The sequence below is a fragment of the Papaver somniferum genome, chromosome 1 (assembly GCF_003573695.1).
Source record: "Papaver somniferum cultivar HN1 chromosome 1, ASM357369v1, whole genome shotgun sequence".
Classification (NCBI taxonomy): Eukaryota; Viridiplantae; Streptophyta; class Magnoliopsida; order Ranunculales; family Papaveraceae; genus Papaver; species Papaver somniferum.
In genome coordinates this window covers 142130721-142274899 of record NC_039358.1, presented here as the reverse complement: position 1 = coordinate 142274899, position 144179 = coordinate 142130721, and the positions used below count along the sequence as shown (strand labels likewise).

General features: G+C 37.4%; 2 protein-coding genes, 1 long non-coding RNA gene and 1 pseudogene across 5 annotated transcripts; 2 read left to right on the top strand and 2 right to left on the bottom strand.

The window, feature by feature from the left end:
* Window positions 1-27948: 27948 nt before the first annotated feature.
* On the bottom strand, window positions 27949-39169 carry LOC113302968. 3 transcript variants are annotated; one of them, XR_003337242.1, is made up of 8 exons: window positions 39034-39169; window positions 38595-38684; window positions 38263-38299; window positions 37718-37798; window positions 37527-37581; window positions 28801-28947; window positions 28514-28628; window positions 27949-28196 (listed from the first exon to the last, which is right to left on the bottom strand). It is a non-coding gene; the product is annotated as an uncharacterized LOC113302968 (long non-coding RNA). The 3 variants fall into 3 exon arrangements; XR_003337240.1 differs by having other exon boundaries at window positions 27951-28237; XR_003337241.1 differs by having other exon boundaries at window positions 27952-28199.
* A 32363-nt stretch (window positions 39170-71532) lies between these two features.
* LOC113302960 lies at window positions 71533-72765 on the top strand (annotated as a pseudogene).
* Window positions 72766-72883: 118 nt separating this feature from the next.
* Window positions 72884-76487, bottom strand: LOC113302954 (putative BPI/LBP family protein At1g04970). Its single transcript, XM_026551928.1, has 6 exons — window positions 75863-76487; window positions 75116-75255; window positions 74548-74899; window positions 74075-74323; window positions 73448-73573; window positions 72884-73258 (listed from the first exon to the last, which is right to left on the bottom strand). The coding sequence occupies exons 1-6, from the start codon at window positions 76286-76288 to the stop codon at window positions 73076-73078; spliced, it is 1476 nt and encodes a 491-aa protein (XP_026407713.1). The 5' UTR covers window positions 76289-76487; the 3' UTR covers window positions 72884-73075.
* Window positions 76488-87620: 11133 nt separating this feature from the next.
* Window positions 87621-91303, top strand: LOC113351638. The gene is made up of 7 exons (XM_026595586.1): window positions 87621-88725; window positions 88995-89186; window positions 89370-89506; window positions 89613-89897; window positions 89970-90434; window positions 90534-90644; window positions 90737-91303. The coding sequence occupies exons 1-7, from the start codon at window positions 87621-87623 to the stop codon at window positions 91301-91303; spliced, it is 2862 nt and encodes a 953-aa protein (XP_026451371.1).
* Window positions 91304-144179: the final 52876 nt, after the last annotated feature.

Here is a 144179-nt window from a genome sequence, read left to right as displayed (position 1 = left end):
GAATAAAAATTCTCTTAAGAAGTTTTACTAGACATTAAGATCTTTGAAAAATTCCTTATCGTCCCCGAACTCCTTGTCGTCAACAGCCATTGGTACGTATGGTTCATGGAGGAAGGAGTCAATACCAATAAACCGTCTTGGATGATGATGTCGAATCAGTGCCTTCTGAATTTTTAACGATCTTAAAACACAAGCCTTTATTTGTTGAATCTCTTTTCTTTCCAACTTCAACTCTTCAAGAACATCAGAAAACTTCTGAGAATTAGAAGGAACTGCTCTTGGCTTCCTCACATTCCTTCTTTTTCTTTTCAAAGTTGGAGACAAAGGAGATTTCTCTTTTTCCTTGGTGATTGATGGCTTAACAATCATATTGATATCTTTTCCATCAGAAGACATGATGCTTGGAATACCCTTATGCAACCGGTTTTCTGTGAGAGGAATTCACAATCTCAACAAGCAGTCTTAAGATATAAAGAGTATCAGAGAAGGAAAAATGAATGTAGGGTTTCGAAACAGAAAAAGTGGGGGTACAACAACCACACCCAATATTCTGCTTAGCAATCTGTATGGACAAACTCCAGTATACTTTCTAGAGAATCAACTAGACAGTCGGACTCAATCTAGATAAAAAGTATACCAAAGAGTTTATATCTCAATCTCTCGATTTGATATATACTCAAGCAAATAGAAATCTGCGAGTCTTTATCAAATACTAGAGAGATAACTTGGATGGTACCAAAGACCAATATCCAAGTGTCAATCAATTTAAATCAACAACCAAAAGGTCGGATATTCTAATTGATTGATCAACGCACAACATGTGGTATTTCAATTATATAACAAAATATAATGCGGAAAAGAAATAACACAGACACCAGAATTTTGTTAACGAGGAAACCGCAAATGCAGAAAAACCCCGGAACCTAGTCCAGTTTGAACACACACTGTATTAAGCTGCTACATACACTAGCCTACTCCAAATTAACTTCGGTCTGGACTATAGTTGAACCCCAATCAATCTCACACTGATCCAAGGTACAGTTATGCTCCTACGTCTCTGATCCCAGCAGGATACTACACACTTGATTCCCTTAGCTGATCTTACCCACAACTAAGAGTTGCTATGAACCAAAGTCGAAGACTTTAATAAACAAATTTGTATCACACATAAAAGTCTACGGTAATAGATAAATCCGTCTCCCACGAATATACCTACGAGTTTTGTTCCGTCTTTTGATAAATCAAGGTGAGCAGGAACCAATTGATAACCCGGGCTTATATTCCCGAAGAACATCCTAGTATTATCAATCACCTCACAATAATATTAATCGACGCAGCGAAAAAAGGTATTGCGGAATCACAAACGATGAGACGAAGTGTTTGTGACTACTTTTATATCTTTCCTATCGGAGATCTCAATCTCAATCCAATTATTACAATTGTACTCGTACGACAGAAACAACAATATTAGATCACACAACTACAAGAAAGTATTATCGGTCTGGCTTCAAAATCCCAATGAAGTCTTTAAGTCGTTAACCTGGTTTAGAAGAAGAAACCAAAGGTTAAAGGAGAATTGACTCTAGCTTAGCACAACTAGTATCACACAGAAGGTGTGGGGATTAGGTTTCACAGTTGCTAGAGTTCTCCCTTATATAGTCTTTCAAATCAGGGTTTGCAATCAATGTTAGCTTGGTAACGAAGCATTCAATATTCACCGTTAGATGAAAACCTGATTAGATTCAAGCTAATATATTTCAACCGTTATATCGAAAACTAGATTGTTACACACAAATGAAATGCACGTTTCTAGGCTTGTGTAACCGTACCCAAACTTGTACATTTGTTGGTTCAACAATAGTCAACCAAATGGTTAGCCATATGATCACTTTCATATCAACCATATTATTCTTCACCGTAACTACTTAAAGTGACTCAAATGAACTAGTTAGAGAGTTGTTCAATTGCAAGGAAATCTTATGTAACTACACAAGACACAATCGAAGCAAAAACGATTTGCTTCACTCGAATCGGTTCATGAACTATATAGCCACAGTTTACAATTTGCATTCCTTAGTTTGTATAAGAATAAGTTCACAAACATCATTTTTAGATATAACCTACTCAAGTTCGCGGACTGGGTTCGCGGACTTAAGTTCCCGGACGGAGTTCACAAACTCCGACAGAATTTCTCGGGTCGAGAATTCCGCCAGTTCGCGGACTTAGCTCACGCCACTATTCCGTTTTTCTTGATCAACAAAGTTCGCAAACTTCGGTTCAAGGAATAAGGACTTATACATATATGGGTTCCCACAAAAATGCTTATATCCTCCAATTGTTATGTAATCTAAACTCTTATTTCAATCGTTGAAACATTCTTAGAGGACGTTGATATTCTATAGTTGTTATTCACAAACTATCTTTCGTCAAAGTAAGCAATTTTCAAAGTGATTGAAACTTGTCATGACTTTCGTCACTAGGTAAAGATGAACTTGGCTAAAGCGAAAGCTTACCAACACATATTTCGAGAAATAGATAGGCGAGATAAACTCGGCTCGAAATAGCAAATGTGTATAATCTAAGTCTATATAGCAAAACGACTTTGTCTCAAGATTGGAGATAAATAGACTTTTGAGTGATAGATAAGTTCAAGTCTCCACATACCTTTTAGTCGATGAATATCCACCGGTTCCTTTAGTAGTCCTTCGTCTTGTATGATAACTGCCATGGAGTTTTTGATCTCAACTACACTTTCTATCCTAATCCGAGACCTTAGCTATAGTAGACTAGAAATCAAGACTTATAGTTTTGATCACTAATATTGATAAACATGCTTGAGATAGAAACGCATGCGAGTTCGACCGAGCAATGCTCTAAAAATCTCCCCCTTTGTCAATTTTAGTGACAAAACTATCAATACATATGGAATACGAAAAATAAATAAATTAACTTTTGTAGCTCCTATTCCACATGTCTAATCTTCAACATTACTCGAAATCTTCGTCACTTCCAAGTACTCCAATGATCCCAAAGGGCGTAAGTTCAGCATCATCGTCGTTGAAAATCCGTAGCTATAACAACGAGAAAATAAGAGTTCTCAATCATTGTTATATAGTGTCATAGTATTATTACACAACATCAAAGTTCAATTGTATCACAACTTCAACAACAATACTGTGGTGATACGTATCACTCCTCCTTAGTCAATACTCCATCTCACATGGACACCACTCCCCCTTACGTAATGATCCGAAAACCATATGTATTTGTAGTGTGAACTACATATTAATTCTCCCCCTTTTTGTTAATAAAATTGGCAAAGGTACAAGAACGGGATCCTAATGAAATTTCCGAAAGAGACATTTCATGACCAAAAGAAAGAAACACATATCATCTTATTTATATGCAATCATAAAGACGGAGCTAAATGCATTCATCAAGGAGTTTATATAGATACAAGATAACCCCTCTAATATTCCACAGCCGCACTCCCCACAAAAACTTGGCAATTAAGCAAAGTTCAATCAAGAACTCCCCCCATAAAATGTCATTCCCGAAAGAACAACAAGAGCGACCTTAATTTCGAAAGAAAAGAAGGATTTCTTTGAACATAACAAATCACATACAAGTATGAATTTGAATCCAAAATACTCAATTAAATTAACCACAAGAGAACCCATGATTAATTTAATCGAAAATGCTCAACATAAGTGAACTTATGGAGACTCAAAAATATACAATTAGATTAATCACAAGAGAACCCATAATTAATCTAATCGAAATACACAACCAAACTAACCACAAAAGTAATCAATTTAAGTGGTCATGCTCATCATAAGAAAACTTACGGAGCAACAACTAAATAACCAAAAAAGATGATTAATTTAGTTGAATATGCTCGACATAAAGTACCTCACGGAACAACAACAAAGCTAATCATAAAAATAATCAACTTGCTCGTTAGTGCTCAACATAAGAATATTTACGGTGCCTCACAGTAATACATAAAATATGAATCAGGGAAGATCAATACTGCGGACACAAGGATTCATTCTATTTTCCATCATTATTCGCATAACGACATTCAATAACATAATCCTTGCAAACAAAAGATTTTAACCTATCTTCCATCAATAATTGACATAATAGGCTTCACTTTTGTATTTGTCAAAAGTTTATTCATTCTTTTATCAATACATGCATATCGACATACGAAAGACTTTACTTTTGACAAGGTATGGGACAATCATAGTTCACGGACGCAAACACACATATCCCATAACAATATTGCAATATATAAAAACATAAAGATTAATACTGCAAAAATCATCTTCCAAACAAGTTTAGAATTTAAACCAATAAATCTAAAAACATGAAGATGAAAACGTCGGACATAGTTATGTGTAATCACAATAATGGCTATTCCGAACTCTAGTTATTCTTCTAACTAAAAACAAGAAAGAAGATTTACTAGGAAAAAATATCATCTTTTACTCATTGTCTTCCTCATCGGAAATACTCCAAGATGCTTGAATTGTTTTCAACTCTTCCTTGAGATCGGGAAACTTAGTTTCAACCAATGACAATTGTTCTTGCACACACTTAACCTTTGAATCGACCTTACAGATGCCCTTGTGAATTTTTTGAAGAAGGCTCGTGGTAGGGTCACAATCGTTAAGTGAAGCATCTCTTTGTCTTTTGCACACATTCTCCCTTATGCATCTTGAGGTACAGGGACGAACCGGTTTGGGAACCCCGAGAGAGTTTCCAATTGGATCAAAACCACGATCACGACAAATTTGACCAATCAAGCAAGGGTAACCTAAAATCTTGATGGGTGAAGTCACCAAAGTCATTTGAAAGGTGATAAAACCACAAATATCAAGACTTTGAACACCCGATTCAAGGAAATAGACAAATTCCGCAAACTCATGACTCCACCAAGAATTCTCAATTGTGGAGGGACAAAGATTCGAGATACCAAGTTTTCCAAATGCCATCAACGAAAATACTAAGATCATTAGTAGGAAACTTTCCTTGATTCCAAGCTACCTTCTTGCCACAAAGCCCAAGAGAGATTTCATCACATGATGGACGTTCATCACTTGGTTTAGGAAGACGCACGTTTCCCAACGGAATGTTGGTAATCTTTGAAATTAATTCTCTATCAACAAGAAATCTTTTTCTATTTATCATGGATTTGAATTCCATCTTATTAAGATCAACATCATGAATGTTGGCATAGAAAATTCTTGTGAGAGAATCAAATCCTTGACCATGACCATCAAAGATATTTCCAAGATTGATTTTTTGAAGCAAGCTAAATCCTCTTCATGCCCACTAGAGAGATCCAATTTCTTTTCTAAGATAAAACCTTTAGATGAAATATTTTCAAAAATTCTAACACAAGAATCATCTACAAATCTAATCCTAAGAGAATTTTGGTCACAAGGAAAATCCATGCTAGAGGTATTTGAGCTTTTGGAGCTTCTTTTTGAGCCCTTAGAGTTCATCATGAGATCTAAGAAATTGAAAGGAACAAGAGGAATTTACTTACTTGGAGTGAATCTTGAACACCCTTTCTTTCAATTTCTCCAAGAAGGCTTCAATGGAGGAAAACACACAAAACCCTATAGGTTCACGTACACGGTTGGGTGATGAAGAAGAGGGTGCACAAACTTCTTCTTTAAGAGACCAATAATGGTCTTGGACCCGTTTGTGAACCGCGTCCCGCACAAGGAAAGTGGGATTTTCTTAGCCGTTTGTTCATCAAAGGTTATGCATCCCGTGACAACAGACTTTTGTGAGAGACGATGGATGCAGTAGAAAGCTTTATTTGGTATTGTAAGAGAGAATAAGAAAACTGTACACAAATCAAACATTTCTTGCCCCATTCCAAGATATATACAAATGGGGTAGTGCCAGCCTTGTTACCAAGAGGCATAATGTGCAGAGGAATTCTCATGCAATATTTTTTGTTGATATGTGTGAATAGTCCCTGTGATATAATCAAGGTAATGATGATAATCAGCGCAGTCAGAGCTTTCTATCCTTTATTTGATCTGGCTAGAAGGAAAATTCTTCCGATTCCTAGGCTGTACAATATTATTCGAAGGTTTAACATGTACATAACCTTTTTCGGAAGGATTCTTAGACTTAACAGAATTAAGTTTTTCTAAGAGATTAAAAACGCCTTCGAATGCTCTAAATAGATCTTTATCAATTGATCCATTACGATAGTATTCCTCAAAGACATCAAGAGTTAATCTATTGAGGTTCCATATCCTTGAGCATGACGAACGTTTCCTCAATCTTTCCTTATTTTTATTTTTTCCTTTAGATTGGTTCTCATCATCTAAATTTTCCTTTTTAGATGAGATGAGATTATCATGTGAACCCGGAGGTTTTAACCATAATAATCCTTGAGCAATCTTTAAGGACTTCTGGCGTGCGTTACAGATGCCAAGAGCAAGTTTTCCAAAGAAATTTCCCATGGGATAATTTTTAAGGAACGAACAAACACAAACTTATTAGGTTTAGAGTGTTTGCATGCTCTGATACCAATTGAAAAAGTGGGGGTACAACAACCACACCCAATATTTCTCTTAGCAATTTGTATGGACAAACTCTAATATACTTTCTAGAGAATCAACTAGACAGTCAGACTCAATCTAGATAAAAAGTATATCAAAGAGTTTATATCTCAATCTCTCGATTTGATATATACTCAAGCAAATAGAAATCTGCGAGTCTTTATAAAATACTAGAGAGATAACTTGGATGGTACCAAAGACCAATATCCAAGTGTCAATCAATTTAAATCAACAACCAAAAGGTCGGATATTCTAATTGATTGATCAATGAACAACCTGTGATATTTCAATTATATAAAAAATATAATGCGGAAAATAAAACAGACACCAGAATTTTGTTAACGAGGAAACCGCAAATGGAGAAAAACCCCGGGACCTAGTCCAGTTTGAATATACACTGTATTAAGCAGCTACAGACACTAGCCTACTCCAAATTAACTTCGGTCTGGACTGTAGTTGAACCCCAATCAATCTCACACTGATCCAAGGTACAGTTATGCTCCTACGTCTCTGATCCCAGCAGGATAGTACGCATTGGTTCCCTTAGCTGATCTCACCCACAACTAAGAGTTGTTATGACCCAAAGTCGAAGACTTTAATAAACAAATCTGTATCACACAGAAAAGTCTACGGTAATAGATAAATCCGTCTCCCACGAATATACCTACGAGTTTTGTTCCGTCTTTTGATAAATCAAGGTGAACAGGAACCAATTTATAACCCGGGCTTATATTCCCGAAGAACAGCCTAGTATTATCAATCACCTCACAATAATCTTAATTGACGCAGCGAAAAAAGATATTGCGGAATCACAAACAATGAGACGAAGTGTTTGTGATTGCTTTTATATCTTGCTTGTCGGAGATATCAATCTCAAGCCAATTATTACAATTGTACTCATACGATAGAAACAACAAGATCAGATCACACAACTACAAGAAAGTAGTATCGGTCTGGCTTCACAATCCCAATGATGTCTTTAAGTCGTTAACCTGGTTTAGAATAAGAAACCAAAGGTTAAAGGAGAATCCACTCTAGCTTAGCACAACTAGTATCACACAGAAGGTGTGGGGATTAGGTTTCCCAGTTGCTAGAGTTCTCCCTTATATAGTCTTTCAAATCAGGGTTTGCAATCAATGTTAGCTTGGTAACAAAGCATTCAATATTCACCATTAGATGAAAACCTGATTAGATTCAAGCTAATATCTTTCAACCGTTAGATCGAAAACTATCTTGTTACACACAAATGAAATGCACGTTTCTGGGCTTGTGTAACCGTACCCAAACTTGTACATTTGTTGGTTCAACAATAGTCAACCAAATGGTTACCCATATGATCACTTTCATATCAATCATATTATTCTTCACCATAAATACTTCAAGTGACTCAAATGAACTAGTTAGAGAGTTGTTCAATTGCAAGGAAATCTTATGTAACTACACAAGACACAATCGAAGCAAAAACGATTTGATTCACTCGAGTCGGTTCATGAACTATATAGCCACGGTTTGCAATTTGCATTCCTTAGTTTATATAAGAACAAGTTCACAAACATCGTTTTTAGATATAACCCACTCAAGTTCGCGGACTGGGTTCGTGGACTTAAGTTCCCGGACGGAGTTCACAAACTCCAGCAGAATTTCTCGGGTCGAGAACTTCCGCCAGTTCGCGTACTTAGCTCACGCCATTATTCCGGTTTTCTTGATCAACAAAGTTCGCAAACTTCGGTTCAAGGAATAAGGACTTATACATATATGTGTTTCCACAACAATACTTATATCCTCCAATGGTTATATAATCTAAACTCTCATTTCAATCATTGAAACATTCTTAGAGGACGTTGATATTCTATAGTTGTTATTCACAAACTATTTTTCGTCAAAGTAAGCAATTTTCAAAGTGATTGAAACTTGTCATGACTTTCGTCACTAGGTAAAGATGAACTTGGCTAAAGCGAAGGCTTACCAACACATATTTCGAGAAATAAATAGGCGAGATAAACTCGGCTCGAAATAGCAAATGTGTCTAATCTAAGTCTATATAGCAAAACGACTTTTGTCTCAAGATAGGAGATAAATAGACTTTTGAGTGATAGATAAGTTCAAGTCTCCACATACCTTTTAGTCGATGAAGATCCACTTGTTCCTTGAGTAGTCATTCGTCTTGTATGATGATTTCCATGGAGTTCTTGAGCTCAACTACACTTTCTATCCTAGTCCGAGACCTTAGCTATAGTAGACTAGAAATCAAGACTTATAGTTTTGATCACTAATATTGAAAAACATGCTTGAGATATCAACGCATGCGAGTTCGACCAAGCAACCTCAAACAGAAACCTTGAAACAGGTTCGTACACGTCCAACTCACAACCCTATAAAGAGTAGAATTGTCGATAATAACCCTCTTCTTTTGGCAAAACGGTCCTTTCCAATATCAACAGTGATATGGAGGAATTCCAAAAACCAAACAACACAAAGCTAAAAACAAAACTAAACTTTTTAAAGCCTGTGGTGTGCAAGATCTTGTCTATTTTGAACATGCACATGAGACAAGATGCACATGACAACACAATCAAGTTGTGCTGTGGTGAACAACAATTTGTCCATCATGACCCTTTTGGTTGGAATTCATGGAACCCTGCCTTTACTTATGTTTAGACCATGTTTTCTTCTCTAGTGGTCTAAATATATCTTTGGAAACTAATTTCTTCGATGAAGATAAGATCTTACATACCTCAGCTGTTTTCTCCGCTAATTTAAGCTTGGTAGCTAGACGATCTGCTCTTCGTTGAAGCTTGTTGACATATCTCATCTTGTGTTTGTACTTGAAACACTTTGAAATTTCATGACCCTTAAGAGAAAAATAGGAGCATGTCAACGCATAAGATGATTCAGGCGCCTATGAAGTTCAAACTGCTAGGCACAAAGTAGATCCTGAAACATTAAACATAGAGTTTCCAAAAGAAGGGTCAATTGATTCTTCCATCTTGATTGGGTTCTCTTCTAAAAGATTATCAAGATTGACGTATGTATTGCTAGAATTATCAAAATCAATATTTTCACATAGAAGAGCAACACTTGATTTTTTGTTTTCATCAGAATCATAATTGTCAGACATCTCATCAAGTGTTGCAGCAAGACCTTTGTTCCCAGTGTATTTTCTAAGACTTGGGCATTCGTTTACAAAATGACCAAAACCCTTACACTTAAAGCACTGAGGCATATCCTCGTCACCAGTTTCATCAGTTTCCTTGTTTTTAGGATGAATACGATTATGAGGTTTGGTTGATGCCTTTGGCTTATCTCTGGAGAACCGTTTATTTCTCTTCAACAGAAGATCCCTAAACTGTCTTGTGATCATCGAGACCGATTTGGCAAGATCTTCATCTGATGAATCTGTCTCAGAGTAATCATCTTCAGAGATGTACACATTTTTACTTTTATCAAGTAATTTGGTGTCTTTTAGTGCTTTTAACGCCATATCCTTGGATTTGGACGAGTGTTCATGATCAAAGATCTTTAGCTTCCCAACCAAGGTATTTCTGGAGAGGGTATCAAGGTTATTTCCCTCAACGATGGCATGCTTCTTAGAATCGTATCTAGATGGTAGGGATCTGAGAATTTTCATCACAATGCCCTTTTCAGGAATAGTTTTACCCAATGCAAAAGACGCATTAACAATTTCAAACATTTGTGATTAAACTCATCAAATGAATCTTCATCTGCCATACGAAGGTTTTCCCAACTGGAATTTAGGTTTTGAAGCCTGGCTTCCTATTCACTGGTATTTCCTTCGAATACGGTTTCTAAGATATCCCACACATCTTTAGACCTAATGCAATTTGACACATGGTGCTTAATATGTTGGGTAATGGCATGTATGATGGCATTCAAATCGTCAGAGTTTTGCTTTGCAGCAAGTATCTCAGCAGCATCGTATTCGCCAATATTCTTTAGAACAGCAGCGTTACCTATTTCCACAACGGGAGCATCATAACCATTAACTACATATACCCATGATTGAAAATCACGTGCTTGAAGAAAAGATCGCATAACAATTTTCCACCATAAGTAGCTTGAGCCATCGAAGACTGGTGGTACGTTAATAGAGATAACACCTCTATCCATAGAGTCAGATCTGGTACAAACACAGACTTTTGAGGTCTTAAACATGTTTGCCTGCTCTGATACCAATTGAAAAAACGGGGGTCAAACAACCTCACCCAATATTTCGATTAGCAATCTATATGGACTAACTCCAATATACTTTCTAGATAATCAACTAGACAGTCAGACTCAATCTAGAAAAAAGTATATCAAAGAGTTAATATCTCAATCTCTCGGTTTGATCTTTACTCAAGCAAATGGAAATCTGCGAGTCTTTATCAAATACTAGAGAGATAAACTTGGATGGTAACAAAGACCAATATCCAAGTGTCAATCAATTTAAATCAACAACCAAAGGTTGGATATTCTAATTGATTGATCTTAAAGCACAACCTGTGATATTTCAATTATATAACAAAATATAATGCGGAATAGAAATAACACAGACACCAGAAATTTTGTTAACGAGGAAACCGCAAATGCAGAAAAACCCCGGGACATAGTCCAGATTGAACACCACACTGTATTAAGCCGTTACAGACACTAGCTTACTACAAAGTAACTTCGGTCTGGACTGTAGTTGAACCCTAATCAATATCACACTGATTCAAAGTACAGTTCGCTCCTTACGTCTCTGATCCCAACAGGATACTACGCACTTGATTCCCTTAGCTGATCTCACCCACAACCAAGAGTTGCTACGACCCAAAGTCGAAGACTTTAATAAACAAATCTGTATCACACAGAAAAGTCTACAATGATAGATAAATCCGTCTCCCACAGATAAACCTAAGAGTTTTGTTCCGTATTTTGATAAAATCAAGGTGAACAGGAACCAATTGATAACCCAGACTTGTATTCCCGAAGAACAACCTAGAATTATCAATCACCTCACAATAATCTAAATCGTATGGTAGCAAAAATAAATATTGCGGAATCACAAACGATGAGACGAAGATGTTTGTGATTTCTTTTTATCTTTCCCTATCGGAGATGTAATCTCAAGTCAATTATTCAATTGAACTCGTACGATAGAAAATGGCAAGATCAGATCGCTCAACTACAAGAGAAGTAGTTTCGTTTGGATTCACAATCCAAATGAAGTCTTTCAGTCGTTAACCTACAGGGTCTCGAGATGAAACCTAAGATTAAAGGAGAATCGACTCTAGCAAAACCAACTAGTATCACACAGGAGGTGTGGGGATTAGTTTTTCCAGTTGCCAGATGTCTCCTTTATATAGTTTTCAAATCAGGGTTTGAAATCCAAGTTACCTTGGTAACAAAGCATTCAATATTCACCGTTAGTTGAAAAACCTGATTTAACCAAGCTAATATCTTTCAACCGTTAGATCGAAACTTAGCTTGTCACACACAAATGAAATGTATTTCATTTTGGTTTGAGTAACCGTACCTAAACGTGCACACTTAGTTGGTTCACGAATAGTTAACCAATGGTTAGCCATATGAGCACTTCCATATTAACCATATTCATCTTCTTCACATAACTAGTTCAAATGACTCATAAGAACTAGTTGAAGAGTTGTTCAATTGCTTAGGTCTTTATGAATAGAGACAATTGAAACAAAATCGATTTGATTCACTTGAATCAATTCATGAAAAATATAGCCACGGTTTGGAAAGATTGCATTCCTTATTAATTTATTGTTTAAGATCATGAACTTCTGATTTGAGAAATATAACCAGCTTGGGTACGCGTACGGGTACGTGTGCCATAGCTACCAGATTTGAGTTTAGAAACTCAGCAGAAATTTTCGGTCGAAAACTTCCGTGGGCACGGGTACGCATACCTAAGGTGACTGGTTTAACAGTTTGCAAACTTACAAACTCAGCAGAAATTTTCGGTTCGAAAACTTCCGCTGGTACGCGTACCCAACCTGTCTCCTTCACCAATATCGTATGCACACATATGCATATACTTGGTTTCTGGCACATGGATTTATACGCTAATGTGCGAACACACTATATATGCTTATATCCATAGTTGGTTACGTAATCTCAACTCTACATTTCAATCACTGAAACATTCTTCTATAATGTTATAATAGTCGCTATTCACAACTATCGTCATCAAAGCTATTTTCAAGATTGAAACGTCATCATGAATTTCGTCACGGGTAAAGATGAAAAGTGGTTAAAGCGAAAGCTTACCAACACATATTTCGAGAAAAAGAGAAGCGACTAAACTCGGCTCGAAATAGCAAATGTGTATGAATGAAAACTATCATACTTATACGACTTTGTCTCAAGATTAGGAGATATAGTAGATAGACTTTTGAGTGATAGATAAGTTCAAGTCTCCACATACCTTTTAGTCGGATGAAGTTCCACTGGTTCCTTGAGTAGTTCTTTGTCTTCGTAAGATGATCTCCATGGAGCCTGGAGCTCAACTACACTAAACTGTCCTAAACCGAGACTTAGCTATAAGTAGTCTAGAAATCAAGACATATAGTTTTGACAACTAAACTTGACAAACATGCTTGAGATAGCAACGCATGCGAGTTCGACCGATCAATGCTCTAACAAATTATAAGTGATGTTTATAAATATTGGTTTCACAAATAATTTATTATTTGACCTAAAAGCACTGTGTGCTGCTTTCAGCGACGAGTCCCACGACTCGACCCACTTACTCGAGACATCAAACATGTCACAAACTGGGGGATGCTCACTGGGTATTGGTCTGGAGGTTTACAGCGTACGGCGTGCAATGCGCCCATTACGAGAACGTGTCAGGGAAGAACGGACGGTTAACAACAATGAGATAGTGGGTGAAAGCTGACCAGTTTCCCCTCATAGTGAAAACGTGGTGATCGCCACTCTTTACACAACTCCACTTCTCCATTGCCTAATCACCTCCACTTCCTACGAGATCAGAGTGTGCTCGAACATGACTTGTATAAATAGGATTTTCAACCTATTCAAAACAGAGAAGATACAAGTGTTATCAACACAAGTATCCAGAAACTATATTCTTATACAAGTCAGAAAACAACCACACCTTCATAATTCAACATTCTGATCTCAAACACCTTCTTCGCTTCCCTCCCTACGATCAACCCTTCTCCTTCACTTTGTGAGCGAATTGAATCTGGAACGACCATTTCTTGGTTTAGGCCAGAGTCTTACAGTTTGATCTCTCGAACTCAAAAGTACTCCTGTGCAATACATTTGTTTAGGGTTTGGATTCGTTTCTCATCAACACACCCAAATTTACCAAAAACAGCTGAATCAGTTTTTACCCCAAAACAACTGGCGACCACAGTGGGAGATTAATCTCTCGGTTACAAGATCAATTTTCAATTTTTATTTCAATTTTATCAAATTAAGGATGGTTGGTATTAGGATCAATTCAACTCCAAACTTCGAGCAGAATCCTTCAGATGATGATGCTCCTCCTTCCAACACTCCATTTGATCGCACATTCAATGGAGAAATTCCGACCCGGTGTAGATGGGGAAAAAAGATTTGCTGGTTTTTAAGGAATTGAGGATACGACCGTACGGAGGATACTCCTCGAACCGAGCGAAATGTTAAACCTAACACAGATGCACCGCTGCGAAGGGGGTGCTTTAGATTCGAGAGATCAATCTGTAGTACTCTGGCCTAAATCAAGACAATGACCGTTCCAGAGTAAATTCGTTCACAAGAGAGGATGGGTTGATCCGTATGAGGGAAGCTGAGAAATATGTGGAATCAATGGTAATCAAATATTGTGGGTGTGTGAATTCCGAATACGCTAAGCTCTGAGTGATTGAAATTGCTCAATTAAGAATAGTTGCCCAATTGATGAGTTGATGATCTCGTGTTGTCGATAAAACATGAGATTGATGATACTAATGATGCTGATGATTCAATCATGATTCAGAGACTTATTTATATTGCTGGAATTGTAGACACCATGATTCCATGAAGTGTGACAGTTGATGGAATCAAGGAGTGGGGAAGTGGAGATCGTGTTTGAAACCAGTTGCTTAACGTGTGGAGACTTGGTAGATTTTCCACCCACTACCTCGTGAATTCCTCCAACTGATTGCACGACTTTCTCACATTCCATCGTGTGTTTGAACACACGTGTCGTAGACCGCCAGACCAAAACCCAAAGTGATATCCCCCCAAGTGACACGATTGATGTCTCGTGGTTTGTTAGTCAATTGATGACTTCGTGGTTTTATGGGACGATGAGTCCATGTAGTTGCTGAGTTGAACATGATGTTCTGAAACTCATGAGTTGAACATGTCATGAGACAGAGGTATAGTTCTTACGATGAAGTGAGCAAGTATTTCTCATTCGGTGGATCGTTGAATATTGATTGTTGAACCAATATTCCTTGGTTTGAGAAAATATTTATCATCTGAGCAAGTGTTGCTCATGTGATGAATTGTTGAATATTTGATCGTCTGAGCATGTGTTGCTCGTCTGATGGATTATTGGCAGCGTACCAAAAATATTAATTATAATATTGGTCGTTGAACCGAGCATAATTAATAAAATTAATGACCATGACGTCGTCGTAAAATTATTAAGGTTAGAATCTGGAATGAAGATCCTTGGATTTAGAAACCCTAATTTGATCAATTGATGATCAATTCATGGTTCGTCATAATTTCAACCATGGGACGAAGGAAGGAGCGACTACATGGGACCGTGGATCAACCATGTAGTGTCCATATGCTCACGTGAGCAAATACGAAGAACTCATGAAGAGTTGACGATTTTTTGGTGAAAGAATGATCAAATGTTGATTTAGTCATTTATTCGAAAATGCTCGTCTGAGCCTTAGGTGAGAAAACCTAATTAATTATAACGAGGCGAGGGACCGACCATGGAGTCATGAAACCGGCCCTGGGTTGTCCCGTGACCGCCTGACGATCACTTCATGAAAATCCAAAGTGTTTGGGAGAGTTTTGGACCTAATACGAGCAATTGTGCAAATTAGGTCAAAACTGTGAAAATTGATGGAACTGGCTTCCATGAGCCAAAGAGCCAATCTTGGTCGGTCAAGATAGCGTGCTCGTGTCCCCAAGGCGTCCGCGTCTCAGTCCTGAGAATTTTGATATTTTCTGGCGTGCAATTGAGCATCCATTCGAGAAAATATGTCAAAATTAGGGTTTCGACGAAACTGAGGAAAACACCAAGAGATGATGAAAAATAATTATAAAATAAGGAATGAGGAGGCGTGGGACCGCCGTGGTCAAGGCATGGTCGTCCGGTCGTGACCACGGTCCCATGGTGCCTTTTCCTTATTTTTGTAATATTTTGATGATTTTATGAAAAATTCATGAATTTTGAGAAATTTGATGAATTTAGGGAGTTTCCATGAATTGAAGGAGTTTTCATGAGTTCAGGGAAGCAAAAAAATATTAAAATAATAAAAACAAGGGCGTGTGGGACCGTGGAAGGAATGGACGGCCGGCTAGGGCCCGGTCTCACGAGTTTCCCTAATTTTTTAATATTTTTAGGTATTTTGATGATTTGAGGGAATTTTTCCTAATTTGAGAGAAATACCATGAAATCAAGGAATTTGATGAATTCAAGGAAAACTAATAATAAAATAATAAAACAAAGGGGCGTGTGGGACCGGCTAGGGCATGGCCGGCCGACCAAGGCCCGGTCCCACAAGTTTTCATAATTTATTTTATTTTATTATTATTTGATGATTTGTGCAAAATACCATGAAATCAAGGAGTTTTTTCATGAAATTAGAGAAATAATAATAATAATAATAAAATAATAAGGAACCGTGGGGTGTGGGGCCGGTTGGGACCAAGGCATGGCCGGTTGGCCAATGGTCACGCCCCACACTCTTTTTCTTAATTTTATATTATTTTTTATGGATTTATGGAAGTACCATGAAACCGAGGAGTTTCCTCGAGACGAAGGAGATTTGATAAAATGAGAGAATTTTCATTAAATCATGGAAAATAATAAAAATGCATTAAAAATATAAAACTGGCGTGGGATTGACCACAACACGGTCGGTCGTTCGTGTGTCCGTGCTCCCAGCACCCTGTCAGTATTTTTAATTATTTATAATTTTCTTCTCTATTTTGCATAGGTTCATCGTTTCGTTGTATTTTTGAAATACTCGTTCGTGCGGTGGCTGTTAGTGTATCATCGTTGAATACACCTTCACCATTTGAATCGAGGCTTACTTAGAGGTAGCTCAGACGCCCGGTTGTTGATTATTTATTACTAATTGTGGAATCCAGTGGAGAATAATTCACAAAACTGAGTAATAAAATGTTTATTATTAATTCATAGGATCAGCTGAGGATTCGACTACGAATTCAGAATAATAAAGTGAGCATTACCATTCCATGGGATCGTAGATTCGACCATAGAATCGGAGTAATTAAGATTTATCTATTACCATTTATGAGACCAGTTTTGGATTCGATCACGAAATCGAGTAATGAGATAATATAGTCATTGCTATTCTATGAGATCAAGTTGTGGATTCGATCATAGAATCAGAAAAGTTGTTTATTGCTATTCCATGGGACCAGTCGTGGATTCGACCATGGAATAGGAGCAATTGTTATTGCCATTCCATGGGACCAGTCGTGGATTCGACCATGGGATAGGAGCAATAATATATTATTCTGGGAATTCAGTAGTGAATGTCACGACAGAATTAATCTTAATTAGGAATAATTAACTTTGTGGCTCTATACTAGCAGAGCAAGCTGTCTAGGAGCATTAATTATCCCGATATGAGCTTGTCGGTAAGTCATATCCTTTATATAGTCAGGGTAAACTCGTTGTTTGTTCCTGAAGATGTTATCACTCTATACTAGCAGAGCAAGCTTTCTAGGAGCCGTCCATCACGTGATGCTATATAGAAATAATCACTGAAAGTATTCAGTATTCATGAGATATGCCGTTGTCCAGTCGTGAGACTACATATCCACATGTACTCTGAGAGAAGGTACTCTCCGTTAAGAATTCGATGAGAGACCCGTGTCTCGATACTCACGTCTGATTGTTGAATCAGAGCTTCGTATAATTATGAGTTTACGAATTTAGCCTTTGTCGAAAATCCACCATCTACACCCGAATAGAATTGGCCCGAGTACAGGAAATGCACACGAGGAACATGGACGTGATGAAAGAGACAATAGAGAACATACTCAACTTCCTCGTCAAGCTGACATCGGATTTGAGCGGCTTCTCTGCTCCGGAGATTCCAACGATGATGACTAACTCTTCAACCGATGATCATCCTCAAGTCAATAGATTCACCACCAACCAGCGGCCAGTGGACCAGGAGGCGACTTATTTAGTGGAAAATCTGTGTGAGCTGCTACACCTCTCAAAGGATCAACGAGCGGAGACATTTTCTGCAATCAATCAGATAGCTCTAGACGCACGTTTGTCTCCTTCGCGCAATCAAGCCCTGAAAACATCAGAGATGTCCATAAATAATGTCACCTTTACTGAAGATGACATGATGGCAGAGGAAGGTTACAACAGAGCCCTGCATGTTACTGCACGCATTAAGGGTTCAGAATTCAAAAGAGCTCTTATTCACACGAGAGCATCCTCGAACGTCATTACTCTTAAAACTCTCAGGATAGCCAGAATTCAACCAGACAAAATTATACGACAACCTCCCATGATGACGGACTTCGAAGGAAACCAAACCAACACGTACATGTATGTTAATTTGAATATATCAGTAGGACCTGTCCAGTCGAAAGCAAGATTCGAAGTGATAGAGAAGGAGCCAGACTACCATATGATACTAGGGAGACCATGGCTTCATGATAATAAGATCATCCCCTCAACGTATCACCAATGCCTGAAAACCATGCTGAATGAAGAAGTTGTTCTTATCCCTGCATCGTTGTCTCCTTATACGCCGATTTGTGGCGTGGAACTGTTCGAGCCAAAGGAGAATCCACAAGGTTCATCGAGCAAGGTTTACTGCACTCCGCTCCCCAACGTCGATCGAGGAGGAAGACCGGCTCACATCACTGAGCATAGAGACCAAGTCTTGTGGTACGCCTCCGCTAACAGGACACACTAACCCTTCTTCATCAAACGAAGGCTCAACTCACCTCCATACTAAGAGCGAACGGACCTTTATGGCGAGTCGTGACCAGAAAGGGAAAACTGTACACCGTCGCCGCTGTTAGCAATTAGCAGGGGAGTCTATCACTCGGTCTCTCCGCCCAATAGAATGCAACAACAACGACAGGCTACAAGAAGAAGCACCAGATGCTCCGCGACAGTTACAAAACGGAACCGACTCCACAGCCGATGAACTCGAAGTCATCAGCATCGGGGATGGAGAATCTCCAAGACCTATCTCCATTAGTTCGACTTTATGTGCGGATGAACACACCAGGCTCGTGAATCTTCTCAAGGAGTATCAAGACATATTTGCATGGACATACGAGGAAATTCCCGGTTTAGATGAAAAACTGGTCACTCATCATCTACATATAATACCTGGATCCAAACCGATCAAGCAATCTCCAAGGCAGTTCAGGCGATGTGGAGGAGCAGATCAAGGCTGAGATTCAGAAGTTGCTGACTGCTGGCTTTATCAAGCCCATTCAACATCCTACCTGGTTAGCAAACGTAGTTCCTGTAAAGAAGAAAAGTGGCTAAATTAGATGATGTGTTGATTTCAGAGATCTGAACAAATGTTGCTCCAAGGACGATTTTCCCCTTCCCAACATTGACATGCTAGTAGATGGTACCAACGTCCATGGCATGTTCTCTTTCATGGATGGGTACAACGGCTACAACCAGATAAAAATGTATGAACACGACGCGAGTAAGATAGCTTTTCGAACTCCTCTCGGAAACTTTTACTATACTGTGATGTCTTTCGGTTTGAAAAATGCTGGTGCTACCTAACAACGCGCCATGACTGTGATTTTTCATGATATGATGCAAAAGAAAGTTGAAGATTACGTGGATGACATAGTGGTCAAGTTGAAGACTCGAGCATCCCATACGGACGTCCTACGACAAGTGTTTGAAAGGTGTCGCGAGTACAAATTGAAGATGAACCCTATGAAACGCGCTTTCGGAGTCTCTTCTGGTAAATTTTCGGGATTCCAAGTCACCTCCGAAGGAATCAAGGTCGATCCAACCAAAACCCAAGTTATTATAACGATGCCTCCTCCGCAAACTATGAAAGAACTCCATAGCTTCATGGGCAAGATAAACTACATCCGACGTTTTATACCTGGTTTGGCTCAGCTTATTGCGTCGTTCACCCCCTTGTTGAAGAAGGGAGCAAGTTTCATTTGGAGCACAAAGAAACAAGAAGCGTTTCGAAAGATCCAGCAAATATTGTCATCACCCGCTGTTATGAAATCTCCCATACAAGGAAGACCTCTATGCCTCTACACTTCCTATAGCGATGCTTCTGTTGGGGCCCTCCTTTCCCAAGAGGATGATGAGGGGATCGAACACCCTATATACTACTTTAGTCGTACTTTGAGGGATGCTGAACTCAGATACCCCAAAGCAGAGAAAGCATGTTTAGCCCTAGTTCACGCTGTGCAGAAATTCAGACATTATCTACTGTCGAACAAAGTGGTGTTAATATATTGAGCTGACCCTATCAAGTTCTTACTCTCAAAACCATCCTTGATAGGTAGACCGGCCAAGTGGCTGCTCCAAACGTCAGAATTTGATATAACGTGCGCTCCTCCAAAAGCCATCAAGGGGTAAGCGGTAACAGATCTGCTAGTGACATTCCCAGGAGAAGGAACTACCACATTGCATGAAGACCTTCCTGGGGAATTTCCAGAAATATCTTTTGTCAAAGAGGAGGCATGGCTATTATATTTCGACGGTTATACTACTCCTAGTAGTAATACTGGAGGAGCGGGTGTAGTTCTAGTGTCTCCAACGGGCGAAGTCTTTTCACATTATTTCAAGCTGGACTTTCAGTGCACCAACAATTCGGCAGAATACGAAGCTTTCTTCATAGGATTGTCACTATCCAAACAAGCAGGAGCCACACACCTGGAAGTAAGAGGCGACTCTAAATTGTTGGTCAATCAGATGAATGGAGTATACTCACTCAAAGTGGTGACGCTGGCCCCTTATAGATCCGAGGCGCAAAAGCTATTGAACTACTTTACTGATGCGACCATAACCCATATTGGCCGCAATAACAGCAAACACGCCGATTGCTTAGCCACATTAGCCTCGAAGCTGCAATTCGAAGGCTTGGAGAAAACTTTGATTGTACGGAGACGGACTGTAGCGTCAACATGGCTCTCACAATCTAAAGATGTCGAAACCAACGACTGGAGAACTCCAATTTTTCAAGAGCTAAACAGTTCACTCTCCCAAGGAAAGGTCAGTCTCAAAACCCTGCAAAGCTTTTCATGCTTCATGGAGTGTTATACCACCGAAATCCAGATGGGTCTTTGTCAACGTGTCTTGGAGACGAGGAAGCACAACTACAACTTAACCGTATTCACAGCGAGATCTGCGGACAAACGTTGGTAGTGACTCTTTACCGACGTCTTCAACGCCTTGGCTACTACTGGACGGATATGGATACTAAATCCCGATAGCTCCAAGGTTCTTGCTCTAGTTTTCAGGCGCCACCACGTCAATTGGAAGTCTTTAACGTTGGCTATGCTGGGGACTGGCGAGAACCATACATCAATTATTTTCGCGATGGTGTGTTGCCTGCCAACAAGAAGGATGCAGCCAAGTTGAAACAGAAAGCCAAAAGATTCGTATTTCATTAGGGAATCCTATACCGCAAAAGTTTTAGAGGCAATATGCTATGATGTTTGGAAAAATCTGAAATTCCAATTACGTTAAAGGAAACGCACGAAGGCGAACACCAAGGAAAGAAGAAGATGTTCCTCCAAGTGCACGAAAGGTATTACTGGCCAACTATGGAGGATGATGCAGCGGTGTTTGTTAAGAAATGTCGTGAATGTCAGGCTCACGGAAACCTCATCCATGTGCCTTGCACCCCGCTTCACTCAATAAGTAGTCCATGGCCTTTCTACAACTGGGGACTTGATATTATTGGGAAAATCAATCCAGCATCCTCAAAATAACATGAGTATATCATAACTACGACGGAATACTTTACCAAATGGGTTGAAGCCATTCCTCTTCGAGGAACCACTGGAGCGACGATTGCAACATTTATTAAGGAATACATCATTTGTCGGTTTGGCGTACCTAAGCACATCATTAATGATACGGTACCCCCTTTACCAACAAGCAAGTACAAGAGTTGCTTGAAGAATATGGAGTTAAACAGATTCTCTCTACCCATTACTACCCTCAAGGGAATAGACAAGCTGAAAGCACTAAAAAAACGCTGATTCGAATTCTCAGTCGAACGGTGCACGATAATCCCAGGACATGGCACGAGAAACTGCCAATGGCGTTGTGGGAATATCGAGCGGCTCCTAAGAGATATACATGCGTCTCTCCTTATTCACTTGTCTATGGCGCGGACGCAATCCTCCAAGCAGAGATTAAAATCCCGTCAGCTAGAATTGCAGCAGCGAGTGGAGTTCAATGGAATGAGGTCGAAGCATCGAGTTCCAGAATTGCGGAATTGGATACTTTGGACTCCAGGAGAGTTAAAGCGGAAGAACATGCTCGAGCATACAGGAACAAGATCTCGAGAGCCTACGATAAAGCTGTAAAGCCACGAGTTTTTAAGGTATGAGATCTGGTGTTGAAGACTGCTAAACACATTCAGCAAGACATGTCCGCACCAAAATTTTCTCCAAAATGGGAAGGTCCCTACGTGATCACCAAGGCTTATAATAGTGGCTACTACAAGATTATCAAAGAGGATGGAGGTAAATTGGAAGCAGTCATCAATGGGAAGTGGCTCAAGGCATACTACGCTTGATCATCATTCTATTCCTCGCTGCCTCACTACGCAAAAATCAGGTATTTTCACTCTTTTCATATATTAGTTGTCAAATTCTCCACTAGTTAAAGCATATTAATGTAAACTCCACTCCCTTAACAAAACCCAATGCAATTCATTTTCCAAAGCAAGGTTCAAAACCCAAAAAAAAAGAGAGACGATCAAAACGTCATTGTGCTTACTTATTCAAAACAATAAATATAATTACGACTCATAAAAGGCCATCCAATAAGTTGTAGTTCCTTGAAAGCATCATTTTCAATCTCCCCTGATACCTTTCAGTCATACTCTTCAAATTTTGGATCGCCTGTTCCACCTTCGCAGATTCAGCATCCAGGGCCTTCTCCTCTTCCAAGATAGCTTTCGCAGCAGGAGCGACATTGGCGATGATACCGGCTCGTTCAACTTTGATAATATTAAGGAGCTGCCACAACCATCCCACGTTCAACTCCATGGATTCACATGTAGATATCATGTCTTCCCACTTTTCAATAGTTGATTCAGCAACATCACGTATGGATGTACCTTCCATCTCGGCAATCATGGGAAGGAGACAGATCACCGTGGTAACTAAAGCAGATGAGCAGTGCCGCACCACGTTTCTAGTTGCAATATGGTCCTACCTTCTCCACATTGTTGTATACAAAGGTATGAACTCCTTCCTCACTAGAAAACCGTCAACAACCTGGTAACTAGAAGATAAGCATCTCATGTGAACGTCGAAATACAAGCCTGCATTGGGGTACTCGTAGGAGGAGATGCCCAAATCAGCGTCTTCCAGGTCAGCAGCAAGCGAGTTTGAGCTTGAAGGGAGAGGAGTGGTTAAATCATCGTCTCCAACCACTGTTACATATATCCCAGAAGGATACCTCTATAAAAGGAAGAAGAAAAGATTTTGTTACCTAGCGGTCGTGGCCAACAAATACATATTCACCAATAAAAAAAATACCGGTATGATCTTCTTGACTCGAATGATTCAGACAGGAGAACCGTCACGAGGCTCAGGGATTCGACCGCTCTAAAAAGAAAAGGATGATTAGGCGCCAAAGAAAAAACAAGAACTACTACTTCAAAATCAGAAAATATTTAAAATCATACTCCGGATACAAGCCGCTTGCGTTTGGCAAAAGAATCTGGCTGAGTCGAAGAAGATGAACCACTTCTGTCTGACATGACGAAAGGCTAGAGTTTCAGCAAGAGAATCTTTATCTCAGCACGATAAGGGTTTTTTAGCTTCCATCTATATATATATACACTGCAGAAACCCTAAAATGAGACTGAATGGCTGTAACAAGATTCATTCAATAAACGAGGATTCAACACCAAGTCATGCTTCTTGTTGAAACCCTAATTCAGAACCGGGAAAGGACTGTTGGATGGTCAAAGGAAGAATGCGTCCAGATCAACTCCGGGTCCTAGTTAGTGTATCCGGAGGATGCAAGGCAGTTGTTGTCTCAAACTCAAAGCAGCAGCCACTTCCCTGCTACAACAATGAAGGGATATCAACACAACAAGGAGCACCAGCTGCTGCAAGCGAATACGCAGGCGGACAAGCAAATAATAAAGAGGGAGGACGACCCCCTTTTTATACGCACGACGTTTTGGAATTCAAGTGTGAAAGGGTTTCCTTTTATACCATGCACGGATAAAGGCAGCTGAGCCCGTGAGCGCCAACACTCCATGGCCGGACTAACATTGCACCAGTGCCGCTCATTCCTATTGTCGAGAGTCGATCAAGTGTTTCCTGGTAATCCTTCCATGCCTTTCCTTTTCAATTTTTTCTCGCCTGTCACCATCTATTGCTTACCCCGCAACAATGTCACTGTTACGTGCTAAGCAGGGGACTTAATGTTGATGGTGGTTTTCAGTTCAGGGTTAGAATCGTAAAACCTTATATTTAGCTTTATCATCCTGCAAAAAGAACGAGAGCCATTTGAAAGTGATGAGTGCACAAACCTTTTCAGTTACATATGTATTGGGCAATTCAACATATTTATGAAATTTATCCAGAATGGTGCGTGAAGCAACAATCCCAGATATTATGTAAATTTTAACCTATCGCATTAATGCATGGCCTGCCTAGTATTTTCCTATGCTATGTTCCCAGCCGAACTCTCAATATTGGCATGACATGACGATTAACGTTCACTCGCAGCGGAGTAGCGTAAATCTCCCAAAGTGTCAGTATTGAGACCTGCATGAAAACACTCATATAGGCTACACCACCCTCTGACAAAGAGATTAGCGTGTTATCACGCCTTTTAATTGAAAGTTAGCGCGATCGCGTTTAAATTCCTTAAGGAAAATTTAGACTATTCATATCAGTCTCAAAAATGAGCACGGCCACACGATTTGGACGCGCGATTTAGCAAGCATAAACTACTCCTGACAGAACTAGGCGATCACCGTATTGACCACCGGCGGGCCCACTAGTGCCCTAGTCAATCGAGTACTATTTTTTTCATTCACAAGTGCTTCGAACGATTAGCCCAAACATGGGTGATCGCGATGTCGAAGAAGAGAGCTCAAACGAGCTAGACCGGCCAAAACGGTCTCAGAAAACGTCACAATCGTCCAACTTCGCTAGCCTAGTTGGACTGCTTGGATTTTCCCACAAGCGATTAAGGAAGTGTCGGCATGTTTGGATGCCCAACTTCCCCTTTGGTCGATCGGCATGCCCGTGACAAGCCTATAGGGCGTTAAATCGTTTTCCCGAACTAAGACAAACACACTATTTCAAAACCCTAATTTTGGGTTGCGACAATATATTATTGTCGCAAACCATCATATCCGTCCAACTTCGCCCTAGATGGACGATTTAGATCGCGTTCCAAACGATCAAGGAGGTTCCAATGCGTTTACCACCGGCCCAATGTTATCCCCGACCAAACGACTTGCTCATGGGAAGTCAATGGCACACCAAATCATTCGATTGAACTAGGGTGGACGCGGCTGCTTTGAAACCCTAATTGGTGTTTGCGGCAACATCTTACTGTTGCAAATCGATCACGACCATCCATCTTCGCCAGCCGAATCGAGTGGCTTAGATCTAATTTTAGATGAACCAGGAGATGTCAGCATATTCACCAGAGGCTCGTCTTTGCACATGGCCAATCGGCCTGTTCGAATCAGCGCCTAACGCTTCGATTCGACAAGCCAAAACAGGGTTGGCCGTGCGGCCCCTAAACCCTAAATTGTGTCAACGACAATATGTAATTGCCGCAAATCATCTCGTCCATCCAACTTCGCCAGCCTAGTTGGATGGCGTCGATTTATTTTTAGAAAACTAACAAAGCAGCATTGTGATCACCGTCCATCCCTCCTCCACAGGGAGCGATCGACCAAGTGATGGCTCTCTCATAGGGTCCTCAAACGATCACCCAAAGATGGTCGGTCGTGCTACTTTTAAGACGCTCAATCCGTGATTGATTCGATCGAGTTCAAAAACAACGATGCTTCTAACACATCGATTATTTTCAGCTGCTTTCTTAAAAGCGATGCTTCATACACATCGATTATAAGCGATGTTTTATAAATATTGGTTTCACAAATAATTTATTATTTGACCTAAAAGCAATCTATGCTGCTTTCAGCGACGAGTCCCACGACTCGACCCACTTACTCGAGACATCAAACATGTCACAAACTCGGGGATGCTCACTGGGTATTGGTCTGGTGGGTTACAACGTGCGGCGTGCAACGCGCCCATTACGAGAACGTGTCAGGGAAGAACGGACGGTTAACAACAAATGAGATAGTGGGTGAAGGCGTTCCCCTCATAGTGGAAACGTGGTGATCGCCATTCTTTATGCAACTCCACTTCTCCATTGCCTAATCACCTCCACTTCCTACGAGATCAGAGTGTGCTCGAACATGACTTGTATAAATAGGATTTTCAACCTATTCAAAACAAAGAAGAGACAAGTGTTATCAACACAAGTATTCAGAAACCATATTCTGATACAAGTCATAAAACAACCACACCTTCATAATTCAACATTCTGATCTCAAACACCTTTTTCACTTCCCTCCCTAAAATCAACCCTTCTCCTTCACTTTGTGACCGAATTGAATATGGAACGACCATTTCTTGGTTTAGGCCAGAGTCTTACAGATTGATCTCTCAAACTCAAAATTACTCCTCTGCAGTACATTTGTTTAGGGTTTGAATTCGTTTCTCATCAACACACCCAAATTTACCAAAAACAACAGAATCATTTTTTACCCCAAAACAACTGCAATTATCTAGTTTCCCACCAACAGTACTGGATCCCACAAAAGTATTTAAACGAGCGATCGTAAGAGATTTCGGCAAATTAGGGTACTTTCCTCTCTGAATAGATGGCTCCACCAGTAACAACACAACAAGGTAGTTTTGCTGGCTCTTAAGATAGTTTGATTGAAATGCATACTTGGGTATTTATAGACCAAGGATGTTTGAACACCAAGGAATTTCCAAAACCGAAATATTCTTAAGATATGCAATAAATGCCCAAAATCGGTTTTCATAATTCCTGCAAATGCTCTGTCCAATATTACCGAAATCTCACTAGAAAATCTCCAATTAGTAAATGCACATTACCAATTTTTATTTTCCAGAGATATGCATTTAATTGCTGGTAATTAAAATCATATAAAACTAACAACCTTAATTAAAAGATTCTTAATTTATTTCGGTCCGGGATCTCCTTGAGTTATTAAGGAATATCTTTGAACAATAAAAGATAAGAGTTACTGAACATGTTCAAAGTATGTCGACATCTTTTTCTTTGTAAATCCTTTTTTATATTTACAATCTTGGAACCGATTATACCACACTTCCAAACAATTTTAGAATTGGTTCATCTGTATTCCAAGAACAACTATGTGATTGATCAAATATCAATACACTAATCATGGGTTTACGGTTCTACCAAACACAAGTATCGGTTCTACCTTAATATGGTTACTGGGACCGGTTACATCAGTTACCGGGATCGGTTACATCAATTACCAGGACCGGTTACCATATTCTCATGGTATTACACTACGTCAGAAATGGCCTTTTTCTACGGGCCGGGTCTGTCGATAATAGTGATTATTGACAGTCCCTTATTGTCGGACGGCCTGTCGAATTTTAAGGTGTCGAAAAGCATACTTGACAGTGATCTACTGTCAATAATTATTTATAATAAACTACGAGCATCGCCTGTCGATAATTTTTGACGGGTTTTACATGTCATTAATTTCATAATTCAATTTATTTTTTAAATAAATATTATTCACTTATTGCTTAAATTGCAAATAAAAGTAATATTAAGAACTAAGAACATTTTTAACTTCAACATAAATTGACAAATATTGTAAAAGTTAATTACACAAATTGACATTGTAAAAGTTAATTCTCATACGAAATCTCGTCCAAACAACACGATTTCGAGAAGAAAGATAACAAGAACAAAAGCAAAAGCTAAGATAGCGTTAGAATCCAAAATCAATTGTTTTCAAAAACAAAAAAAAACTGAACAATGACATTCCAGTAACTCCATCTAACCCTTCCAACCAGGAACTAGGAGATGCTCCAGTCGTCAATACCTTTCAGGTTGTCCTGCTTCATGACACCCAATGACAGTTTGTTGGAAAACCATACTACACAAATTGAGAGAATACAATGCTCAATAACATAAACCAAAGACTTATGACATTCAGTTAGCCCTTTTCAACTGCCTGAATGTATTATGAGAATGACATAACAAGAGGAACAAATTAATAATTGTAAGTGGAATGTAAAACACACTGTGGAACATATCCTAGATTCATTAGTTATCCATAGTTGTAGGTGGAATGTAAAGACAGTTATAGTTTATAAGTTAAGATGCTTCACAGGACAGACATTCATCAGTTGATAACTAAAACAGAGCATACCTGAAGTCTATGGATGGGTCTTTTCCTTGCTAGCCCATGTCCTTCCATTGTTCAGATACTAACCCGTGAAGTTCTTTACCAGGATATGAAGCATCCCAGAAAGCCCTCAATGTTCCTGAAATCATATAATTACAATAAGAAATAGCAGAAAAAGACTTGGCATAAGTGAATAGGTATCTCCGAATTAGACAAAGGGCAAAGGCAAAATAATAAGATTAGGGGACTAGGCGTGTATTTAATTACACGAGACAAATGAATCAAATTCTATTAGTTTAACATTGGTGTACCTGAACAAACCAACACTCCAAGGCTTGTGCAGATGACGACAACTAATATTATTCTCACGTTGTTTCTAGTTAATCCAAATTACGGACGATCATCACCATCACTTCTATGTGCACAAATTCCAGAGAGATCTTTACCCAGCCATGCAACTGATCCTTCCACAACATCAGATGAACAATATGCCAGCAGTTAGATTGGAACTTGCACACTCTTTTATATTTATACAGAAGCAGTCATAAACCAAAAACTCAGAGCGAGAATAAAAAAATAGCTCATCTTTCAAAGATATCCTACTGTTGATGGTGGTTTTTAGCTTAGGGTTAAAATCGTAAAAACTTGCATCATATGTGACGTCACTCTGCAAGTAAACGGTGATGCGAGTACTAACCTCTCCACCAACACATTTATTGAACCGCTCAATACACTTTTATCCATAACACTCTGTAAATTCTGGCACTTCACTCGCAGCGGAGTAGAATGAACCCCCAAGTACCAAAGTTAAGGCCATTGCACGAAATGCTCATACAGAAAGCACACTGCATTCTGTACATAAAGATTTTGTACGGCAGCATACAAAATCCAGCCAATTACTGTGATAACTCACAAAGAACTCATAAACCCGACTAATTTGCAAAATTAGGGTTTCGCGCCCCGCGCAGTATACTAGACCCCGTTGGTCGAAACCATGCTTAGCCAAGCTAGGAAACCAAATCCGCCACAGCGCACCAAAAGTGCGGCCTCTCCCTAGCACGCCGACCCTCTTTCCATCGACCAATCAGGTCGCTTCAAATCCGCCACAACGCGTTAAAAGTGTGGTCGTGCCCTAAGCTTGCCGGGCCCCTACTTTCATTGACCAATCAGGTTCCTCCAAACCTATCACGGTCTCAAAAGAGGTCGCTAGCTTCCCAAAACACGCTAGCTTCCTAAAACTCGCCAGCGTCCCAAAACTCGCCAGCGTCCCAAAACACGCTAGCTTCCCAAAACATGCTAGCTTCCCAAAACACGCTAGCCTCCCAAAAACGCGCCAACTTCCAAGACGCGCCAAACATGCCGCACGCGCATACTACACGCACTAATTAGGATTTCAACACGCCAAACCCTAATTTGGGAAAGTTGCTACCAACATCCCTCCTGAATTCTTCCTGAGTTTTACTTTCGGGATGTTTTCACCTCCCGAACGAGCTCAAAACATAAATATTCCCGCTTGGGAGATAGGAAATTCTTTTCCGTGCAGAATTGAGGTGCGGACCATCAAAATCCGAGTCCGTACGAGAATTCTACAGCGATTCTAGTAAAGGGCACTAATTAAGGTTTCGGCATACCAAACCCTAATTTAGACAAAGCCGCAAGCGCTTCCCTTCCAAGATGCAAGCGCTTCCCTCCGTGCCGCTGGTTTCCAAACGGAAGGTTGCAACAATCAACGGTTATCCTTCCTTCTGAGATGCAAATCTCAGCCGTACAAGTTCGTCAATGAACCGTCAAGCCTCTCAATTTTAACTTTCCAAACAATAGCAACATGCTACACGTTTTCCATGAAAACACTCGAGACATCAAAACATGTCACAAACTGGGGGATGCTCATCAGGGTATTGGTCTGGCGGTCTACAGCGTGCGGCGTGCAATACGCCCGTTACAGGAAAGTGTCATAAGAGTGAGGCGGTTAGTAAATACAAGAAGTAATGGTGAATCGTTTCCTTCATTATGGAAACATCAATTCCAGGCGTTACCCGTTACCGCTTTCTTTCATTACTCAACCGTTTCCACTTCTTACGAGGCTAGGGTACGTTTCGTTGCGACTTGTATAAATAGGTCTCACCTATTTCCACCAAAAACAAGTTTTTGGTCAGGAGAACAATACACATATAGAAATCACCTGGTATCTTTCTATTCAGCTCGCCAGTTCAACTTTCGGATACAAGTCGTAAAACACCCACACTTCCAGAATCAACTATTCTGGCCTCAACACTTTCTTCGCTTCCCTACCTAAGACCAACCCTTCTCCTTCACTTTGTGACCGAAGCAAGCCTGGAACGGCCGTTTCTTGGTTTAGGCCAGGATTGTACAGATTGATCTCTCGAAATACATTGTTTTGGGTTTAGATTTGTTTCTCACCTGCACTCACAAGAAATTACCGAAATCAGCAGAAATGGTTTTCACCCACAAACAATTGGCGACCATAGTGGGAGATTAATCTCTCGGTTACAATATCAATCTCCAATTCCCGATTTCTTTCTTCAATCCAGATTCTAAGATGGTGAAAGCAAACGATCCGCTCGGGGATCAATGGCTTAGTCACCAAACGGCTCAGTTAACAGTTATCATACGACAAGAGGTGACTGGGGACTTCCAAGATGGTGAAAGCAAACGATCTGCTCGAGGATCAATGGCGCAGTCACCAAACGGCTCAGTTACCAGTTATCACATGACAAGGAGTGACTGGGGACTTCTCGCGGCCAGGACGGCGTCGCCTATAAAACTATGGAGGACATGCCTATGGCTAGGGTTTGCACCAACAACATAAAGAAGAAACACGGAGATACGTACCTGGAATATGTTCGCCTGCTTTATTGCTACCACTCTGCCGCTAGCACCAAGATAGGGAAGCAAAATAAATAATTCCAGCACTAACATCTTGCGTCCTTCCAACGCCGGCAGCTTGCATCTTTTCCAGTGCTAACAACTTGCGTCCTTCCAGCGCCGGCAGCTTCCATCTTTTCCAGCGCTAACAGCTTGCGTCCTTCCAGCGCCGGCAGCTTGCATCTTTTCCAGCGCTAATAGCTTGCACCCTTCTAGCGCAACTTCTCTGCCCATAGCTGGTTGCACCAACAGCTTCGCGTCCCAAGCCGAGCCAACGACATTGACGGCTCACCAAGCCAAGATGGCGCACGCCGAGCCAATGCTAGCGGCTCCACTTAAAAAACCAACACCAGCGGCTCCATGTCAAGCCAACGCCAACAGCTCGCGTCCTAGCCAGCAGCGCCATGGGTCATTCCTTAGCCGGACGGGGCAGCACCATCCCCCCTTTCCAAAGCCAGCCAGAGCACCGTCTCACGGACCAAATTGCAGTGCCACCGCTACCGATCAGTGGCCAAAGTTTCAGCGCTGACGCCAACACTCAATGGCCAAACCAAATTTATGCAAAGCCGCGAATGCACGGATCACAGATTCTTCATGCCTCCTAACAAAGTGACATTAATACGCCACCTGTCAACATCAGCGACGCAGAAAAAGCCCCTTCAGGCGTTACACCTCCGATCACCAGAGCCAAAGCCGCTTCCGCCACTCCTAACGTTTCTTCAAGTGTGACAACTCCAGCCGTCACCATAACCGTTGCTACTCCACCATCAGGACGAGAGACTGGAGGAGCCAGAAGAAGTCGATCTCCTCTTACCACTGTTGATTTTATGTAAAGATAAAAGGTTCCCGTAAGGCTCAGACAGACATGGCCACAACTCAGAAAGAGATACCTATTTTCCTCAAGACACTAACGGAGCGATTACCACAAGAGTCACGTCCACCCCTTTTTAACATTTGGCGCAAGAACTTCAGCAGGATGCGCCTTTATAGGTGAAGAGGCTCGCGTTTCTCCTAAACACCTAGTAGAAAAGAATCAACAATCCAATTTCATCACACGTGAAGATCAAGAACGACTTCTCCAAAAATTGGGGCAAAGAAAATCAACAACCCTCCTGAGTTCACAGAGACCCTCTTCTCGTCAGGAGCTGCATGATCTCTGGGGACTTCGCCCACAAAATCGTGCAGTCTATGATGAAACATTTATGTGAGATTCTGTATTTCTCCAAGGCGCAGTGTCAAGACATATTTGCAGCCCTCAATCGCACTACATCAGGAAAGCAGCTATTTCCAGCCAGGGAAGTCGTTCCCGAACCCCAACCTCTCTTGGAAAGCACGATTGGTAGATGAAACTGGGACACCTAACCACTGTTCACTTGAAGGATGTCGAGTTTTGGCATCACGCTGATTGACGCGGCCTCCGACTTCAACATTGTAGCCGTCAAGGATCTGAGAGTTGCAAAGGAAAATCAAACAGAAGAAGCATATTCTTTCCCATAAGGAGAAAAACACGACTTGCCGACCAGCACTATTTGTGTCGTCTTCCCATATGTCATATCGTATCAAGTCGTTTTTCGAAGTCAAAGGTTAATAGAGCCCTCACTGGAGTATTCTCCAGGAGACGTTTCTCTCCAGAAGTCGCTCCGCTTCAATGTTCTCCAGAAGCGGCTTCGCTTCAATGCTCGCTCCAGCAGCCGCTCCGCTTCAGCATTTTCCCCATAAACTGCTCCAGGATCCAAAGTCGAATCCTCAGCGTTTTGCTCCATACGCTTCAACGCCTCCTTCCTTCCAAAGATCGTGCCGTAACCGCCACTTCTTCCTTCCAAATATCATGTCGTAGCCGCCACATTCCTTCCTTCCATAGTTCGTTCCCGTGCCCACCACGCTCCTCCCTGTCAAGGATCATGATCACAACCAGCCAAGGTTCGTAGATGTGGCCACTTTTTGATCCATCTCTCCAAAGCTCATGGTCGTGGACAGTTTACTCGCTTACGCATCCAGCCAATCCCGTTGCTTCCATGGACGCCCATGCAATTCCTCCAACCTATTTTATTTCTACGACAATGTAGTCTGTTCGGATCACATGTGCTGCCAAGAAATGTTGCTGCTCATTTGTTGATACCAGCCAGAGCTTCACCATAGCAACAACCACTACAAAGAAACATGTAAACCACACTTGGGTACTGAGGCTCTACACGAGATCCCTTCACTGTCAAAGCTCAGAAGACACGGCCAACCGAATATCATAGCCACGACAAGGCCATCTACTCTTCAAGGACGTAGCATGAGAATATCAACACCTCTCTGTCTACAAGGCGCCTGCAACACTTTACGAGGCCGCGACGGATCCCAAACCTGCTCAGAGGAAACAACTTCAGAAGCTAAAAAGTGCGACTGGGGACTGCTCATCGCAGTCCATCCCGGCGACCATCAAAGACTCATGAGATAACTCCAGAGACGCGGCTGAAACATTTTCTCGAAGAAACAGAGGGAGCAACGATAAACAACATAACTCTCTTATTTATACCTCTTCGCTATCCAGAATATTTCGTCCATGTGATATTCTGAGCATCCCAACGTCACATCCAAAAGAGTACAATAAGCTTGTATCAAATACCATAGACGTGGATTCAAGGCGATGCGATGAAAGTAGGCTACACATGGGGACTACCAGCATGAGACGCTTTTACTGCCCTCAACCAAGTTATTTCCGATTTCAACATCATCACTGTCGAAGTCCTACCGCAAGAATTTCTCAACACGAGCCGTACACGCGCATCAAAAACCCCAAAAGTGCACCACAAAGATACATTCACATATCCGACCACACCATCGGATCTAACAGAAGTATAACTGGGCACTGCTCACTGCATCCCATTCCATACAATAGTCCAAGGTTCATAAGATGGTTCAAAGGATGTCATTTGGAATGAAGTCCTTGAGGACTTGATAGCAGCACATCGGCAACGGAACATCTCTCAACTCATCTAATTCACCCAATGGTTGCGGAAGATTTCGACCGTACAAGCATCCACAGTATATCATCACCGCAATCAAAAGTCTCGGTACCAAATAACCTAAAGTCAAGGATGAACCAACAACGCAACCACAATCTCCGAGATTAGCCCTGACATTATTTTAACCGTCCATCCCAAGAAGTGCAATGGAGTTTGGTAAATTTTGAAATCCACTGGAGAGGTCAGATACTCATCCTTTTGGAGTCAGAACCTTATTACACATTCTGGAGAAGATCGATGGAACTGTTGGGTGGATACATGCGAGAGCACCTACCATGAGTTCTCCTGGATCGCCTTGATGCTGATTTGGAGATTGCTTTGTTACCACTAATGCTCGCTCTACCACCTCTAACAAATGAAGAAGAGGATCCAGATACTGCAGATGAAAGCACGGAGCTGGACAAACAACAAAAACAGAAGAGGGTCGATACCCCTTTTCATACGAACGCAATTTCTAGAGTTTGAACAGAATAAGGATTCCTTACTTCCATGAACGGGAATGGATGACTGGGCGCACTACACTCATGCTCCATATTCGAACAAGTAGTGTGCCAATATCTCCGCTCCATGACCGAACCAATAGCGCGACAGCACGAAGAACACCAGTGCTCAACCTGCAATTCTCCATGACTCTAGCACTATGTGTTTAAGTTAGCACCAACGCTCCAGCATTCCGTGATCCATCCTGCAAGCCTTCCAAGTGCCATTTCCACCATCCCACGGACTGAAGCCATTAGCGCTATCGTCACAGCTTGGTAGCCAACAGTCCGTGTCCAAGACAATGCCAGACGCGCAAGCACGACGGGCATGCCAGACGCGCAAGCCAGACGCGCATGCCTGCGTCCTTCTAAGCGCCCAAGCCTTCCGCATCCAAGCTGCGTCCAAGCCGCGCCAAGCCAAGTCGCACCCAATCCAATCCTTCCGCGTCCAAGCCACGTCCAAGCCAAGTCGCGCCCAATCCAATCCAAGTCGCACCCAAGCCAGGCCAAGTCACGCCCAAGCCAAGCCAAGTCGAGCCCAAGCCGCGCCAAGACATCTCCGCGTCCGAGCCGAGCCAAGTCAAGCTAACACTGGTGCCAACGTCCCATGGCCAAGATGAATCCATGCAAACTCCGCCAGCACAAGGATCACAGATTTCTCATGCCTTCTACTAAAGGTTAGTTGAATTTCCTTGGCGATCTATTCACGTATTTCCCTCTCGATTTTACTCTCGCCTGTCACCATCTCATGCTTACCCCGCAACAATGCCACTGTCACGTGCTAAGCAGGGGACTTAATGTTGATGGTGGTTTTTAGCTTAGGGTTAAAATCGTAAAACCTTGCATCAGATGTGACATCACTCTGCAAGGAAACGGTGTTGCGAGTACTAACCTCTCCACCTACACATTTATTGAACCACTCAATACACTTTTATCCATAACACTCTGTAAATTCTGGGACCTCGCCGATACTAGACTCACTGAGTACTTTCCTGTGCTATGTTCCCCAGTAGAACCCTCAAATCATTATGGCATGACGGATTTATGTTCACTCGCAGCGGAGTAGCATGAACCTCCAAGTACCAAAGTTAAGGCCATTGCACGAAATGCTCAGACAGAAAGCACACTGCATTCTATAGATAAAGATTTTGTGCGGCAGCATACAAAATCCAGCCAATTACTGTGATAACTCATAAACCCGACTAAATTGCAAAATTAGGGTTTCGCGCCCCGCACAGTATGCTATACCCCGTTGGTCAAAACCATGCTTAGCCAAGCTAGGCAACCAAATCCTCCACAGCGCACCTAAAGTGCGGCCTCGCCCTAGCACGCTGGCCCTCTTTCCATCGACCAATCAGGTTGCTTCAAATCCGCCACCGCGCGTTAAAAGTGTGGTCGTGCCCTAAGCTTGCCGGCCCCCTACTTTCATTGACCAATCAGGTTGCTCTAAAACTGTCACGGTCTCAAAAGAGGTCGCTAGCTTCCAAAACACGCTAGCTTCCTAAAACTCGCCAGCGTCCCGAAACTCGCCAGCGTCCCAAAACACGCTAGCTTCCCAAAACATGCTAGCTTCCCAAAACACGCTAGCCTCCCACACGCACTAATTAGGGTTTCAACACGCCAAACCCTAATTTGGGCAAGTTGCTACCAACATCCCTCCTGAATTCTTCCTGAGTTTTACTTTCAGGCTGTTTTCACCTCCCGAACGAGCTCAAAACCTAAATATTCCCGCCTAGGAGATAGGAAATTCTTTTCCGTGCAGAATGGAGGGGCGGACCATCAAAATCCGAGTCCGTACGAGAATTCTACAGCGATTCTAGTAAAGGGAGCTAATTAGGGTTTCGGCATACCAAACCCTAATTTAGACCAAGCCGCAAGCGCTTCCCTTCCAAGCTGCAAGCGCTTCCCTCCATGACGTTGGTTGCCAAACGGAAGGTTGCAACAATCAACGGCTATCCTTCCTTCTGAGATGCAAATCTCATCCGTACAAGTTCGTCACCGAACCGGCAAGCCTCTCAATTTTAACTTGTCAAACAATAGCAACATGCTACACGTTTTCCACGAAAACACTCGAGACATCAAAACATGTCACAAACTGGGGGATGCTCATTAGGGTATTGGTCTGACGGTTTACAGCATGCGGCGTGCAATACGCCCGTTACAGGAAAATGTCATAAGAGTGAGGCGGTTAGTAAATACAAGAGGTAATGGTGAAACGTTTCCTTCATTATGGAAACATCAATTCCAGGCGTTACCTGTTACCGCTTTCTTCCATACTCAACCGTTTCCACTTCTTACGAGGCTAGGGTACGTTTCGTTGCGACTTGTATAAATAGGTCTCACCTATTTCCACCAAAAACAAGTTTTTGGTCAGGAGAACAATACACATCTAGAAATCACCCGGTAGCTTTCCATTCAGCTTGCCAGCTCAACTTTCGAATACAAGTCGCAAAACACCCACACTTCCAGAATCAACTATTCTGGCCTCAACACTTTCTTCGCTTCCCTCCCTAAGACCAACCCTTCTCCTTCACTTTGTGACCGAAGCAAGCCTGGAACAGTCATTTCTTGGTTTAGTCCAGGATTGTACAGATTGATCTCTCGAATCAAAAGTACTCCCGTGCAGTACATTATTTTGGGTTTAGATTTGTTTCTCACCCGCACTCACACGAAATTACCGAAATCAGCAGAAACGGTTTTCACCCAAAAACACCTACACACATAACGAAACATAATTTTCAGACTGTATAATTTTGGTGCTTTCTAAGTTACTCACTTGTCATCTTTCATTGAAAATTGCAGACCTACAGAACCACGACAAAGGTAATGAAGTGCATAAGATATTTTACCTCTTCATGTTTTCTTCTCAGGCTTTTGCTAATATTCCCATCGGTTTCCTCTTATTGGTCTTCTAGTTAAACTCCATCAACCTGCAAAGAAACCAAGATCTGCAATCTTCGGTATAACCTTTTCTTTATCAACCAAAAGATTATGGGGATTGAAGAAATTAACAAAAAAAAAAACAGGAACATGAAACAAGATTATGCTATACCATAATCTATATGCAGATAAGAAACAATATGCAGGAAAATGACTATCAACTGGGTAAGCTTAACACGTTTTATCTATTATAAATATATCCACAGCATGCAACAAGCAAACTATGAGCAGCACTACGAATGTACATACTGAAACAAGGCAATATCACTTCAATGAGTTTCCATCCTGCAGTGAACAACGCTTTTTCAAAGCATAGAACTCCTACAAGACTAAAATAATAACATAAAGCAACGATATCACGCTTCAGTAAGATATGCAATGTGAGTAGTTGTTGAATAGATAAATTAGTAGGTTAACAGGCAGGGAAACTTCAATAGAGAAGGCACATCTTTACCTGCTCAGCGTACTTCCCTTTGATACTGCCAACATGCCTGGAAATATTTAGTAGACCTCATTAGTGGATTCTGACTCAAACAAATATGTCGAGAAAACACAAGAAATTATGCAGCTGAAATGAACATACTTCGTGAAACTATGTTACAGATAACACTTTAAGATACATTTCCAGGCAAAATCAAATGCACAGCAGCTCAATCTCATAAGAAATTCGATAAATTAAATAACATCTTTGAACCAAGGATGAGCCTGAGACATTTCCATTACAATGCATACAAGGAACAAAATTACATGATATGAAAAGACTCGAAAAAAGGAATAAGATCTCACTGTTATTTGATCTTCCCCTCCGATATATAGTCTCTGGTCAACATCATATAAAAATCTACAAATGAGATTCCTTGCTTCAGGTGTAACAATCTACAAATTTGAAAAGATTTATGGGTAATAAAGATTAAGATGTTCAGATTACAAATTAAAAATTGGGATTTTCAACCAAGATTAAGGATAGAGAGATAGATCGATATTCCTAGATGAGTTTTAAAAATAATTGAGAAAATCTAGTCGGAATTTTTGAGAAACTTTTTAATCAAAACGATGATAGTGATCAGATTGTCCGCAATTACGAATCATAAAAGAGACTCTCATCGAAATAAAAAAAAAGAAGGTTTTCATGAAACAATTTTTTCTGAAATCGATTCCGAAATCGATAACTTAACAAGTAAAAAACAACTAAAATCATAAGGAGAGATTAAGCTTATCTTCATACCAACGACGGTAGGTTCTAAATGAAATTCATATTGAAATAAAGCTCTCCGAACCAAATCAAATCCCACCACGAGCAGAGAAATTAAAATCTAGGTTTCATTTCTTTTGAAACCTATTTTGAGGCATACTCATTCTTTTTGAGGCATACTCATCCATTATATTATCTACGATGGGTTTATAAGGGGTGTCTAAAGGTAGTGTAATTACCTATATATCCCTAAATAATTTCAATTTGTCATAGTTCCCTTATCCTCAAAAACCTAAAATTAAAAATCAAAATAAACTTTAAACTTAAACATCTAGGACTCCAATTCAATAAAGAAATTAATCAAACAAAGGAAACACGAATCGAAGTGAGCGATGTTGGAATGCGAAATCCAAATCTCAATTGCTCTTAGATGTATTTTAGAATGTATGCGTAACAAACCCATCTTGTTTTTGATTGGTTTTATTTTGTTTGATCGGTAGAATATGATTTCAAAGATGAAATTAGGGTTTTCAGAAGATCAGTTCGGCTGATCTTGCAGTATCAATTTTGAGCCAACTTAGTGTATGATTTAGAGAAACACTATGTTCGGCTAATGTGACTTTAAAATATTTTCAGCCGAACCTCAATTTTCCAGACGAACCTCAATTTTCCATCCGAACCTCAATTTTTCAAGCCGAACCTAGTGGATGATTCAGTTTCTGAGTGAAGTTCGGCTGATAACTTTTGAGCCGAACCTCTGTTTTTTTTAAATTATACCTAGGTTCGGCTGACAAGTTATCAGCCGAACCTAGGTATAATTTCAAAAGTCACACATTTTGATCACTTCTAATCACTAAAATCTCAAAAGTCAAAACCCAAGCTTTTTTTCTTCACTTCTTCTTCTTCCTCTCAAAAATCCCAACTCTCTCACATAAATTTGATTTTCTACTAATTCACCACTAATAATTTAATGTTTAATCAATCCTTAAAATTCATAATTAATCAATTCTAATCATAATCATTTACACTAATTATATAAGAGTAGTTATGCCATTATCAAAAATGGTGGATGAGGGGTGATGTTGTTTTTTATTTAGTGACCCTATTTTGGCATTATCTAGTATGCCTCAAAAAAATCTAGTATGCCTCAAAATAGGTTTCTTTCTTTTTTTCCTTTCTGGAGGAGCTCGAAACAAGAGAGATGAGTGAATCTGAAAAATGATTTAGGCTTTTTCTCTTCACTGGATGGGTTCCATTTGTGCCTGTCAAAAATGAAGCCCAGTAAATACTTCATTACATTATATTATTTCGATAGCCTTGGCCTATCAAAAATGAACTGACATGCCTTCCCTGTCAATTTTCTCAAATGGCCCCCGTCAAAATTTACTAGTTTTGGCGTAGTGTTACTTGTGATCGGTTACACTAATCACTAGGATCGGTCACACTACCAGGACCGGTTGCGCCAATTACAAGGATCGATTACAAAACTCTTTTGTGATTGGTCATACCAATTACCAGGATCGGTTACACCAATTACAAATATCGATCATACCATCTTAGGTGATTACTTAGGATCGGTTACACTAATAAAAGTCATACCAATACATAAATAAGGCATTGTGACTAGTTATACCAACATACATAACAAGTTATGATCGGTTCTACTAACTCACACATATTCATAATCCAAAGATATGCAATGAATAACAATACCAATAAGCCTAGCGATTTCCTTTTCGATTCATAAAACAAGTTCATGAATGTACTTCCTTTAAACAAATGTAAACATTGTTTCCTAGGATGAAATCTTCACTTTTACCCATACACATAATCACAATAGCATTCATACGATTATGTCGATGTCTTATATACGAAGTTCAAAATCTAAGCGTTATACTTCGTATTTTAACTCCTTAATACTATGTCTACTAGAGTATAATCATTCACAGCTTCGCAGTTATGTTTTCAGTATAGCACGACTTGAAAGATACGTCAGGAATAAAACAGTTCAAGCCACAATATTACTAACCTCAAGAGGAAGGATGATGTCGTCGATGTAGCTTGTTACTTCTTCACATTCTTCAAGTCTTCGAGTAATACTTGTATGTCTCATAATCCTAATCTTTCTAGCCTAACCTATACGAAGTTGTCTCTAGTATATAATCAAGCGACTCTTTAATTGAGTTTTGATTCACTAAAATATGACAACCAAACTTGACATACCAACGCTTGGTGGGTTCAACCGAGCTATGCTCTAAAAATCTCCCCCTTTGCCAATTTTAGTGACAAAACTCTTAATACATATGGATAAACAAATTACAAAAATTTTTTATACATACGCTTGATTCCAAGTTTCAACAACACAATAACCTGCATATATTCAACCCATAAATGCCACTGTTGACATTTAAATAACAAAGTTAATACTCCCCCTAAAGGTAAGATAGGTAGATTTTCAATCCGCACATCTTTGTTATTTCCCTTTTCTAGTCCAAATAACTACAATCATCATATGATATGTTTCTCCCCCTTAGTCAATGCTTTACTCTTTCGTTAGATATAACGTTTAAGCACAATTGTCCTTTCCTTAGTGATTACAAATCACTTGTTTACTCCATATATTTCTCCCCCTTTTTGTCACAAAATGATGTATTTTGGATGTCCCATAACGATATTGAAGCACCATTTATAGTCTATCCTAGAATTACTTTGAATATGCCAAGTATGCCCTTGGTGCTAGTATAAATTAGAAGAGATAAAGCTAAAGGAGGAGGTTTTTTGGAGTTTTAGAATATTGTGTGAGGATGAGAGTTTTCTCTTCTTTCAAACCTAATTGTTATCTCTAGGGGGAATTAGATCATCTAATTCTAGAGTATCAACTGGATGCCTCTCATAATCTTATAGTTTCCAATTTAATTGGGTAGAAATTGTAAGTTATTTGAGAAGAATCTCCATTATTAGGTTCTTCCTTTATTCAAAGGGTAGAAGAAACTAAATTGGTTGATTATTTATTCTTTTCAAGTTATCAATTTCAATTTATTTCAATTATAAGCTTCCGCTTCTCATCACAAAATGACAAAGGTTCGAGCAAATACCAAACCGAAAGGATCTTACAAATCTAAAAAAATTGTACAACCCATAAGAGTTAAGCACGAAGGTTTCACATACCATTTTAGATAACCAATATCAAAACCGAAACTACAAGTAATTTGGTTTTAATATGTTATCAAGGAAACAATTGCCCGCAGCAATTTTCCCTAATAGTTTAACAAATTGACTAAGAAACTTAGTTCCCTTGCTAAACCGATTGCACAAATACAATCGCTTATTTCGATAAGACCAAAATAAAGATTAGAATTAACTTTATTTTTCTCATTAAGATCTAATTATTCAGACAATAACTTAGACCTTATACTTTAGACAAGACAAGTACTAGGTTAGTTAACTATTTCTTCTTGTCAAGGTATTCAATTAGACTTGAATAACCGAATCCTTTACTTTGATAAGTCTAACTAAGATCAGAATTAACCTAGTTTCTCTTATTCGGGATCGAATTGGACTAAACAAATGATCCTGTATTTTGTTAAGCCATAAACAATACATACAAACCAAATAAATTGACTTGCACAATTATTTCTCTTAACCGGAAGCAATTGAAACAAATATAGACATTAAAGCACCGCAATTGCACCGAAATTTCGTTAAGTCTAAAACGATTAATACCAAACGATAAAGAAAGATATCAAACCAGTTTTTCTTAACCGGAAACAATTGAATAACACACACATATACATCCATACACACATAATGGAATCATCATCAACTGTACCGAAATTTGTTAAGCAAAAGCAAAATATATGTAATAAACTCAAGCTTTTCTTAAACAGGAAAGCGATTAACTAACAAATTCGTTACCTCAGATTCCGCATCCTCTTCTCCCCTGAAATATATATCATTAAGCGCAAGTTCAAGTTAGAACTCTCCCCCAGTGTGTTGCCATCCTCTCGCAAGAACAAAAGAACAACAACAAAAGCAACCTTTACCAGAGAAAGGTTGAATCGGTTTTAACTAATGCGTGCCAATAGAAAAAGTTGAAAACCCGAAACACATAGTTTTTTTTTTTTAAAGCAGAAACACATATGCTTTCATGTTAAACACAAATCGTTTCAACATATTGTGACTTTTTCACATATGAGTTTTAATCGGAACACCTTATGATCCTTTGATAAAGCCAACCAACATGGGATAGAACTTAATCCCGCTAAATCAAAAAGCCACACAAACCATAAGGGTTCACACATCATATGAGATCGAATATTAAGGTTAAGAAAACCTAAATCAAACATCCCATACACACATAGCAATAATATAAAGCATTTAAGCACATGCTATGTAATCGAAAAACTATCACAAGAAAAATTATAAAATAATAATTTTGTTCATAAATATAGATAGTTTTATTCAGCAATAGACCTTATACGATAATTGAAATAATCAAAAACTGATGTTTATTTTGTTGCAACATAGTCCTTCATATCAGTGGAAGAGGAAGGAAGATTATTACTTTCAGTCTTCAGCTTGTGAGTTCCTTCAAGTAGATAACCTTGTTGCTTGACTAGTATTCTTGCAGTTCAGAAGTTTTTGTGAAGGATTCTGCAAGAACATGTAATTCTATCTTTGATTGAACGCAGAAGTATGTCAATGCTTCAATATACTGATCTTTCTTCAGCATATTCTCTCTTTCCTTCTTGCTAAGCCAATCTCTCTTTCTGATTTTTCTCTTTGAATTCTCAATATCAAGAGAAGATCCAAACTTATTCTTAGAGTGATCTTTCAGACCAATACTCTATCAAGAGAAGACATCGGATCCTGACTCATAGTTCGGACAAGAAATGACCAAAGAAGGAGAAGGATCTTTTTATATTTTTCATACTTCCGAAAATATAATATTCCTATAAGTACGAATATCTTAAATATATTTTCAATTTTTTTTTATAGATTTTATTCCCATAATCTACACATAGTACCTTGAATTTTTACTTCCTCACACACAGATTCGGCACACAGGTGAGGACGTAATTCTAATACCGATTAGGTGGTATTAGTGTGAGATTTTCTCTCATTATGGGAATTAGAACAAACAGTGTATTCTTGATCTAGTGTTGTATGAAAAACTTTTTACTTGTTACCTCGAAATAACGAAGTATCTTGAGATTGACTAGAGTTGCATATGCAACTTTTAGCTATTTTGCTCTTTGAGACAGTTCTGCATTTAGTCTTATATTTCCCTTTTCCATTAGATGATTTGTTAATATCGGAATACATGTCCATTCTTAAAATGGTTAAATCACTAATGGAGGAGGAAGGAATATTGACAATCAATGCAATATTAGTTGTTTCCTCTTCTTCAGAATCATATGAATCAGAGGTATCGTCTAGAGTTATAACCAATGTCTTGCTTCCAGTGTATTTCCTAAGATTAGGACAGTCTTTAGCCATATGACCAAAACCTTTACACTTAAAGCACTGAGGTTGATATTCATCATCTTCTTCTTGATCTTTCTTGTTCTTGACAGGAACTCGATCATGGGGTCGAGAAGATCGATGAGTATATTTTATGAATCTCTTTTTTTCTTCTTCAAGAGATCTCGAAATTGTCTAGTGATCAATGATAATGATTGTCCAACTTCATCATCAGAATTTTCTGCAATCCGTTCATCAGAATCATCCATTAATCTATCCTTTTCGTACGGTGCTTTTGGAAATTTTGCATCTTTAAAAGTGATTCCTTTAGCTTGAATATACAGTGATTCATGATCAAAGATCTTCAATTTTCCAACGAGAGTGCTTCGTGAGAGAGTTGAAAGATCATTTGCTTCTATGATTGCATGCTTCTTAGATTCGTATCTAGATGGCAACGATCTGAGAATTTTGCATACTATATCTTTTTCAGAAATAGTCTTTCCAAGTGAGAAAGAAGCATTAACTATCTCAGAGAGTTTATGAAACTCTTCAAAAGTATCATTGTCATCCATTCGAAGGTTCTCCCAATCAGACATAAGAGTTTGAAGTCTATCTTCTTTCTCTGATATATTTCTTTCGAATATGATCTGAAGATTATCCCAAGCTTCCTTTGAAATTTGGCATGTTGATACATGATGTTGTGGATCACGACTTACATCATGTATAATAGCATTCCAACCATCTTAATTCTGATTTGTAAAATCCTTTTCTTAGTTAGAGTAATCTTCTAAGCGTTTAAATTCAGTTTCCGAATTTTCTATTTTCGGGCGATTATAACCATCGATGACTAATAGCCAAGTATTAAAGTCTCTTGATTGAAGAGAAGATCTCATAGCAGATTTCCACCATAGATAGTTTGTTCCGTCAAATCTTGGCGGTACGTTAACTGAAACCGATTCATGTGAACTCGAGTTCATTTCTTATAGGTTGGATCACACCAAACACACATTGTTAGATCTTTTCGTGTTTGCCTGCTCTGATACCAATTGAAAAGACGAGGGTACCCAAATATACCATAATCTTAAACTTTTCCACCTATAAGTCCTCTTACCGAAAGTGATTGTCTATGGAATGAGTCGAGACAGTACAACGAATCGGTATTCACACTTTTTGTGATCGTCTATGGATACGAGATCGAGAAAATACAACAATCAAAGTGTGATTACTTGATAATAGGTTCGGACTTAACCAAACTCTATAGGATCACTATCAAGTAATACAGAGTTAACGTTTGTGTAATTTACTTTAAATTATAATAACAACAATTATAATTGCGGAAAACAAAAGTAAATGACAGTAATATTTTGTTAACGAGGAAACCGCAAATGCAGAAAAACCCCGGGACCTAGTCCAGAATTGAATACTCTCAGAATTAAGCCGCTATACAAAATCAAATCAACTTCGTATAGTTGAGACCAAGCAACTAAACCTATAGTTCACCTAGTTTCTTCAATATCCCTGCACTTCCGACATTCGACAAGTGCACGCACTGGAACAATTCATTTGGTTCTTATTCCAAATAGTAAAGGAACAACAAATCTGTTCGGTAACAACTCTATTCAATCTCAGTGATATGAGTTAGACAAAGGCTCTTCTGTTTAATCCAATAAACTCCTTTGTCGGGTTTAGATATATCTATCCAACAACTACCAAAGTAGCTGAGTTTAGATTTTGCAATCAAATATGGAATCTACCAAGATACAACATAGTGATGCCGATCTGCGCAACTAATCAATCAAATCTATCAAGGATAAACCGATTGTAGTTAGATCTTAGCCGATCAAGTTTTGTGCACATCAAAGATATGAAACCAATAAGAAATCTTCTTTGTCTTCAAATCATCTTTAATCTTCAATAAACACCTGCGCACCACAACTTGAATCTCTTGTGATCATTCACGCACAGAACGGAGTCTGTTAACAATGTATTATCACAAGACGTCTTTAGATCTACAAACAGTTCCAAAGATCCCGTCGACACTTCGATCTAGTTTGAGTGAATCTTATATCATAAGAGAAGATTCTCAAGAATAAACAAACTAGGTGCAATCAAATCAATCGAAAATTAATCCCATATGTGAGTCACGATTATACTATTATCAATTTATTTCTCATAAGTTGTGTATACAGTATACATATGAGTCTTTGGTATTAGCTTATTACTACTGGTATGTAATAGTTAAAACCATTTCAACCTTACTCTGGTAAAGGTTGCTTTTGTTGTTTTTATGTCTTTGTGAAAGGATGAGAAAAACAATGAGGAAAAGAGAATGCGAAATTTGAGGTAACAAATTTGTTAGTTAATCATTTTCCTGTTTGAGAAAAGCATGATTTTATTGCATATATTTTGCTTTTGCTTAACAAATTTTCAGTACAATTGATGTTTATTCTGTTATTTGTATGTGACTCAATTGCTTCCGGTTAAGGTGAATAATTATGCAAGTTGATTTATTTGGTTTGTATGAATTATTTATGGCTTAACAAAAGAAAAGATTTACGGGATGAATTGTTTAGTCCAATTCGATTCCGGATAAGAGAAACTAAGTTAATTCTGATCTTAGTTAGACGTATCAAAGTGGAGGTTTCGGTTATTCGAATGCCTTAACAAGAAATGCTAGTTAACTAACCTAGTACTTGTCTTGTTTAAAAGTTAAAGGTCTAAGTTATATGGATAATTAGAACCTGATGAGAAAAATAGAGTTATCTTTATTTTAGTCTTATCGAATAAAGCGATTGTATTTGTACAACCGGTTTAGCAAAGGAACTAAGGTGCTTAGTTGATTTTTGGATGTGCTAAACTAGTAGGAAAAATTGTTTCGGAAAATTGTTTCCTTGATAACATATCAAAACAAATTATTTTCTAGTTTCGATTTTGATATTGGTTATCAAAAATGGTGTGTGGAACCCTCGTGCTTAACTCTATAGGTTTGCAAGTCTATTTTAAGATTTGTAAGATTATTTTCGTGTTGTTCTTTATTTTTTCGTTTCTTTGTCATTTTGTGACAAAAAGGGGGAGAAATATATGGAGTAAATAAGTGATACTGGTATTGATTTTATATTGATTGGTATCACTAAGGAAAAGAACATTTGTGCTTAAACGTTTATCTAAGGAAATAGTGAAAGCATAGACTAAGGGGGAGTAACATATCATATTAATTGGTATAACAAAGACGTGCGGATTGATGAAATCTATTTATCTCACCTTTAGGGGGAGTGTTAGCTTTGTTATTATAATGTCAACAGCGACATTTAAGGATTGAATGAATGCAGGTTATTGTGCAGTTGAATTCGGGAATCAAGCGTATGTGTAATGTATTCTTGTAATTTGTTTATCCATATGATTGTAAGAGTATTGTCACTAAAATTGACAAAGGGGGAGATTGTTAGAGCATAGATCGGTTGAACCCACTAAGCGTTGGTATGTCAAGTTTGGTTGTCATATTTTAGTGAATCAAAACTCATTTTAAGAGTCGCTTGATTATGTACTAGAGTCAACTTCGTATAGGTTAGATTGAAAGTATTAGGATATGAGACATTACAAGTATTGCGAAGACTTGAAGAAGTGAAGAAGTACGAAGCTACAAAGACAACATCATCCTTCCACTTGAGGTTAGTGATATTTGACTTGAACTGTTTCATTCCCTAGCGTATCTTTCAAGTCGTGCATATTGAAAACGAAATTGCGAAGCATGAACACTCTAGATAGACATAATATTAAGGAATATAATATGAAGTTTATTTCTTAACCATTAAACTTTGTAGATAAGACATCGACATAATCATTTAAATGCTATCGTGATTATGTATGGGTATGAGGTGAGGATTTCATCCTAGGAAACAATGTTTTTACATGTGTTTAAAGGAAGTAAGGTCATAAACTTATTTATGAATCGAAAAGGAAATTGCTTGGCGTTATTGGGATTGTTATTCATTGCATATCTTGTAGACATCCAATATGTGTGATTCAGTATAGCCGCTCACTACTTGTTTGTTTTCTTAGTAAAACTATTCACAAAGGCCTGACTTATGTATTGGTATGACTTTTATTAGTGAAACCGATATTAAGTAATCACCTGAGATGGTATGATCGAGTTTGTGATTTGTTGAACCGAATCTGCGTAAAGGGGAACCAATACTTTGACCAATCGATCCTATGGACATGTGCAACACGTTTTTAGGCAAATGGGAACCGATCCTATGGACATGTGCAACACATATGAGTTAGATACCATATATATGTGGGGAACCGATCCTAGTACTTAGTCAACCGAATTTTGGAAAGATAGTGTGACTATGCACAATACTCACATGAAGGTAGAACTGAAACTTGTTTTGGTAGAACCGTTAAACCCATGATTTGTGATTGAGTGTTTCTTAATGAATCGCATAGTTCTTGAAAGTCAGATGAACCAATTCTAAACTTGTTTGGAAGTGTGGCAAATCGGTTTCAAGGTTGTAAGTATGAAAGATGACTTACAAAGTAAGGATGTCGACATACTCTGAACACGTATAGTAATGTTATTTTTTATTGTTCAAAGTTATTCCTTAATAGCTACAGGAAGAAAATCCCAGGATCGAAATATAAATAAGTTAAGAATCTTTTAATTAAGGTTGTTAATTTTATTTTAGGAAAATGAGAATTCGTAATGTGCATTTACTAGTTGAGATTTTCCAAAGAGATTTTCGGTTATCATTTTGGACAGAGCATTTCCAGGAAATATGAGAACGTAATTTGGAATGTATTGAATATCTTTGAGAATATTTTCGGTTTTGGAAATTCCTTGGTGTCCAAACTTCCTTGTCTATAAATACTTGAAGTTTGCATTTCTAGCAAACTAATCCTTCGTGACAGCAAACTTCCTCGGTTGTGTTGTTACTGGTGTAGCCGCCTATTCAGAGAGGAGAGTAACCTAATTAGGCGAAATATTTTACGGACGCTCAGTTTAAAGTCTTCTTTGGGATTGAGAAGCTCTATTAGTACTGTTAGTGGGAAACTAGATAATTGCAGTTTATCTTTTGTTTTCGATTGATTTGATTGACTAACAGTTGTTGAATCTTTGATTGCACCTAGTTTGTTTATTCTTGAGAACCTTCTCTTCTGATATAAGGCTCACTCAAACTAGATCAAAGATTTAACGTTTCTACGAATCTAAGTTTTTCTAGATCCGTAAGATAGATTCATTGATTTGCCATTGTTAACAGACTCCGCTCTGTGCGACAAATCAATAAGGAATCAAGTTTGTTTTTGCAGATTGTTACTTTGAAAATTAAATAGAAGATTGAAGATTTTGAAGATTTGAAGAAGAAATTGTTGTGAACCATTAAGAATATATATTAGATTTAGTCCTAAAGAGAACGCCTGTTCTGCTAGGATATCTAGTATCAAATATCTATTGAGAACTTCGGTTCTGCTAGATATTATCAAATCAAGAATACTGATGAAGCTGAGTAACTAGGATTTTAGTTTACTTAGTATTGTCTACACGAGTTGCAGGTTTACTTTTTGTAGCGTCTTAATTCAATTGAGTATTCAAAACTGGACTAGGTCCCGGGATTTTTTTGTATTTGCAGTTTCCTCGTTAACAAAATTCTGGTGTGTGTGCTTTAGTTTATTTCCGCATTATAATTGTTTTTATATTATAATTAAAGTAAATACACTTGTACGTTAACTAGGCACTTGATATTTATCTTATAAGGTTTCGGTTATCAAGTGAACACTTTGTACATTGTCTCGATTTCATATCCATAGACGATCACACAAAGTGTATTGGATTTCTCCACTTGTCTGATATAATTATTCACGTATTAAACCAGTTCAGACTAACCCTATTTCAAGTGGACATTGTGTTGAAATATTCCTTGAGTGATTATTGCTCCAAGAGGTTTATACACAGTGGGTCATGTATAGGTTGTGATCAAAATAAAAGATTGTGGTGTATTTGGGTACCCTCGTTTTTCCCATTGGTATCAGAGCAGAAAAACACGAAAATATCTAACAATCTGTGTTTGGTGTGATCCAACCTATGAAGTTTTGAATCAAATGATAATTGATTCGGTTAACGTACCTCCAGGGTTTGATGGCTCAAACTATCTATGGTGGAAAATGGCTATGCAGCCTTTTCTTCAAGCTCATGACTTTAACACTTGGGTTTTAGTTGTTGATGGGTATGTACACCCAAAAGTATTGGTCAACAACTCAACCACTGAGTTTAGACTAAAGGAATTGAAAGAATTCAATAATGAAGAAAAATTGCTTTCGAAGCAAAATTCTTATGGATTAAACGCCATTATACATGTTGTAACTCGAGACCTCCATCATCATGTAACCAAGTGTAAAACATCAAAGGAGGCTTGGGATGTTCTTAATATCGTATTTGAAGGGAATGCCTCTGAAAAAGAAGCTAGGCTTCAAACCCTATCTTCTATATGGGAAAATCTTCGTATGGATGAAGACGATACCTTTGATGAGTTTGATCAAAAACTTTCTGAAATAGTGAATGCCTTCTTATGCTTTAGGAAAAACTATTTCAGATAAAGATATTGTATGTAAAATTCTAAGGTCTTTACCACCAAGATACGAATCTAAAAAGTATGTCATTGTGGAAGCTAATGATCTGTCCACACTTTTAGAGCATTGCTCGGTTGAACTCGCATGCGTTGCTATCTCAAACCATGTTTGTCAATGTTAGTGACCAAAACTATAAGTCTTGATTTCTAGCCTATTATAGCTAAGGTCTCGGACTAGGATAAAAAGTGTAGTTGAGCTCAAGAACTCCATGACAATCATCATACAAGACGAATGACTACTCAAGGAACCGGTGGATCTTCATCGATTAAAAAGTATGTGGAGACTTGAACTTATCTATCACTCAAAAGTATATTTATCTCATATCTTAAGATAAAAGTCGTTTTGCTATATAGACTTAGATTATAAACATTTGTTATTTCGAGTCGAGTTTATTTCGCCTATCTATTTGTCGAAATATGTGTTGGTAAGCTTTCGCTTTAGCCAAGTTTATCTTTACCTAGTGACGAAAGTCATGACAAGTTTCAATCACTTTGAAAATTGCTTACTTTGACAAAAATAGTTTGTTAATAACAACTATAGAATATCAACGTCCTCTAAGAATGTTTCAATGATTGAAATGAGAGTTTAGAATATATAACCATTGGAGGATATAAGCATTATTGTGGAAACACAAATATGTATAAGTCCTCATTCCTTGAACTGAAGTTTATGAACTTTGTTGATCAAGAGAACCAGAATACTGGCGTAAGCTAAGCCCGCGAACTGGCAGAAGTTCTCGACCCGAAAAATTCTGCTGGAGTTTGTGAACTCCGTCCGGGAACTTAAGTCCGCGAACCCAGTCCGCGAACTTGAGTAGGTTATATTTAAAAACGATGTTTGTGAATTTATTCTTATATAAACTAAGGAATGCAAATTGCAAATCGTGGCTATATAGTTCATGAACCGATTCGAGTGAATCAAATCGTTTTTGCTTCGATTGTGTCTTGTGTAGTACATAAGATTTCCTTGCAATTGAACAACTCTCTAACTAGTTCATTTGAGTCACTTGAACTAGTTATGGTGAAGAAGAATATGGTTGATATGAAAGTGATCATATGGCTAACCATTTGGTTGAATATTGTTGAACCAACAAATGTACAAGTTTGGGTACGGTTACACAAGCCTAGAAACGTTCATTTCATTTGTGTGTAACAAGCTATTTTTCGCTCTAACGTTTGAAAGATATTAGCTTGAATCTAATCAGGTTTTCATCTAACGGTGATTGCTTTTTTACCATGCTAACATTGATTGCAAACCCTGATTTGAAAGACTATATAAGGAAGAACTCTAGCAACTGGAAACCTAATCCCCACACCTTCTGTGTGATATTAGTTGTGCTAAGCTAGAGTCGATTCTCCTTTAACCTTTGGTTTCTTCTTCTAAACCAGGTTAACGACTTAAAGACTTCATTGGGATTGTGAATCCAGACCGATAATACTTTCTTGTAGTTGTGTGATCTGATCTTGTTGTTTCTATCGTACGAGTACAATTATAATAATTGGCTTGAGATTGATATCTCCGATAGGCAAGATATAAAAGTAATCACAAAAACTTCGTCTCATCGTTTGTGATTCCGCAATATCTTTTTTCGCTGCGTCGATTAAGATTATTGTGAGGTGATTGATAATACTAGGTTGTTCTTTGGGAATATAAGTCCGGGTTATCAATTGGTTCCTGTTCACCTTGATTTGTCAAAAGACGGAACAAAACTCGTAGGTATATTCGTGGGATACGGATTTATCTATTACCGTAGACTTTTCTGTGTGATACAAATTTGTTATTAAAGTCTTCGACTTTGGGTCGTAGCAACTCTTAGTTGTGGGTGAGATCAGCTAAGGGAAAAATGTGTGTAGTATCCTGCTGGGATCAGAGACGTAGGAGCATAACTGTACCTTGGATCAATGTGAGATTGATTTGGGTTCAACTACAGTCCATACCGAAGTTAATTTGGAGTAGGATAGTGTCTGTAGCGGCTTAATATAGTGTGTGCTCAAACTGGACTAAGTCCCGGGGTTTTTCTACATTTGCGGTTTCCTCGTTAACAAAATTCTGGTGTCTGTGTTATTTCTTTTCCGTATTATATTTTGTTATATAATTGAAATATCACAGGTTGTGCGTTGTTCAATCAATTAGAATATCCGACCTTTTGGTTGTTGATTTAAATTGATTGATACTTGGATATTGGTCTTTGGTACCATCCAAGTTATCTCTCTAGTATTTGATAAAGACTCGCAGATTTCTATTTGCTTGAGTATATATCAAATCGAGAGATTGAGATATAAACTCTTTGATATACTTTTTATCTAAATTGAGTCTGACTGTCTAGTCGATTCTCTAGAAAGTATATTGGAGTTTGTCCATACAGATTGCTAAGCGAAATATTGGGTGTGGTTGTTGTACCCCCTCTTTTTCACACACTATCTAGAAACGCTCTAGTTGGTAAATTAAAGATCTTTGACCTTGAATACCAATTCAAGAATGAAGAGGGTATTACCCTTAAATCTGTAACTAAGACTTGTTCTTCAGATACAAAAACTGAGAATTGCAGTGTTGATACGACTGCACAACAATTTAGAAAGTTATTAAGACAAAAGAAAATGAGTTCTTCTCCTTCTAAAAAATCACAAAAATGTGTAGAGAATAGAGAACAAAATAATTCTGATAGCTCTAATTGTTCCAAGGATCAAGAGAACAAAGCTTTTCATTCAACTGTTGAATGCACACCTGAAAAAGATACTGAAGTAACTTTAGAATCAAAGGCACTTGAATGTGACAAACTTTGCAAAGAGAATGAAAGTCTTAAAAGGGAACTTGATATTCTATATAAGGATGTAGAACGTGTAAGCAATGGTCAAATTTATCTTGAAGTCTCGAAAGAATACAAAAAACAAAAAGGTGATGATCGAGAAGCTCCAGAGACAAAGGAACTCGGCTGTGATCTTCGTGAGGAGAATAAAAGATTGAAAAAGGAACTTGATGGTCTGTATAAGGATATCGAAATTATCAGCAATGAGAAAGATTATCTTGGATCCATGAGAAGTTACAGAGAACAAATCGAAGAAATTCATGATCGAGAAAGGAAACTATATGCAGAATTGGAGAACCTAAAGAACACTGAGGTAAGTAATTCTACCGAATCTGAAATTTCTTTAGATTATAAAATTCAAATTGATAAATTTAAGGTTGATCTAGATAATGCTCTCGAAAAAATAAAAATGTTGGAGAAAGAGAATTTGAGTCTAAAAAACAGACTTGAAAAAGTTCGATAGTAGCACCAAACAACTTGACTCAATGTTGAAGTCAACTAGAGTTCCTCGTGACACGCGAGGATTGGGCTATAAAGGTAAAAAAACTTTGAATACTAAACAGGAAACAAAGTTTGTAAAGCCTAAAGACTCTGCTAAAGAAATTGCTTCAAAAAAGTTGCCACAAAAGATTGCTCTTCCATAAAAGAAAAATCTGTAGCACCTTCATCTTCAACAAAAGACGGAAAACGTAAAATCCGTCAAACTCCAATGCAAGAAAATCCACAACAAGGTAATACTAAACCCCATTTTTCGTATGTTACTAAGCATTGCTCTTATTGTGGAAATAAAGGACACTTGGAAAGGGGGTGCAGATTCAGTAAAAGAAATGAGAAAGCCGTAGATGCACGCATTTCCGAAAAAATGGCTGAACTCAATAATGCTTCTCGTGCTAAATCAGGACATCATTGTCCTAAAAACGATCAAAAGAATTATTGTAATGATAGTTTAAAGTTTTCTTATCAGGCTTCTACAAAGTTTTCTCATTATAGCTCAAACAATAAAAGGAGAGATAATTTTGTAAAGACAAGATCTGATATTCCAAATTGGAAAAAGACTAACTCTCAGAGTTTTCAACATTTCAGTTATCCTAATATTTCCTCAAGAGATTCATCTTGGATTTCAGGAGGAAATAATAGGAAGACCAAAGCAATTTGTGTAAAACCCATTTCTAAATGGAGTCCAAAGTCTTCTCTAAAGACAACCAGGAAGGTATCAAAAGATAGCCACAAGGATGACACTCGAATGATAAGTTTCAATACTCATGACATTCAGAATATTGTGTTAAACGTTCTTGATCAAATGAATGTAGCTCCATGTCGTTATTGTTATATGAGATAATCAGGTCTCATATCGGTTACCTTTTTATGATTTTGTGACTTTTGATTTAGCAAATTTCATATCTAACCTTATGGGTTGCTTAATCAAATAATCATAAAAGGATGATGACAATTTATCCCATATGTGAGTCACGATTATACTATTATCAATTTATTTCTCATAAGTTGTGTATATAGTATACATATGAGTCTTTGGTATTAGCTTATTACTACTGGCACGTAATAGTTAAAACCATTTTAACCTTTCTATGGTAAAGGTTGCTTTTGTTGTTCTTATGTCTTTTCGAAAGGATGGGAAAAACAATGAGGAAAAGAGGATGCGAAATTTGAGGTAACAAATTTGTTAGTTAATCATTTTCCTGTTTAAGAAAGGCATGATTTTACTACATATATTTTGCTTTTGCTTAACAAGTTTTCGGTACAATTGATGTTTCTTCCGTTATTTGTGTGCGACTCAATTGCTTCTGGTTAAGGTGAATAATGCAAGTTGATTTATTTTGTTTGTATGAATTATTTATGGCTTAACAAAAGAAAAGGTTTACGGGATGAGTTGTTTAGTCCAATTCGATTCCGGATAAGAGAAACTAAGTTAATTTTGATCTTAGTTAGACGTTTCAAAGTGGAGGTTTCGGCTATTCGAATGACTTAACAAGAAATGCTAGTTAACTAACCTAGTACTTGTCTTGTTTAAAAGTTAAAGGTCTAAGTTATATGGATAATTAGAACCTGATGAGAAAAATAGAGTTATCTTTATTTTGGTCTTATCGAATAAAGCGATTGTATACAATCGGTTTAGCAAAGGAACTAAGGTGCTTAGTTGATTTTTTGGTTTGCTAAACTAGTAGGAAAAATTGTTTCCTTGATAACATATCAAAAAAAATTACTTTGTAGTTTCGGTTTTGATATTGGTTATCAAAAATGGCGTGTGGAACCCTCGTTCTTAACTCTATAGGTTTGCAAGTCTATTTTGAGATTTGTAAGATGATTTTCGTGTTGTCCTTTATTTTTTCGTTTCTTTGTCATTTTGTGACAAAAAGGGGGAGAAATATATGGAGTAAACAAGTGATACTGGTATTGATTTTATATTGATTGGTATCACTAAGGAAGAGAACATTTGTGCTTAAACGTTTATTTAACGAAAGAGTGAAAGCATGGACTAATGGGGAGTAGCATATCATATTAATTGGTATAAAAAAGACGTGTGGATTGATGAAATCTACCTATATCACCTTTAGGGGGAGTATTAGCTTTGTTATTATAATGTCAACAACGACATTTAAGGATTGAATGAATGCAGGTTATTGTGCTGTTGAATTCGGGAATCAAGCGTATGTGTAATGAATTCTTGTAATTTGTTTATCCATATGATTGTAAGAGTTTTGTTACTAAAATTGACAAAGTGGGAGATTGTTAGAGCATAGCTCGGTTGAACCGACCAAGCGTTGGTATGTCAAGTTTGGTTGTCATATTTTAGTGAATCAAAACTCATTTTAAGAGTCGCTTGATTATGTACTAGAGTCAACTTCGTATAGGTTAGCTTGAAAGTATTAGGATATGAGACACTACAAGTATTGCGAAGACTTGAAGAAGTGAAGAAGTAAGAAGCTACAACGACAACGTCATCCTTCCACTTGAGGTTAGTAATATTTGACTTGAATTGTTTCATTCCCTAACGTATCTTTCAAGTCGTGCATATTGAAAACGAAACTGTGAAGCATGAACACTCTAGATAGACATAGTATTAAGGAATATAATATGAAGTTTATTGCTTAACCATTAAACTTTGTAGATAAGACATCGACATAATCGTTTAAATGCTATCGTGATTATGTATGGGTATGAGGTGAGGATTTCATCCTAGGAAACAATGTTTTTACATGTGTTTTAAGGAAGTAAGTTCATAAACTTGTTTATGAATCGAAAAGGAAATCGCCATGCGTTATTGGGATTGTTATTCATTGCATATCTTGTGGACATCCAATATGTGACCGCTCACGACTTGTTTGTGTTCTTAGTAAAACTATTCACAAAGGCCTGACTTATGTATTGGTATGACTTTTATTAGTGAAACCGATCTTAAGTAATCACCTGAGATGGTATGATCAAGTTTGCGATTTGTTGAACCGAATCTGGGTAAAGGGGAACCTACCCTATGAAGAGGCGCAACACATCACAAAGGGGAATCGATCCTTGTATGAGGTGCACCAAGTTTATAGCAGAAAGGGTAACCGATCCTATGGACATGTGCGACACGTTTTTAGGCAAAGGGGAACCGATCCTATGGACATGTGCAACACATATGAGTTAGATACCATATAAATGTGGGGAACCGATCCTAATACCTAGTCAACCGAATTTTGGAAAGATAGTGTGGCTATGCACAATACTCACATGGAGGTAGAACCGAAACTTGTTTTGGTAGAACCGTTAAACCCATGATTTGTGATTGAGTGTTTCTTAATCAATCACATAGTTTTTGAAAGTCAGATGAACCAATTCTAAACTTGTTTGGAAGTGTGGAAAATCGGTTTCAAGGTTGTAAGTATGAAAGAGAACTTACAAAGTAAGGATGTCGACATACTTTGAACACGTATAGTAATGTTTATCTTTTATTGTTCAAAGTTATTCCTTAATAGCTACAGGAAGAAAATTCCAGGATCGAAATATAAATAAGTTAAGAATCTTTTAATTAAGGTTGTTAATTTTATTTTAGGAAAATGAGAATTAGTAATGTGCATTTACTAGTTGAGATTTTCCAAAGAAATTTTCGGTCATTATTTTGGACAGAGCATTTCCAGGAATTATGAAAACGGAATTTGGAATGTATTGAATATCTTTGAGAATATTTTCGGTTTTGGAAATTCCTTGGTGTCCAAACTTCCTTGTCTATAAATACTTGAAGTTTACATTTCTAGCAAACTAATCCTTCGTGACAGCAAACTTTCTCGGTTGTGTTGTTACTGGTGTAGCCGCCTATTCAGAGAGGAGAGTAACCTAATTAGGCGAAATCTCTTACGGCCGCTCAGTTTAAAGTCTTCTTTGGGATTGAGAAGCTCTATTAGTACCATTGGTGGGAAACTAGATAATTGCAGTTTATCTTTTGTTTTCAATTGATTTGATTGACTAACGGTTGTTGAATCTTTGATTGCACCTAGTTTGTTTATTCTTGAGAACCTTCTCTTATGATATAAGGCTCACTCAAACTAGATCAAAGATTTAACGTTTCTACGAATCTAAGTTTTTCTAGATCCTTAAGATATATTCATTGGTTTTCCATTGTTAACAGACTCCGCTCTGTGCGACAAATCAATAAGGAATCAAGTTTGTTTTTGCAGATTGTTACTTTGAAGATTAAATTGAAGATTGAAGATTTTGAAGATTTGAAGAAGAAGTTGTTGTGAACCATTAAGAAGATATATTAGATTTAGTTCTAAAGAGAACGCCCGTTCTGCTAGGATATCTGGTATCAAATATCTATTGAGAACTTCGGTTCTGCTAGATATTATCAAATCAAGAATATTGTTGAAGCTGAGGAACTAGGATTTTAGTTTACTTAGTATTGTCTACACGAAGTTGCAGGTTTACTTTTTGTAGCATCTTAATTCAATTGAGTATTCAAAACTGGACTAGGTCCCGGGGTTTTTCTGCTTTTGCAGTTTCCACGTTAACAAAATTCTGGTGTGTGTGCTTTACTTTATTTCCGTATTATAATTGTTTTTATATCATAATTAAAGTAAATACACTTGTACATTAACTAGGCACTTGATATTTATCTTATAAGGTTTCGGTTATCAAGTGAACACTTTGTCGTTGTATTTTCTCGATTTCATATCCATAGACAATCATACAAAGTGTATTTGATTTCTCCACTTGTCTGATATAATTGTTCACGTGTTAGACCAGTTCGGACTAACCTTATTTCAAGTGGACATTGTGTTGAAATATTTCTTGAGTGATTATTGCTCCAAGAGGTTTATACACAGTGGGTCTTGTATAGATTGTGATCAACATAAAATATTGTGGTTTATTTGGGTACCCTCGTCTTTTCAATGATGAAATCTTCACTTTTACCCATACACATAATCACAATAGCATTCATATGATTATGTCGATGTCTTATATACGAAGTTCAAAAGCTAAGCGTTATACTTTGTATTCTAATTCCTTAACACTATGTCTACTAGAGTATAATCATTCACAACTTCGCAGTTATGTTTTCAATATAGCACGACTTGAAAGATACGTTAGGAATGAAACAATTCAAGTCACAATATTACTAACCTGAAGAAGAAGGATGATTTCGTCGATGTAGCTTGTTACTTCTTCACATTCTTCGAGTAATACTTGTATGTCTCATAATCCTAATCTTTCTAGCCTAACCAATACGAAGTTGTCTCTAGTATATAATCAAGCGACTCTTTAATTGAGTTTTAATTCACTAAAATATGACAACCAAACTTGACATACCAACGCTTGGTGGGTTCAACCGAGCTATGCTCTAACACCTACTACTAAGCTAACTTCGGTCTGGAATGTAGTTGAGCACTAATCAATATCCCACTGATCAAGGCACAGTTGCGTTCCTTACGCCTCTTGAACCACGCCGGATTCTGCGCAATTGATTCCCTTAGCTGATCTCACGCACAACTAAGAGTTTCTACGACCCAAAGTCGAAGACTTGATAAACAAATCTATCTCACACAGAAAAGTCTATTGAATAGATAAATATGTCTCCCACAGATATACCTATGAGTTTTGTTCCGTCTTTTGATAAATCAAGGTGAACATGAACCAATTGATAAACCAGACTTATATTTCCGAAGAACAGCCTAGTATTATCAATCATCTCACAATAGTCTTAATCGATTAACAAAAAAAAATATTATGGAATCACAAACGATGAGACGAAGATGTTTGTGACTACTTTTCAATCTTTCCTATCAGAGAATAAATCTCGAGCAAATATTAAAGAAGATAGTACTCAACACGATAGAAAACAGCAAGATCAGAACAGGTAACTACAGAGAAAATAGTTGGGTCTAGCTTCACAATCCCAATGAAGTCTTCAAGTCGTTAACCTACAGGGTTTCGTGAAAAACCTAAGGTTAAAGGAGAATTGACTCTAGACGTCGCAACTAGTATCAAAAAGGAGGTGTGGGATTAGGTTTCCCAGTTGCTAGAGTTCTCCTTTATATAGTCTTCAAATCAGGGTTTGCAATCAATGTTACCTTGGTAACAAAGTATTCGATATTCACCATTAGATGAAAACCTGATTAGATTTAAGCTAATATATTTCAACTGTTAGATCGAACTTAGCCTGTTATACACAAACGAAATGTACCATCATTCAGATAAAGGTAACTGTACCTAAACGTGTACACTTAGTTGTTGGTTCAACAATAGTTAACCAATGGTTAACCATATGAGCACTTTCATATCAACCTTATTCATCTTTATCATAACTAGTTCAAATGACTCAAATGAAACTAGTTAGAGAGTTGTTCAATTGTTTATATTCTCATAGAAGTATACAAAACACAATTGAAGCAAAATCGATTTTGATTCACTCGAATCATTTCATGAACATTATAGCCACGGTTTGAAAAAGATTGCATTCCTTGTTATATAAATGTATTAGTTCATGAACAAACCGATTTTAGAACATAACCTACTTAAGTATGCCAACGGGTACACATACCTAATTAGCCGGACTGAGTTTGGTTATGCCAGTACGCGTACGGGTACGCATACCAATTTACACTTCCAAACTCCAGCAGAAATTCACGGAACTTGAACTTCCGCCAGTACGCGTACGGGTATGCATACTTAGTTCCCGGACTTCCAACAACCAACCAGTACGCATACCATGGTTCCCGGTTTTGGACTTTACACAAATGTGAATACACACTATGTTTATATCCAATAATGGTTACATGTTCTAAACCCTCATTTCAATCATTTGAAACATTCTTGGAAGACGACAATAGTTGTCTCACACAAACTATTAGCTTCAAAGCAATTTTCAAGTGATCGAATGATCAATATGAAATATTCCGAGTCTACATCAAATGACTGTCTCATACAAATCATGTAAGATGTTATAAGGAAATTTTCACATGATCATCTTTTGACTTTCGTCAAGAATAAAAGATGAACTTGGTTAAAGTGAAAGCTTACCAACACATATTGATCATTCGAAATACCAAATGTGTATAATTGAAGTCTATATAGCAATACGACTTTTTGTCTCAAATAGGAGATAAGGTAGATATACTTTTGAGTGATAGATGAATTCAAGTATCCACATACCTTTAGTTGATGAAGTTCCACAAGTTCCCTTGAGTAGTTCTTCGTCTTCATTCGATGAACGCCGTGAAGTCTAAAGCTCAACTACACTTACTATCCTAACCCGAGACTTAGCTATAAGTAGACTAGAAATCAAGACTTATAGTTTTGACAACTAAACTTGAAAAACAAGCTTGAGATAGCAACGCTTGCGAGTTCGACCGAGAAGTGCTCTAACATTCATAATTATACTTTAATCTTCATCATTCAATCTCAAAATCTTTCAACCTCAAAAAAACGGCTATCAGAGTTCGTGGTCCTAAGTTTTCTCTGGAAGAAGATTCAGCAATTTGCACAACTTATATTTTTCAAACAAGAAATAATATCTACGGTACGAATTTTACGCAAATAACTTTCTGGCAACAAGTTTTTGCAATGTTCGCTGCAGAAACAAGGAACCTGAGAAACCGTGATGTTACTGGAATATCTGCTCGTTTTCAATCAACTAGTCATGTTGTTTTGGTATGGTAATGCAAGTTAACCGAAATAGGATTAACGGAGACTCTAAAGATGAATTAATCCAAAGAGCTGCAGCGATGTGACAGAAAATTAACGGGAGACCTTTTCCGTTTGCAGGATATTTCAATATCCTTAGATTCGACCCCTTTTGCCTTCTAGTTGCTCCACAAGTCGCTCCACCAGCCTCTCAATGAAGGAGAATGCTCTATTACCTTGTTTCTATGATTTAGTAATTAAGTCTAATGTAACGTTTAATGAAAGCTAATGTGAGACTAAGTAACGTTTAATGGAATCTAATATTGTTTGATATAAACATAAGAATGGTGCAAATACAAAGACATTTAAATTAATTAAGTTTATACACTTAATGAATCCATCCAACTTAAAAAATGAAGGATATTCCCAGAAGTGTTTTCCATATGTGTCTTCTTTTGTAAAAGTGTGCAAATGCATAAAAAATTTGCAACCAGGGCTTGAGCATTCACTAATCATCTGTTTTGTAAACTCTAATTCTCCGCAGTGGTCGGGTTGTGGATTCTTCAACCGGACTTTAAGATTCATGTTTCTCCAAGATGTTGCTACCTTTTCATCTTCTTGCTCCTTCATAACATCAGCTAACATTCATAGTTCTTCACGACAGTTAGGATCTTGACATTGCAAATACTGGAGATTTTCTGGTTGTGATTCAATGACCATTCTGTTTGTTGAACGACCAACTTGTAGACACTTAGAATACATCTAAGTACATTGCATCAGACTACGTTCATCCATGAAATTAAGTGGACAAACCTCTTTCTCTTCCACACATAGTATGTGTTTTCCTTTGATTTTAGAAAACATGGTGTTGGATGAAGAACCTTTTATGTTGAGAATATTTTTGGTTGTGTTTGGAAAAAATTGGTTGTAATATATGATATATATATAAGGATAAATATGATTGTTATAAATAGAACCGTTTACTTCGTCTCACAATAAGATGATCGGTCTTGGTTGAGCCGACAATGGCTAGTATCATCCAACAGATCTCATTCCACTCCTTATAAAATTCTTACGATTGCAACTCCAAAACCACACCTTCTCTATCTTAATATTTCATTCTAAAACTTCCGTATACAAAAATATCAAAAAATGTCTGCTATCGTGGTCTTAAGTTTACTGAAGACATGCCTTTTTGGCAGAATATTTTTACAGTGTTCGTCTCTGAAAAGACGAGGGTACCCAAATACACCACAATATTTTAAAATATCCACCTATAATTCCTCTTACCGAAAGTGATTGTCTACGGACTAAGTCGAGACAATACGACAAATCGGTATTCACACTTTGTGTGATCGTCTATGGATACGAGATCGAGACAATACAACAATCAAAGTGCGATTACTTGATAAAAGGTTCGGACTTAACCAAACTCTATAGGATCACTATCAAGTAATACAGAATTAACGTTTGTGTAATTTACTTTAAAATATAATAACAACAATTATAATTGAGAAAAATAAAAGTAAATGACACACCAAGATTTTGTTAACGAGGAAACCGAAAATGCAGAAAAACCCCGGGACCTAGTACAGAATTGAATACTCTCATAATTAAGCCGCTATACAAAATCTAAACCAACTTCGTATAGTTGATACCAAACAACTAAACCTAGTTCACTTAGTTTCTTCGGTATCCCTGCGCTTCCGACATTCAATAAGTGCACACACTGGAACAATTCCTTTGGATCGTATTCCAAACAGTAAACGAACAACAACTCTGTTTAGTAACAACTCTATTGATTCTTTCCAGATTAAGATATCTCAAGTCGTATGCAAAGGCTCTTCCGTTTAAACTAATAAGCTCATTTGCCTGGTTATATCAATCTACCCAATAACTACCGAAATAGCAGAGTTTAGATTTGAAATCGACCAATATAGAATCTAACAAGAGACTATAAAGCGATGCCGATCTCACACAACTAATCAATCAAATAAATCTGATTCTAGTTGGATCCCAGCCGATCAAGGTTTGTGCTACACAAAGATATGAGAAACCAGTAAGAAATCTTCTTTGTCTTCAGATCTTCATTAATCTTCAATTAAACCTGCATAACACCACTTGAATCTCTTGTGATCAATCATGCATAGAACGGAGTCTGTTAACAATGGATTATCACAAGATGTCTTTAGACCTATAAACAGTTCTAAAGATCATGTCGACACTTCGATCTAGTTTGAGTGAATCTTATATCAGAAGAGAAGATTCTCAAGAATAAACAAACTAGGTGCAATCAAAGTTCAAAAACCGTTAGTCAATCAAATCAATCGAAAACTAATAAAATGCATTTATCTAGTTTCCCATCAACGGTACTCGTAGAGCTTCTTGATCCCACATAAGTCTTTAAGCGAGCGGCCGTAAGAGATTTCACCTAATTAGGGTACTTTTCTCTCTTGATAAACGGCTCCACCAGAAATAACAAAAAGATGAAGTTTGCCTGGCTCTTAGGATAGTTTGCAAGAGATACAAACTTAGGTATTTATAGACCAAGGATGTTTGGACACCAAGGAATTTCCAAAACCGAATATTCTCAAGATATGCAATAAATGCCAAAAATCGGTTTTCATAAATCCTAGAAATGCTTTTTCCAATATTTCCGAAATCTCTCAATAGAAAATCTCCAATCAGTAAATGCACATTACTAATTTTTATTTTCTAGAGATATGCATTTAATTGCTGGTAATTAAAGCATATAAAACTAACAACCTTAATTAAAAGATTTTTAATTTATTTCGGACCGGGATATCCTTGAGTTATTAAAGAATATCTTTGAACAATAAAATATAACAATTACTGTTCATGTTCAAAGTATGTTGACATCTTTTCTTTGTAAATCCTCTTTCATATTTACAATCTTGGAATCGATTATACCACACTTCCAAACAAGTTTAGAATTGGTTCATCTGTATTCCAAGACAACTATGTGATTGATCAATTATCAAATCACAATCATGGGTTCAATCGGTTCTACCAATCACAAAGATCGGTTCTACCTTAATATGGATTACTTGTGATCGAACACAACTTACCAGGACCGGTTACGTCAGTTACCAGGATCGGTTACATCAATTACCAGGACCGGTTACCATATACTCATGGTATTGCTTGTGATCGATCACACCAGTCACAAGGATCGGTTACAGCAATTACTATGATCGGTTACATCAATTACAAGGATCTATTACACAATTCTTTTGTGATCGGTCACACCAATTACTAGGATCGGTCACACCAATTACAAATATCGATCATACCATCTTAGGTGATTACTTACGATCGGTTACACTGATTAATAAAAACTAGTCATACCAAATCATAAGTCAGGCACTATGATTAGTTATACCAAGATACACAACTAGTTATGATCGGTTCCACTAACTCACACATATTGGTAATCCAAAGATATGCAATGAATAACAATACCAATAAGCCTGGTGATTTCCCTTTCGATTCATAAAACAAGTTCATGAATGTACTTCCTTTAAACAAATATAAACATTGTCTCCTAGGATGAAATCTTCACCTTTACCCATACACATAATCACAATAGCATTTATACAATTATGTCGATGTCATATATACGAAGTTCAAAAGATAAGCATTATACTTCGTATTCTAATTCCTTAACACTATAATCATATGATCATGTCTCATTACAAGAGTATAATAATCATTCACAGCTTCGCAGTTATGTTTTCAATATAGCATGACTTGAAAGATACGTTAGGAATGAACAGTTCAAGTCAATATTACTAACCTCAAGAGGAAAGATGATGTCGTCGTTGTAGCTTGTTACTTCTTCACACTCTTCAGGTCTTCGAGTAATACTTGTATGTCTCATAATCCTAGAATTTATTGTCTAACCTATATGAAGTTGTCTCTAGTACATAATCAAGCGACTCTTAGATGAGTTTTGGTTCACTAAATATGACAACCAAACATGCTCAGCCAGGAGTAGTTGTTAGAGCGTTGATCGATCGAACTCACAAGTGTTGCTATCTCAAGATTGTTGTCAAATTTAGTTGTCAAAACTATATCTTGAGTCTAAAATTAGTTAAGTCTCGGATTAGGATAGAAGTGTAGTTGAGAAACGGATATCACGGCAGTCATCATTGTGTTCTACCGTTTGAAGGCGAAGATCAACCGAAGCTTTTGGAGAACTTCTTCAATAAAAGGTAAGTGAAGACTAAACGAACTATTTCTCAAGTTATATTCATCTTTCTATCTATGAGACGATGTTGCATAATTAATTAGACTATCGTAAGCATATCAAGAATTTCAAGTCAAGCTTATCTTGTAATTAATCCTCGAAATATATATAACTAAACTTAATGAACATTTATTCATACTTGATGAATTTTGGTTAAGAACAATTTATTGTTCGTAATCTAAATTATGATTCAATATTATCATTCGAAAATATCCTGGAACAATGATATGTGTCATTGATGTTATCTGGGAATGTTTCGAATTGATCTAGAGAGAAATATAGAACTGTAAATCTGGATACAGGACAATATGCATACCAGTTTCACAAACTGCGAAAACTGTTATAGGTCCGGAGTCGTAGTACATGTACCTAGTAAACGTACCGGCATACCGATAATTCGACAGTGACCTACTGGTACGCATACCCGGTATCCATACTACAAAAAGTCTGTGAACTCGTGAACCCAGAATGGTACGCATACCTAGTATGCATACCGAAAAAGAACTGTTGGTTCTGTAACCGGTGTGGTATCCATACCCAGTATGCAAACCGAAAAAGTTTTGTATGTTCCAGAACTTGTATTTGTCTTAATGGTACACATACTCGGTACATATACCTTGACAAATATAGTCACAGACAAGGCTAAAGTACACGTACTTTCCCTGTTGAATATTTTCAGATGAACATAAATTTATTTATGTGAGATAATTAGCATTTGAGTAAATATATAAGAACACTATATATACATGATTCATCACATTATAACTTATAATTGTGATTCAAACTTAAAGTCTTAAGTGTTTATGAAAATGATTAAGCTTATAGCTAAATCGGCTAGTTTCGGCTAACCATTTATGAACGTTGTCATTATACACTGTTCGGTTATGGTTCATCATAACCAGAGTGTATATATTGATATATAAATCACATTTCAAAGATTCATCTTATAGTGGATATTGGTTGCTTGGTTCCAAACCTATCTTAGCTTAAACCTGAAGCAACCTATGCTTTGAAAGTCTATAAAAGGGGAACCTCAAGCAACTAGGATCTTTAAATCTCGACACTACTTTTTTGTGTATGCTAGTTGTAAAATAGAATTGTCTTCTTCCTAAAACCCTTCTAGGGCTTAGCGACTACAAAGACTTCATAGGGATTCGTGTAGCCAGATCCAGCTATTGCGTATCTTGATAGCTCGAGTATCCTGATCTTGATTGATTGTTGAGCTTGCTACATCAATCAAGATAAATAGAAATCATAAAATTTCTCTTCTTCTAAGACTTTGTTGATTCCACAAGTTTAATACTTGTGGGGTGAATAATAATCTAGGTTGCTCTTTGGGAAACATAAGTCCGGATTTTGTGGTTAGCTAGACTTTGTCTATTTCTGTCGATTTTCAGTTTCACCTTGATCTGCGATCAAAAAGAAAATCACATATATAGGCTTATCTGTGGGAGGAAGATTGGTTTAAAGTCTACAATTGGTTGAAGAAACTCTTAGGTTGTAAAGGACTTCAAATAAGGAAATTAATTGCACAAAGTCCTGCTAGGATTCAAGAGGCGTAAGGAGCGCGACTGTAACTGAATTGCTGTGAGGGTTCAATCCGAATCGACTACATTCCAGTCCGAAGTTAATTGGTAGTAGGCTAGTGTCTGTAGTGGCTTAATACAGTTTGGTGTTCAATTTGGACTAGGTCCTGGGGTTTTTCTGCATTTGCAGTTTCTTCGTTAACAAAATTTTCGGTGTTTGTGTTATTTCTTTTTCCACATTATACTGTTTATCTTTATAATTGAAATATCACAGGTTGTATGTTATTCAATCAAGTAGATACATGCATCCTTGTTTGTTGGATACGACTTGATTGATTCTTGGATATTGATTTTTAAGATCGTCCGAGAACTCTCACACGTAAATCAGGTTCACGGATTTGGTTCGTCAACTTTCTGATTATGAGAGAAAGAGATATGACTCTGAGTATTATTCCTTGATTGAGATTCATTAAGTTGAACTCTCTGAATTATATTTAAGTTTGTCCATACAGGTTGCCTAAGAAAAAGTAGGTGGTGTATTTTGGTAGCCCCACGTTTCAGTAGGCACAGGATGGATGACCTCTCGGGAAGCTGCTGTTGGATAACCATAATAGTGCCATTAAAAATCCCACACACTGCTGGATGACCGCAGTGGGTAAGTGGAAACAATATCGGTGTCAGTTGGGATACAACTAGGAACGATTTGCTTGCACTCCGGTGGGAGAGTATGCTGTGCGGTTATGCCGGATACTGGTCTCACATGAGGCAAGGAACGTTTACATTATACGGAGGCCTTTTCATCACAATTGGCTCCAAAGTTGGAAGAAAACTCTGCAGTTAATCATGAACGGGCGGGAGTAACCCGGGATGGGTGACCTCCTGGGAAGTTGCTGTCGGAAGACCAAACGATGCCTGTTGAAAACCCCACACTACCGGATAACTGCAGTGGATAAGTGAGCACAATATCGGTGGAGGGTCGGGTCATTACAATAATTCTGGATTGTCCAACAAAGAACTGGTGAGTATCTTAATACCTTTGTCCTCATTAAACAACTGCAGTAATATCTTAATCAAAATCATATTTGGCGTAACTTGTTGTGTATATGTTTTTGAGAAAACCATCGCTGAAACAAAGTTTACTGAAGAAAAAAGAAGAAAGTTTAAGCATTTTGAATGCTATGGACTCTATAAGGTTCATGCAGCCAGATTTGATGTAGTTTGATGTTATTGTTGTCGTTTATGAAATCAAACTACTATATATGCAAGTCTAAAGAGAGTTAAAATATTTTGAATACTATGAACTTTATAAGGTTCATCCGCTGAATTTGATTTAGTTTGATGTTATTGTGATCATTTATGAAATCAAGTTACTATACGTGCAAGTATCGCTTAATTATAATACAGAAGTCTAATTTAAGGTCTAAATATTTTCATTAATTAATATTACTGCCGCTTCTTTTACAAAATATAAACTTAATTAGACGGTAATAAGAGCTTAAATAATTACATCAATAAAATCTAGTACAATTTTTGGCCTTTTAGTTTTCTTCAATTAACGTAACTTCCATTCAACGCGCTCGTGAACTGTTTCTCATTTGTTTTCGAAACTCTGGTCGTTAACTTTCAAAACTAGAGTTTTTCTTTGCGTTTTAGCTAGGTGTGTAAATTGGGCCAGACCGGGTAGCCTGACCCGTTTTCTAATCCAGGCCATGCCAGATGGGCCTCATGTTCAACCACCCAAAAACCCCTCAGGTCGGGCAGGCCAGGTAAAAACGCTTATTTTGAGGCGCAAAACATCTCGAAGCCCGTTCTATTAACCAGGCCAGGCAAGCCAAACAGGCTACGGGCTTGTTGTACTTTTAAAGTTCTATAGTAACTGATTTAATTCTTAACTTGGAAATTGAATGAACCATTGTTTAAAACAATCTTAAGTAATTAACTTTTTTTCAAGAAGAATAGAAATGAAAATAAGAACTTTAATTCGAAATATATAGCCAATAGATATACCAATTTACTGCAACATAAAACTAAAACTCTTAAGAAAACTTAAACGGGCGCCAAACCGAGTTGTTTGGGCAGGTAATAGATCAGACTATTAAATTTTAGGGAAAGTACGAGTCCGCCCATTTACACTAACCAAGTTAGGCCATATAGCCCATGACGGGTTGTAACAGGCTTTGGGCTCCTTCTGGTACAGGCAGACTGAGTATTTTCGGGTACTATTTACATCCCTACTTTTAGCGAACATTTGCCTGGAGCAACTTCTAAAACTTGCACAAATCTTTCCTTTCTACCATTTTTTTTTAAATTACCGCATATTTTATTTACAGCAGTCTCAAGTTTTGATTCACATAAAAGAAAAATTGCCTTGTAAGACATTTCAAGAAAAATAAGTGGAAATAATTCAAAAGAAAGATAAATGGAAATAACTCAAGAAAAAATTGAATTTTGGTGTGAGCTGAATGCTTGAATGAATTGAATATTTATATGAAAAAAATAATCGTTAAAAATCCAACAGTTACCAGAGAAGTTGGAGTCAACCGGGCCACATTGGGCAGAGATTCGGCTCAATCACCTTCGGCTGCTCCCGCCGACTTATCTTAACTCGAAAAACCCTTTCCCACTGTCCAAAATAATAAAATAAATTAGATGGTGTCCATTGAAGTTACTAACATCGTTGCAAGGTAATCTAAGAGATTTGTTCGGGTAACAATCAATTGGTTAAAATAGCTACTTTAGGATTATGAATCACTACTTGGTACAAATTTCATGGAGCGAAAAAGGCTAATCTCTCTTGTTTATAAAGGTTCCTTTAGTCCTTTTGCTTTCGTGGGCAAAATCGTCGAAATGACTCCAATACTCACTAGTCTTCCTAACGTCCCTCGTCCACGTTTTCATTAAAATTAGAAGTTGGACTGGAAGTTTTTATATTGGAATCTTGAAAGGAAAATGTACAAAATAGTCCTAGTATTAGGATCCGATTCACAAAAACATCCTACTGTTACAAACTATTAACAAAATGATCATATTTCCGTTAAAAGGAGAGTTAAATGGTGACTCACAGTTAAATATGTTAATGGAATTATCTATGTGTCCTTCATATTTATCCTTCCATACACAATTTTAACTTTTGCGTTCATTATATTTTTTTTGACGGTGGTGCTATTTGTAGGTGGTGGTGGTGCCGCTTACATATCGCTACACGGCATTCAGGATCGTAAAACCGCATTCAGGTTCGTTACACCGCATTCACCTTGAGGGTTCACCGCTTTCCCTCCGGGGTTTAGCAAAGATTCTTAAACTTCCACCATCACCACCACCGTGTCATCACCACCACTTCAACCAATTAGTTAACTAGGAAGAGCATTTTGAGGGAGGATATTTTCGGAAAATATAACACCGTTTTATTCAAAAATGTTAAATTGGATGGAAAAAGACCATTTTGTAAATGAATTACAAAAGTATGATTATTTTGTGACCGAATTACAAAAAAGTATGACCATTATGTAATTGGCCCATCTTTAAACTAATTACTGAAAACTCGAAAACAGCTTCGTTTAGATTAAATTAGGCTAAAATAATGAAGCCACACGTAATGTCAGATTTTACCTACCAGTCTTTTTTTTGCATTCTGAAAATAGCGCCTATAGGGAAACGTTCTATAAGTACAGTTAAACTACTAGTTTACCTCAACTACTTCACTTCGAGGGCTGTGCGAATATTACAAAACTAGTCTGGTCCGAGACTTCAGCAGCACTTCACTTCATCTCCTTCTCTCTCTCAACTTAAGAGGAAAAAAGAAGCGAATATTGGCGAGACGATCTAGCTGCAATGAAAATGATGAAAGATAACGCTTTGGTGCTAGTGATGGTAGTTGCTGTGCTTATGTTGGTGAAGCCACCAGTAATAGTTGCTAGCCATGAAGATGATCAAACTCGTCATCATCTAGTTGGAGATGACCGTGGTTGGGATGTCTCTAACGATGTTACTTCATGGGCTTCTGGAAAAGTTTTCAAGGTTGGAGACAACGTCTGTAAGTCCTCTTTCCTTTTCAATAAACCATTGTTTGAGTGTTCCTATATGTAGTTAAAAGTTTAATACTTTGCAAAAATATTATGGATTTAGGATCGTCAATTAATTATATTTAGCTTGTGATTGGTTAGATCGTTAGTAAAGTTTACATGAATTATGGTATGTTGTTCTTCCATCTGTTAAGTAGGAGTACTGATTTAGCGATTGAGATAAGGTTGTGCAGGGTGGAAATTGGAAAGGAGGCCTAATTTGGATCCTAATTTGTCATCTCCTCAATATGTTCTTTTGTTGAGAAAATGGGTTTGTGTATGTGGCAGGGTTTTCATATTCAGCTGCACAGGAAAGGGTAGCAGAGTTGGGAAGTAAAGAGGAATAGTGAAACTTGCGACATCAGCAATCCCATCAAAATGTACACCGATGGCCTAAACAGTGTTAGGCTTGATGGAGAAGGCTCTCGTTATTTTGTAAGTGGAATGCCTGAAAGCTGCAAAAATGGCCTCAAACTACATGTCAACGTTCTACCACCGCAGCAACAACAACAACAACTCGCTGAATCCAAAATTCCCATGAGTACTCGAGCAGTCCTCGCAGGTTCCCCAACATCTCCTCCTTCCTCCACCCCAGAGCTCCCAATTCAGTTGTCAACTTCGCTGTTGGTTGGTTTGACACTTCATCTCTGTTACTTGGCTTTCTGAATGGAAGGTTCGTATGGGTTATAGGAAATAGGATAAACATGGACAACAACTTTCTTTATGATAAGGGTTTCGTTTTGAACTTTGCTTTATATTCCTGTTTCGAATGTAATTTGTTGGTTTTAAGCAGTGTAATTTCTATAATGCAAGGGTTTCATCCACTGAATACGAAGACGGTGTGGTTTGTAGTTTTTTAAGCAGTGTCTTATGAACCAAAGAAGCTTTTAGGGGTGCCAAATAATATGACAATGCTTTGACATTCTATATGGATATGAAGTTGCAGTAGTATCTGAAAAAAACACTTTATTCTTAGTCGGTGAATGTATGAAATTCCTTGTAAACATTGTACTACAACAAAACAAAGTAACCATACAAAGATAAGAGTCACTTTATTTATAGTCAGTCGATGTATGAAATTCAGTACAGATATTGTACAACAGAGTAACCATACAAAGAAAAGAGTCTGATTGAATTAAAAAATAAGCACATAGACCGACATACATGTTACACCAATGCACTATGCAGGAAGATGAAAGCCCACTTACTTCAAATTATAAGAACCTGTAAAACCGACATCGGTGCTGATCATGATCTTTGACTTGCGATAGATGAGATCAGCATTTTGAAGTGTGAACCCACGAAATATGGGTAAAGGAAATCCTTTTGTCAGTCGTGAATTTGCGTATGGCAATGCTGCTGTTTTGATGAACGTCCTCATCACAGACTGCGGAAAACCAGACCAAAGAAGAAGAAGAACGACATTATTATTGAGTAACCCGTAGTGTGATGGTTAGAGAAAATATTAGCCTTATTGGAAAAATGGATTCATCTGATTATAAGAAACTATTAAGGAACATGGAAATAAATCACGACCCATGGTATAAAGTTAGGTGTACAAGCAACTAGAGCTTACCTCAATCAGATGCATGCGGAAATTACCAATTTTGCTCCATTTTAGGGACAGATCAAAATCCTCCATATCAATATGACCACCTAGGTTGTTTCCTGCGATTTTTGCATAACCCGAGGCTTTAACTATCTGTTCAGAAAAGCAGTCATCATCTATCATTCAGATCCAGTTTCCAATTAAGATCACTAAAGGCAGTTGCAAGGATATATACAAAAGAACATGTGTCAGCCTTATGTATGAAAATGAATAAATTGAAGAACATCTAGTTCAAGTTCCATGTGACAGGCAAGGAAAGATGTAGCAATCTCACACCATTAAATGCAAACTAGACCAAGAGCTTGTATATTACTTCCCACTACATGTCGTCCACGAAAAGTAGCATAAGAGAGACGGGGAAGGAGAGAATACAGAAAATGGCTACCTCTCTTTCAGTCTAAAATACTAAACTTATAGTTTACATTTTTATGAGTTAAAGAACATTTAAGCTTGTAAATATAAGACATAATACAGATAAAGCTGAAGAAGAAATCAAATAAATTACTTTTATAAAGCATTTTTGAAAATCTAAGGGAAAGTGTTGTTTCAAAAGAAAGAAAAAGATCAATTGATTCATCTCATAACTAAACTTACCACCGAGATGCATGCAACGGGAATTATTTCATCATCGTTAAGAACTTCAACTATCATGTCGGAGTAAATGTTGGCCTCAATTTCTTCCGAGTGGATCTTAAGGATTGGAGGAGTAGCGAAAGATATATTCAGCCTCATGTTATCGTTCGGGTACTTCCTGTATAGTTGAGGAACTATAAATCTCCATTTATTTGTGTTTAAATAAGACTGGTCAGGTACTTTTTCCACGATCCATCGTAAAGAATCTGCCTGACAAAAAAGGTATTAGTAAAACAGTTCATGGTTCAGATTTTTTTTTTGTCACAAATCCACTGTTTGCCATCTCAGTGACCTGAATCAAACTCCAGAGGCTAGATATCTCTTTCACCCACTATTAACTGAAAAACTAAAATGCCGGCTTGAAATTCGAGCTGACATAGTTCTTTTCATGTAACAAAATCACACAACTTTAAATTCGTTGATGTTACACTTACTTTAAAGTACACATCCGAGGCAGAGTTAAATACAGCTTCATGTAATGAAATCCCAAGCATCTTCCTTAGATGACGGGAATCAACCGAGGGCAGCGAGTTCTTATGGTAATACATTGGGACTATGCTGCTGTTTTTTGCAGTAAACAACCCATTGATCTCAAGTCCAATTGAAGAATCTTCAAACAAAGGCTTGTTTATTAAAGTAACATTTAATGAAGCAATATCGTCAACTGGGACTTCTTTCGGAAGGGTTTGCAGTAAAGAGTCGAGCTTTAGGATTCCTTCTCTAATTTTATTGTTAACAGTACTCTCCACAGCAGATCTAATTTTCCCTTCAAAAGCATTAATGAACCTAAAATTCAGAAACATAAAAAACAAGTAAAGTTACACGTATAACCCGGAGAGTCATCCATTTCCACAAAAAGAAAGCAACAAGAAGAATATATAAGGGAAAGTATAACCATATAACCAAGGAACAGTACTCGCTCAGTAGACCCAATTTCAAGGTAAAACAAACAGGATCCCTTTTTTAACAAAAGATCCAACTATCAAATATAAAGATACATACCCTTGATACAACCACGAGAGTCCACCATCCAAAATTATAGCAATATCCTTCACGAAACATCCGCATTCCAAAGGAGACAGCTTAAGAGTTCCTCCTTCATATTCCAAGCCTAAGTTAATCTTCACATCCATGCCTTCAACCTTACTAAGAAGCACTAGTCGTTAATCTCCTTTTGTTTGAAAGACCGTATCGAATATAAGCACAAAAATCATACAAGAAAAAAACATTATCAACCACCACATGCTGTTAAGAACTCAAGAGCATTTCTCCCAAATTCTTATACTGTCAGGGGACTCATGCAAATTAGGAGTCCTTATCAAACACATACAAATTTATAGGTCTCTTAATTCTTCATACACCCTGAGCTTGCTGATAATTAACTCTAGCTTCCAAGAAAATCTTAAGTGTAGTCCTATGTTTTATGGTCTCAGATCCTTAACCAATGACTCTACACCGAGAACTAGGAAGTCAACATACCGAGGATCCCCCTCATCGCGTAATTCATCCTGGACCTAACCACTTGGCTCAGCAGATTAAATTCAAGATACACTAAGTTTCAAAAACTGTAGAAGAAAGAGATTAATTGACGTTTTTCCCACAACTCCCAATAGACCTAAATCTACAGTGTTGACGATTGTATTTGGGTGGTAAACAGGGTAGTGACAAGGGCATTAAAAGCATTTCTCTACTAAATTCAATTCAATGAAAAATCTATATTAACCCGGAAACTAAAGAGATGAGTATTACCTGAATAGAGGCTTCTCCCTTATCAGCGATTTGAATAGGAAAGAAACCCCAAGAATGACAAGAATAAGACCAATTCATACTCAAATTAGCAGTAGCACCAGAAGCAACAATAGAGATTTCTCCTGTATTGTTATTGTTGAGAGTAATAGAAGAAGATGAAACATTTACTTGAAAAATTGTTATATTAGATATCCCCATATTAATATTTCCAATAATTGGAACTCTCACAGATTTTGTGATAATTTGAGGCAATTGAAGAGGGGCTAAAGATGAAATTGCTTGTTCTATTAATACATCTTTGGCAAAATTAACACCTTTTTCAGATAGGAGTAATGAAACAAAGCCATCATCATCGTTTGATTGAGAAAGGTTATGTGTAGGAATGATAAACAGAGCAATGAGTATGAAGTGAATAACAGTTGCCATAACGGAGATTTAAGTATAACCAGATTCGGGATTTTGTTGAGAATGAGATTGATAACTTCGAATGAGAAACCTAAGTCGGTGATCTAATGGGAGACGAACAAGTTTTGTTGATGACCATTATTTGGCATTGGAGGTTGGATGATTCTTTTTTTCCTTTTATGAAAAGGAGATAATTGGACTGAGCTGAGTTTTGTTTTATTAGGAAGTAGACCAACAAACGTATCTGTGGTGTTTCTTTTCTTTTGTTCATCTGGTTTCCGATTCGTTGACTTCTTAGAAGTAACAGAAATGCTAAACACGATCTAAATCTCAGTCAAAAGGTCAAAGCCAGTCAACACCATTTTGAAATCCCAACTCCGTGCTTGCGTTCATCCGATATAGTGAATCTCGAGCTGCAGGCTCGTCTCGGCTGGGAGCGGGACTCCTTGATACTTTTGCTTCCGTGAAATTTCGGTGAATTTTTTTTGGAATCATTGTTTCTAAATATTATGTCACGTTATCAAGAAATGGATGGAGATATTAAGGATTTTAGACTAATTTAGAACTCGTCCTCATGATTGACAGTTTTACGCAACAAGATCTTAGACAAATTTGAACTCACCCTCAGAATATGATTGATAATTTTACGCAGCAATATCTTAGACTAACTTGAACTCGTCCTCGTATTATGATGGGAAGTTTTATGCAACATAAAGAAAATCAAGTATTTTAAGACTTGATTTTTATAATGAAATTTTATCCCCTAGATGGGATTTCCGAGAAATTTTGGAATCCTTATTTCTAAGGCCAAGCGCACTGTGGTAAGCGATTTCGCTTCGTTATAGCTTAATTGTAGTGAAATCTATTATGGTCTTCCGTGTCGCTTAAATGTAGCGATATCCCTTAACTACGCTTTAAAGTTGATAAGATCTGATGCGCCTTCTAGCTAAGCGAAATTACACAGAAACTGAGTTTCTATTGGATTTTCACTTTAGGGAAACCCAGTTTCTGTTTTTCAGTTGAAACGGATACTGAGTATCCATTGTCATTTACACGGAAACTAGCTATCTGTTTCGTAAATTTTATTTGTTTGACTTTTTTTTTGGTTATACTCTTCTCACACTCGATCGTAACCATCCATAATTTTCAACGGCTTTATTTTCTCCAATGTCGGATTCCGACGGATATTTTTTCAAAATTTTTCAAAAATGTCTATAAATATAAACTTATTTTTCTTCTTAAATCACTCTATATCATCTTCTTACAATTTGATTTTTCCACTCAAGTTTCTCCAATTATGTTCTTAACTTTAAAAGTTTCTTCATCATCTCTTTTGTTTGTAGACAGCATGTCGCAATCTCAAACGGAGAAATCTAAATCGAGAAAGAGATTCACAGTTCTAGAAGACAAGCATACTGTTACTATGTTTTGTGCTCTAGAGAATGAAGGGAGTTTTCCGGACAAGAATGAGTTTTATGAAATTTTTTATGAAAGATTTGTAAAAGCTTGTGGTGGAAATCCATTTAATCGCACTGTAAAAGGAATTCGTAGTAGGCTTAGCATAATCAAGAAAGAAGTTGATAAATTTTGTGAATGTCTTGCAAGAGTCAATGCAAATATTCCGGCAATGGATTCTCATGGTTCGTTTACTTAGATGTAGGATATAATGGCGAGAACCAAAAATTACAATATATTCTAGAAAACCTTTACTCGCGATGACGAATTTGAGATGCTTAAAGATATTGGAAATGTATTAGAGGATGAAGATGAAGATATGGATCACGATACGTGTGCTTCGACAAGTCAGTGTCCTTTGTCCAATGACTATATTTAAACGGTTACTTTAAAAGCACTCAACTATAAATTAAGTTCCTCAACACAAAAAATACATGCTAAAATCATAATATTTTCAAATCATTCTCCTCTTATAAGGTTCATCAGAACATATATCTTTACAAGTATGAGTTTGTATTCACAAGAAGAAGATGTAGCAATCACCAGATTTTGGGTTAATGTGGTACCACAGCCTGATGTCGTACACCACCAAGTACCGGTTGTTACTTTTTAGGAGCAGATGTACCACAATTATACTCAAGAGTTTATTAATGTACATCAAAGAACTAGGGCCATTATACAAGGCAGGGTTGTTGTAATTAAAAAAGGCAGTAAGAGTATACGTTGGTATCCTTAAAATATTTTAGATGAGCAGAGGTGTAGAAATGACAGGTGAAATCGTTGTAAGTGTTTTTATTTTCGTTTTCTAGCTATTACTCATGAATTGAGTTCTTTAATCTAATCAAAAATAGTTCATGTGTGTGTTTTGTTCAGGATGAACTTGGTAGAAGGCATTCCTTTCAGAAAAACGGTAAAGCATTCAGATATTATGGATGCTACTTAATCATGAAGGAAGCATTTCCTGAGCTTAACCCAGAACTTATACCCAGTAATCCTCCAGAAGATGGAACCGAGATTAATATATACGAATGATGTTCTAGACTTTCTGGGTAAATCTTCTGTAAACCCCCACGAGACTAAACTCGTCCACTAGGGTCACCTTGGGTTTTAAAGGCTTGTTGTAAATTCTAAGTGCAACCGTGATTACGACGAAAGGTGAGCTAGGTTCTTATTCAATAGTTGTAATCTAGTAGTCTGTTTCATGGAGTTTAAATTTTAGTTAATTAAATTTTAACACCTTTTCGAACAACATACCAAGGATTAATTTACATCTGATCAAGATTACGTAAAGATAAGATAGTACATTCAAATATAATCATTCCTCGAGATTGTATGCCGAAGACTTGATTAACATCTGATGCATGAATACATAAAGATAAGATAAATCTAATCATTCTCCGGGATTATAGCGCCCAACACTTGATTGACATTTGATATATTAATAAATAAAGATAAAATATTATATTCAAATATAATCATGCATCAGGGTTGTATGCATCAAAAATTGCTTTCAAGAGTTCATAGCATTCATCATGAGGAAATTCCTTATCTATCTCATGATGATATTCTAACCGAGCTGCAATTTTCTGAAATTTTAAAGAAACATAAGTTAGATATGCATAGTTCACATAAAAAAAAAATGAAATATCTGTTTTGGGGTAAAAACAGATTCTACTGAAAATGGTAAATTTGGGTGTGCCGCCGAGAAACGAATCTAAATCCTAAACAAATGCACTGCACGGGATTAATTTAGATTCGAGAGATCAATCTGTACAATTCTGGCCTAAACCAAGAAATAGCCATTCCAGACTTGCTTCGGTCACAAAGTGAAGGAGAATGGTTGATCTTAGGGAAGGAAGCGAAGAAGGTGTTGAGATCAAAAATGTTGAATTTTGAAAGTGTGGTTGTTTTATGACTTGTATCAGAATATGGAACTGGCTTGCGGAATGTAAGCTATCAGTTCTTGGTGTTTTTTCTGAATACTGTGTTGATAACCAAAACCGTCGTCGTTGGTCAAAATAGGTCAAAACCTATTTATATCAGTCATAGTTGCACGCACCCTGATCTCATAGGAAGTGGGAGTAGTTGAGTGATGGAGAATTGGGATCGTGTGAAAATGTAGAAAACCACGTCTTACTATGAGGGAAGACGAGTCAATTTACACCCACTACTTCTCTGCTGCCACTAACTGTTCGCCTTTCCTGACACTTTCTCATAAGAGACGTGTTGCACGCCGCGCGCTGTAAACCGCTAGACCAATACTGATTAAAGATTTTTGATGGGGTTGTAGTAAATAGGATTCATTTCAGACTTGTGAAGGAAATGGAATTTTTAGATTTAATAAAAATATATATACAAAAATATTAACAATGGGCGAGAGGTACTGGACTAAGGATTTGGCCGAACTCACTACACAGGGTTCATTCATATATTCTTTGACAATTTAAAACTCAATAAAATTAACATGGACTCTGATTTTGCCAAGATAGATTCTCAAAACATCGATTGTAAGTCCTAAGCATGATGTATCAAAACACCTAAGCTAAGCATACATCATCAAATTAAATAACAACCAATTAATTCAAATCATATTTCAATTTTAAATTAATGCAAAAGTCATAAAAAAGAATAAAATAAATTTACCCGTGTATGAAATTCACCCTCCTCCGTCGTCCCAGAGTTGGGTTTAGCTCATCATGATAAAAACACGCTCAAAATATTTATTTATTGCTCAAATGGTGTTTACAATGAAGAGAAGAAGAGAAAATGGTGTAAACAGCTAATGTGCGACCCACAGGAAGCGTCACAAAAGAACGATAAAAGAGAAGTGCTATTGTCGCTGTGGTTCTAAGACCCACACCTATGACCCACGAAGACTTGTCGTTGTCACTGTTGAAGAACGACGGTTCCTGGACGTCCGTTCTTCATGTTCTTGAGTTGCAGCAGCAGAAAACTTTTCCTGCAACTCGTGATTTCTTCGTTCTCTTATCTCTGCTAACTCCCCAAACTCTCGACACCCTTCTCCTCAACCCCAACAACCTATTTATACTCAACAGGTCGACCAAATCTTTGTAATAACTTCAATATAATCCGACAGTGAAGAGAATATTTCCGATATATTTTTTTTTATTCTTCTGACTTGTTACGGGATTTGTTTCCTGGTTTATCTCTTTCACGCGTCTTCTCTGAGCTGTAGAATTTGTTTCAAACCAATACAGTCGACCCATGCACGTATCTTCCATCCAAAAATTCCGAGAATAGAATATCTTCCTTGTTTTGCATCCCACGATTATCCAGCCCAAATAACTCGATTCGAACACCCATACCATCCCTGTTAGGCTATAACAGGTCCAACCCAATGAAAACTAGCCCTTGAATCTCCTTATATCACGTCCAAAATTTGCTTCAACAATTACGCAGGTGAAGAACTATTTTTTCCGCCAAAACTCGGTTCAAATGGGGAAGAAACTGGTAGCCCCCTATCCAGAGTAGGGGTGTGAATAGCAGCTGCCTTGGGGGTGACCTGGGGGTGCCCCTTAGTAATTAGGTTACCCCTTATCCAAAAGCGAGAGTCCGAATAACACTTGTCCTCCGGGTGCCAAAACCAACTTTTCGAGACGAATTTTCCAAAAATGTTTATTTCCTAAAAATACATAAAAACACGATATTAGTACAAAAATAGAGATCCAACAATACGGACATTGAGGACAAATTAGACACAAAAATGTGTCTATCAAATACCCCCAAATTTATTATTTGCTAGTCCTCGAGCAAAATTAATAAAAAATAAATAAAACCGAGTTAATCTCGGGAGGGTTTACCAGAGGTGTGCCCACAAAACCATTACTCCAGACCCTAGATTATCTATACAGAACCTTGGAAGGCACTAAAGAATCTCCTTGGTTGGCATACTTATTGACTATAAGAGGAAGTACCCTGATGCGAAATTCCAACTGTTGTACACGAGTTTGCACTCAAGCATACTAAAATTCATATATAAGTGACACAGCTCTACTCAGATATTCGCACTATGGACATCAATATCCGGAGTCAAAACTAATCACATGGATAGATCAAGAAGATGGATATAGAAAAACATAAATGGTTTTGATGTTTACTAAGTGAACGGCGTTTCCCATATCTGTCTGAAGGCCTCCGCCAAAATGAACCTATCCTAATGGATTGAGATACTAGTCTGACTAATATCAACACACTGGCATATACAAGGGTACCAGTGGTCGATAACCTAACTCTAGTTCAACACAACTGGCATATACAAGGGTACCAGTGGTCGACTTTATTCCTTTTGGTCAAATGGTCTGGTCTCAATTTCTTTTCTTTTTTTTCTTTTTTTTTTTCAACTTTTTTTTTCAACTTTTTTTTTCATGGTATCTCAATCACTCTAATTCACCCTAGCATTGGTAACAGCCTGAATCGTGAGCCCCACCAAATCACTTAGAAACATATTTAAAAAGAAAACAACATCAAAAAAAAGAAGTGAAAAGGACTCAACGAGATATGGTGAAACTATCATGTTATTCCTAACAACTGAGCTATGTGCTTTTATGAATAGACTCTTTAGATGTTGCCATCTAATCAAATTGGTTCCTCAACTCCTACAATCAAAATGCTTCCATCCACTTAGATTAGTTAGTGCAATCCTTAATAAGCATAAATCTCTAGGCTCTGGAGCGTATTTATTTATTGCAACTAAAAGATTTTCCCATACCCCCAGACTTAAATCTAACATTGTCCTCAATGTTCTAAAGATGAAACTAAAAGCATGAACAAGGAGAAACTTTTACCATTTGAAGCGAAAGAGTTAAGGAAAGATATTACCGTGTTGCATGAGCATGGGATACCTCCCAAGAAGTGCTAAGTTTAAAGTCTTCAGCCTGACTAAGCAAGGATTAGTCACCACGTAGAATCATATAGTAGTAGCTGGAATAACTGTGGGTCATCTGGATCAAAAAGTGTTACCCACAAGAAGAGGAAACTGCAACAGACCAAGAAGATACCGAACATACCCTTGCTTAAGACAACTACATCTAGTTGTGGTTCAGGTTCAGGCTCTATAAAAGGGTCTAAATAAAAGGTTTTCATCGGTTGGATTTCCTCGAAGCTAAGATCCGGTTTAGGTATTAGAGTCTGGAAAAACTCAACTAAGAACTTAGAAGCACATAACAACAACCTGAATAATTGGGGATCCTCTAAGTCAATTAGATTTGACTCACAAAGTTTACCATAATAATGGTCATCCTTAAGAAAATGTGTCGACCCTAATATCCTAAAGTAATTAGGTTAAGTCTCAAAACTTAATATCCGACACATCTGAAAATCATATGTTCCCACAATTGGAAGAAAAGTTTTTGGTGGGAAAACAAAGTCAATCTTGGTATCATAGCCTAGGTTAACCACATCAACCAGAGGATGGGTTTCTAACAACTGAGATCTCCTATGGACACAACTAGGTTCAGGAAAAAGTGTATGAAGATAATCTTGTAAGATGGCTGAGGCACAAATTTCAAGTCCCGACTGAGGGATCTTTGTAAGAGCTAAAGGTATGGGACAAGGGGAATGATAATCACCCCCAAACTTAGATTTTTGAGTATCTCTAGATAGACTAGCTACAATTTCATTAATTTCTAGATCGTTGGAATCCTGAAAATAGTCAATTGCTTCTTCTAGGTTATACTCAAGTGACGCATCCTCACTCATATTTAATAGCTCTACGAGTTCATTTTCTTCGTCTAAGACCATTGTTTCTAAATCGCTAGACTCTAAAACAGTATTCTCAAAATAAACTCGTTCCTCTAAACCATTATCGACTTCGTAATCAAAAGGAAATACTACATCATCTAAAGAGGTGGTATCTCTAATCAAATCCTCGTCCTTTTGAATAGGTGAATAATCATTAAAATTATCGGGATTTGAACCAGAAATAACACTATCATCATAAAGTTAATTTAGAGTAACAAATTCCTGATCACTATGCCTACAAATTTCAAATTCTTCATCAACACTATCCACATCATAATAACATGAAAAAGATCGAACCTCGTCAAAACAAGTAGTGCTACCAAATTATAACCTTGTTATCTTGATTATGTAAATAACTATCTTCATTCTCAAGGGTATTATTGGATACACTATATTGGCAATTCAAGTAATTTCGAGAAATTCTTTCGTTCGTCTCAGCTATCCGCTTGAGGTGGTCTTCTAAAGAAGGTTCACTCATTATTGTAGTTCTTTCATCTATAATTATACTATTCATCTCAGCTAACTTACGCGTCGACTCAGCTAACTTCCTGAGGGACTCTTCTAAAGGAGGAATAGGAATAGAGGGATCATAAAAAGGACTACTTTTCAATAGTTTGATTGTATCCTCTAGAGACGAAGAACTAGTACTATAATCTTCTTACTCGTAAGACTGATGCATGTGTGGATAGTAATTGGGCTCACCAGGGTATGACCCATATCCTTCCAAAGGATGGCGTTCCCAACCACTATTCCCAACATGGTCATAAAAAGGATGATGTCCATATTCAAATTCAGGTCGATAATCATTGTATTGGCTTCTATCATACCAGTTCGACATTCTTAATTGCAAGGGAATTATACACAATCACAAACAAGGCTGACTCGACCAAATCAAACCTATACAATCTAGCAAACAACAAGCATGATGGCTCCACTTAGATTGTTTCTAGACCAGCTTCTAATCCTTCGAAAGGGAATTCGTTACAATTTAAGCAAACCCCTCTGGAATCAATCCGAGTCAAAGTAAGTTGAATTGAGGCGAGGGAAGCTCAGTGGAGCTTTGATACCCAAGGCCTCACCGCTATCACAAGGCGGCGCAGTCACGCATTTAACTCACAGAAACCATCAAGAACTTTGAAGTATGCTTAAAAGAGTAACCAATATTTTTCGAAAGATTTTCCTACCAAGCTCGTTACCCTGTCGGTCTCGTTCTAATCAAATTTTAAGCTTGGGTTCGCGTTAGGTTTCGTTTTCCTAAGGCGGGCAAGAAGGGAATGGTGATGAAATCCGAACCCTTATCTTATATGGCCAGTTCTTGCCCTTTACTAGAAAATTAAAGCAGCCGGTTCAGTCCTCAACATATAATCACCTTAAGGCAGACAATAAACCCGCTGACAAGAGATTCGCGGGTGTTTAGAAGTTTACCTCCCGTACCAGACGGGCGAAGAATCGTTGTAGTCGACTCGAGCCACTGACTCCGGTGTCAGTGTGCGAACCCGAGGGGCCGAGACGATATTGTAATCGTCGTCCTTCCCTGCAAACAGTTTATATTTAATTTTTTTTTATATATAACCCTTCCGTAGGGTTTTAAATTAAAATAAATTGTCCAAAGTCCAGTCCAATGAAAAGAAATACAAAAAATAATAATAATAATTACAAAAAAAAATGGAAAGTCTCTTAAAATAAAGTAAAAAAAAAAATTCTCTCTCTTTTTTTTTCTCTCTTTTTTCTTTATTTTTTGCTTTGTCTTTTTTCCTTCTCTTTTAGCTTTAAGCTTTGATTCCAAGGTCTTTAGTATCCAACTTCAAACCTGTAATACAAAGACACAACCAAAGAGACGTAAAAAGAACAAATGGAATAATAAAAAATAATAAAAACCTAAAAATTCTACCTAAGCACAAATCCGCGTCAGCGGCGCCAAAATGATTAAATATTTTTTAATGATGTTGTAGTAATAAGGTTCAAACTCTCGGTCTTGTGAAGATTAAATTTAAAGATTTAATAAAATTATATATATAAAAATATTAACAATGGGCGAGAGGTACTGGGACTAAGGATTTGGCCGAATTCACTACACAGGGTTCATTCATATATTCTTTGAAAATTTAAAACTCAATAAAATTAACATGGACTCTGATTTTGCCAAGATAGATTCTCAAAACATCGATTGTAAGTCCTAAGCATGATGTATCAAAACACCTAAGCTAAGCATACATCATCAAATTAAATAACAACCAATTAATTCAAATCATATTTCAATTTTAAATTAATGCAAAAGTCATAAAAAAGAATAAAATAAATTTACCCGTGTATGAAATTCACCCTCCTCCGTCGTCCCAGAGTTGGGTTTAGCTCATCATGATAAAAACACGCTCAAAATATTTATTTATTGCTCAAATGGTGTTTACAATGAAGAGAAGAAGAGAAAATGGTGTAAACAGCTAATGTGCGACCCACAGGAAGCGTCACAAAAGAACGATAAAAGAGAAGTGTTATTGTCGATATGGTTCTAAGACCCACACCTATGACCCACGAAGACTTGTCGTTGTCACTGTTGAAGAACGACGGTTCCTGGACGTCCGTTCTTCATGTTCTTGAGTTGCAGCAGCAGAAAACTTTTCCTGCAACTCGTGATTTCTTCGTTCTCTTGTCTCTGCTAACTCCCCAAACTCTCTACACCCTTCTCCTCAACCCCATCAACCTATTTATACTCAACAGGTCGACCAAATTTTTGTAATAACTTCAATATAATCCGGCAGTGAAGAGAATATTTCCAATATATTTTTTTTTATTCTTCTGACTTGTTACGGGATTTGTTTCCTGGTTTATCTCTTTCACGCGTCTTCTCTGAGATGTAGAATTTTTTTTCAAACCAATACAGTCGACCCATGCACGTATCTTCCATCCAAAAATTCCGAGAATAGAATATCTTCCCTGTTTTGCATCACACGATTATCCAGCCCAAATAACTCGATTAGAACACCCATACCATCCCTGTTAGGCTATAACAGGTCCAACCCAATGAAAACTAGCCCTTGAATCTCCTTATATCACGTCCAAAATTTGCTTCAACAATTACGCAGGTGAAGAACTATTTTTTCCGCCAAAACTCGGTTCAAATGGGGAAGAAACTGGTAGCCCCCTATCCAGAGTAGGGGTGTGAATAGCAGCTGCCTTGGGGGTGACCTGGGGGTGCCCCTTAGTAATTAGGTTACCCCTTATCCAAAAGCGAGAGTCTGAATAACACTTGTCCTCCGGGTGCCAAAATCAACTTTTCGAGCCGAATTTTCCAAAAATGTTTATTTCCTAAAAATACATAAAAACACAATATTAGTACAAAAATAGAGTTCCAACAATACGAACATTGAGGACAAATTAGACACAAAAATGTGTCTATCAAATACCCTGATGAACATCCCCCAGTTTGTGACATATTTGATGTCTCGAGTATTTTATGAAAAATATGTAGCAAGTTGCTGAGTGGGTCTTGCCTAATTATTCTGACCAATCACGCGCAAGCTAGGCGGCGGGTAGTCAAGTGTGACAAGCCAAGTCATGAGACTAGCCGCAAAGAATAGCATGTGACGCTATTAGGTTAAATAACTAAGTTATTTGTGAAACCGATACTCATAAAATATCGTATGTATTCGATGCATGTAAAGCATCGCTTTTAAGCAAGCAGCTCAAAATGATTGATGCATGTGAAGCATCGTTATATTGAGCCTGTCTTGGTTCGTCGCGGAACCTAGTGTCTTAAAAAGAGCATGACCGACCACTTTCAGGAAGTTGCTGGTAACTATTTATGCATTCCAAAGGTAGGTCGGTCGGTCCCTATAGGAGAGTGATGGTTGGTATCCATTTTGACATCCTATTGATCGGCCTGAGCTTAGCTCTAAAAATCGGCGACTAACTCGGTTCAAAAATTTTCTTCGATCTTCATCTTTCTTCACTAAATTCCAGTTAGTTTCAGGTGAATCATTTAAATCAGGTTGAAAAATAATCTCGTCTTTCAAAGTTTTCTGTTAATAATGGATATTCAATAGTAGATATGGAACCTGAAATGGATAAGGAAGTTTCTGCAACTGGTTCTAGGGTTGTAAATCTCTCAGAGCCATCTGAAAAATGTCCTTAGATTACTATGATTGAGGATAACAATAATAACAGGTATGATTCATGGAAATTTTCTTTGATTGGTAGATTAGATTTTCTTCGTATTAAATTTGGTGATGCAATGGCGATTTTGAGGAATCAGTGGAAGTTAACTGGTAATTGTCAATTAATCCCTTTGGGTAAAGGTTTTTTCACTATCAAATTATCTAATGAAGTTGATCAAAATTATATCAGAAATTATAGATGGAATGTTGAAGATCGGGTGTTGAGAACTCGTAATTGGATTCCAAATTTTAGACCAGCAAATCAAAGAAATTCTCATACGCTGGTTTGGATTTCTCTACCAGGATTAAGCTTAGAATACTGGGAGGAAAAAACTCTGTTTACCATTTGTGATGCAATTTGTAATCCTGTTAAAGTTGATGAGGCCACTCTCAACTACTCAAGTGGATATGCAGCTAAAATTTTGGTAGAAGTTAATCTAGCCAATACAATTCCCAACAAGTTATGGATAAGTACTAAATATGGAAGTTTTTCTCAAGAAATTGTTCTTAATAATCCTCCAAAATTTTGTTCTAAATGCAAAATAGTTGGTCATTACTTATCAGAATGCATATTTCAGAAAAATTCTTCAATGGAACATCCCACTGAAATTACAACTGAGAGTGTGAAGAATCAGGTTGAAAAACCTCAGGTTAATAATATTCAAGAGCCTTTTGATATTTGTCCACCTCCAGCAGTATCTAATAGTGTTGCTTCTCCATTTATTAATGAAATTCTCATAACTAGTGGAAGATTTAGTTCTTTACAAGATGATGAAGTGGTTGTGAATGAAAATACTAGTGGTGAAAGACAAGAACAGGAAATGCTAACTCCTACAAGGATTCTTAAAGTGGTAGAGGAGAACTCAATTGAGAACAGTGAAGTCAAGTTTATTAATGGTAAGAATGGTACAATCTCTTCTGAAAAAATTCTTGTAACTTCCTGGTCAAGAGTAGTTCAAAAACCTCCATCTTCAACTACTAATTCTGGAGACAAGGAAATCACAATTAATCAGGTAACCACTAATCAAGCTTTAACTAGTACTCAATTGCCTACTAAGTATAATTTTAGAAAAAACCAAGGAAAGGGAGGTACAAAAGGCCTTTCCAAACCATGAGAGTATTATATTAGAATTTAAGAGGCCTTAGAAGAGCCAGGTCTCAAAATAAATTATGGGCTCTAATAAATCAATTTAATCCTTCAGTAGTATGGGTTGCAGAACCTAAAGTTTTTTGTTGTTCTTCTTTTTGAAATAAATTGAATCTACCTGGTATGCAAAGCATGGTAATTCATAACTCAGACTCAAATAAAAAAGGAAATATATGGCTCTTTTGGAATAGAAATTTACCTACTCCTACAGTGGTGTCTATGTCAAGTCAGATGATAACAGTGGATTTTTGTGGCGTTCTTATATCTGGTATTCATGCTCATGTGAGCCTTGTTCAAAGAAGATATTTGTGGTCAGAAATGGAGGTAATAAGTGGTTTAAATAAACCTTGGTTACCTATTGGAGATTATAATGCAATTATTTCAGCTGATGAGAAGATTGGAGGTAAAAGTCCAAACAGAAATTCAATTATGAAGTTTCATAATTTTTTAGACACATGTGGATTAATACAAGCTCTTAGTACTGGTCTTCAGCATTCTTGGTCTAATTGTCAACATGGCAATAAAAGAATTTTATGTAAGTTGGACAGAGCAGTATTCAATCTCTTATGGTTACAAAAATTTGAAGGTTGGAGTTATAAAGTGGGATTAAGGGTAGCATCTGATCATTATCCTTTGATGGGTGGTGGTGCTCAAATTTCTAAGCCACAAAATGCTCCTATGAGATTTCAAAATATGTGGATTTCACATCCAAACTTTATGGAGGTTGTAGAAAAATGTTGGCCTGAGAAAATAGTTGGTGATCCAGCTTTCGTCTTGCAACAGAAGTTAAAAAAAATTAAAAAAGATTCTTAATGAATGGAATTGGAAGGTGTTTGGCAATATTAATGCACAAGTAAAGGAGGCAGAAGCAAAAGTTCAAGAAGCAATGATCAACTCTGATAATAATCCATTTGATGAAGCAGCTCTTAATACTTTGGTAGAATCTCAAAACTTATATAAATCTAAAGAAGTACAGTTGAACACTTTTCTGAAACAAAAATCTAGAAACAACTGGATTAAAGATGGAGCAGCTAACACAGGTTTTTTACATGCTCAGCTCAAAATCAGGCAAGCAAGAAACTTGATAACTGAGTTGGAAGATGGTAATGGAAATGTTATAGCTGATCAAAAGCAAATACAAGATGAATTGGTGAAATTTTTCGAAGATAAATTTAAATATAAATAGGTGGAGAAAGTGGACCATATGCTTAATGGCATTCCTGAAGTGATAACTACTGAAGATCAAAATATGTTGGATGCAATTCCAGATGCTGAAGAGATTAAGCAAACATTGTTTGCTATGGATGAAGATAGTGCTCCTGGACCAGTTGGTTTTTCAGGGAGTTTTTACAAAGCATGTTGGAATGTTGTACATGAAGATGTAGTTAATGCCATTCAGTTTTTCTGGAGAAGAAAATTCATACCCAAAGGTTTTAATTCTATTTTTTTGGTACTTATCCCCAGAACTAAAGGAGCAAGAAATCCAAAACAATTTAGACCTATTGGTCTGAGTAATGTCAGTTTCAAGATATTTACTAAAATTCTAGCTACAAGAATGGGTACATTGATGCACAAGTTGGTCTCACCTCAACAGGAAGCTTATGTTAAAGGAAGATGTATTCAAGATCAAATTTTATTATCTTCAGAATTGGTAAATGAAATGACTAAGAAGAGAAGATGTGGAAATGTAGCTCTCAAACTGGATATTTCCCAAGCTTATGATTCTTTTAGTTAGAAATTCTTGTTTCAGGTTCTGCAGAAATTTGGATTCTCAAAAAGTTGGTGTGATTGGCTTCTCACTTTATTTCAGTCTGCAAAAATCTCAGTGATGGTGAATGGTGGGCCTTGTGGATTTTTCTCAGTAAGTAGAGGTTTGATACAGAGTGAATGTCTCCCATTTTATTTGTGTTATTGGAAGAAGCATTGAGTAGAAGATTATTTCAAATGGTGCAGGAAGTCTTAATCCGTCCAACGGTGGAAAGAAAGGGTATTCATCCAACCCATTTATTCTTTGCAGATGATGTGTTTATCTTCATTAATGGTGCTAAGAAGAGTATATTGAATCTTATGAAACTTCTTGAGGATTGCCAAAAATGCTCAGGCCAAGTTATAAAGAAGAGTAAAAGAAAAATGCTTATAGATAGGACTACTGAATTAAGAAAAAATCAGATTAAGGATATCATTCAAATGGAAAGAAGTGAATTTCCTGACAAGTATCTTGGAGTCATTCTTACAACAGGGAGAGTAAAAGTCTCAACTGTATGGCCAATTGTTGAAATGATGGAAAGAAAGTTAGCCATTTGGAAAGGTAAATTACTATCTTTTCAAGAAAGATTAGTTCTGATAAAGTCAGTACTTTGTAGTATTCCAGTTTACAACATGGCAGTGTACAAATGGCCTGCATCAGTCATTAAAATTTGTGAAAGAATCATGAGAAACTTTCGGTGGTCTGGAGATGGAGAAATAAGGAAGTATAATAGATTTTCTTGGAAAAGAGTTTGTACTCCCTTCAGTGAATGAGGTTTGGGGATTAGAAGACTTGTTGTTATTAACATAGCTTTTATTATGAAGATGATGTGGAAAATCAACAATTCAAAAGATGATTGGGCATTATTCTTTCAGGCTAAATACAAAGATAAAAATGGGCAATTGAACACTAAGTGGCAGAAATCTTCAGTATGGCCAGGTTTGAAATGGGCATGGGAAACAATGAAAGAAGACACAAGATGGATTATTGGAAATGGTGACAATATATCAGTCTGGTTTGATTCTTGGATAGAAGATGAAGCAATATTTGATAGAGATAAACACCATAGATATGTCACTGAGAATAAAAACTTGAAGGTTTCGGATATCTTGTCAAATGGAGTGTGGTCTTATAATAATGATCTTCATCAGATCTTTCATATTCTTCAAATGATTGAAGTTCTTGGAGGAGAGGATAAAATGGTGTGGACAAGAAATTTGAAAGGAGAATTCTCTATCTCAGAGGCAGTTAATAAATTGAGGCACAAGGAACAACCAGTAAATTGGTTAAAGTACTTATGGTCACAGTATCTTCATCCATCTGTTGCTAGTAATGTGTGGAAACTTATACAAGGAATATATATGGATGATCAATAGAGAATGGATATGAAATTATTTCAAGATGTTGCATTTGTGAAACTGAACAAGATAGTATGAATCACTTACTCTGGAAGTGCAGTTTCAGTAAGGAGATTTGGAGATGGATCTGTGCTATATTTCAATTCAAAGTGCCAAATTCTTTCGATGACTTATGGAGGAGTGCCTCCAAGTGTAGTCCATTGGTCAAAAAATTTCGGATAACTGCATCCTGTACTATTCTGAAAGAACTGTGGTTTCAGAAGAACAGAAGATTTTTTGATGAAATTAAGCCAAGTATGCAAAGTTTCAATGGGAGAATCATGAAATTTGTGAATGAGGGTGGATTAAGAATTACAGTTACCAAGTGGAATCAGAACTATGATCATAAAATCATTGAAATTTTTCAATTAGGACTCAGACATTCCAGGTTTCAGTACATTAAAACATGTTATTGGTCTCCACCTGAACAAGACTTTGTGATGTTCTGTTGTGATGGATCATCATTTGGTAATTCTGGCTCTGCTGGATTTGGTGTTATTGTCAAAGATTCAAATTTTCAGGTGTTAGGTTCCCTCTCTGGTGGTATAGATTTGCTACTAATTATCTGGCATAATATTATGGTATCATGTGTGCAGTGGAGCTGGTTGTGTAATGGGGTATGCTGAAGATTATTATAGTTTCAGATTCCAAATCTGTTCTTGCAGAATTTGCTCAGGGGAAAGTTCCACGGTTTCTGAAAGGGAGATGGTTAATTGCTACAAGGAAGCTAAATCAAATAAGATACCAACATTGTTACAGGGAAACCAACTTTTATGCAGATTGTATGGCAAAGAAAGGAGCAACATTAGCAGCTGGAGTTAGGAAAATTCATCAAGGAAGACCTCATTGTTTACCAAGAGTAGAAATGCCAAATGTTGAATATTATAGATTTGGTCGAAATAGAGTGATTAAGTGTGAGTATTAGGCCTGTGCATGGGCCTGAGTGTTTTGCTTTAAAGTTAGTGTTCTTTGTATTTGGGATGTATCATTTTTGCATTATCAATGAAATTTAATGTGATTCAGAAAAAAAAAATTGATCAGCCCAAGTTAAATCTAGACCAGTTAAATTGGCTAGCCAAGTTGGATGGCTGGGATGATTTGCGGCAGTTAATGGCTGCTTTAAAATTCATGTAAGCAGCGCGACCGACCCCTTTTGGACAATCGTTTAGGAGCCATATGGGGAGGCCACGGCTTGGACGATTGCGGCTTATGGAAGGGGAGTGGTCGTTGATCATGGCTACATCTTGTTGGCTACCTAAAAAAAAGGAGTTAGGTCGGCCGATTCGTCTGGCGAAGTTGGCCGATCGAGATGATTTGAGGCAGTTAATGACTCCCGTTGATTTAATTTAGGTTTTAAAAACCGTGTGGCTAACCTATTTTGAGCCAACGTTTCTTGATGTTGGCGCGTGCTGGGGAGTTGTTCGTCCGGTCAGCACATTAGCTAGGCCGCTGGTGAGCATATCCACACCTTGCCCGTTGATTGGGATTGAATCTAGGCCGGTCAATTCGGCTGGCGAAGTTGGGCAGCCAAGATCGTTTTGCGGCAGCAATATACTGCTGCTAATACAAATTAGGGTCTTGTAACTCGCGCGGCCAACTTACTTTGGGTAAACGTTTAGTGGCTCCGCTTGCGAGTTGGGATGACTCCGATTGGCCAGGCATTAGTGAGTCCACCGGTGTACATGGTGGTGCTCGTCCGACCATGTTAGGAGGTGGCTAGACTTGATAAATCGAGTGGCCAAAACGTACGTACGTGATCGTTTTAAGACTAACATGGGAAGCCTATATTAGATTCCTTGAGGAATTAGGCGCGTCGACCAACCAACTTCCAACTTTATTTAAAAGTGTGTGTGGCGCGCTTAAAGCGATTTGATTGGTCGATGGGAAAGGGGGCCGGCAAGCAGCAACATGGAGCGTGGCCAGCCGGCCACATGTGGTGCCTGCTGAAGCAAATCGGTCATCCAAGTGGCGCGGCCACGCCTCCTTTTTCCGCTGCTCTTACTTGCCGCGGTTCCTCTTTATTTCTTGTTTTCTGATTTTTGGTAGGATCTTGCTCCTACTAGTCCATGACGGATTAATTTCCTAACTTACTATGTTTTATCTCGACCAATAGGGTTCGAGATATTGCGCGAGGCGCAAAAAACCTAATTTTGGAAAATAGGTAAAATTAGGTTAGAAAATTGAATTTCGTGAGCTGACACAAAATTAAACAATTTTCGATAAATTATATGTGTGTTGGCACATGAAACCTCTTTATCAGAGAGCGGTGCAACTTGCGTGTTCCTGAGTATCTTTATGCAGATCTTAATACTGACACTTCGGGAAATTCATGCTACTCCGCTGCGAGTGAACGGTAATTGTCATGTCATGCTAATATTAAGAGTTCAGGTGGGGAACATAGCATAAGAAAATACTCGACAGGCTGTACATTAATGAATAATGCAAGCGGGAAGATAAAATTTACAGAACATTTGGAGTTGTTGCTACACGCACCATTCTGGATAAATTTCATATAAACATATACTGAATTGCTCAGTGCATATGTAAGTAGAGAGGTTTAAGCTCTCGTCGCTTTTAAATGGCTTTGTTTCTTTGCAGAATAATAGTACATTAAATATGGGGTTTCACAATTTTAGCCATGAACTAAAAACCACCATCAACATTAAGTCCCATGCTTAGTACGTAACAGTGACATTGTTGCGGAGTAAGCACTAGATGGTGACAAATAAAGATAAGACTTACGAGGCAAAGTAGACAGATGTTACCAGGATAGAGGCCGACTCGACCTTTGAGCAGAATATGTTTAATGAAACTTCGAGGCAAGTAGACATCACCCTTATAGCACGTTGATGCCGAGAACACTAAAATGATGTATGTAAGTGGTGGAGCCTCGACTGATGAGTGTTAAGGCAGTTGAGCCTTGAATACAAGAATGAGTGTTGAGGTGGTGGAGACGTCAACACTATGATGTGTTGAGGCAGATGTAGGATTAGAATCTCGCAGCAATAATGCCTCAGCGAAATTATTAACAACACAACACAATAGTGTCGCAGAACAACTTCAGAAATGACATAATAAACGACGTCAGCTAAATCATGAGAAAAATGTGATGGTCCTGCGAAAATTAGGGAGTTTGCGAGATTAACATTTGTAAGGTTGCGAGAATGTCGCAAGCCATATCCGAAAATAAAGGACAGATTAGTTGTCATCCATTATGAAATTCCCTATAAATAGCCATTCAATTGTAAGAAAAGGAGAGAGATCTTTTTGGAGAGTAGTAGCTAACAAACAGGAGAGATAAAAATCAAGTGTGGTTGATGTTCTTATTCCCTTTCTCTTTTCTTGCAAGATTGTTCAAAAGATTAATCAATAAAATTAAGATTGTTAATCTAAAATGAGTTGAGTATTAATGAAATCTTGTGAAGGGTGTAGTGTAGGATTTCCTGCGACTACATAATGGCGCTAGAAACAGGGAGGGATTGAAGATTGAAGATTGTTCTAGAAAAAATCGAAGATTAATATTGAGATTTGTGAAGATTTGGAGTAATTGGTTAAGAATTTTACATAATCTCTTACAATTCATTAGTATTGAAGAAATGGCTAGAAGAAAAATATCGAACAACCAACACTGCTAGAAGAAGAAGAGACTTGCTGGAAGGGAAGAAGTGAAATGGAGAATCTACTAGAATGAGAAATGGAGAAAATCAAATTCAACACCAGTTCAACAAACACTAGTACAAGGAAGAATATGATTATGATAGAGTGAGTATACACACTTGGCGATCAAATTCAGCAGAAGAGTAGAAGAAGAGCAGCAAACCAGGAACCATAGACAGGTAGAGAGAAATCAAGAAGCAGATGAAGGAATAATTCATGGAGATGAGGAAATTGGAGCGTTAGAACGTTGAGACGAAGAATACATGAAGAAAGAAGAGCTGAGGCAGAAGAACGTGCAAATCTAACAAGGAAAATCACGAATTGAGGATGGAAAATATGAGACTACAGAGTAGAAGATCGAGAAGTACTACAAGATCATATTCAAGATCGACTAGAAGAGAGATGAGGCGAAACTCACCCACAGTTAATGCTGGAAATAATATTCGAGAAGAAATACCAAATCCTAATGAAGAACATCGCGAAGATAGAGAAAGGACTGATGATCGTTACGTTCCACAAAATGAAACTTTTGATGATAGGCAAAATGATAGAAATCAAGAGAATGGACAACGTCAGGGACGAAATAATCAAGATGGCGAAGGGAATCGAGAGGAAGGAAGGAGAATTTTACATGAGAGAGAAGCTCAAAGAAATCAACAAACGATTGAAGAAGAAATTGAAAGACATTGCTGAACAAGCACGTTTAATTGCGAACGTGAAAGATTGAGAGCGGAAATGGAAGAACAAGAGCTAGGAGGCGATTCGCCAGAATAATCACGACAATCGAGAAAGAAGGCGTACACAAAACCGGAATAACGGTAATCTCAATGAAGAGTATGATAGAGTACAGAGGAGGCTGAAAGACAACGAATGGAATTGATAAGAAATGAACAAAATCATGGAGGGGAAAATGAGAGACATCATCATATGCGAATTCAAGATAGAGATGAGGAAGAGAATCGCAGGAGAAGACGAGATGAGGATGATGAAGAAGAAATGCAAATTTCGCAGAGAAGAAAGACATGAACGTAGAAGAAGGGGGGAAATTAAAAGACCAATGGATCAAAATTCAGGCGTAAATGACAAATCTTAAAAGAATTGGAAGAAATGAGAGGAATGCTAAAATAGAGGAGAAGTAGGCAGAAGACAATTAGATGAAGCTATAGAAGAAGCTGCGAAAACTCCATTTACAAGAGAAGTACAACTAGGAGGAATACCCCCGAAATGCAATTTGCCTGCATTAACCAACATTTTTGATGGAACAACTTGTGCAATTCAACACATTAAAGCCTATGTGAGGTGCATGTACAATGGGAAAATCATGATGCCGTATTGTGCAAGTATTTTGCATCCAGCTAACAGGGAGGCGTTAAAATGGTTCGAAGGTTACCAAAGAATACAATAACATCCTTCAATCATTTGCAGACTACATTCTGGGGGCATATATAAGTAACAATTCTTCGCGACCTGGTATTGAAGACGTGTTTGGATTAAAACAAAGGATTGGCGAAAGTTTGAAGCACCTAACTAAAAGATGGAGGACTATGTGTAGCGAAATGGCTGGCCGTGTGGATGAGAGATATCTTATCTTATCATTTATCAATGCTATGTTCGCAACCAATCTATTGTATATCCAAATTTTCAGAGTCAAGAATACAATCACAATGACTGAATGCGAGAACTTCAGGAAGAGTATATTGCTCTAGAGGAAAGGCAAAATGAAATGGAATCATACCCAGTTGCGAACACCAGTTCACAAGCAGCGAATGCAAGCTTATTACCCAAACTAATAAACACAGTGGCGAGCACTTCGCAAGTACAACAAGAAAAGGTGACGGGCAACAATCAACAGAAACTGGTGGCTATGGGAAGCCGAGATCAAGAGGAGTATGAAAGAGAAAAAATTTCTACAATCGTGGTGGAAATAACAAGATTCAAAGACTTGATCAGCCGCAAGAAACTTATGGAGGTCAAAGACAAAATATAATAGAGGACAAGGAGGTCACAAGGTAGTATGGGAAGAAATCAAGATGCCACCTCTAATGCAAGTGTGGAGAAAATATGGGAAGCTATAATTTTGATGGAGAATATACCAACACCATGGAACATGGGAACGGAACCACCTCCAAACCACAGAAGTCATGAGTTCTGTTCTTATCATCATTTTCATGGACATACTACAAATGATTGCAGAAATATAAAAGAATTATTCTGAGAATGATAGATCAAGGAAAACTAAACCACTTTTGGTAGGGCACCCACAATCTCAACCATTGCCACCACCACCACCAGAGCATCACAGAGTAAACACGGTGAAAAGAAGGAAACATTCTTCGTAGAAGTTGGTGCAAAAGCAAAGAATCTATTCTGTCACTCTATCGTACATTCATACAAGACAATTGAAGATTTTCATGACAATGTTTTGAGTAGAGTGTTCGCAAGAGACAATGATGGAAGAGAAATTATGAACATTGCGAAAATCTCGCCACTAGAGGAATGGCAGAAACAGACTATTTCTTTTACCGCAGAAGAAGTCCCCGAAGGTGGAGAGTACATGACAATCCATTGGTGGTAAAATTAGAAATTAATCCAAAACCGAAAGAAGATGAGGATGATGAAGCTGAAGATTCATGGGCAATTAATAGGATTCTAATCGATACTGGAAGCTCTGTGAACATCTTATTTATCATACTTATAAAACTATGGGAGGAAGAGATGATGATCTTATACCATCAACATATAAGATATATGGTTTTAATGGTACTGCCAACAAGCCTAAAGGGGAGGTTACTATGCGAATTCCATTGAAGGGAATATCTTCTGAAATCCTGTTCTGTGTCGTTGACGTAGAATCACCCTACAATGCATTAATTGGTCGACCTTGGCTACATGGGATTCTAGGTGTAGCTTCAACTTTCCACCAGTGCATCAAATTCCCTCACCCCAGGTTGTAGGAATCATAAAGGAGATTGGGTTGAAGGAAAGAATGTTACGAAACTGAGGTAGAATCCTGCGAAGGAAGAGCAAACAAGAAGGAAAGTTGGCGACACAAATCAAAGAGACACAAAGAAGTGAGAGATTGATGGTGGATGCAATCGAACGAAAAGAAGAAGAAATGTTGCGAAACTAATGCTAGCTCAGAATAAGAAATGGTGAACATACCACTACCAAGGAAGCAGAGTAGCAGAAAATAACAAAGAAGCAGAGAATGGCAAAGGTAATAAAAATAAGAATGTATGAATGATTGATTTGTTGCGACACTCTCGCAACAAATAAAATTCTCAAAAATACATTTTATTGAATGAAAAATGAGATTGAGAAATGCAAATACGATATGATGATGTGCGAGAATCTCGCAGAGATAATGAATTCTACAAAAGACAATCAGAGAACAATGACAAAAGAGAAAGGGGCGAACCTTTATGGCGTACACCCTAGTTCGCGAATACAATTTCGCAAGAGGCAAATGTAAGACCTAAAGTACGTCATATAAGGGGGTACCTGTTGCATGGCTCAGGGAAAGGCTACACCGCCACCGGAACCTGAGTCATGGAGATTTGGGGTCAATAAAGCCCATCCGGGAGAGGCACCTTGGATTCTCAGCTTAAGCATATGACTTAGGTTGGACGACTAAGGTAATAAGGACTCTCCCAAGGAGCGCAGAATCTGACCAAGGTTCCGAGGTACACGGTTGAGTCAATAGTGCCAGGGGCGTCTGGAGCGTACCTTGCCATTCTTGACAAGTCTTGGCTTATACTGCACTCGGCCCGAAGAAAACCCCACTTAGGGTGCAGTCTCGTAACCATAAACCCTATAGGTAAAAGGGATAAGAGGCTGTGAAAACAACTGGTTGTTGTTAAGACCGGATGGGAGGAGCCAACCTTGTATGGTAGAGGTACTCCTCCTTGAAGGGTCAACCAGGGGGGAGATAAGGGCGACACCCTCTATTAGGGAGCTGATAAGTGTCTTAAGACGCAAATGTCATGAGGCTTTTTACTCGCAAGGGTATTAAGGCTTGTCATATTTGTGCGACAATCCTGAAGAGGCAATAATACAAAAGAAAAATATAAGACAAGATCAATGGGTTTTCGCATGAAAGTACGAAGACATCCTGCGATTTCGTCGCAAGACGGCAATGCAATGGGGCTTTATTTTCGCAAGAATATTTAGGCCTGTCATATTGTCGCAACATTCCTGAAGAGGCAATAATACAAAAGAAAAAGTTAAGGCAAGATCAATGGGTTTTTGCATGAAAGTGCAAGGACGTCCTGCGATTTTGTCGCAATGACAAGGGGTGGCATGATAAGACCTTTAACTAGGAAGGCAAAATAAGACCAAACAAAAATGAAATTTTGAAAAGAATCAAAATTCACTTCGCATATGATTGCGAAATTATACAGAAACAACTGCGAAGCTGAGGCACAAAATAAGAGAAATCTACAAAATCTCTCATTTGGGTACAAATAACAGAGGCAAGTATGGGAATGAATGAAATCAGAAAATGTTATTTGTCTCCACATGATAAATTTACGCTGAAAGTTAAAAATTAATGATTATGTTGATTAACCATATTGCAAGGAAGAATTGTCTTAATGAATGCATGTCAAAATAAAAGAAACTTATATATTAAGGAAAATGGGGAACCAAGAGAATTCGCAAATATATAAAAAGAAGGAATAAATGTACAAGTATTACAGAAGATCAAAGAAAGAAACAAAGACTATTTCTTAGTTGATCCATCTTCATCAGATTTGCTCTCTTCTTCATCCTCATCAGAACCTTTACCTCCATCAGAACCTTCATCATCATCAGATTCCTCATCATCAGCTTCGCTATCAGAGATGATCAGACTAGGAGTGTTCTTTCGGATCTCCTCTGAGAGAAAAGGATAGTCAGAATGAGGAATACTATGGTCATCGCAAACCATTTGAATAGTTTGATTGTTAAAATGAAAAGCGTCATTCTTAAAGTTCGCAACAGTGATCTTGAATTGATTTTTCAATCTATAATATTTGTCGTTGCGAGAAGAAAGACTCTTTGTGAGTTCCCCTTTCTCAGCTTCAAGTTCTTCAATTCTTTCGCGATATCTACTTTCAGAACCTGCGAGCAAAAGGCAATCAATTAATAACTTGATGAAAATTCATAAGAAACAAAAGATTAGTGAAGAAGAATAATTAATAACCTTCTCTGTCAGAAATCATATCTCTAGTCAAGGCTGTATGCTCAACTTGGAGACTAACATTTACACCTAAATCTTTTCTGGCATCGTCTAAGGTTTTCGCAGCCCAAGCGAATTCATCCTCATTATTTAAGGAGACGAGAACGAATTTGGTTTTCTCTCTCGTTAAGCACGACATTTTGGCGGTTAGCTTCATCCCATTCAAGTTGAACTTCAAGAAGAATTTCTTGGAATTTCGCCAAAGTCTCAGCACCTTGGTTAGAAATGTGATCCTTATCATCTATGACACCGCTAATTTTGGTTCTTAACTCATTGATTTTATCTTTAGAATTAAGAAAGAAACGCTTAAATTGGTTGGCTAAGCCTAAACTAGATCTATGGTCAATCTCTAAGAGGCGAAATTTGGATCTCAGTTCATTCAGAGAAAGAGATGAAATTTTATCATTTGAGAAACTATTTAAAGATTTATTAAGATGCTAAAGAAGGGTGTCATTATCCAAGGCATTAGGAAATGAACGAAGAACGGTAGCTTCATCAGAAAGACCATAAATGTCTGCAAAAAGGATCAATCAAATAAGATAAAACAACAGGATGAATGAATGAATGGTAAGGAGAAAAGTAACATGCCATAGAGTTGATTATTAGCTTGTTTAAGACTAGAGATTTTATTCTTGTGCGAAGAAGAATCAATTTCTAGTTGTTTGTTCTTCTCGCGAAGACCTTTGACTTCAGCTTCTAATTGTTCGTTCTTCTCACGAAGACCCTTAGCTTTAGTTTCCAGTTCCTCATTCTTTGTACGAAATTGAAGATTCTTCTTTTCAAGAATTTCACGTCTCCTCTCCAGATCTGAGGTAACAGCGAAAGAAGCTTTTCCAGCCTGCGAGAAAATACAAGAAATGTTAAAATAAAAAGAAATTTTGAGTCACCATAATGAAGAAGTAAAAAGACGAAGGAATACCAAACTATTGAGAGAATTTAGGAAGCTAGGAGTCACTGATCTGGAGAACCCACGAAGAGAACTATCACCATCCAACAAAGGAGTATCGCAAATAGTTGCGAGAGCTTTGCATATATTGGCGAGGCAATTATCTCCCATCCCTTGCAAGAATCAGAGAAGATATCAGATAACTGTGCCATAGAGGATTCAGGTGGAGAATATTTATTCGTAGCAGAGTCGTCATCATCATCTTTGTTGTCTTCATCATCTTCAGAACCATCATGGAAATGAACATTTGAAGGAGGAGGAGAATTCCCTCTCTTTCTTTTCTTTGAAGAGGATGCAGATGATTTTCCTTTGCGAAGAAAATGTGTTGAGGAAGTACGTCTGGAAACACAGTAGTGAGTGTTGAGGAATTGTTGCGTCTCAACACTAAGAGGAAAATGTGTTGAGGCAGTATGACTGGCAACACAGTAGTGAATGTTGTAGGAATTAGTACGTCTCAACACTAAGAGGAAAATGTGTTGAGGCAGTACGCCTGGCAACATAGTAGTGAGTGTTGAGGAATTGTTGCGTCTCAACACTAAGAGGAAAAATGTGTTGAGGAAGTACGCTTGGCAACACAGTAGTGCGTGTTGAGGAATTGTTGCGCCTCAACACTAAGAGGTAAATATGTTGAGGCAATACGCCTGGAAACACATTATCGAGTTTTGAGGAATTGTTGCGTCTCAACACTAAGAGGAAAATGTGTTGAGGCAGTACGCCTGGCAACACCGTAGTGAGTTGAGGAAATTAGTACATCTCAACAATAGGATATTTAAAAATTATTTGATATGCCTAATAGATATAAAACATTTAGTTTAAGGATAGTTACTTAGCTCTATCTCCGCTAGGCATGTCCTTCGTTCATGATTGGGCTTTGGGTTTATTAGGCTCTCCCGTGAGTAAGCATCATCGGGCGTTGTGTGTGGAACCTGCGAACAAATGCTGCTACACTCTCTTCACGCAATTGCGTCACATTTGCGAGTTGTCCATACGACAGAAAATAATCTTCAGGATTAGACGGCTTGTTGGAGACCCTCTCAAGTATAGACACCGGAAAAGGACATACTCCTAGTTCCACTTTATTGCTATATATCCATGAGCGCCCCAGAACATATCATAATTCGGGTATTCCTTGATAATATGAAACTTGGCGTGTGTTAGGGCGTCTCCTTAAATTCAGTATCTTTGAGATGGGTAGTGTTGAGCAGTCCGCAGACGCACTCTTTTTCCTTTATCATCTTTGGATCGTATCTTTGTGGAGTAGGGAAGTTCCCTCATGCGAACGACTTAACTAATAGGTTGTGAAAATATGTTGAAGCTCCTGACATGGAGAGTCCATATGTACCACTTAAGTCCTTGGGTGAAATCTCCTTCGGTAATTCAACTACTTCTTCTATGGGAGAGGAAATTCTGAAAGCGTCTCTCATTGATGTTGTTGCCGTCGAGCCAGATACAATGTAACTTGGACGTGGTTTTCTCATTGTGGCCTTCACACATGTGGTACTGGAGTTGGAGTTGGTGGTTTTGAATGCGCAAGATATTGCATCTCTAAAACGGTTGCTTTCCTCTTGCTGCTTCAGTGAAACTTCTTACAGAAGACCGAAGGTTGTATTGCCTGTTGGTGAGATGTATGCTTTCACGAATATCATGAGGATCTTCATTCCTGGAAGGCGTGGTTCTTTCTAGCAGGGCAGGTGCTGTTGTAGCTGAGCGTTTAGCAGCTTTATGAAGTTCAGAGAATGTCTGAAAACGCAGGTTCTCCAGCAAAGCACGATAGACAGGTACTATCCTATTGATGCATAATTCCACCAATTGTTGTTCAGTCACATTTGGATCGTGACAATCTAGTGTCTGAATTTTGAATCTCTTGACATAATCGTTCGGATGCTCATTGTTTCGCTGAAACATTCTTCCCAGGTCCGATAGAGTGATTTGCGCAGATACAAAAAAATATCATTGTTTCGCTAAAACATTCTTCCCATGTCCGATAGGGTGATTTTCCCAAACACAAACAAATATTTCTTATAGAAAGTGTTAACCATCTCACACCAATTGGCCATGTTGTTTGGCACAATGTTGTTGTACCTGGTGTAGGCTCTTCTGGTAGGCGATTTGGAGAACTCTTCGACTCATAACATCTAGTGATACTCGTATTCCTCCTAAGTATTCCAAAGATGGGAGATATGTTCTTCAACATTACTCGTTTCCCTAGGCAAAGGAAATATGGGAAACGCGGATCCTTTTGGTGCAACAACTTCTCATATCTCCTCTGCGTGAGGTTATCTCGGCTGCGGATTCTTTCCTGGCATGATGACGCGTGCATCATTATCTTCTTAAGGCTGCTCTCTTGACATGTCGGCTCCAGTAGATCCGAAGATGTCCTGGGCTTGCTCTTGCTTGGGTTGGCATAATAGGCGAACCCATTTATGATGATTTGAAGATGTGTCAATCCTCCTTTGTTATTGCATATGTACGAATTCCTGGAATTACGTCATGGTCTGGATCTACATGTTTTGCTGATGAAGTGATAGCGGGTACTCCTGACCATAAAATAATAGCAGTGTTGGAATAGAGATAGACATTTGCTTTCGTGATCACTGCAGGTGCCTTTCTATGACTCCGTTGGTGTTGAGATTTGTTGTCGACTATCTCCATACTAGAAAAACTGCTACGCGAATCTTCCTTTTATCTCTCTGGGTGTGGACCCTGGCGACTTTAATATCAGTGATAACTTTGAGGCGTTTCCGGCTTCCTCCATATAACACTTATGGTGTTGCAGAAAAGGCGGTTGCTCAATCCGGATCTTGAGAGGAGCCATTGTGTCCTTCTAAGTAGTAGTCACGTATTCTTGTGTCTCCACGAGGCTTTCCGGTCATTTTATCTGGGAGATTTACTGGTGCTCGGCCATCCAAGCCATTCCTAGTAGCATTGCTTGAAAACGCATTTTTGTGAAGCTTATTAACGAACGGAACACCAAAATTTAAATTGGCCATTGAACCTAAATTGAGTTTAATAATTGAATTAGATCTAAGACCCTCCCTCTTGAAATTGAGAAAACTGGAATGAAAACTGAGAAACTGATTTTGCAACCGAGAGATTAATCTCCCACTGTGGTCGCCAGTTGTTTTGGGGTAAAAATCGATTCTCCTAGACATGGTAAATTTGGGTGTGCCGTCGAGAACCGAATTTAAACCCTAAACAAATGCACTGCACGGGAGTACTTTAGATTCGAGAGATCAATCTGTACAATTCCGTCCTAAACCAAGAAATCGTCGTTCCAGACTTGCTTCGATCACAAAGTGAAGGAGAAGGGTTGATCTTAGGGAGGGAAGCGAAGAAGGTGTTGAGATCAAAAATGTTGAATTTTGGAAGTGTGGTTGTTTTATGACTTGTATCAGAATATGGAACTGGCTTGCAGAATGTAAGCTATCAGTTCTTGGTGTTTTTTCTGAATAATGTGTTGATAACCAAAACCGTCGTCGTTGGTCAAAATAGGTCGAAAACTATTTATATCAGTCATAGTTGCACGCACCTAGATCTCATAGGAAGTGGGAGTAGTTAAGTGATGGAAAAGTTGGATCGTGTGAAAATGTAGAAAACCACGTCTTACTATGAGGGAAGACGAGTCAGTTTACACCCACTACTTCTCTGCTGCCACTAACTGTCTGGCTTTCCTGACACTTTCTCATAATGGAGTGCTGCACGCCGCACGCTGTAAACCGCCAGACCAATACCCTGATGAACATCCCTCAGTTTGTGACATGTTTGATGTCTCGAGTATTTTATAGAAAATATGTAGTAAGTTGCTGAGTGGGTCTTGCCTAATTATTCTGACCAATCATGCGCAAGCTAGGCGGCGGGTAGTCATGTGTAACGAGCCAAGTCATGAGACTTTCCGCAAAGAATAGCATGTGACACTATTAGGTTAAATAACTAAGTTATTTGTGAAGCCGATACTCATAAAATATCGTATGTATTCGATGCATTTAAAGCATCGCTTTTAAGCAAGCAGCTCAAAATGATCGATGCATGTGAAGCATCGTTATATTGAGCCTGTCTTGGTTCGTTGCGGAACCTAGTGTCTTAACAAGAGCATGACCATCCACTTTCAGGAAGTTGCTGGGAACTATTTATGCATGCCAAAGGTAGGTGGGTCGGTCCCTATAGGAGAGTGATGGATTGTAGCCATTTTGGCATTCTATTGATTGGCCCAAGTTAAATCTAGACCGGTTAAATTGGATAGACAAGTTGGATGGCTGGGATGATTTGCGGCAGTTAATGGTTGCTTTAAAATTCATGTAAGCAGCGCGACCGGCCCCTTTTGGACAATCATTTAGGAGCCATATGGGGAGGCAACGACTTGGCCGATTGCGGCTTATGGAAGGGGAGTGGCCGTTGATCATGGCCACATCTTGTTGGCTACCTAAAAAAGGAGTTAGGTCGGCCAATTCGTCTGGCGAAATTGGGCGTCCGAGATTATTTGCGGCAGTTAATGACCGTCGTTGATTTAATTTAGGTTTTAAAAACCGTGTGGCCAACCTATTTTGGGCCAACGTTTCTTGCTGTTGGCGCGTGCTAGGGAGTTGTTCATCCGGTCAGCACAATAGCTGGGCCGCTGGTGAGCATATCCGCACCTTGCTCGTTGACTGAGATTGAATCTAGGACGATCAATTTGGCTGGCGAAGTTGGGCGGCCAAGATCGTTTTGTGGCAGCAATATACTGCTGCTAATACAAATTAGGGTTTTGTTACTCATGCAGCTAACTTACTTTGGGTAAACGTTTAGTGGCTCCGCTTGCGAGTTGGGAAGACTCCGATTGGCCAAGGCATTAGTGAGCCCTCAGATGTACATGGAGGTGCTCGTCCGACCATGTTAGGAGGTGGCTAGACTTGATAAATCGAGTGTCCAAAGCGTACGGTCGTGATCGTTTTAAGACTGACATGGGAAGTCTATATTAGATTCCTTAAGGAATTAGGCGCGTCGACCAACCAACTTCCAACTTTATTTAAAAGTGTGTGTGGCACGTTTAAAGATATTTGATTGGTCGATGGGAAAGGAGGCCAGCAAGCAGCAACATGGAGCGTGGCCAGCCGGCCACAGGTGGCGCCTGCTGAAGCCAATCGGTCGGCCAAGTGGCGCGACCACGCCTCCTTTTGCCGCTGCTCTTACTTGTCGCAGTTCCTCTTTATTTCTTGTTTTATGATTTTTGGTAGGATCTTGCTCCTACTAGTCCATGGCGGATTAACTTCCTAGCTTACCTAGGTTTGGTCTCGACCAATAGGGTTCGAGATATTGCGCGAGGCGCAAAAAAACCTAATTTTTGCAAATAGGTAAAATTAGGTTAGAAAATTGAATTTCGTGAGCTGACACAAAATCGCACAATTTTCGATAGATTATTTGTGCGTTGGCACAGGAAACCTCTTTATCATAGAGCGGTGCAACTTGCGTGTTCCCGAGTATCTTTATTAGATCTTAATACTGACACTTCGGGAAATTCATGCTACTCCGCTGCGAGTGAACAGTAATTGTCATGTTATGCCAATATTAAGAGTTCAACTGGGGAACATAGCATATGAAAATACTCGACAGGTTGTACATTAGTGAATAACGCAAGCGGGGAGATAAAATTTACATAACATTTTGGGTTGTTGCTACACGCACCATTGTGGATAAATTTCAGATAAATATATACTGAATTGCTCAGTACATATGTAAGTAGAAAGGTTTAAGCTCTCGTCGCTTTTAAATGGCTTTGTTTCCTTACAGAATAACAACACATTAAATACAGGGTTTCACAATTTTAGCCCTGAACTAAAAATTACTATCAATAATATCTTATTGAATTATTACCTGTTGTTCATACGTCATTCCAGGATTCAGTATGTTAACTTCAGTCTGAAATGTGACAAAAGTCACGACTTCCATATTGATAGTATTCAACCTAGTTTGAAGATATCTTTTAGTTCTTACCTTTTCATTACTGGATATCATATCGAAATTTTCAAAAACATTAATCCAGAACTGGTCGTGGTTTGATATGTATCAGCAGGATCAGTTGTAACATGAATCCATGCTTTTTTTTCCCCTTAATCATGAATTTTATTACTAAAATGAATCAATTTACAAAAAAGTCACTAAGACTTGTCCAAAGATAGAAAACACTTTATACATTATACCATAAATTTAAAATCTAAAGTAAGTGTCATCCTCATACTTTAATCTTCCTAAGAAGTTTAGTTTTTCTTCATAGAAAATGTCTACCCCTGTTTAGTAATACTCCCTTCTTTGCCATGCTGTCAGCTGAAAAGTTTGTCTCCCTATAAGAATGTCTAAATGTAATGGAGGGTATTAATCTTCTTATCTTCTCCCATCTACTCTGCACCATCCATGGTACCTTATTATTTGAAAAAGCAACTAAAACTGCCATTGAATCCATACTAAAACAAACTTGTTGAAATAGTTTTCTTGTAGACCATTCACCTGCCACTATTAATGCCCTTACTTCTGCTAAGTAGTTTGTTGCTAGTCATATCCCTCCTGAAGCTGCTCCAATACATTCTCCTGAATGAGCTCTAGCCACAAAACCCAAGCCTGCCAGTTCTGGATTACCCTTTGAAGCACCATCACAGCAAATTAACACTTGATTGACATCATACAATTTGAAGAAACATTGCTTCACGGTTGTACATGATGCTATGATTCCAGAAATTCCAAAATAAAGCAGTACTTGCAGATCATATACTCTCCCCCACATTTCACCTTTCATTCTGATACTACTTTCCTTGGTACTTCTCATAATTTTTTGTTTAAAAACCTCAATATTAGGTGTCACAAAATCATATATTATGGCATTCCTTAGAAACCACAGTTCTAACATTATGTTAAAAGAGCATATATACCAAACCTCCTTTATAGCAGGGCTTTGTCCTTTGGCACCTTTCAGAATCTCCTCAAATCCCATTGGCTTAGAACATTTAAAGATTTTACTCATCCAATGCCATATCTGCTCACTGAATTCACATGACAATAAAAGATGCTCCATTGTGTCTTGATTGTTACTGAAAAAGTGGGGTTACAACAACCACACCCAATATTTCGCTTAGCAATCTGTATGGACAAACTCCAATATACTTTCAAGAGAATCAACTTAGACTCAATGTTAATAAAGTATATCAAAGAGTTATATCTCTCTTTCTTGATTCAATTATTTCTCAAGCAAATAGAAATCTGCGAGTCTAATTGAATACAAGAGAAATCACTTGAACGGTACCAAAGACCAATGTTCAAGTATCAATCAATTTCAATCAACAACCAAAGGTCGCATTTCCAATTGATTGATTCAAACGCACAACCTGTGATATTTCAATTATATGACAAAATATAATGCGGAATACAAAAAAACACAGACACCAGAATTTTGTTAACGAGGAAACCGCAAATGAAGAAAAACCCCGGGACCTAGTCCAGATTGAACATACACTGTATTAACCCGCTACAGACACTAGCCTACTACAAACTAACTTCGGTCTGGACTGTAGTTGAACCCCAATCAATCTCACACTGATCCAATGTACAGTTATGCTCCTACATCTCTAATCCCAGCAAGATACTACGCACTTGATTCCCTTAGCTGATCTCACCCACAACTAAGAGTTACTACGTCCCAAAGTCGAAGACTTTAATAAACAAATTTGTATCACACAGAAAAGTCTACAGGAATAGATAAATCTGTCTCCCACATAAATACCTACAAGTTTTTGTTCCGTCTCCGATAGGAAAGATATAAAAGTAATCACAAACATCTTCATGCCTATCGGAGATATAAATCTCAAGCCAATCGTTACGATAGTACTCAAAACGATAGAATCAACAAGATTAGATGACACAACTACGAGAAAGTAGTATCGGTCTGGCTTCATAATCCCAATGAAGTCTTTAAGTCGTTAACCTGGTTTACAAGAAGAAACCTAATATTAAAGGACAATCGACTCTAGCTAATACAACTAGTATCACACAGGAGGTGTGGGTATTAGGTTTCCCAGTTGCTAGAGTTCTCCCTTATATAATCTTTCAAATCAGGGTTTGCAATCAATGTTAGCTTGGTAACAAAGCATTCAATATTCACTGTTAGATGAAAACCTGATTAGATTCAACCTAATATCTTTCAACCGTCGGATCGAAAACTTAGCTTGTTACACACAAATGAAATGCACGATTTTTGGTTTGTGTAACCGTATCCAATATGAACATTTTTTGGTTCAACAATAGTTAACCAAATGGTTAGCCATATGAGCACTTTCATATCAACCATATTCTTATTCACCATAACTAGTTCAAATGACTCAAAAGAACTAGTTAGAGAGTTGTTCAATTGCAAGGAAATCTTATGTAACTACACAAGACACAATCGAAGCAAAAACGATTTGATTCACTCGAATCGATTCATGAACTTTATAGCCATGGTTTGCATTTAGCATTCCTTAGTTAATATAAATAAGTTCACAAACAATCGTCTTTAGATATTACCAACTAAGTTCGTAGACTTAGTTCGCGGACTTAAGTTCCCGGAAGGAGTTCTCAAACTCCAGCAGATATTCTCGGGACGAGAACTTCCGCCAGTTCGCGGATTGAGTTCGCGGACTCAGTTCACGGCTCTTGTTCCGGTTCTCTTGATCGACAAAGTTCACAAACTTCGGTTCAAGGAAAAAAAGACTTATACATATATGTGTTGCCACAAAATACTTATATCCAACATTGCTTATATAATCTAAACTCTCATTTTGAATCATTGATATATTCTTAGAGGACGTTATATAGTTGTTATTCACAAACCATTTTTCGTCAAAGCAATTTTCAAAGTGATTGAAACATATCATGACTTTCGTCACTATGTAAAGATGAACTTGTCCAAAGCGAAAGCTTACCAACGCATATTTCGAGAAATAGATAGACGAGATAAACTCGGCTCGAAATAGAATATAATCAAAGTCTATATAGCAAAATGACTTTTGTCTCAAGATAAGAGATAGAGTAGATAGACTTTTGAGTGATAGATAAGTTCAAGTCTCCACATACCTTTTAGTCGATGAAGTTCCACCAGTTCCTTGAGTAGTCCTTCGTCTTGTATGATGATTTCCATGGAGTTATTGAGCTCAACTACACTTTCTATCCTAGTCCGAGACTTAGCTATAGTAGACTAGAAATCAAGACTTATAGTTTTGATCACTAACATTGACAAACATGCATGAGATAGCAATGCATGCTAGTTCGACCGAGCAATGCTCTAACAATTACCACATAGGTAGCATTTTGATACAGTAGAAAAACCTTTTTTCCTAACAGTTTCTTCAGTGGCACATGCTCATATTAAGATTTTCCATAAATTACTAGAAGTATAAGGATGAATGCATGGTTGCCATACATGTTTAGCCCAAGGAACTTTTGAGTGTTTCTTTCTTATCATTTGAGCTGCATTAGTTACTGTGAAGGAGCCTGTCATATCCTGTGTCCATATTCATTTATCCTTCCCTGTCTCAAAACTGGTAATTCACTTTTGTCAAAAAAAATTCAGCGTAATTGGTGGTATATTCCATTCTCCATTCTGAATCCTTCACCTTTAGATCAGCATTTTGCAGAATATAAGTATCATCAGCATGTCTTTCAATTAGAGCATATTCTTTAACCCATTTGTCATTCCAGACTGAGATACATTTTCCATCTCCTACTAACCATCTACTTCCTTCATACATCTCATTCATCACCCACTTGAGACCAGGCCATATGGAAGATTGTTTGTAATATTTGATCCATTCACCATTTATGTCCTTGTATTTTTGCCTCATAAATATGGTCCATTCTTCATCTTCATTTTATATTTTCCATAGTAATTTCATTAACAGTTCTTTATTCATAACTTCCAATCTTCTCAGCCCCAAACCTCCTTCCTCCACAAGAGCATTTACTTCATCCCATTTTACAGTCACTAGCTTTTTCACATTTGGGTCACCAGACCACAAAAAATTCCTGATAATTTTTTCACACACCACTATTACTGACTTTGGCCACTTGTACACTGACATTGTGTATATAGGCATGCTGCATTATACAAACTTAATAAGAGTTAACCTTGCAGAGAAAGCAAGTAGTTTACCCATCCATCCAGCTAACATCTTCTGCATCAATTCAATCATTCCCCATGCTTGTTGTGATTTTACTCTTCCTGAATTTAATATCACACCCAAATACTTATCTGGAAAAGAAGACAATTTTATTTGTAAAAATTATGCTATCCCCTGTTTCCTTGCTAGAGAAGTACCACCTACAAAACATTTACTTTTTGTCTTATTTATTTCCTGACCAGATGAACTTTGATATTTCATTAAGAGCTCCATCAAATTCTTTAATGTCCTCTTGTTTCCATTGCAAAATATGAAGATATCATCAACAAAGATCAAGTGGGTTGGCTGACTTCCTCCTCTACATATCATTGGTTGTGATTTATTTGTCTGCACTAGCTTAGTAATATTTCTACTTGTAATTTAACATGAATCCATGCTCGCACAAGAGCAACATCTTCTTCTTTGGTGAATCGCTTCATATTTTTTTCAACGAATGAAATACAATGTTTTGACAATTTCATATGGAGAGTGATTTCCTTTTTATAGGCAAATAAAAAAAGCATCCTGAACTAAAAAAACTAGTTGTTATATATAAAACGAGGCATTACAAAAAAAAAAACTAGCCGTTATGAATAAAATAAGTTGTTAAAAGTCAAAAAAAAAACTAGTGGTTATGAATAAAATAAGTCATTACGAAATTCGATAAACTATCAGTTCAAACATACTCATGAAATCAGTTTTCATTTCTAGTATGTAGATATGTATACTGCGAAAACCATATATCATCTCTCTGTGCATCGTACCCAAGATCTTCATATGTTGTCCTACTTTTATGGGGTTGTTCAGGCGTTTTTTGAGGATGATACCCAATCTCATCTTGACTGTTTGGTACAAAAGAATCTGACGATGGACCTGAATCAAAAGAGTAGCCTGCGGTAGATGACTTACATGTATATGCTGGTTGATACTCTTTGGTAAAATTTATATATGCAAAATCACCTTTATGATAGAGTTGGTATCGCAAATCCTTTGTATAGTCGAACATGAATTGTTCTATAGCCAGCCTATGCTATCGCTCATTCTCAGGCAATTGGCACACTGCTCCTACAAACACCAGAAAAATATTAAAATTTTATTTTGACAACATCATAAATTTAGCATAAAAGCAGGAATAATACAAGTGATGGTCATATTTCTACCCCAATTGACATTATAATTGGGTTTACAAGATTTAGTCAAATACCCGCTTCCAATAGGCCTTATTACCGGCCTACCATCCGTGTTGGATATTCAAACAGAAGAATTTTCTTGGTATATGTGGGAAGATATGATTTTCTACCGGCACCAACTCTTCTGTATATGTTGATTGCCTACACGGTGCTGGGCAACGTACATAAGCATTAGGATCTTGCGAACCATACACATCTCTATTTCTTTCGTGTTCAATTATACTATAGTAATTCCAAACTGACTTTCGATTCCACCGCTCCATATACTAAAAGTATTGTACTTATATGAAATGCAAGGAATTACGACATGTGGCGGTATACAAGTAGTTGGTGATGACATTTACTATTGAATCGGGTGGATTGATCGGTATTACTGTAATTCCAGCAATTTGTCTGAGACATCGATCCCCTAGGTACAACCATTGTTTCCAAACGAATCATAAAAGACGCTACGTGTTTCGGAAAGTTGTTTTGCAAGTATCACCTCATTATTAGTTTCCCATTTACTATCCTCTCACGGCCTCCATATTACTTGATTGAACGAGAATTTGTATATTTGGTTACGCATAGTTACTATTGAATGGACCTATAATGGTTTTTACCTCTTTCTTTATCTATTTGGCTATCATCATATAACCGACCCGCCGGTCATGGATCTAGATCCAACAGATGCTGCTCTTGTAAATTGGGATATAAACATTGGAAATATGCCCAAAACCAAGGCTGCAAAATCATTAAAGATTAAAAGATTGTTACGACTAGCAATATCATATGTTCAACAATAATAACAAAGTAAAGAAAGTGAATTTACGAGTGTGTATAAATATTTTACCATTAATAAATACAAAAAGAACAGCAACTCAGCCTTGTCGCTCATTACTCCCGTACCTAACCCTCATAACATACGACCATAAATAGTTGAACCCCAGTCATAAGTACGTAGTACACCCAAATCCCTGAATATCGGTAGCTATTTATTCAGAAAAACATCGTTTTTGTTTGGGAAAAGTACATTCCCCACAACCCATATCAAAAACCACCTTGTCATTTGTTCCTGATGTAGGATCAGAATCTCGCAACGACAATATTTCAGCGAAATTATCAACAACACAATACAACAGCGTCGCAGAACAATTTCAGGAAGAACATAATAAATGACGTCAGCTAAGATCACGAGAAAGATGTGATAGTCCTGCGAAAATTAGAGAGCTTGCGAAATTAATATTTGTAAGGTTGCGAGAATGTCGCAAATTATACCCGAAAATAAAGGACAGATTAGCTGTCATCCACTATGTATTTCCCTATAAATAGTCGTTCAAGTTGTAAAAAAAAAAGAGAGATCTTTTTTGAGTAAGAAACAAGTAAATAGGAGAGAGAAAATCTAGAGCAGAGGTGATTCTTGATTTCTTTATCTTTTCTTGTAAGAACATTCAAAGATTGATCAATAAAATTAAGAGTGTAAACCTAAAAATGAGTTGATTAATAATGAAATCATATGAGGGGTGTAGTGTGGGATTTCCTGCAACTACATAATGGCGCTAGAAACAGGGAATGATTGAAGAATATTCTAGAAAAGGCTGAAAATTAATATTGAGATTTGTGAAAATTTAGAGTGATTGATTAAGAATTTTCCATAATTTCTTGCAATATTGTTAACATCGAGGAAATGGATAGAAAAAGAAATACATCCGAACAACCGACAACTGTTAGAAGAAGCAAGAGAATTGCTGGGACAGAAAGAAGTGAAATGGGAGAATCTACTAGAATGAGAAGTAATTGAGAAAATCAAATTCAACCACCAATTCAACAAACACTAGTTCAAGGGAGGAATACAGATTATGATAGGGTGAGTATACACACTTGGCAATCAAATTCGGCAGAAGAAGTAGAAGAAGAGCGACAAAACAGAAATTATAGACAGGAAGAGAGAAATCAAGAAGCAGATGAAGGAATAATTCATGGAGATGAAGAAATTGGAGCGTTAGAAACGTTGAGACGAAGAATACATGAAGAAAGAATAGCTGAGGCAGAAGAACGTGCAAATCTAACAAGGCAAAATCACGAATTAAGGATGGAGAATATAAGACTACAGAATAGAAGATCGAGAAGTATTACAAAATCATATTCAAGATCGACTAGAATAGAAATGAGGCGAAACTCACCCACAATCAATGCTGGAAACAATATTCAAGAAGAAATATCAAATCCTAATGAAGAATATCGCGAAAATAGAGAAAGAGCTGATGATCGTTACGTTCCACAAAATGAAACTTTTGATGATGGGAAAAATGGTGGAAATCAAGAGAACGGACAACGTCAGGGACGAAATGACCAAGATGGCGAAGGAAATCGAGAGGAAGGAAGAAGAATTTTACATGAAAGAGAAACTCAAAGAAATCAACAGACAATTGAAGAAGAAATTGAAAGACATTATGCTGAACAAGCACGTTTAATCTGCGAACGTGAAAGATTGAGAGCGGAAATGGAAGAACAAGAGCTTCAGGAGACAATTCGCCAGAACAATCACGACAATCGAGAAAGAACGTACACAAAACCGGAATAACGGTAATCTCAATGAGAGTATGATAGAGTACAGAGGATGGCTGAAAGACAGCGAATGAATTGATAAGAAATGAACAAAATCATGGAGGGGAAAATGAAAGGCATCATCATATGCGAATTCAAGATAGATGAGGAAGAGAATCGCAGAAGAAGACGAGATGAGGATAATGAAGAAGAAATGCAAAATTTCGCGAGAGAAGATAGACATGAACGCAGAAGAAGAGAGGCGAAATTAAAAGACCAATGGATCAAGATTCAGGTGTAAATAAACAAATCTTGAAAGAATTAGAAGAAATGAGAGGAATGCTAAATAATAGAGGAGAAGTAGGCAGAAGACAATTGGATGAAGCAATAGAAGAAGCTGCGAAAACTCCATTTACAAGGGAAGTACAATTAGGAGGAACCACCGAAATGCAATTTGCCCGCATTAACCAGCATTTTTGATGGAACAACTTGTGCAATTCAACACATTAAAGCCTATGTGAGGTGCATGTTACAATGGGAAAATCATGATGCCGTATTGTGCAAATATTTCGCATCCAGCTTAACAGGAGAGGCGTTAAAATGGTTTGAAGGTCTACCAAAGAACACAATAACATCCTTCAATCATTTGCAGACTACATTCTTGGGGCATATATAAGTAATAATTCTCGCGACCTGGTATAGAAGATGTGTTTGGATTAAAACAAAGGATTGGCGAAAGTTTGAAACACCTGACTAAAATGGAGAACTATGTGTAGCGAAATGGCTGGCCGTGTAGATGAGAGATATCTTATATTATCATTTATCAATGCTATGTTTGCAACAAACCTATTGTATGTCCAAATTTTCAGAGTCAAGAATACGATCACAATGACTGAATTGCGAGAACTTCAAGAAGAATACATTGCTCTAGAGGAAAGGCAAAATGAAATGGAATCATATCCAGTTGCGAACACCAGCTCACAAACAGCGAATGCAAGCTTATTACCCAAGCTAATAAACACAGTGAATACTTCGCAAGTACAACAAGAGAAGGTGACGGTAACAATCAACAGAAACTGGTGGCTATGGGAAGCCGAGATCAAGAAGTATGAAAGAGAAAGAAATTTCTACAATCGTGGTGGAAATAACAAGATTCAAAGACTCGATCAACCACAAGAAACTTATGGAGGTCAAAGACAAAACTATAATAGAGGACAAGGAGGTCACAAGGTAGTATGGGAAAAATCAAGATGCCACCTCTAAATGCAAGTGTGGAGAAGATATGGGAAGCTATAATCTTGATGGAAATATACCAACACCATGGAACATGGGAACAAACCTCCAAACCACAGAAGCCATGAGTTTTGTTTTATCATCATTTTCATGGACATACAACAAATGATTGCAGAAATGTAAAAAGAATTATTTTGAGAATGATAGATCAAGGAAAACTAAACGACTGGTAGGGCATCCACAATCTCAACCACTGCCACCACCACCAGAGCATCACAAAGTGAAACATGAAAAAAAGAAACATTCTTCATAGAAGTTGGTGCAAAAGCAAAAAATCTATTCTGTCACTCTATCATACATTCATATAAGACAATTGAAGATTTTCATGATAATGTTTTGAGTAGAGTGTTCGCAAGAGATAATGATGGAAGAGAAATTATGAATATTGCGAAAATCTCGCCACTAGAGGAATGGCAGAAACAGATCATTCTTTTTTTACCGCAGAAGAAATTCCCGAAGGAGAAGAGGTGCATGACAATCCATTGGTAGTAAAATTAGAAATTAATCCAAAACCGAAAGAAGATGAGGATGATGAAGCTGAAGATTCATGGGAATTAATAGAATTCTAATCGATACTGGAAGCTCTGTGAACATCTTATTTTATCATACTTATAAAACCATGGGTGGAAGAGATGATGATCTTATACCATCAACATATAAGATATATGGTTTTAATGGTACTGCTAACAAGCCTAAAGGGGAGGTTACTATGCGAATTCCATTGAAGGGAATATCTTCCGAAATCTTATTCTGTGTCGTTGATGTAGAATCACCCTACAATGCGTTAATTGGTCGACCTTGGCTACATGGGATTCTAGGTGTAGCTTCAACTTTCCACCAGTGCATCAAATTCCCTCACCCCAGTGGTGTAGGAATCATAAAGGGAGATTGGGTTGAAGGAAAGAGGTGTTACGAAACTGAGATAGAATCTTGCGAAGGAAGAGCAAACAAGAAGGAAAACTGGCGACACAAAATCAAAGATACACAAAGAAGTGAGAGGTTGATGGTGGATGCAATCGAAAGGAAAGGAAAGATGTTGCGAAACTAATGCTAGCTCAGAATAAAAATGATGAACATACCACTACCAAGGAAGCAGTAGCAGAAAATAATAAAAAGCAGAGGATGACAAAGGTAATAAAAACAAGAAATGTATGAATGATTAAGTTGTTGCGATACTCTCGCAATAAGTAAAATTCTCAAAATACATTTGATTGAATGGCAAAATTGAGATTGCGAAATTCAGATACAATATGATGATTGCGAGACTCTCGCTGAGATAATGAATTTTACAGAAGACAATCAGAGAAAAATGAAAAAAGAAAGGGGCAAACCTTTATGGCGTACACCCTAGTTCGCGAATGCAATTTCGCAAGAGGCAAATGTAAGACCTAAAGTACGTCATATAAGGGGGTACCTGTTGCATGGCTCAGGGAAAGGCTACACCGCCACCGGAACCTGAGTCATGGAGATTTGGGGTCAATAAAGCCCATCCGGGAGAGGCACCTTGGATTCTCAGCTTAAGCATATGACTTAGGTTGGGCGACTAAGGTAATAAGGACTCTCCCAAGGAGTGCAGATCTGATCAAGGCGCCGAGGTACACGGTTGAGTCAAGAGTGCCAGGGACGTTTGAAGCGTACTTTGCCATTCTTGACAAGTCTTGGCTTATACTGCACTCGGCCTGAAGAAAACCCCACTTAGGGTGCAGTCTCGTAACCATAAGCCCTATAGGTAAAAGGGATAAGAGGCTGCGAAAACAACTGGTTGTTGTTAAGACTGGATGGGAGGAGCTAACCTTGTATGGTAGAAGTACGCCTCCTTGAAGGGGCAACCAGGGGGAGATAAGGGCGGCACCCTCCATTAGGGAGCTGATAAGTGTCTTAAGACGCAAATGTCATGAGGCTTTTTATTCGCAAGGATATTAAGGCTTGTCATATTTGTGCAACAATCCTGAAGAGGCAATAATACAAAAGAAAAGGATAAGACGAGATCAATGGGTTTTCGCATGAAAGTGCGAAGACGTCCTGCGATTTCGTCGCAAGACGGCAATGTCATGGGGCTTCATTTTCGCAAGAATATTTAGGCCTGTCATATTGTCGCAACATTCCTGAAGAGGCCATAATACAAAAGAAAAAGTTAAGGCAAGATCAATGGGTTTTTGCATGAAAGTGCAAGGACGTCCTGCGATTTTGTCGCAATGACAAGAGGTGGCATAATAAGACCTTTAATTAGGAAGGCAAAATAAGACCACACAGGAATGAGATTTTGAAAAGAATCAAAATTCACTTCGCATAAGATTGCGAAGTTATACATAATTAACGCGAAATTGAGACATAAAATAAGAAATTTTTATGAAATCTCTCATTTGGATTCAAATAACAGAGGCAAGTATGGGAATGTATGAAATTAGAAAATGTTATTTGTCTCCATATGATAGATTTACTCAAAGATTCAAAATTAATGATTATATTGATTAACTGTATTGCAAGAAGAATTGTTTTAATGAATGCAGGTCAAAATGAAAGAAACACAAATATACAGAAAGAAGAATAAATGTACAAGTATTACAAAGAATCAAAGAAAGAAATAAAGACTACTTCTTAGTTGATCCCATTATCTTCATCAGACTTGTTCCCTTCTTCGTCTGCGTCAGAATCTTCATCACCATCAGAACTCCATCACTATCAGATTCTTCATCGTCAGCTTCGCTATCAGAGATAATCAAACTGGGAGTATTCTGTGGGATTTCTTCCAAGAGACAAGGATAATCAGAATGTGGGATATTATGATCGTCACAAACCATTTGGATAGTTTGATTGCGAAAATGCATAGCATCATTCTTAAAATTCGCAACAGTGATCTTGATTTGATTCTTTAATCTAGAATACTTGTCGTTGCGAGAAGAAAGATTCTTTGCGAGTTCCTCCTTTTCAGCTTCGAGTTCTTCAATCTTTTCACGATATCTATTTTCAGAATCTGCGAGCAAAAGACAATCAATTATTAACTTGATGAAAATTCATAAGAAGCAAAAGATTAGTAAAGAAGAGCAGTTAGTAACCTTCTCTGTCAGAAATCATATCTCTAATCAAGGTTGTATGCTCAACTTGGAGACTAACATTTACACCTAAATCTTTTCTAGCATCATCTAAGATTTTCGCAGCCCAAACAAATTCATCCTCACTACTTATAAGAAGACGAGAACGAATTTGATTTTCCCTTTCGCAGAGTTCGATGTTCTTGCGGTTAGCTTCATCTCGTTCAAGTTGAACTTCAAGAAGAGCCTCTTGGAATTTCGCCAAAGCCTTGGCACCTTGATCAGAGATGCGATCCTTATCATCTATGAGACCGCTAATTTTGGTTCTTAACTCATTGGTTTTCTCTTTAGAATCAAGAAGGAGACGCTTAAATCGGTTGGCTAAGCCTAAACTAGATCTATGGTCAATTTCTAAGAGGCGAAATTTAGATCTAAGCTCATTTAGAGAAAGAGATGAAATTCTATCATTTGAGAAGCTATTTAAGGAATTGTTAAGACGCTCAAGAAGGGTATCATTATCCAAGGCATTAGGAAATGAACGAAGAAGGGTAGCTTCATCAGAAAGACCATAAATGTCTGCAAAAAGGATCATTTAAATAAGATAAAACAACAGGATGAATGAATGAAGGGAAAAGAGAAAAGTAACATACCGTAAAGCTGATTATTAGCTTGCTGAAGACTAGAGATTTTGTTCTTATACGAAGAAGAATCAATTTCTAATTGTCTATTTTTCTCGCGAAGACCTTTAACTTCAGCTTCCAATTCTTCATTCTTTGTGCGAAATTGAAGATTCTTCTTTTCAAGATTTTCGCGTCTTCTCTCTAGATCTGAGGCAACAAAAAAGCTTTTCCAGCCTGCGAGAAAATATAAAAAATATTAATATAGAAAGAAATTTTGAGTTATGACAATAAAAATAAAGGATAAAAATATACCAGACTATTGAGGAATGCAAGAAGTCGGGAGTCACTGATCTAGAAACTCCACGAAGAGAACTATCACCATCCAGTAAAGGGACATCGCAAAGTGTAGCGAGAGCCTTGCAGGTGTTGCGAATTGGCTATCTCCCATTCCTTGCAGAGAATCAGAAAAGAGGCCAGAGAGCTTAGCCATAGAAGATTCAGGTGGAAATCTTCACTTGCGACAAGATCATCATTGTCCTCATCATCCTTGTCACTTTCGAATTTTCTTGAGGAGGAATATTTGAAGGAGAAGAAGAACGGACTTTCCTTTTCTTTGAAGGAGGAGCAGTTGATTTTTCTCTGCGAAGAGCACCTTTACCTTTATCACCAGTCTTCGCAACATCAGCAGGCTCTTTATTTCAGCAATAATCTTCACACACAGATAGAAATAAGAAATGGAAGCAACAGTATACAGTTTAAAATCATAAGAGAAAATTTCTTACCTCATCTGTGTATGAGCGAAGAGCTAACAGAGTACTAGCTTTCCCAGTCCTGTTATAACTATCTTTCAGTTTTTGGATCTGCGGAATGTCGCAAGAGTTAGCGAACAGAATAATAAAATCAATAAAGAAATATAAAGTGAGTTAAATGGGAAGAAACATACCTCTTTCTCCTTCTCGGGCCAAGAGAAAACCCAAGGTTGATAAGCAGCGAGATTCGCAGGAAGAACATTTGACCCAGCAATGTAGGTCCTTTTAGCATTAAAGGAAAAACACACCATTTATCATCTTTGGATTGGCGAGGAGTTGTGTTTTTACCAGAATGCCAGTCAATATCTTGCATGAGAATTTTGGCTTCATCAATGTTATCTTTCCTTTTTAAGCGAATACCCCAGCGAGTATTCTCTTTCTTCATGGAGATAAGTTCATAGTTCTCAAAGAAACTCGCTACTGTGTATTTCTCAGCAATTATCTCTAGGTTGCGAATTTAGGATCCCTAAGTTCTTTGGAGTACAGAGATCCTCTACCAGCACCACGGTTAGCGAACTCTAGCATCAGACGGATGCAGTCCCCACTCAGTTGGAAGATAGCTCGCGAAAATCCCGAGTGAGCGAGAATTTCATAAAATAAAGGAAGATCTGGGTATAAAGAGGAATAGGGAGACCTGCGAGAATCTGACCTAGCGAAATTATGATTGATTGATCACAATACTGATCAGAGAAAAGTTTGACAGAAAGAATTGATTTGGCATTTTCACCAGGAATGGTGGAGAGTGTGAAACCTTTATCAGCAAGATCTTTTTGGACATCTTTTAAATTCTTCTCATGTCTATGACCACTTGGAGCCATATTTGAATATAGAGTATGGGAATGAATAAAAAGTAAGAGGATTGAAGGGGGAAAAATTACAGCAGCAGAACTTGCAGAAGAATAACAGAGTTGCAGAGATGAGAGAATAAAAATAGAAGAGAAAGTAAAAAGAAAGTGGAAAGAAGAGTAAGAAGAGTATATAAAGGAGATTTTTTTACTCGAAGAAATAAACACCATTAAGACGAAAAGACGTGAGCGGTTGAAAAGCAGCGGTTACAGAAGACGTGTCAAGAAACAAATGGAAGAAAGAATACGTGTGATAAATGCAGAATATGAAAAGATGAACAGCTGCGGCATTTCTCACATCATTCTCTACTTTGCAGAGAAGATATGAGAAGAGGCAAGATGTAGGATCAGAATCTCGCAACGACAATGTTTCAGCGAAATTATCAACAACACAACACAACAGCGTCGCAGAACAATTTCAGAAGAATATAATAAACGACGTCAGCTAGATCACGAGAAAGATGTGATAGTCCTGCGAAAATTAGAGAGCTTGCGAAATTAATTTGTAAGGTTGCGAGAATGTCGCAACCATACCCGAAAATAAAGGACAGATTAGCTGTCATCCACTATGTATTTCCCTATAAATAGTCGTTCAAGTTGTAAAAAAAAAGAGAGATCTTTTTTGAGTAAGAAACAAGTAAATAGGAGAGAGAAAATCTAGAGCAGAGGTGATTCTTGATTTCTTTATCTTTTCTTGTAAGAACATTCAAAGATTGATCAATAAAATTAAGAGTGTAAAACTAAAAATGAGTTGATTAATAATGAAATCATATGAGGGGTGTAATGTGGGATTTCCTGCAACTACACCTGAGTTTCAATATTGTTTTCTTGGTTGGCTCTATGGTCAAGGAACAATTTTATCACACTAACCGTAATTTCGTGTGTTAGAGCACTGTTCGGTCGAACTCGCAAGCGTAGCTATCTCAAGTTTAGTTGACAAAACTATAAGTCTTGATTTCTAGTCTACTTATAGCTATGTCTCGGATTAGGATAGAATGTATAGTTGAGCATTAGACTTCACGACGTTCATCGATTGAATACGAAGAACTACTAAGGGGAGTTTGTGGAACTTCATCAACAAAAGGTATGGGGAGACTTGAACTCATATATCACTCAGAAGTCTATTTATACTCTATCTCTTATTGAGACAAAAGTCGTATAGCTATATAGACTTTATATTATACACATCTGATATTTCGAGCTGAGTATTAATTCGCTTACATATTTCTCGAAATATGTGATGGTAAGCTTTCGCTTTAACCAAGTTCATCTTTATTCTTGACGAAAGTCAAAAGATGATCATGTGAAAATCGTCTGGTAACATCTTACATGATTTGTGTGAGACAGTCATTTGATGTAGACTCAAAAAGTTTCGTATTGATCTATTGATCACTTGAAAATTGCTTTGAAGCTAATAGTTTGTGTGAGACAGCTGTTCTCGTCTTCCAAGAATGTTTCAGTGATTAACATGGAGTTTAGAACGATTAACCATTGATTGGATATAACACAGTATGCATACTTGTATGTTAACTCTTGCAAGTTATTCCAAGTCTGGGAACCATAATATGCATACCTAGAGCTGTCAATTTCTAACCCGGCCCGCGGGTTGGACCTAGCTTGGCTTGTTTTAACCCGGCTCGGCTTGGCTTGTTGTCTAAACAAGCCTGGTTAGGGTTGTCATATCTATCCCTAGTAAAAACAAGCCGGGCTAGGGTCAACCCGCGGGTTACCCGCCAACCCGTCAATTTCATGTGAGTTACTAATTTAGGAATTTTAAGTTACTAATTTTAAGAATTTTAGGGTTTTGTGCTAGAAATCAAAGTTCATATTTCCTTAAATGATTTAATATAATCCAAATTTCATTTGATTTAGGGTTACGGAGTAGTGATCCCTCTGCCCACTAAATTTTTTATACATTTAAGTGATTTTACGTTTCAACCACCCCATTTAACAAGCCAACCCGCAACCCGTTAGACCCAACCCGTCTAGGGCTAGGGTTGGGGTTTTTGTCTTGTACATGAATAGTACTAGGGATGACCCTAACCCGTCCATGGCTTGTCAAGCTAGGGCCGGGTTGACCCTAGCTTGCCCCGTTGACAGCTCTATGCATACCCGTATGCGTACTGGTTTAATAGTTGAATTCCGGGAACTTAGTATGCATACCCGTATGCGTACCGGCTTAAAAGTTCAAGTCCGGGAATTCAACTAAGTTTGGCAATGTACGACAGTATGCGTACCCGTTTGCATACTGGCGAACCCAGACCAAGTCCAGCTACTTAGGTATGCGTACCCATTCGCATACTTGAGTGAGTTAAGTTCTAAAATCGGTTTGTTCATGAACAAATACATTTATATAATAAGGAATGCAATCTTTTGCAAACCATGGCTATAATGTTCATGAATTGATTCGAGTGAATCAAAATCAATTTTGCTTCAATTGTTTCTTGTATACTTCTATTAGAATATAAACAATTGAACAAATCTAGAACTAGTTTCATTTGAGTCATTTGAATTAGTTGTGATTAATATGAACTAGGTTGATATGAAAGTGTTCATATGGATAACTTCGGTTAACTATTGTTGAGCCAACCATGTGCACATGTTTGAGTACGGTTACTCATACCTAAATGAAGTCACATTTCATTTGTGTATAACAAACTAAGTTCGATCTAACGGTTGAAAGATATTAACTTGACTCTAATCAGGTTTTCATCTAACAGTGAATATTGAATGCTTTGTTACCAAGGTAGCGTTTATTGCAAACCCTGATTTGAAGACTATATAAGGGAGAACTCTAGAAACTGGGAAACCTAATCCCCACACCTCTTGTGTGATACTAGTTGCGATTAGAGTCGATTCTCCTTTAACCTAGGTTTTTCCTAAAGCCATTATAGGTTAACGACTTAAAGACTTCATTGGGATTCTGAAGCCATACCCAACTATTTTCTCTGTAGTTGCGTGTTCTGATCTTACTTTGTTCTATCGTATTGAGTATTATCTTCTCTAAGATTTGCTCGAGATTTAATCTCTGATAGGTAAGACAAAAAGTAGTCACAAACATCTTCGTCTCATCGTTTGTGATTCCAAAATATCTTGTTTCTCTACCATATGATTAAGATTATTGTGAGGTGATTGATATTACTAGGATGTTCTTCGGGAATATAATTCCGGCGTATCAATTGGTTCATGTTCACCTTGATTTATCAAAAGACGGAACAAAAACTCGTAGGTATTTCTGCGGGAGATAGATTTATATATTCAATAGACTTTTCTGTGTGAGACAGATTTGTTTATCAAGTCTTCGACTTTGGGTCGTAGCAACTCTTAGTTGTGGGTGAGATCATCTAAGGGAATCAAGTGCGCACCGGCGTGGTTCAAAAGGCGTAAGGAACGCGACTATACCTTAATTAGTGTGAGATTGGTTTGGGCTCAACAACATTCCAGTCCGAAGTTAACTTGTAGTAGGCTAGAGTCTGTAGCGGCTTAATACAGTATGGTGTTCAAATATGGACTAGGTCCCGGGGTTTTTCTGCATTTGCAGTTTCCTCGTTAACAAATTTTCTGGTGTCTGTGTTATTTCTTTTTCGCATTATATTTTTATGTAATTGAAATATCACAGGTTGTGCGTAGTTCAATCAATTGGTGAATCCAACCTTTGGTTGTTGATTGAAATTGATTGACGCTTTGATATTGGTCTTTGGTACCAGCCAAGTTATTTCTCATATTAATCCGGCTCACAGATTTCTATCTGTTCGATTGCAGATTGATTTGATAAATTGAGATATAACTCTTTGATGTATTTTCTTTGATTGAGTCTGACTGTGTAGTTCATTCTCTTGGAAATATATTGGAGTTAGTCCATACAGATTGCCTAAACGAAATATTAGGTGTGGTTGTTAGACCCCCGCCTTTTCAATTGGTATCAGAGCAGGAAAACACGTTTAAGACCTCATAAGTCCGTGTTTGAAGCAATCTGACTCTATGGACAGTAGTGCTATCTCTGAAAAACGCATCACCAGATACAAAAGTTCTGTTTCTGTGAAATCTATTAAAGAGAAAGACTTGTATATCTCACATATAAATGAACATTTTGTTCCTACGAAACAGACATGTATTAATATGTGTTACCCTGATTATCTTATTGACGAATCTGATTATGAAGTACAAAGGGAAGCAGCCAGAGAGAGTGCAATGATTCTAAAACTCTTAGAATCCAGGCAGTTGAAATCAATAGGATGAAATACAAGGTCAATACAATGGTTGGTATGGTAAAAGATCGTGGTTTCCAACTAAGGGTTCTTCGCGAGGAAAATGTTGTAGTGTATTCATCTCAAACCTTACTTGAGGCTAAACTCAAGGAAGATGCCCGTAAAATTGAACGACTATTGAAAAATATATATATTCAAGATAAAGGACGTTCTGGGGAGTCTGTCATACCAACTACTTATGACTCTGTTGTGATATTAGAAAACATGACTAATACTAATCATGTTTCTCTAATGAAAACAGCTTCAGAAGCTAAACTGCAATCCCTTCCTATTGCTGAAGAAGTGCTTGGTTCTTCCACTGATCATGGATTTACCGCGTCTCATGGAAGGAAGAAATCTTCTAACGATGTTTATAATGCTACACACTCTAATCACTTTTGTGATCAGAAAGTATGTCTTTTTTGTGATTCAAAAGGACATGTTCAATGGAAGAGCAAACTGAAGCTGAATGACAATTACTTTGGTCGACTTCAGCACACCTTAGATTTAATACTCAAAGGTGTAACTGACATTCGGATGTCTAAACCTATTGGTTTTAGTACTCTCTTTGTGAATTCTTCCAGGAAAGTCAGTTCAATGTGCTCATCAAACGTTCGAACCAATTATAACATTAATATAAATCGTTCAAGGAGATTTCAGAAAGGTTCTTCTCAACCTAATGTGAAGAATGATGGTCAAGATGTGAAAAAGGTACCATTAGGTGGAAGAAACAACGGTGATATGAAGGACAACCTTAATCTGATAATTGAAGGATACAAGGTTCTTATCAACAGGCTGTTAAAATCCTCCATACAAACTTCTCCTGATAAGGATTCAAACTTAGTCTCATACTTTGATAATAGTAAGTTTTATGATGCTCTCTCACATCACAAAGGGTTTCCTCCAAGAATTAGAAGGAAAAGGAGGATTAACCATGAATAATATTCATTTGATGAGCGTAAAGCTCATACTTGTGCTAATTAATCACAAGGGTTGAATGCTTACTCATAAAAATCCTATTGAGTAAGATTTGCTAATAATCAGGTATACTTATTGGTAAAATGCTTTCTGATTAGTCGAGCTATTTTTTTATTGTCCATAGCTAAACTACTGTCTACATACAGCTTTGCCTAAGTATTGGTTGTGAATCGAGAATCTCTTCGTTTTTTATTTTATTTTATTTTTGAAAAGATTTTTGTTGCAACTAAGTTGCCTGCTACTCTTGTGCTCTAAATTTTTCTCTCTGTAAAAATATAAAATTTATTGAGCCAAAAAATTGTGAAAAAGAATATTCACGTAGGAAAATTATACTGTTTTGCTTTACCTTGTAAAAGGGTTCGTTGCGGTTTTAGTTTTGTTTTTCTTATTGGTTTCGGGTTGTGTTCGTACGAGTACCCATGACTTACTTGTCACAAACTGTCTTTAGAAACCCTAAAAGTTAACATCCCTAAGAAACCATTTAAATACCAAACCTATTGAGTGACGTACGCGTACTCGAGGATATTTTCTTTTTATCAAGAATATCTTCACCTTCTCGCACTTGTGTTTTTTCTTGATAAAGGTACTGGTATCGAGTCCAAAGGGAGGAAGAAAAGAACCTTAGTAGATGTTGATGGTCAAAATCCTGATGCCTCATGCTACTATGCCTATTCTCATCAAGATGTTGAGAATAAGGAGATGGTTTCGGCCGAAGTGGTTCATGATTTTCTTAAATACTTTGAGGAAGCAAAACTGTAGCTCGTTTATACTGTGAAGGGTGTCGATGTGTTAAGAACTGAGTTAAAAAAGGTTAACTCTGACCTTGTTCTCATGAAAACACATGTTAAAGATCTTATCAATGAAGATATCTTCTCTGAAGAAGCAGTGGATGCTTTCAATCACAAGCTCAAAGGTCTCAAGACTCATGAGGTTACCGAAAAAGCTCTTTGATTTCAGTTTATGATCGGTTTTGATGGTTTAGGAGTCTTTTTGTTTTTAGCTTGCTGGTTTTTATTATGTCTAGGAAACTTCTTATAACAATTTATTCTTGTGTTTTAATAAGGATAACTAGGGTTTGGAATAGCCTATATTGTGATTAGACATTGCTATTGCCAACGATTTTCATCTTGCAGTGTCTTTAGATTTATTTATTTAAATTCTAAAGTTTATTTGGAAGATGATTTTGCAGTATTAATCTTTATTGGTTTTATATATTGCAAAAATTATGTTATGGGATATGTGTGTTTGCATATGTGAACTATGATTGTCCCATACATATCAAAAGTTAAGTCTATTGTGTCATTATGCAAATAGTGACGGAAAATAGAATGAACTTTTGAATTACAAAGATTAAGTCTATGGTATCATTATGCAAATATTGATGAAATATAGAATGAATATATTTCGCAGTATTGATCTTTCCCTGATCCACTTCTATGTGAAAGTACTGTATGGCTCCGTAAGTTTTCTTATGTTGAGCATTTCCGATTAAATTAATCGTGGGTTCTCTTGTGGTTAATTTAATTGAGTTTTCTGGATACAAATCCATGTTTCATGTGAATTATTAATGTTAAAAGAAATCTTTCTTTTCTTGTGAAAGTAAGGTCGCTCTTGTTGTTCCTTTCGGGAATGACATTTTATGGGTGAGAGTTCTTAATTGAACTTGTGCTTAATTGCCAAATCTTTGCGGGGAATGCGGCTGTGGAATATTTTAGGAGTTTTCTTGTATCTTTATAAACTCCTTGATGAATACACTAAGTTTCGACTATGTGAAATCATCGAAATAAAGTTGATATGTTCTCTTTTAGTCATGAAGTATCTCTATGAGAATTTCATTATGCACTAGTTTTTGTACCTTTGCCAATTTATATTGACAAAAAGGGGGAGAACTATTGTGTAGTTCACACTACAAATACATATAGTTTACGGATCATTATGTAAGGGGGAGTGGTTTTCATTGTGAGATGAAGTATTTACTAAGGGGGAGTGATACATATCACCGTAGTATTATTGTCAAAGTTAGGATACAATTGGACTTTGATGTTGTGTAATAATACTATGACATTGTATAACAATAATTGAGAACAATGGTTTTCTTATTGTTATGGCTACGGATCTTCAAAAACTATGATGCTGAGTTGAACACGTTCAGAATCACTGGAGTACTTAGAAGCGACGAATATTTTGAGTAATGTTGAAGAACCAAGGAAATCAAGCATTTGGATGAGAAGCTACAAAGTTTATTTATTTTGTATATGTATTGATAATTTTGTCACTAAAATTGACAAAGGGGAAGATTGTTACAGCACTGCTCGGTCGAACTCGCAAGTGTTTCTATCTCAAGCTTGTTTGTCAAGTTTAGTTGCCAAAACTATAAGTCTTGATTTCTAGTCTACTTATAGCTATGTCTCGTATTAGGATAGAATGTGTAGTTGAGCATTAGACTTCATGGAGTTCATCGATTGAAGACGAAGAACTACTAAGTGGAGATTGTGGAACTTCATCAACAAAAGATATGTGGAGACTTTAACTCATCTATCACTCAGAAGTCTATTTCTACTCTATCTCCTATTGAGACAAAAGTCATATAACTATATACACTTTATATTATACACATTTGATATTTCGAGTTGAGTATTAACTCGCTTACATATTTCTCGAAATATGTGTTGGTAAGCTTTCGCTTTAACCAAGTTCATCTTTATTCTTGACGAAAGTCAAAAGATGATCATGTGAAAATCGCCTGGTAACATCTTACATGATTTGTGTGAGACAGTCATTTGATGTAGACTCGGAATGTTTCGTATTGATTTATTGATCACTTGAAAATTGCTTTGAAGCTAATAGTTTGTATGAGACATCTGTTCTCGTCGTCCAAGAATGTTTCAATGATTAACATGGAGTTTATAACGATTAACTATTGATTGGATATATGCATACTTGTATGCTAACTGTTGCAAGTTATTCCAAGTCCGGGAACCATAGTATGCACACCCGTATGCGTACTGTTTAATAGTTGAAGTCCGGGAACTTAGTATGCATACCCGTATGCGTACCGGCTTAAAATTTCAAGTCAGGGAATTCAACTGAGTTTGGTCATGTACGACAGTATGCGCACCCGTTCGCATACTGGAGAAACTAGACCAAGTCCGGCTACTTAGGTATGTGTACACGTTTGCATATTTGAGTGGGTTAAGTTCTAAAATCGGTTTGTTCATGAACAAATACATTTATATAATAAGGAATTCAATCTTTTTCAAACCGTGGCTATAATGTTCATGAATTGATTCGAGGGAATCAAAATCGGTTTTGCTCCAATTGTGTCTTGTATACTTCTATGAGAATATAAACAATTGAACAACAACTAGTTTCATTTGAGTCATTTGAACTAGTTGTGATTAAGATGAACTAGGTTGATATGAAAATGTTCATATGGATAACTTCGGTTAACTATTTTTGAGCTAACCATGTGCACATGTTTGGGTACGGTTACTCATACCTAAATGAAGTCACATTTCATTTGTCTATAACAAACTAAGTTCGATCTAACGGTTGAAAGATATTAGCTTGACTCTAATTAGGTTTTCATCCAACGGTGAATATTGAATGCTTTGTTACCAAGGTAGCATTGATTGCAAACCCTGATTTGAAGACTATATAAGGGAGAACTCTAGCAACTGGGAAACCTAATCCCCACACCTCCTGTGTGATACTAGTTGCGATTAAGGTCGATTCTCCTTTAACCTAGGTTTTTCCTAAAACCATTATAGGTTTACGAATTAAAGACTTCATTGGGATTCTGAAGCCAGACCCAACTATTTTCTCTGTAGTTGCATGTTCGGATCTTACTTTGTTCTATCGTATTGATTACTATCTTCTCTAAGATTTGCTCGAGATTTAATCTCCGATAGGTAAGATAAAAAGTAGTCACAAACATCTTCGTCTCATCGTTTATGATTCCACAATATCTTGTTTCTATACCATACGATTAAGATTATTGTGAGGTGATTGATATTACTAGGTTGTTCTTCGGGAATATAAGTCTGGTGTATCAATTGGTTCTTGTTCACCTTGATTTATCAATAGACGGAACAAAAACTCGTAGGTATTTCTGTGGGAGACAGATTTATCTATTCAATAGACTTTTCCGTGTGAGACAGATTTGTTTATCAAGCCTTCGACTTCGGGTCGTAGTAACTCTTAGTTGTGGGTGAGATCAGCTAAGAGAATCAAGTGCGCAGAATCCGGCGTGGTTCAAGAGGCGTAAGGAACCCGACTGTACCTTAATCAGTGTGAGATTGGTTAGGGCTCAACTACATTCCAGTCTGAAGTTAACTTGTAGTAGGCTAGAGTCTGTAGTGGCTTAATACAGTGTGGTGTTCAAATCTGGACTAGGTCCCGGGGTTTTTCTACATTTTCGGTTTCCTCATTAGTAAAATTTCTGGTGTTTGTGTTATTTCTTTTCCGCATTAAATTTTTATATAATTGAAATATCACAGGTTATGTGTAGTTCAATCAATTGGTGAATCCAACCTTTGGTTGTACATTGAAATTGATTGACGCTTGGATATTGGTCTTTGGTACCATCCAAGTTATTTCTCGTATTAATCTGGCTCACAGATTTCTATCTATTCGATTGCAGATTGATTTGAGAAATTGAGATATAACTGTTGGATGTATTTTCCTTAATTGAGTCTGACTATCTAGTTGATTCTCTTGGAAATATGAGTTTGTCCATACAGATTGCCTAAACGAAATATTGGGTGTGGTTGTTAGACCCCTGCTTTTTCACCGTTGTTTTGTTTCACAAGTTCCTTTCTCAACTAGACTTTATTTTCGGGTGTAACTTCTTTTAAACGTACTTCTCTTGGTGCCTCTCCTTCCTTCATTTTTTTTTATATGTAGGATCAGAATCTCGCAACAGTTATGTCTCAGCGAAGGTAACAATGGTATTGCACAAAAGCGTCGCAGAACAATTTCAGAAACGACATCAGCAAGGATCATGAGAAAGGTGTGATAGTCTCGCGAAAATTAGAAAGTTTGCGAAGTCAACATTTGTAAGGTTGCGAGAATATCGCAAACCATATCCGAAAATAAAGGACAGATTAGCTGTCATCCACTATGTATTTCCCTTATAAATAGTTATTCGAGTTGTAAAGGAAAGGGAGATCTTTTTTGAGTGAGAGATAAGTAAATAGGAGAGAGAAAGTTGAGAGCAGAGATCATTCTTGATTTCTTTATTTTCCTTGTAAGAATTTCAGAAATTAATCAATAAAATTAAGAGTGTAAACCTAAAAATAGGCTGATCAACGATAAAATCATACGAGGGGTGTATTGTAGGATTTCCTGCAATTACATAATGGCGCTAGAAACAGGGATTGAAGATCGAAAGTTGAAGATTGTTGATTGAGAAAATTCAAATCAAGAAAGTGATTAAACAAATCAGTGAATCAGTTAGAGGAAAGATGAATAGAATTAATGAAAATGGCAAAAAATTGGAGTGTAATATGATAACAAAAAGCTTGGTTAATGAATTCCATGAAAACATCAAAGTAAGAATACATAAACGAAATTTTGAAGGAAAGAAATTATGGCGGTAGAAAAAACTTCACCTTGAAAGATTGGGAAAAGCAAAGAATTGTTCATGGCAGAAGAAATACCAAAAGAAAATTTGAATCATACATCTCATTGGTTGTCACAGTGCCTATTACACGAAAAGAGAAGGATACAACAATAAAATCCACAGGAGAATGGATGTTGAACAGAACTTTAATTGATGCAGGAAGTTCAGTTGATATAATGTTTTATCATGCATTCGGGGAATGGGATTTAAAGATGAAGAAATGTCCAATTCAACATATTTTGTTCACGGCTTTGGAAAATCCACAACAAAACCTAAAGGAGAAATAGTGGTACGAATTCCACTTGGAGAAATCGAAACACATGTGACATTGTGCGTGGTGGATATGGAATCGCCATATAATATGTTATTAGGAAGATCATGGATACATGCGATAAAAGCTGTGGTATCAACGTTGCATCAATGTATTAAATTCCCCACTCCAAGTGGAATAGGTGAAATCAGAGGAGATGTTGACTTGATAATGCGAAATTATGTCATCAAATTGAAGTAAGGCGTTATGAAGAACAAGCAAAAAGAAACAATTTCGCAGAAAATTGGTAAAGGAAGCAAAGAAGAAGAAGAAGAATTTAGAGTATATATGATAAGGGCGAAAGAAGGCAAAGGAATACCCAGCGAAATTTCGGAAGAAGGAGAAGGATCCATAAAGCAATTAAAGAACCACACCAATGGGAGAACCTAAACCCAGTTACACTACCGCAGAACCAACAAAAGAAATAAATGTTGGGACTGAAGAGGAGCCTCTAGTGTTGAGAATTGGAACCAAAATGGATATAGAAGAAGAAGAAAGAACTGTCAATTTACTGCGAGAATATAAAGATATTTTCGCAGGAAACATGGATGAGATACCAGGAATAGATCCACAATTGCTTCCACAGACTGGAGATTAACAAAAATGTGAGACCATTTAAACAGAGAATAAGAAAAATCGCAACAACTTACCATTCCCAAATAGAAGAAGAATTACAGAAAATGGAGGGGAATTATAAGAGAAGCTAAATACCAGAATGGATAGCGAATATGGTCATTGTCCCAAAGAAAAACAAGGGAATCAGGATTTGCATAGATTTCACTGATTTGAACAAAGCTTGCCCAAAGATAGTTTTCCGTTACCGATATTCCTCAAATGGTGGAATGTGCAGGGAAATGATAGGGTATCATCTTTAGATGGGTACAAAGGGTATAACCAAATTCCTCTCGCTGAAGAAGATCAAGAACATACTGCTTTCTTTGCCCCTAGAGGTTTATATTGTTATACGAAAATGCCATTTGGTTTGCGAAATGCGGGAGCAACATATCAAAGAATGGTAGAGAAGGTGTTCGCAAAATGGATACACAAAACATTAGAAGTATACGTGGATGACATGTTGGTAAAGAGTAAGAAGCTAAGACCATGTACAAGACTTGAGGGAGATTTTTGAACAAATGCGGCAGTATAACATTAAATTGAATCCGAGAAGTGTACTATTGGAGTTGCATCGGGAAAATTTTTAGGCTACATTGTATCAAAGGAAGGAATACAGGTTGATCCGGAAAAAGTGCAAGCAGTTCGTGACATGCCAACACCAGCAACAATAAAAGATGTACAGAAGTTGAATGGGCTTCTAGCTTCGCTGGGGAGATTCATTTCGCGATCATCAGACAAATGCAAAATTTTTTCGATATACTCAAGAAGGGTGCGAAATTTAAATGGAGTGATGAATGTGAAAAGGCTTTTCAAGGAATCAAAGAACATCTTATGAATACAACTATTTACAAAAGGCAGAACCAGGAGAAGAATTATTGATTTACCTTGCGACAACGTCGCATGCATTAAGTGGTATTATTGCGAGTAACGTAGGAGTGGAGAAACCCATTTATTACATTAGCAAAACTTTTAATACCGCAGAGAAGAATTACTCAAAATTGAAAAGTTAATCTTAGCATTAGTTTATGCATCATTTAAGCTCCGCATATATTTCAAGCACACAAGATAAGGTATTAACAAAAGTACCAATTGAATCAGTGATGAAGAATTCTAAAAGATCAGGAAGGGTAGAGAGATGGAATGCACAAGTAGGCCATTTTGATATTAAATATGAAGTTTTGTCTTCACCAAAATCACAAGTTGTTGCGGATTTCTTGGCAGAATTTCCTTTAGAAGAAGATGAAGCAGTAGAAGAAATGATGGATGTAGAAGAGAACATGGAGATCCAAAAGATTTATTAACAGAACCAATAGATGGGAAATACTGGTAGATGGATCATCAAATGGAGAAGGAAATGGAGTTGGAATTGTTTTAATTTCGCCAGAAGGAATAAAGATGGCTTTTTCATTCAGTTGGAATTTGAATCCACTAATAATGAAACAGAATATGAAGCTGTGATACATGCATTAAAATTCGCAATAGAAATGAAACTAGAAAATGCCAGGATCACTAGTGATTCGCAGCTAGTTATTCGCCAAATAAAAGGAGAGTATACTACAAATGAACCATCCTGAAGAAATACAAGAAGCTGGTTGAGAATTGTCAGCGAAAATCCCAAAAATAAAATGGAGGCACATTTCAAGAAAGGATAATAGACTCGCAGACGCTTTTGCTTTCATCTCAAGTATGATGACAGATCCAACTGCGAGATGCATAAAAATACAAACACTTCTGTCACCATCAATCAATAAAGAAGAGGAAGATGTGGATGTGATGGTCATAGATAATGAAAAAGAACAAGAACAAATAAAATGTCACAGACTGGAGAATGGACTTCACGCATATTTGGCGAAAGGAGAAACACCAAGAAATAGATTGGAAACACACAAGTTAAAAATCCGAGCAACGAATTATGAATTAAGAGATGGGTTGTTATACCGAAAATCTTTTAGTGGACCATCACTCAGATGTTTGACACGAGAGGAAGGAGAAAAGGTGCTGAAAATGTTACATAGTGGAGACGCTGGCAATCATAGTGGAGGAAGATCTTTTGCATATAGAGCAAAAATGCAAGGTTATTACTGGCCATACATGCATGGAAATGCAAAATAAATATCAAGACGTTGCGAAAATTGTCAGCGGCATGGAAAAAAGATACATGCACCAGGAGCACCATTGTCATCTTCAACCAGTGTGTGGCCCTTTGGGAAATGGGTCTTAGACATTAATTGTGGGGCCATTTTTACCAGGAACTGGACAAAGAAGATACTTAATAGTCGCAACATATTATTTCACAAAATGGACAGAAGTGAAGGCAGTACAATATATTCACGACAAAGATATCTTTACATTCATATTCGAAAATATCATTTGCAGATTTGGAATTCCTGTACAGTTGGTATCTGATAATGGGAAACAGTTTGAGGGGCAGAACATAGAAATATTACTCAATGCATTCAAGATAAAATGTGGAAAGTCCACTCCTTTGTATCCACAAGCTAATGGGAAAGTAGAAGCAAAAAATAAAACAATTGCAGATATATTAAAGAACAAATTGGAAGGACATCACAGATCATGTGAACAAGTACATAATGCAGTATGGGCTTATAATACAACTAGAAGAGAAGCTACTGGAATGTCACCTTTTTGTTTAACATATGGAGTTGAAGCGGTGTTACCAACAGAAGTTGTTATTCCGACAACAAAAAGAGAAGCTTGGGAGAAAAATCTTAGTGCGGGTTTAATTTAAACAAACTTGATGAATTAGAAGAAAAAAGAGAAAAAGCTTTACAACATATGGAGAATTATCAGCGAAGAGCTCGAGAATATAATAAACGTGTCAAGATACGTGAATTTCAACCAGGAGATTTAGTTCTGCGAGAAACACCAATATATCAGCGAGAAAATGGTGGAAAATTAGCGAAAAAATGGGATGAACCTTACATCATAAAGGAGATAGTTGGAACAGGAGATTATAGATTAATGGACCCGGAAGGAAGAGATGTTGGTCATAGATTAGATAGACCATGGAACAGATTGTACTTGAAAAGATATTATCCGTAAGAAGCTTTGAGAAGTTATGAATTCTAAAAGAATAATTTCAGGATTATTCATGACAAAACAAGATCATGATGTGCGAAATTTTCGCAGAGAACAATGACATAAAAGAAAGGGGCGAACCTTTATGGCGTACACCCTAGTTCGCGAATAAAATTTCGCAAGAGGAAAATGTAAGACCTAAAGTACGTCATATTAGGGGGTACCTATTACATGACTCAGGGAAAGGCTATACCGCCACGGAACCTGAGTCATGGAGAGGCACCTTGGATTCTCAGCTTAAGAATATGACCTAGGTTGGGCGACTAAGTAATAAGGACTCTCCCAAGGAGTGCAGATCTGATCAAGGCGCCGAGGTACACGGTTGAGTCAAGAGTGCCGAAGGCGTTTGAAGTATCCTTACCATTCTTGACAAGTCTTGGATTATACTGCACTCGGCCTGAAGAAAACCCCACTTAGGGTGCAGTCTCGTAACCATAAGCCCTATAGGTAAAAGGGATAAGAGGTTGCGAAAACAACTGGTTTTTGTTAAGACTGGATGGGAGGAGCTAACCTTGTATGGTAGAAGTACGCCTCCTTGAAGGGGAAACCAGGGGGAAGATAAGGGCGGCACCCTCTATTAGGGAGATGATAAGTGTCTTAAGACGCAAATGTCATGAGGCTTATTATTCTCAAGGATAATTAAGGCTTGTCATATTTGTGTAACATTCCTGAAGAGGCAATAATACAAAAGAAAAAGATAAGATGAGATCAATGGGTTTTCGCATGAAAGTGCGAAGACGTCCTGCGATTTCATCGCAAGACGGAAATGTCATGGGGCTTTATTTTCGCAAGAATATTTAGGCCTGTCATATTGTCGCAACATTCCTGAAGAGGCCATAATACAAAAGAAAAAGTTAAGACAAGATCAATGGGTTTTTGTATGAAAGTGCAAGGACGTCCTGCGATTTTGTCGCAATGACAAGAGATGGCATAATAAGACCTTTAATTAGGAAGGAAAAGTAAGACCATATAATAAAACAAACTAATTATAAGAATTTATAACAGATTATTTTTCGCAAGAAAGATAAAGAGAGGCAAGTATGGGAATCGATATACAAGAAGCATTATCTTTCTTATCAACAAAATATTAAAAGAAATAGTTGACTCCAAAGTCGATTGAAAAATGTAGCTCTCAAAAGTAATAAAAATAAGACAGCTCAAGAAAACAAAGCTAGAAAAGAAGCTCAAGATTCAATATCAATATCAGTAGCAGGAGATGACAGAAGTTCTTCGCCAACATTCTCGCAAGCTTCTCCTTCATTTCGGCTTTGATCTTCGTCATGACTAGCATTTTGATTATCGCCAGCAATTACTTGATTAGCATCTTGAGTATCGCCATCAACTACTTCTTCGGGAGAAATTTCTTTCTCATTCTGATTAACACCAGCAGATACTTCTTTAGAAGGAACTTCTTCTTCATCTTCCAGCAAATTATCCTTTGCACCGCTTTCATAATCGTAATCACTATCAGCAGGACGAGGAACTTCATCATCATCTACTTCTAAAGGATCAATTGATGTAGGAGGAAGAGAGTTGGAAAATAAAATGTCATTTACAAGGACTTCAGCCCGGAGATGAACTTGGTGAAGAAGTGCTCTCTGATGATTCCTATCTTGAATATCCTTAAAATAAGCAAGATAATCAAGTCTTCATTCTGCCCGGTCGCGAGAACCAGTAAGAGTGGAGACAAGTAATGCATTCTCTTTGCGAATTTTAGCATATTTAGCCTCCAAATCAGAAATAGAAGAATGAAGATTCTTCTCAGACTCTGCGAAAAATAGAATATAAAATTTTATTGAGATAAGGAATTCAGAGAGATATAACAAAGTAAAGATAATTAAGGCAGTCAAACTATTATGACTACCTTCCTTTTGCGAAATAAGATGTTGAACCAAGGATAGACAACTATTCTCCCAATGATTCATTGCGTCATCAAATTTATCTCCAACTAAACCTTTAAGTCGAGACTGAAGATTTTTCTCTTTAGAAACAAGGAAGGCATTTTTCTTCGCAAGAGAAGAATAAGATTCTTCTAATTTGGAATATTGATATTTAAGCTGATTTGCCTTCACACTTAAAGCTATTCTACCTTGAATGAGTGAATCTCTTTCAGTGATAGATGATTCTGTTACTTCTTTAAGTTCATTTCTTAAAGAACGAAGAGATTTTTCTTGGTCAGCACATACTTTTGGGAGAATATTAAGTTGTTGCGAAGATATCGCCATCTTGTTTAAATAAACTCGCTTCTCTTGAGACAAGGTTTTATTCTTATCTGATAAAGTTTCCATCCCTAAATTAGCTTTGGTTAAAGAATAAGAAAGACGAGATACTTCATTACTTAATAGATCTTATTTTTCAACTAATTGGGTATTTTCATTGGTAAGTTTATTTATTTGATCAAGAGAATATGAATAAAGATTATCTAATTGGTTATATTGATCCATTAAGACTTCTTTATCAACCCGGGCTTCTTCAACAGCAGATTCAAATTGATATCTCTCCATTACTCGTTTCTGATTTAATGCTTAACATGCGAAAGAGGGATTTAAAGGATAATTGAGCAGGGGAAGGATAAAACCATCGAAAAGGCAAATTAAAGACATAGATGAGGAAACCATACCTCTTAACTCATCATTCTTCTTGCGAAGATTATCACGATCCAGCAAAACATTCTGAAGTTTCTGATTTTCAAGACGAAGAGCATTACATTCTTTTTCTAAAGTTGTCTGCGAAGCAGCTTTTTCAGAACCCAAATGCTTGCTCAGAATTTCACAAACATTAGACTTGATGGGATCAGCGGAAGACTTCTTTCCATCATCTAGAATCTTAGATAAAACCTTGAAAGCAATATTTATCCCTTCCACGGTCTCTTTCGACAAAGAAGGAGACTTAGGAAGAGAACTGGTAGAGACAGAAGGTTGAGAAACATTCTCAATGGGAAGAGAAGAGGCTTCATTCGCAGAAGGAACCACAAGGGGAATTTCAGTCATAGGAAAATCAACTGGAGAAATGAAATCAGAGGAAGCATTCTCGCGAGTTGGAGATAAAGGTTTATCTTGCGAATATATCGCAGGAGATTTGGAAGAAATGAGTAGATGGAAGGGAACAGTAGTTGGAACAGCCTTGAGGTGGCGAGATTTCTTGTGAGGTCTATGAAGATCTTTATCACCCTGCGAATTACAATCTAGATAAGAAACAGAGGCAACAATATTGTTAATAGAAAAAGATAGTGTTTCTTACTACCTTCTCATTCGCATACTTCCTTTTATGAACGACAACTTTATGCTGTGATTTGGGATTGTTAGGATTCTGAACTGAAAATTTAGTGTTGGAGCCGCTTTTGCTGAAATAACAAGAGTATAGGAATCACATAAACAACATCACATAAGGCGATAAACAAGATCAATTTCAAATATATCAATTTCAGCAAAATTTATAAGGAAGAAAAAAGAAGACTAACCTTGATGAATCCATGAAAGATGATATCAGGGAAATTATCTTGAAGAAGATCACGAACTATGAAGATCTAATTTGAAGATGAAGAAGAATTTAAAAAGATTGAAGAAGAAAGAAGAAAAGTTGCAACGATGGAGTTTGCAGAAGAACGATGAAGTTGCAGAGAGAATAAAAAGAAAGAAGAAGAGGATGAAAAGAAATATATATAGAGGGAATTTTTCCTCGAGAAAATAAACGTGGTTAATACGGAAAGATTTAAGCGGTTAAAAAGTAACGGTTACAAAAGAAGTGTCAAGAAATAAATGGAAGAAAGAATACGTGTGATAAATACAGAATATGAGAAAATAAGCGGTTGCGGCATTTCTCACATCATTCTCTACTTTGCAGAGAAGATATGAGAAGAGGCAAGATGTAGGATCAGAATCTCGCAACAGTTATGTCTCAGCGAAGTTAACAATGGTATTGCACAAAAGCGTCGCAGAACAATTTCAGAAACGACATCAGCAAGGATCATGAGAAAGGTGTGATAGTCTCGCGAAAATTAGAAAGCTTGCGAAGTCAACATTTGTAAGGTTGCGAGAATGTCGCAAACCATATCCGAAAATAAAGGACAGATTAGCTGTCATCCACTATGTATTTCCCTTATAAATAGTCATTCGAGTTGTAAAGGAAAGGGAGATCTTTTTTGAGTGAGAGATAAGTAAATAGGAGAGAGAAAGTTGAGAGCAGAGATCATTCTTGATTTCTTTATTTTCCTTGTAAGAATATTCAGAAATTAATCAATAAAATTAAGAGTGTAAACCTAAAAATAGGCTGATCAACGATAAAATCATACGAGGGGTGTATTGTAGGATTTCCTACAACTACATCATATCTGCGCAAATGTACTGGAGCAAACAATCTATGGTTCATGGACCAATTTAATGTAACTCTATATCACTGAATGATTATTGCAAACATATGGGGGGTTCCTTTTCCAATGGGAATTCATGGTAGTTGTGTGAAGTCTAATGGTGTAAACTCCATTTCAAAACTAGGAAATTGGAATGTATTAGTGGTACGCCACCACCTCTCGAATATACCACTAGTTAGACCCAAGTCATTTTGTTTTAGGTAAAGTGCTCCAAACCAACAATTGTCGACAATTTCTGTAGCATGAGAATTTTTGAAAATGGCAGCATACAACTCACTAAGATTGCTTGTGCTACCTCGATGTCTCCTTATTTCAAACCTATCATTTCCCTTTAGGCATTTTAACTTATGCTCATTATTATCCATCGAAGAAACCGGATTTGTAGAACGCATAGTCATATGAAAATTACCCGAATAATATAATATTACAACATACATGTACATAATTATATTCCAACATATTAGTTCAATCAACAACAAAAAAAACAGCGCATTGGTTCAATCAACAATCAATTTTAATCATAAAATTCATCACAAAACAAGTAATAATAAACTACATCTATGTCATACAACATAACAAATCAACTTAATAAAAATTTTCATGATTACCAAAAAAAAAAATTTAACTTCAAACCCTAACATTAGAATGACTTACCTTTGATGATTAATATAGATAAAACTAAAAATTGAAGAATGCAATAGAATCACCTTTGAGTATGGATCAAACCCTTTTAGTTTCCACCAGAGAATCATACAAAATCACTATCAAAATCAAAAGGGGTAAAAATAGTTTGATGGGGTTTAAAAGATAAACAAAAGAGAGAGTGAAGAAGGAGATGGTTGAACCGAGCATCTCCTGGATGTTTAGGTTCCAGACACATAAATTGAGTATCCAATCGAGTCAAGTCAACGCATTGACACGGACGAATACTCAGTTTCCATTTGACACTATTTACAAGGAAACTGAGTTTCCTTGTGGTTTAGCTAAGGGATGCCATGGCGCCATAGTGAGGTTGGCCTAAGACCCATTTCACTTAGCTTCAAATAAGTTATATCTAAGGGAAATCATTGACCATTGTGGTTGGCCTAAATATTATGTCACGTTATCAAAAAAATGGATGGAGATATTGAGAATCTTAGACTAACGTGAACTCTCCCTCGTAATATGATTGACAGTTTTATGCAACAAGATCTTAGACTAATTTGAACCCAAATATGGTTAACAATTTTAAGCAACAAAAATAAAATCAAGTATATTGTATTGAAATTCTCATGTTATCCCTTGATTAGCTAACTCTTTTCGATGGGATCTTGGTTGTGTAGGTTTATTTCTTGTCTCACCCAGATTAAGAGATTCGTCTCGGCCAAAGGACCGAGACCGTGAATGTCAATGAGACTTCAGCTGAGATTGACTAGATTGGTTCTAACTTACCAATAAGGTATATTAAGATTATAGATTGAGAATAAAAAGTAATGTACAAGTCCTCAACCCTTCTTGTATTGGTCGTGATAAAACTTTGAACAAATTGTTAGCGGTTCATACAATGAGTTGATATTCTGTCATCTAATTTTCATGGTTGTGGTTGTTACTAATTAGGCAACACAATCAACAATAACAAAGTAAGAACAAAGGAAACATAAGCAATATAAGAGTAAAAGGTAGAACATTACATTAGGTTTCAACCCTTAGTTTGGTGGTTAAGGGTTTGTATTTATCTATCATGAGGATATTCCTTTCATGATCAAATTCTGGTCAAGGTGCATATTTTTTAAGTTGCGTAATTACCGGGTTACTTTACAATTGGGCTTCATACGCTACACTTGTCATTTTGGATTTTACTAATGTAAATAATATTCCACATTCTGCCTTTTTGTATTATTATTTTTACCAAACTCGAGAAACGAAATTTTTTGGAAAACCTCTTTGAAATGACGAGGGTACCCAAGTACACCAAAATATTTTCGTTTGATCACAACCTATTGAAGACCCATCGTGTATAAACCTCTTTAAGCAACAATCACTAAAGTAATCTTTCAACATGGTGTCCACTTGGAACAGGGTTTGTCTGGACTGGCCTAACAATGTGAGAAATCAAAGCCATGTGGCGAATCACAATTTACCTTGTGTGATTGTCTATGGATACAATACCGAGACAATACAACAACAAGATATTCACTTGTGTGATCGTCTATGGATACAGGATCAAGATTATACAACAACAGGATGTTCCTTTGATAATAGTTACGATACAAGACCGAATCACTATAAGATCAATATCAAGTGCCTAATTAACATACAAGTGTATTTACTTTAATTATAATATAAAAAAAACTATAATGCAGAAATAAAGTAAAGCATCCACCAAAATTTTTTTAATGAGGAAAACTACAATCTTGTAGAAAAACCCCGGGACCTAGTCCAGTTTTGAATACTAAATGAATTAAGACGCTACAAAAGTAAACCTGCAACTTCGTGTAGACGAGACCAAGAAATCTAAATTCCTAGTTACTAAGCTTCAACAGTATTCTTGTTTTGATAACGTCTATCAGAACCTAAGTTCTCAATAGACGTTAGAATACTAGATATCCTAGCAGAACTGACGTTCTCTTTATGACTAGATCTAGTAGATATTCTTAATGGTTCACAATAACTTCTTTTACCGATCTTTCAACTGGTAAGACAAGATTCCTTTGGATCGTATTCAAAACAATAAAGGATCAA

Excerpts from the sequence above, each read along its gene's own strand:
- LOC113302954 (XM_026551928.1), bottom strand. The coding sequence starts at position 76,288 with ATGGCAACTGTTATTCACTTCATACTCATTGCTCTGTTTATCATTCCT. Across the intron at positions 74,900-75,115 it reads CTCTCGTGGTTGTATCAAGG|GTTCATTAATGCTTTTGAAG; the intron begins GTATGTATCTTT and ends TCTGAATTTTAG. Across the intron at positions 74,324-74,547 it reads CCTCGGATGTGTACTTTAAA|GCAGATTCTTTACGATGGAT; the intron begins GTAAGTGTAACA and ends CTTTTTTGTCAG.
- LOC113351638 (XM_026595586.1), top strand. The coding sequence starts at position 87,621 with ATGATTGAGGATAACAATAATAACAGGTATGATTCATGGAAATTTTCT. Across the intron at positions 88,726-88,994 it reads AAAAAACCAAGGAAAGGGAG|TGGTGTCTATGTCAAGTCAG; the intron begins GTACAAAAGGCC and ends CTACTCCTACAG. Across the intron at positions 90,645-90,736 it reads GGCCTTGTGGATTTTTCTCA|GAAGTCTTAATCCGTCCAAC; the intron begins GTAAGTAGAGGT and ends CAAATGGTGCAG.